At 39.5% G+C, this 144,179-nt stretch overlaps 1 protein-coding gene and 1 long non-coding RNA gene across 4 annotated transcripts; one reads left to right on the top strand and one right to left on the bottom strand.

Annotated features, from left to right (window-relative positions):
• Positions 1–30,497: 30,497 nt before the first annotated feature.
• Positions 30,498–97,741, bottom strand: BASP1 (brain abundant membrane attached signal protein 1). 2 transcript variants are annotated; one of them, XM_075212910.1, is made up of 2 exons: positions 97,589–97,741; positions 30,498–32,109 (listed from the first exon to the last, which is right to left on the bottom strand). In XM_075212910.1, the coding sequence occupies exon 2, from the start codon at positions 32,097–32,099 to the stop codon at positions 31,383–31,385; it is 717 nt and encodes a 238-aa protein (XP_075069011.1). In that variant the 5' UTR covers positions 32,100–32,109; positions 97,589–97,741; the 3' UTR covers positions 30,498–31,382. The 2 variants fall into 2 exon arrangements, with proteins under 2 accessions (XP_075069011.1, XP_075069012.1); XM_075212911.1 differs by lacking the exon at positions 97,589–97,741 and adding an exon at positions 74,317–74,413.
• A 48-nt stretch (positions 97,742–97,789) lies between these two features.
• Positions 97,790–104,360, top strand: LOC142158697 (uncharacterized). Of its 2 annotated transcripts, XR_012692848.1 has the most exons (4): positions 97,790–98,441; positions 100,011–100,265; positions 101,195–101,288; positions 103,884–104,360. It is a non-coding gene; the product is annotated as an uncharacterized LOC142158697 (long non-coding RNA). The 2 variants fall into 2 exon arrangements; XR_012692847.1 differs by having other exon boundaries at positions 97,790–100,265; positions 103,884–104,359.
• Positions 104,361–144,179: the final 39,819 nt, after the last annotated feature.

A 144,179-nucleotide genomic window follows, 5' to 3' on the forward strand; every position in this document is an offset into this window, starting at 1 on the left:
TTGTTTATGGCCAGGGTGCAAAAAAAAGTTGGGGCATGCTGATGCTTGTATAACTACAAGCACCAGCATAGCCATGGCAGCCAGGGCATGCTGGCACTTGGAGAACCACAAGTGCCAACATGTCCTGACACCCATGGCTTGCTGACACATGTAGTTCCACAAAATAAAAAGTTTACAAAACCACAACTCCCTCATTCAAACCACATACATTTAATAAAAATAATGAAACCCTAATAAAGACACTAAACACCCTCATTTATACCACATAATTTTATTAAAAATAATAAATCCCCAAAATACTCACCAGTGATGTTTTCATCTGTCGTCAGCAGCTTTTAATCCTAAAATGAGTGTAAACGAAGTCCCAATTAAATTTGTATCCAAAGTCCAGCTTGACCATGTCCAAAATAATTTTGCATTCAAAAGTCCTGCTTGTAAATGTCCCAAATGAATTTGCAATTCCAGTTGTCCATGCTTGGAAAATTCTTAATTTCTTCTGGCCAGGGGGGCCCCCTTGTTGATTGAAGTCCTCTTTAGCCAGAAGGGACCCACACTTGTAAGATCCAATCCGAACATGCTTGTTTACAAAAATAAAAAAAGATGACAGACGCCGCAAACAGCTTCTACACTGTAGAAGCTCCGATACGCAATGAGCTTAGCTCTTGCGCGAGGTCTGTTTATAGTTTTAGGGGTTTCCCATGACAGCGTGAGAAGATCAAGGATCTTGTTGGCAGGTGGACGTCTTTCAAGTCAGTCCTCCGGCTCCTGCGGAGAAGTAAAGAAATGGGACCTGCCATCTACTGTCATCCTGAGCCTGGAGGGAAATAGCATAGTATAAGAGAGCTGGTGTTCCCGCAGCTTCTTCTTAATCAAGGTGAACTGTGAGCGACCCCTTTGAAACTCCACCGCAAAGTCTGGAAACACCATTATCATTTGATTTCCAAACCATCGGGGGCCTTGCTGTCTGGTCATCCGAAGGAACACGTCTCGGTCTTTAAAGTGCAGCAGCATGGCAATGAAGGTGCAAGCTGGTGCACCCGGCTATTGGACTGAGGTGGCATCCGATGAGCTTTTTCCACAGCAAAGTGCGGGGAGAATGCCTCCCTGTTGAATTCTTTTATGAGCCAGACCTCTAGAAATAATTCGGGGTTGGAGCCTTCCACTTTATCTGGCAGCCTTACAAACTGAAGATTGTTTCGGCGAAACCTGCTTTCCATATCTGTCATCTTAACTCGGCACTGGCCAATCTGGGCAGTCATACCAGAAATCTTGCCACAAAGGGGTATCAGTAGAATCCTCAAGATTAGAGAGTCTATGTTTCACCTCCCTCACTCTCTCCTGCATCTTCTGAAGGTCATGGAGTATTACTGAAATTCCCTTCACCAATCTTGTCCATAACCCTCTTCTCTGAGGATGTGAACAGGACCTTGTGGAGGAATGGGGGACCAACCTGTGTTGGAGCATCTGCTTTCGCAGGAGGTAGGGAAGACTGAAACACAGAGGGCGGTGAAGGAGTCACCCTGGAGCCCTGAGCTGAAGTGGGCTGTCGAGTATATTTCTCCAGTTCAGCCGCTGTCGCAGCAGCGTGGCCTCAGTTGCCCATATCCCAAGGCTATGTTGTGGTGCTGAACCGCTCTCCACCAATTCTCAGCCGGAGTGCCGCAGGCTCCCTCTAACGGTATACAAGAATAAGTCCCAGACTACAGACCCAGGGGCAGATTGGTCATAGGCCTTACCGGGAAATTTCCCAGAAAGCCGATGACCTAATGAGGCCGCCTAATATTTCTTTTTCTTTTTTTTTATTAATTGCAGTTTTTTTAACAAGGAAGGTGACTGGTCCAGCCAACTTCCTGCAGGTGGCCGAGGATCTGCGGTCCCTCACCTATATGTGCGGCCTATCACAGGAGAATTAGATATCACATGGGACACGCACCATGTGACAGGTGCCATCCCATGTGAGCAGAGAAGCTGCTGAAAGGTAAGTGTGGGCGTAGGGGGGGGGGCTTGTTGGAAATGTGTGTGTGTGAGAGAGCAGTGGGGAGCAGCACACATAGCATGTTACACAGCTTGGCTGTATAGAGTTCTCCTCAGGTGAAATAATGATGATTTTACCACTGCTGATGTGATGGTTGTGGGAAATAGGTAGATTTATTAAACATAAATGCTATTTATTGCTGGGGCAGTGAGCGTTTTCTACTTTAATTTAGGTGGGAGGTAGGCTATTAATTTAATGGTGGACTGTGGGTTGGCGCTATTTAATGGTGGGTGCTAGCAATTTATTTGTGGGGCCTTTTAATTTAAGGTGAGGTGACGGGACCTTTAATGGTGGGGTGGTTTGGGGCTCATAATTGAATGTGGGGCTGGCTGAGTTTGAGAAAGTGGGCTGTTTATAAGATGTGAATATGAATTATTTAATGCCGACATGGTCGTGAGAAATGGCTATATTTATTAAACTAAAATGCTATTAATTTATTGTTGGGGCTGTTTGGAAGGTGGGAAATAGGTTTATTTATTAAATGAGAATAGTAGTATTTTAATGTTGGGACTAGAGGGAAGCCAAATTATTAAATGTGGGTGCTTTTGATTTAACACTGGAGCTCATTGGAGTTTTCTAAATTTCATGTACTCGTTTTTCTTCCAAATAGGGCTCCCAGCATTCCAGGATCCAGACAAGCAGCAACTGATCAAGAGACACCAGCAGCCACAGGTAGGAGAGAGCAGGACAGTCTTCCAACTGTATTTTTCTATATTGGCAGTTCCTCTGCACCATGTTAATAAATAAAAACGAATATGTATTTTCTGTTACTGGGTTGCTGCTGTTACATTTAGTTACTCATTTTGTCCTTTCTATGTACTAATGTACCCATCACTTGTATACAGAGGAGGCAGCCATTATGTGGGTGAACCAATAATCATAAATCACAATTTCAGCAAGACAGTCCTGATTTAGAGCTCTGTCCCATGAGAGGGAATGTTGGGGGAAGGGTGGTATGTAATGGGCAGTCTAGCACATTACAGCCCTCTGGTGGCATAGTCAACTTTTGTAATAATCCCACCTACTTTTGTGTTTGCCATGCCTACAGTTGATTTGGTCCTGCCCACATGAGGCCACCTCCAGATTTTTTTCCAGGGCCACTTTATGTTCCCAATCCACCCCTGAAATAGGGCCTCCAACATTCCAGGATCCAGCCAAGCAGCAACTAAAGACACCAGCAGCCACAGGTGGTGAAAGTGACAAGAACAGGTAGGAGAGAGGAGGACACTTTGCCAACTGTCCTGAATCTGGTGGGAAAGTCACAAATTTTGGTGACTGTCCCGTTTAGTGAGATTTGGTCCGACTACAAGGACAGTTGGGAGGTATGTCCCGCTTCACACTGTACTGCTTGTGAAGGCAGAGCTGCGTGTACCTAACAGTAGTGCTCACAGTATTGCCTGTGTATTTGACTAACATTTGTATACAATGATAACCATGTTACATAATAGGGGTCCCTGTCTTAAATACCCCAGGCCCCACGAGCCTTAATCCAGCTCTGGTTAGCAGGAGGAAGTTCCCAGTCTAAAATCGAGGAGCTCTAAGTATCATGAGATTTGGTAATCTCTGGAGACTAAGAGCTTCCCTGCTTACTCTACAGAAAGTTCCCACCCTGATGGATGTCAGCAGCACCAGAAGCATAGATAAGTACAGTGGGCTGGGGGGTGTCATAATGTGCTTGGGGAGATGGCGTGATATGGCTGGGAGGGCGTGATAAATGTAATGTTTTATTATAACCTATGTATCAATGCCCCATGATGGCAACACCCACAACACAATGTAGACACACCCTTTTCCTGCTGGAACTGAGGTGGACCTGTGTACTTTAAATTCCAGGGTGGATTTTTAGTCTCATTTCGGCCCTGCTCCCCGGATACAGACCCCTGTGCTGTATGTAGAATTGTGTGCTTGACACAACAGTGTTTTTCAATTAACTGACACCTGTGCTTGTTTGGCAAACTGAGAATGTTTCTTCCAGCAGATCAGGTATATGCTAGGCAGCAAGTACGCACCCTCATTATCAGTGGCGCACCTCTAAAGTCCAGAACAGATGACATAGCCACAGGTGTGAGCAATCAAGTGTCCCTGAGTATAGATGTGCAGCACTAATAGAATGGCAAGGTGGAGTCACCTCTATGTCCAACAAACAGGAGATGTAGAATGTAAGTGCTTCAGCCCAGATATAGTACTCAGCACAGTTACAGGCAGTCAAAGGATAAAAGGGTCAGTCACCTTACAAGCTGGTGGGGAACTCACTCTGATGTTGAGGCATATAAACAGGCATGCAGGAGGACTTGTTCCAAATGTAGGAGACAAATATGTATGACCTCAAAATGGCAGCAGGTGGCAGTTATTATGCAGGCTTCCCTTTCCTTGCACTCAACCTCACCTGACTTGCCGCTCTAAAGTCCCAGAGGGGCCAAATGCAGGTACACAATCACTTAACTGTTAACACTGACAATAGATGCTGCACACAGGGCGCCGGTCTTTGCCCACTGCGTGCTGCAAGTTGGCAGCTGCGATCCCATGGAGACGGAAGAAGCACCGAGTGGACCACCTCATGACCCGATGTAACACCTCCCCACGACCAGTGGATCCACGTGCTGCAATTACTTGTTCAGGACTCCCAAAGTCGGGCAAACAGGTGACAGCAGGTAGTGGGTCTATATTGGGTGACTCTGTGGGAGAGTAGTATCCACACGTCCTGCTCTATACCAAGCCCAACCATGCTCCATTTTTTAGAGTGCTTATAAATTAATCACTCTTAAACTGATTGCTCTACTGTTAATATATTCAAATTGTTTTTAAAACACATACTGGAAAATCCTTCTGAGCTGCCTTAAGTGAGTTTGAAAATATGCTAGCCTAGGCTTTCACCTTCCCAATGTCGGACTTATTCACTACAAAAGACAGGGAAACACAAGTGACTTTAAATACTTCTCAGGAATATATATATATATATATATATATATATATATATATATATATATATATATATATATATTTATACTTTTGTGGTTAATATGCAAATCTAATAATAATTTCGGAATTCTTATTCATTTATTTTTCAAAAGGGAAGTGTGTAAAGGCCTCAGGAGAGGATAACGTTGGGGGAGGGCGAGCAGTAGATTAAAGCTTAGAGATCCTAGAAACCTTGAACCCACCTGGGGAGCCAGCAATTTTCTCCTACACTTTCTGCATGAGGAAGCTCAAGTCATACCTAGGACAATAACCATGGGCTTCATCCTTCAACTACTGTATGTGGAACGTGGTGACTGACAGTAAAATTGGTTTGGGAGATGCCATTTCTGTACTTTTTCTATTATACTACAACAAAAGTTTCAAGTGTAATTTAGTTAATATTTTCAGAAATATATAGCCAGTCCTATATTGCTGTATTTACTATCTTGAGGTGTCTGTATCCCAACTATATCAGTGTTAAGAGAAAAGAGCCAAAGTTAAAAGGTAACTTACAAATGTGGAAAAAAGCAGACCCGCAAATGCAGTTATTTCTTCTTTGTGATGTCATAAGCCTATGTAAACAATTGCACCAAATTTTACAATTAGATGACAATCCGGCAGATAATCGCACAATACATTTTCAAGGATGAACTTCAATATAACCGGGGTGTGCATCTGTAATTGTACGAATAAATAAGTGCTTTTGCACAAAAAAAGTACAAGTACTAGTTTTAAATTACTTCCAATAAGTAGCTTTCAATCAATAGAGACTAGGAGCTTCCAATGCCAAATACATTCAGGAAAATCGCATACAAAAGGTGAAAAAGCTGGAGGGAAGTACCTTTGGCTACAAGTAAAAGACATATTGAATTCTTATTTGGGGAAGTAACAATTGGGACATTTCTGAAAACAGTTAAAAGAAAAAATGTGCTATAACCCCCAGCAGACAAATTTTGCTTTCATTTTCCAACCTGCACTTGAAAAATGACGGAATTTTTATTTTATTTTAGAATGACAACTTGTACAAATAATAAATAAGCAAAACATGTTCAACAAGATACCAGCAATACAATACAGAACAGTTGAAAAAAGAAAAAAGGGAAAAACATGATCTGTATGTAATTTTAACACTTTGTACTTAAATGAAAGGAAGATTGGTGGGGAGATGGGGAAACAAAGGGAAAAGGGGAGAAGTATGGAGTGATAAACTAAAATTACGGTTAGTTAGTGCTGGGAAATTATTATAAAGGGGCCTAAATAAGTTGCTGAACACAATGTGACGGGTCTCTATGGAGTGCAATGGATAACAGTTACGTAGCGGTGGGAGTTGGGAAGGCAAACATGAACCAAGTTTCCCAGTTAGGGTGAAATTTGTCAGTTTCCCTTGTACTTGAAGGGTTTTTTTCCGTGAATGCAATAAACCAGATTTTATTCTTAACAAGCTGACAGGGAGGCCGGCTCAGGTCCTTTACTTACTTAGCTATAGACAATTTGGCTGTGATTAAGTGGCCCAAAACCTGGGACTGGGAAACACAGGAGAGCAGACCAGGGGGAGAGCCAGAATTTAGTGTATAATATCTATTTGATCAAAGAAAACTGTCAGAACTTGATTGGTGGCTGTGGGTTAAAGCACTGTATTTCTGTTCTTCAATGTTCTAAATTGTTCACTGATCTTGAATTGAAATGGGTTCTAAAACCTAAAATTCAAGTTGTCATACAAGACTAAAATATAATAGCAGTTTAAAAATGTAAAGGCTTTCAAGATTTCTATTTTCCCAACTGCAAAGAAAATGTTTAAGACCAGAACGCCCTGTGATAAAAATGTCTATCTGGAAAGCTGGAAATTAGAACAGCAGGCTGGGAAAATAATAGTAGCCGGTTGGCAGCAAACAAGAAATAGAACAAGAAGAATTTATCATCTTTGCTGACATGCACATTCCACTCATTGACCACAATCACGCAAATTGTTGCACAAAGTGTCTGTATTGAAGCACTTTGAAAAGTAGAATGGTGGCACAAAACTGTGTACATGAAAGTTGTACAAATAGATGCAAGAAGACATGTTCTGTGGGATGCATGGAGAAAAAATTCAAAGGTCCAATGCTAATAGTTTATTCATGTAGAATACCTTGTTACTATGATCTGACATCGCAGCTGCCTTAGATTTCTATTAACTGCTAGTTTCGTCCGTAGAGGGAAAGTTTGATATTTTGCCAAATATTTGCGGTTTTGTAGTGCATGATAAGATTATATGCCAGAAACAACAAAAGCATTACTTCAAAATTTTTCCTACTGCAACATTTAGACCAAGACCTCAATCAATTCCAAGTTTCCGTGTCCTTTCTTCTAATATCATGCTTATTGGAGCCTTGTATATGTCTTAAATAAGCTATAAAAGTAATTGAACATTGAAGTGGTCTATTTTAGGTGTCTAATTTGAACATTTTAAAACAATTTCCCATGTAAAAGAGCCTAGAATATTTCATTTTTCTATACAACAAGAATCAATGAGTTGCAGGTATTTGACATAGACTCAGAGCTGGCTCACTGTATGGTCTGACTGGGTGGTCACCCAGAGATGGCTCACTGTATGGTCTGACTGGGTGGTCACCCAGAGCTGGCTTAAGGGAGAGCACTGAGGGCTCGGGTCCCAGGCTCCCTGACTCAAGTGGCCCCCTGGATCAGCCTGCATCGATAAACCCGAGGTTTCTTTTGTAATTTACCTAAAAAGCAGCAGGGTCACTCGCTGCCAGTTCGGATGCACAGAAATAATGCAAAAGCATCATTTATGCATTATGGAAATGAACTTTTTTGTCTACCAGGTGGCTCCTGTCCTGTACCATGTGGGCAACATTCACTACACTTCCATTAAACAGTTAATATTTTGATGGAATAAGTAAAATAAGCAAGATTTATGTTGCACATTTCTTCAAAATGTAAACCTTTGTAGCTCAAGAGCTCAAACAGATAGGATTACCTTTCTTAGTACTTTGAACACAAAATATCAGGTGATTGGAAAATATTGGAGTCTGATCTCATATTTAGCATTTTGTTGAGAGCATCCCCTATGTTTTCATACAGGTGTTGTAAGTGAATTGATTGTAAAAGAAGACATCATTTTTTCTAAATGTTTGTTTGTTTAAATTGCCTAAACTGCAATGCAATTATCAAATAAGTATATGGTTCCCATTCTTTACTGAATTATACCAGTCCTATAAAGCAATTTCCCTAAACAGATGTTTTTGAGGAAAAGTATATGTTGCTCCTTATGGGCTCAGTCTGTCTAATTATCAATCAGTAATTGGAATGTGGATGGTTTGTTTAGCAGTATCAGCAGCAATCTGGCAACTACGACTGATATAGGTTCATATTTTACATCTTCACGTGCCAGCATGTTGACGTGACTAGTTGTGTTAAGGAGTGACTATGTCTTGATCACAGTGTTTATTATTATTGTTGGGTGGGGACAAGAACTAATACTTTATCGCCCAGGTTGAAAGAACAGACTAATGCCTGAGTGTCATAATGCCTTTTCTCACACTCATGGGCATCCTTTAAGTGTTTTCTCACCAGAGGACTAATTTGTCTCATCCTTCTATACAATTGTGCAACAACTTGAACTACATTTGTCTCCTTCTGTTTTTGTTATTCCTAACCTTCTTGAGGATGTCCAAAATGCCCCTAGGCTGTTCTTCATGCAAGAGCTCAAATGGACTAAACCCCGTTGAGGCTTGTGCCACTTTCCGCACCGCGAACATTAGAAAAGGGGGGAGAGTATTCCAGTCCTTTCTTTCTTGCGTCATCGCAATTCTAATCATCTGTCTTAAAGTATGGTTAAAGCGCTCCACCAGCCCATCCGTTTGTGGGTGATAGACCGATGTGCAGATTACTTTTATGCCACGTAACTGACTTAATTATTTAATTGACTTTTATATGAAAGGAGATCCCTGGCCAGTTAGAATTTCTTTCGTAATCTCCAACTTCATATAAAGAAGTAATAGTTCCTTGGCTATAGTACTTGATATATTATGCAACGGAATGGCTTCCAGATCGTGCGTGACATAACCCAGAATCGCTAACACATACTAGTACCCCTGAGCTGATTCTTCCAACGGACCCAGCAGGTCCATTCCTATCCTTTCAAAGGGGACTTGAATGATCTGATCAATGGGGCCCTGTAATCATGCTTTCTGAGATAATGGGCAGGATAGGCTGTACCTTTTTCACTACCATACATATTCCAAACCAGTAAACCATAGTAACACTCTTTCCATAGGCTTAACTTCTCCCAAATGACACCCAAAAAGATGTGTGTATGTGGCGTTCAAAGCAAAGAGTACATGTACCTGCGGTATTAATAGTTGATCAACATTTTGCTCCTGAACAACCCCCGCTCTATACAATAATTCTCCTTTAACAAAAAAAATAAATTACACCTTCTGCTGGCCCGGCAGCTTTCACTACTCCTTTAACTTCAACAACAGTTTTAAATGCATTTTCTAGGGTTACATCATTAGTAATAATTAGCTGATCCCTATCAATGTCTTGTAATAAAATGAGCCTTCGAAGTTTCCTCTGGTGGCACCAAATTTTCCATGATAGTGTCACTGGCAAATAAATAGGAAAGTCTCACCCCAGGATAAGAGGGTATGGTAGTTTGGGGGCTATGGCAGCCACTACCCTAACTGTTTGGCCTTTTTGTTATGATTCTGCCTTTGTTTTTGTATGTGTCAGCAGTACCTTTAATCCTCCAGAGGTGCTGCTGTTCTGCTCCTGAGCTTGCACCATGCCTGAAGGGGTTACCCTCCTTGCCAATTAGAACTGCACCTGGCTCTCAGCTTCTTATACCTGCCTCAACCTGTGCTCAGTGCAGTTCATCCATGTATACCAGGCTGCTGCTTGTTCAGTTTGGTTCTGCTGATACTTGATCTCCCATTGTGACCTTGGCCTGTTTACCTTTTATGCTTGTTTGCTCGTGGCCTCGAACTCTGCCTAAATACTGGATACTGCTTAAACTCTTGTTGCCCTAGACCTCGGCCTGATTACTGGACAATGCTAGTTTGCTTGTGACCCTGTACTTTGCCTGGACTCTGGTTTTGCTTGTACTGGTGTTGCCAGACCTCTGCCTGGTCATTGGACTCTACTCCTCTGTTTGCTTTCCTGGACAGACTCTTGAATTCTGTCATTGGGAAACTCATCATTCTTATCCCTGCATTTAAACTACATTTGCATTCACTGGAACCTGTTATTTCTGTGTATCTTCCTGCCACACCTATTCATATTTATGTTGGGAGTTATACCTGTTTATGAAAACCTGCATATTCCTTAAACTGAATTTTTGCTCATGTATTTTTCCGGAATAAAGAAATTTGTATTATACTTCCGTGGCCGCTTCCTGAGTTTACTATGAATCATAACACTTTTAGTGAAAGCAGTAGGTAAGACCACTCAGATTCCCCATTGGTTCCGTGGATGAATAGCACTTTCACCTTAGGTAATCTTGAGTCAGCTCTTTTGGAACTACAAAACTGGAGACCAATTTCAGCTCACTTCCAGAGTCTACCAGGCCGAGGAGCATGTTGGCTCATCAGAACAGTCACCCAAAATAGCAACAGACTCCCATGGAGAGGGACATGTTGCAGGAACTAGGAAAGGTGTGTCCCAGCCGAGCAAAAGAACAATCCATTGGTTCCTGGCAGCTTGGACATTCAGCACGGAAAAATGCCCAGGTTTGCCACTTTCAAAGCACTTATCCATAAAGACATTTCCTACTGGCTCCTCCGCCAGCAGTGTCAACTTTAGCCTGGACAACAGCCTTGGATTCCACTCTAGAGCCTTAGACATGTTGCAGTGTCGAATAATAGTCTATCGCCATAGCAAGCTCCTCGTAAGACTGCAGATCCACTTGTAGCACCCACCTCTGTAAGCTCCAATCAACCCACGGACACAGTGATCAATTGCTAAAATTAATGAATTGGTATCTGGCTGCAACCTGTTCTTTAACAATTTAGAGAGTTCTTCCAGTTGTGAACAAACTGCTTTACCCTGTATTACACTGCATAAATCTCTCTCTTAATAGTCTGTTGCAAACTGCCCTTTTTGCCACAATGTATATATATATATATACATATATATATATATATATATATATATATATATATATATATGTACTCTGCCCTTCCATCCCGATCAGGACAGCTTTTTCCCACTGGTGGGACATTTGAGAGATCTTGTTTATTCTGGTGTGCACGGCAATGAAGGTGTTTGGAGGGGAGGAGAGAACTGGACATCCATAGCTTTGAAGGCACTAGGCATGCCCACACCCCCTGTTCTGATGCTACCTACCAACTTGTTGGAAGGTATGTTATCAGATGCAGGCAGGGACTCTTCTAGTCAGTGCTTCTTCTATGAAAGATCAGAGAAGAGGTTGGAGATGATGAGGGTTGGGGCAGATGAAGGGTAGCAATGTGTAATGAAGGTAAATAATGCAAAACAGGGCTAGGGGAGTAATGAAGAAGAGTAATGAATAATAGGCCTGTGAAGGATAAAGAATTAGTGAGATAGTGAGGAAATGGAAATACAAGGGAGGGTTTTGGGGCTCTGGGGGAAAATGAGTTACAGTCATATAAATACACTAAAACCAAACAGTTGTAAAAAAAATTAACAAAATACCATTGTGAAATTTATTTGAAATAAAGGTATTTATTAGCAATGGAGAAATACAGTAATGTTTCAAAACACACAATATTCTTTAAACTTAGAAACAATCTTCTGACAGACCAACTGGATACTTGTAACATAAGTCAAAGAGTGTAAACTTAAACAAGAGTATAAGCTTGCAATGCATATTTTTGACATTTGATAGGGTAGGTGGTGAGGGATGAGAGTAAGACAGGGCCTGGCAGGGGTGGGAGACGGGGATGGCGAAGGGTGGGGTGTGAGGTCATGTGGGTGAGAGTTGGAAAAAGTCTTGATCAACAGATCTAGATACTGGGACAGGTTTTAATGAACAAGTTGAGCAGAAGTTGTTTGTCGAAGGAGGTTCAAGGAACCTAAAATGTATGAAAACATGCAGAGAAGTTTCTGAGATAGATGGTGATGTGTTCCATTTGGTCCGCAGTCTACATGTCTACCCAAACTCTAGTACCTGGAGGATAATGCCATTCATCACATGAAATGTGCCAACCAGACTGCATAGTAATATTTAGGAATGTAAGAGGTAAGTATGGATGAGGTATAATATATATATATATATATATATATATATATATATATATATATATATATATATATATATATATTGTGGCAATGGGAGTGTCTTGCCACAGGCCTCTCAGGGTGAAATTGATTATGGAGCTGACAGTCTGCAGGTAAAAGGCTGCAGACCAAGCTTGTTCAGTTACATACAGGTCTGAGACATATGTTACAAGCCGAAGTGTAAAATGTAATTTAACTTACATGCATTGAGTTTTCTTCCACAGCAAATGCAGAAGGCTGACGTGGTGTCTGCAATTAGGAGAGGTTACAGAACATATACGTAGAACTCCACTTAAAGGCAAAGGGGGAGTGTCACCTGTCAGTCAAGCCATGCCTGTGGGAGGAGTCTCGTGTATAAAAACCTGAACTCAGCATGTGTGAATTGCAACCAATGCCAGTTGCTGGCCGGCTGGTAGTTAGGGAACTGCCGTATTGCCTGATGTCGTCCTGACGTGTGATATGCTATTGTGATGTAACATTAAACCGGAATTTTGATTTGCAACAAGAAATTGACCGTGTTGCTAATATCTGCAGGGTGTTCTTGCAACAAGTGGTGTCATTAGTGCTACAAGAAGGGCGCGTTTATTACTATATATATATATATATATATATATATATATATATATATATATATATATATTAGGGGTGTGCACCGGCCGCTTTTAGTGTTTTGGGTTTTGGGTTTTGGGTTCTGATTAGCTTGAGGTTTTGGGTTCTGATTTGTTGTGCCAAAACACCTGACAAAAGGTTTTGGTTCTGATTTAGGGTTTTGGGTTCTGATTTATTTTTAAAAAAGCTTAAAAAGTGCTAAAATCCATTTTTTCTTGTTTTTTTTCACTCCTACGCTATTATTAACCTCAATAACATTCAATAACAATCATTTCCACTAATTTCCAGTCTATTCAGAACACCTCACACCTCACAATATTGTTTTTAGTCCAAAACGTTGCACCGAGGTAGCTTGATGTCTAAGCTAAGCGACACAAGTGGGCGGCACAAACACGTAGCCCATCGTAGGTGGCTGTGTAGGCTTGAATTGCCTTTTTCTGCTCCTCCATCCTCTGCAGCATATAGAGGGTGGAGTTCTAGCGCGTCACTGCCTCTTGTTTTCGTTGATGACAGGGCATTTTCATTATTTTTTTATTTGGCAGCAACAGTGAACGTAGTTTAATATCTGATACGCAGCTATCTGGACTGCGTAGTGGAGTGGCCCGGGTACACAATTTGGTACCGGGGCCACGATACCTCCTCCAACTGGTCTGAATTCCACTGCACAGATGGCTGCTCCTACATCCTCTGCAGCATATAGAGGGTGTAGTTCTAGCCCGTCAGTACCTCTTGTTTTCGATGATGACAGGGCATTTTCATTATTTTTGGATTTGGCAGCAACAGTGAATGTAGTTTAATATCTGATACGCAGCTATCTGGACTGCGTAGTGGAGTGGCCCGGGTACACAATTTGGTACCGGGGCCACAATACCTCCTTCAACTAGTCTAAATTCCACTGCACAGATGGCGGACACCGGACGCACGTCTAACACCAACATAGCAGTTACAGCCGCAGTTATCCGCTTTGCAATAGGGTGACTACTGTCGTACTTTGTGCTCATGGCAAACGACTGTTGGACGGTCAACTGTTTGGTGAAAGATGTAGCGTTTTCACGACTTCCCCTCTGGGAAGATGACCGACTACCAGCAGCAACAGCAGCAGCGGCAGTAGTAGGCGTACCGCTGCAGGATTCCTCGGATGAATCCCGGATTGAAGAGGACTCAGTCTGGCTGGTGACATGGCCTGCAGGACTAAATCTGATGGAGATCATGGAGGAAGTTGACGAGGAGGGTGTTGGTGGTGTGTATTCAACAGGACCAAGGGATTTAGGTGTCCCTGGACTGATGACGGTCCTAGCCCCAGTTCCTGAACTAATCCCTGAACTATGAAGGTTATTCAGGTGACGTATAAGGGAGGATGTCCCTAGGTGGCCAAGATCCTTACCCCTGCTTATTTGAGCTTTACAAAAGCTACATATGCCCATACATTTGTTGTCCGGATTGGGATAAAAATAACTCCAGACCGAAGAGGTGCATTTCTTGGTCTTCTGACCAGGCATGACAATGGGCTTTTTCATCCCATGGACATCAACTTTTTCCCCTGGTGCCTCATTTAAAATAAACACATCAGCATCCTCCTCGTCAAGTTCCTCCTCAGCACCAGCTACATCAATAGCCTCCTCCCGGTGTACAACATTGACACCTTGATTATCCAAATCTGGATCTACACTGTGGGTTATCCTTCCAGCATACGCAGAGGACGTGCTGCAAATGGTGGATGGAGTCACCTCTTCCCGTACAGTGATGGGAAGGTCAGGCATCACAACCAGCAACACCCTTGGACTCGCCTTAGGGATTTGTGATGTCATCTGTTTAGAAGGCAGAGTTGTTTGCTGTGTTGTTGCTGACAGCATAACTCTTTTAAATTTTGTTGATGGGGGGGAGGAGGAGGGCTTAGATCCTTGGGTGAAGCTGAACCACTAGTCCTGAACACAGGCCAGGGCCTAAGCCGTTCCTTGCCACTCCGTGTCGTAAATGGAATATTGGCAAGTTTACGTTTCTCCTCAGATGTTTTCAATTTTCTTTTTTTTGCTAATTTTAGTGAACTTTGGGTTTTTGGATTTTACATGCCCTCTACTAGGAGATTGGGCACCGCCCTTGCCAGACGACGTTGATGGCATTTCATCGTCTATGTCATGACTAGTGGCAGCAGCTTCAGCATTAGGAGGAAGTGGGTCTTGATCTTTCCCTACTTTATCCTCCAAATTTTTGTACTCCATTATATGCAGCACAAGGGAGCGTACCCCTAAACCACACACACTTTGGGACTGCTGAAACAGTGAACGTAGTAATATTGATTGCAGTTCCTATTTTTTGGACTGCAGAAACAGTGAACGTAGTAATATAGATTGCAGTTCCTATTTTTTTGGACTGCAGAAACAGTGAACGCAGTAATATAGATTGCAGTTCCTGTTTATTGGGACTGCAGAAACAGTGAACGTAGTAATATTGATTGCAGTTCCTATTTTTTGGACTGCTGAAACAGTGAACATAGTAATATAGATTGCAGTTCCTATTTTTTGGGACTGCAGAAACAGTGAACGTAGTAATATAGATTGCAGTTCCTATTTTTTGGGACTGCAGAAACAGTGAACGTATTAATCTAGATTGCAGTACCTATTTTTTGGGACTGCAATAATATATTGCTCTATAATATTTTTTATAATTTTTTTATTTTTATTTTTGGTATTTTTTTAAAAAAAATTTTTTAAGATTTTTACATAATTATCAAATTACTATGGACTTAGCAGAAAAAAATACAGGACAAAAGCACCACTGGACTCAGCAGGACAGACACTGGCCAAAGCACCACTGGAATCAGCAGGACAGAGCACTGGACAAAGTATTACTGGACTCAGCAGGACAGAGCACCACTTGACTAAAGTAATCAGCAGGACAGAGCACTGGACAAATTACTACTGGACTCAGCAGGACAAAGCACCACTTGACTAATAAACTAATCAGCAGGACAGAGCACAGGATCAGAAACAACCTCCCTCTTCATTAACCACAGGGAGAATGAAGATGGCGGCCGTGAGCGGGGCATTTATGACATCCGAGTCTCGCGAGATCCGACGCGAGACTCGTTTTCGAGTCCTTGGGCGGCTGAAAGTACCCGAACAGTGTTCGGATCCCGTCGGATCCGCACTGTTCGGGTGGGCTCGGATTAGCAAAATCCGAGCCCGCTCATCTCTAATATATATATATATATATATATATATATATATGTATATATATATATATATATATATATATATATATATATTGCCTGGCACATATATATATATATATATATATATATATATATGTATATATATATATATATATATATATATATATAGTAACCAGGTGCTTGGTACTCATACATAACATGTGTACATTACCCTGTTGCCTTCCTCGGTGCTTCATAGATAGTACAATCATGGAGGATACTCTAATAGAGATGGTTTTGATGATTCAAACATTTCTCAAACGGGGATATTCTAAACAGCTATTAGAAAATATTTAAGCAAAGATACCAAATCCTAAGAAGCTGGTAAAATCGGTTAATAAATTACTGTGGGTATAGTGTTATAACACAAAAAGCCCAAGTACAGCTGAAACAGTCAAGTCTTTGTGGCCAATTATCCAAACGGATCCAGAACTGTCATTGCTAAGAGAAGTCTTCATTATGCCCTGTTATAAACGGGGGCAAAACATCAAAGACCTAGTGATGCGCACAGATGTTACAAAACATCTGAAATTATTGATAGATTTACATAGATAGGTTGCTTTAAGTGTCCAAACTGCATAACATGTCGGTATATGGAGACAGGAAATACCCTACTAGGTTTTATACTGGATGACAGCGGGACCCGAAAGAACGGGACGGTTGTACGAGATTCCCTGTGTATGAAATATCGGCAGTGAGGAGTTGGTGCCGAGGGGGAACGTGTTAATGATACTTGAGAGCGCGTGTTCAGCTCCGTTCCAGTAAGCATATATCCAAGAGGGATTTGTCACGAGTGAAAACACGGGTGCTGTCCCAAGATATCTATACACGGGACTAGATTTGGATATCTATGTACATGTCTCTTGATGTTTTTGTTATACATATTGCACAATTACTATTTTCTTTTTTTCTTTGCATGCAAATACCTTGTATTTCAGAGAACTAGTAAGGGCATTTATTATATGTGTCCATCTACAATAACCCAGCAGTGTGCGTGAAGGCAGCGCCACATGTATGTATCATTTTTGTTCTATTACTATCAATTGTGAAGTGTTGCTGGCACTTTGTAGATACATACAAGGCTGCATACCGAGTAGAGCGCCATAACAACATTTCATTTCAGATATACAGGAAATACCTTTAAACATTGTCATTCAGGCAAAGAATACAAAATTAGTTTTATGCTATCCTGCACCAATACATCTGTAGTGTATATCATCATGTGCCCATGTGGCCTTTACATCGTGGGCAAAACATCTGGCAATTCAAGGAAAGGATGGCTCTTCACAGATCAGCTATAAGAATGGGCCATAGAAAAACATAACAGTGAACAACCAGTTGCTAGACATTTTTTGAATGCTAGACACAATATATGGCTATGCTTCGGTATAAAATCATTAACCATGCTCCACCATTGCTTAGAGGTGGAGATAGAGTTAATAAATGAATGCAATTGGAATCTACTTGGATACATCGCTTGAATATAGTGGCTCCATATGGCCTTAATGAGAATCTCCCTCTTAATTGTTTCTTGTAGATCTGGATGCATACTCCCTGTTATTGGTAAGTCACACTGATATATTGTATATACGATTAAGCACCTAGCGAAACGCGCATCAGCGTTCCGCTGGCCGCCACTACATCTATAATAATAAGAGGAATTTGAAATCTGTTGCGCTCCATTAGCCCCAAAGATAAGTGGGAGCAACAGATAGGCAGGTAGCAAGACATCTTAATATATCAATATACTGGCATGAGAATAATAGCACCACGTTACCTACTATATTTTTCATACTACGAATAGGGAACATTAAGACTCTGGCTTTCCCCAGCAGTTTTAAAGATTAGTAGGAGCAACGGATGTGAGTTGGCAGCATATGGTATACTCATATTTTAGTATATGCTAACCAAATATCTATTCAGAGGGTATCACAGCCAATATAAGGAATGGATAGATAGATAGCAATACATGGATGAGTACCTGTGGGATAGGATGTATTGCTTATCATGAGAGATAGTCTCATTAAGTCCATTCTCCACCCACGCAATAATTAATGTTATAAAAGTTTCTGAAGCCAATTTAGCCAGGACTACAAAGATCAGTGAGACATATGTCCTATTACTAGCCAACAACAGTGTTTATCTCATGTATAAATGATCTGCAGATATATTCATTTAATTAATTTTGCAGCAATTTTGGAAGGTATATTATAGAGATACATGTTAATTGCTAGTCAGTAATAGTGATTGCTCAGATTACAAGCTACTGACAGGGACATAGGCTTCATCTTTTTGTCTTGCTAACCATGCATTTCCTATAATTAATATATAGATGGTCAAGGCCAGCTGGCGGATTTTAAAGCACACAGTTGTTTTTAAAGCATGTTGATTTTATATTTAGCTGCAAGTCACAGCTAATAAAAGCTACGTTTTATCTAAGTTTCATTATCTCCTCCCAACATTACAAACTATAGAGTATTTATGCATCCTCTATATTCCTTTTTTTCTGTTCTACTTATATTGTATAATGTGTGGCTTTGCCATTTGTATATCAACATATATGCATTTTCCTTTTCTTTTTAAATGTTTTCATTTAGTGTAGTTTTTAAAGGTTATGGCACTGTAGGTGGTTATCCAGCGATCAGTGGGTAAATAGATGCTGATTTAATACTGTTGCACTAAAATATTTGTGGTTTTTTTGCATGTTTACAATTCGGGTTGCCATGGTGAAGTTTGTTAAACATGTTCTTTATGATGATGCTGCTCTGCATTGTTTAATTATTGGCAGTTTTGATCTAGTGGGAGTGTTATTCCTGGGAATATGTTAGGATGACAGAGAAAACATAGGCAGCTCATTTCACATTGCAGCAGGTGTAAGGCATGTTAATTATGCTGTGCATTAAATGTATTGAGTATGTTTGTCAGACTCACATGATGTCCCTGAGGAAAGTACTATACTGAAACATTGGAATGAATTAAATACTTACTTCTCAAAAACTGTAGGTCTTGGGTGGTGTTCCTGCTATGGTTTAGCACCTACCAAAAGTGGTCCAAAGAATGACAACTGTTGAACCGGCTATAGGATCATGCGGCCTGAGGCTAATCGATGTGCATAGGGAGCAACAGCTAGCCCGCAGGGCCATCTTTTCCATTGGGCACGATGGGCAGCTGCCCGGTGGCCCCATGTGCAAGGGGGCCCCATAGGCACGGCTCTTAATGAGAATAAATAATCCTGCAAAAGAAAAAAAACTGCAACAAAAACCTACAAGGGTCACTGAGCAACTACATCTATCTATCTCTATCTCTATATATCTATATCTGTATCTGTATACATCTATATACCTATATCTATATCTAGGGGCCCCGCTGCACTGCTTTGCCCGGGGGCCCATAATGTTGTTAAGATGGCCCTGCTAGCCCGTCTGGTCCAATCCCACAGAAAAGCTATTGTAGCACAAATTGCTGAATAAATGAATGCTGGCTATGATAAAAAGATGTCAGAACACACAGTGCATCAAGTTTGCTGTGTAAGGGCTGTGTAGCCGCAGACTAGACAGGCTGACCCCTGTCCACCACTCAAATCGCCTAGAATGGGCATGTGAGTGCCAGAACTGGTTCATGGAGAAGAATGGTTTCTTCTCCATGGAAGATGGAAGAAGGTGGCCTTGTCTGCTGAATCACATTTTCTTGTACATTATTTGGACGGACAAATGAAGGTACGCCATTTACCCGGTGAAGAGATGACACCAGGATGCACACAGAGGCAGGCAAGCCGGCAGAGGCAGTGTAATCTCTGGGCAATGTTCTGCTGGGAAACCTTGGACTGGCATTTATGTGGATGATATTTTAACACATTGCACCTAACTAAACATTGTTGCAGACGAAGTACATCCCCTCATGGCAACAGTATTCCCTGATGGCAGTGGCCTCTTTTAGCAGGATAAGGTGTCCTTTCACACTGTAAAAATTGATAAGGAATGGTTTGAGGAACATGACAGAGTTCAATTTGACTTTGCCTCCAAATTCCCCAGATCTCAATCCAACTGAGCATATGTGGGATGTGCTGGAAAAAAAGGTCAGAGCCATGAAGGCCCCACCTCTCAATTTACAGGACTTAAAGCATCTGCTAATAACATTTTGGTGACATATTCCACAGTCTATTCCTCAACGGTTCAGAGCTGTTTGAGCAGCACAAGGGTGACCTACACAATATTAGGCAGGTTGTTTTATTGTTGTGACTGATCGGTGTATATATATAAAAGGTAGTATTTTCAGAAAAATTACTTTTGCCACGCGATAGTACAGGGAGACAGTGGGAGATTAGGGAGGTTAATATGTAACTAAAAGATTTGTGTATGATGGAAGGTTTTGAATTCTTAGAGCACTGGGCTGATCTCAGTCAGTTGCCATCTTTATTGCCGACATGGATTGCACCTGAATGAGGAGGGGGCTGCTGCGCTAGAGGAGAAGATGGTTAGAAGGTTGGAGATTTTAAACTAGGTATCGGAAGAGGGAAGGGCAAGCAAGTATTTATGGGGTAGACAGTGAGAGTAGAAAGGAGGAATGTAACAAAAATCAAGGGGGTGGAGAGGGGGGAAAGGGAAGCATAGTCGATAAGGAGAGACCTTTGTTAAAGCAAAAAGGAATACCTAAGGGAATCAATAAACTTAAGTGTATGCTTGCAAATTCAAGAAGCCTGACAGTTAAAATGGGGGAGTTAGAACTAGTAGCAATGAACAAGCAATATGACATTATATTGTTTTATGGAGACCTGGTGGGATGATACACATGACTGGGCAGTCAACTTGGAAGGCTATACTCTCTTCAGGAGGTATAAGGTAAATAAAAAGGGAGGAGGACTATGTCTTTATAATATACCAGAGTTAAAACCAAATATTCAGGAAGCATCCATATGCTTCCTTTCCACAAACAACCTATTGGATCCTTTTCAGTCAGACTCTCAACACTCCACAGACACTGCATTTAATCACTGCTAAAACTAAAGGCTATTACTCTCTACTAATTCTCCAGGATCTCTCTGCTGTATTCAACACTGTTGACCACTCTCTCACCTAAGTTTTCAAGACACTGTCCTTTCCTAGTTCTCATCCTAACTATGTAATCGCTCTTTCAGTGTCAATTTCTCTGGATATACCACTACTCCGCTTCCTTTATCAGTAGTCCCACAAGGCTCATTACTAGGTCCTCTGCTGTTCTCTATCTATACCATTTCTCTTGAAAAACTAATAAGTATCTATCCTCGCCTGATCTCTCGCTATATGTGATATTCCACGTTACTGACTGTCTCTCTGCCATTTCATCTTGGATGTCTTCTCGCCAACTGAAACTCAATTCTTCAAAACAGAGTTAATGATATTCCTACCCACCAACAGAAGTTACCTACCTGATATTTCTATTTCTGTTGACAACACGACCATAAATCCCGATCCGCAAGCTCGCTGTGATTCTTGACTCGCAAGTATCCTTTGTTCCCCATATCGACTCTATATCTAAATCTTGTTACATACATGTAAAAAAAAATCCAGAATACACACTTATCTTACACAAGACACTGCAAAAACGTTAATTCATGCACTCATCATCTCCCGTGTTGACAATTGCAATTCCCTTCTTACTGGTCTTCCCCTAAACCACCAGTGTTGGCTGACCTGTGACACTCCAGGTGTTGTGAAACTACAAGTCTCAGCATACCCCTCCAGCAATAGTCACGAGCCGCGGCGGTACTCACAGCCGCCGGGGCTCGCTTCTGGTTCCTCCTGGCGACCCTGTCGTCACCTTGACGACCGGGACGTAATTTCCTCTTCCTGCACGGCCATCGCCAAGGCAACGGCCAGACGCCTCTTCAGTAGCGCTGCTTCCCGGCAGTGCTAGAAGGGGCAATAGACAGCCTGTGGGCTGATTGAATGAAGGGGGCTGAATTACAGGACATTAGCCTGCAACTGTGTGTTTCAGGGACAAGCCTTGATTGGTCCTGCTCTGTACCAGAAATTACTCTGCAGGTGAGTATACAAGTCCTGATTGGTCTATGTCTGTATTTAAGGCAATGAGGTCTGCTGCCTCATTGCCGGTTATAGCTTCTGTTGCCAGTCTGCTGACCTGCTCTGTGCCATGTTCCTGCCTGTTGAACATTCTACTGATTACCCGTGTAAGACCCTTTGCCTGGATTGGGACCTTGCCTGTGTATCTCGTGACCCTGACCTCTGTCGTGTTTACCGACCCTCCTGTCTGCTCGTGACCCTTGACCTCGGCCTGTTTATTGGAATTGCTATCTGCTGCCGGCCCTTGACCTTGGCTTGGACTTCACTTCGTTTACCTGGGTTCTCCCCAGCCGGTACACACTTCACGACCCTCTGTCAGTCTGCAGCCCAGTCTGTCCCCACCACTAGGGGCTCCAGTGAACACCTGACTGGCAGAGTAGATTCCGGGTTGTGTTGTACCGACTGGAGGGGTTCTTAACAGCAATAAGCTGCTATATATTGGCAAAGCATGCTGGGACTTGTAGTTTCACAACACCTGGAGTGTCACAGGTTAGCCAACACTGCCCTAAATAGACTCAAACCCCTATGATCTATTTTTCATGCAGCAGCCACATTCATTTTCCTTACAAATCTTTTTCTCTGTCATTCTCTACATTGATTGCATGTTTTTTACTGAATCCAATATAAAATTCTTCTACTAACGTACAAGGTCATCACCAAAACTGCACCAACATAAATGTCTTCAATTTTCTCAAATTAACTCCCAACTCAACAACTCCATTCTGCACAAGATCTGTGTCTCTCATCCATTCTCATTACATCCTCCCATTCCCAGTTAAGTGACTTTTTTGGGGCTGCAGCCAATCTGTGGAATGCCTCACTGGCACAATAACACTGGTCTACAAACTTTCAAGCGTTCTCTGAAAATCCACCTCTTCAGACAAGCTTATAATATTCCTCAACAACACTTTTAACCTCACTAGATTACCATACTAACACACGTTACACAATCCACACAAGACAACAACCCCCTGAGAAACATTGCTATGTGAATGGATCATATAGTATACCCTTTTTGTTTTTTGTTTTTTTACCTTTGCAATCTGGCTGGACCAAAATGCAATATGTAGATTTAACCTCATGTCCCATAAATCTATTTATACAACTGTATAAATCGCTGGTAAGAGCCCATCTTGAATATGGAGTACAGTTCTGAGCACCACTCTGTAAAAAAGATATTTTGGAACTAGAAAGGGTTGAGAAAAGGGCGACAAAATTGATAAAGGGTATGGAGTCATTAAGTTATGAGAAAAGGTTAGCCAGTTTAGGCATGTTTACTTTAGAAAAGAGGTGTCTAAGAGAAGATATGATTACAATGTACAAATACATTAAGGGTCAATACAGATAACTTTCATGGGAACTTTTTACCCCAAAGACTCTAACAGGACATGTGGTCACCCCCTAGGTTTACAGGAGAGTAAGTTTCAAAACCAGCAAAGGAAGGGGTTCTTTACAGTAAGGGCAGTCAAGATATGGAATTCACTGCCAGGGAAGGTTGTGATTGCAGATTTAAAAGATATGTCTAAGAAAGGGTTGGACACATTTTTAGCGGAAAATTGTATCCAGGGATAGGACCGTTAATTAAAATGAAGTATAATAGTGGTTACAGGGAAAAATAGGACTGCAATATAGGGTCTGGAGGGATTTTTCCCGATTGAAACAGATTGGTGTTTGCTTAATCTGGATCAATTTCAAATATAAGGGAGGGATCGCAACAGACCCATAATAGATTGAATTTGATGGACTGGTGTCTTTTTTCAACCTCATCAACTATGTAACTATGTATATATTTGTCACTAATTTACCCCCATCTGTTTCATACAATGTCCAGGATTTGGAGAGAAAGGTGGCTGGAAGGAGGGCTAGCACTTTTATACCTCTAGGTATGCCCTCATTGGTGGCATGCCAATGCTCATCAGTGGCATACAGGCCAAAGGCACTTTTCGTGTTTTTTCCACACCCATCCAATCAGGTAGCAAATGACAGAATAATCACAATACACAGTGTGGAAACCCCAGCCCATAACAAATGTCAAGATTTATTAAAATAAATCAGAAAGAAGAATATCTGGTTAATGGTAGGTATGGGCAAGTAGGAAGCAAAGGTTATTATAAAATAAGTTGAGGACAGAAATAACATGTAAAAGGCTCAAGTCCTTTTGGTGACCTGTGTTTGCAGTTTATAAAGTTTTGAAATTATTTTACATTGATTATCAGCTTTCACTATAGCAGACTTCGAAAATCAATAGAAAAATCAATAGAGAAATCCTATGGAAACTTATTTTTTCTTTGAAGTCTAGAATAGAAATTTACACTTTGCTCGAGCAATGACATTTAGGGTCATGAACCAGGTTAAATACCAACACAGAGGCAATGCTGATTTTGTAATTGTATACAGAATTAAGTCTTTGAACTAAATATAATTAACATTTTAATAAATTTTACCTGTATTATAATTATAGTAAGTAAACCTCTACTGTTATTTCTGAATAAATGGATGACATTCCATGTTTTTAAAAATACAATTAAAGGAATATCACATTTCTTATTACAGTCTGTGGAAAGTACTCACCATAAAAGGTCAGCATAGGTTGTAGCTATATAAAAGACAGACTGAAAACAAATTATGCTCTAAATAAAAATATGTGGCCATCCAAAAAGTAAAATACAAATCAACTTATAAGTGACTTGAGTTTTTCTTTAAATAGCACACAACAGGCATTGTTTAAATATATCAGATATATTTTTTAAAAAAAGATATGCTGAGATATCTACGGGAAAGTTCCATTCACTGTATATTTTTTTTTATATATTCCTATTATACAGAGTTTGTAGAAATCTGCAAGTAGCTAAGAGTACTGATGTGCTTTAATGACTATATTGGGGTACATTTATGATTACACTTTTGATATGGTGGGTGGCGACTGCCTGACAGTATAACAAGTCTGATTATGTAATGCTGTATAATTATTTCCTTGCCAAATATAAATGCAAAAGATTAAGGTTGGGAATACAATAAAAGGAGATGATCACTGGGACTTTAATTATAAGCTCTACCAAACTAGTCATACGGTCAAGATATGACCACCTACACACCAGGTTTATGACCAAATTCTGTTGCTGTGATGTAGTCATATTAATCATCATACTTAGGTTATATATCTAGATTTAGAAATATATTATTATTATTATTATTATTATTATTATTATTATTAATAATAATAATCTTTATTTATATGGCACCACAAGTTTCCGCAGCGCTGTACAAAATACAGACAGTGGACCTACAGGGTAGAAACATACAGAACAATAAACAAAAATACAAGGACTTCAAAGCTCCAAACATAGCCAGCACATTGAAGATGAAGCAGAAGAATAGGTATAGAGACAGGAGGGACGAGGGCCCTGCTCGTAAGAGCTTACATCCTAAAGGGAGGAGAAACAGACAGGAGGCACAATGGGGAGTCAGAGGGGATCAATCACAAGAGAAGCGAGAAGCCGGACAGGGGAAGAGAGAGGTGAGGAAATCTGCCATGGAGAGCATGTTAGGTGGATGGCTGGTAGTGCCCGTTTAAAGGTGCACAAATTAGGGGACAGTTGGATGGAGCGAGGGAGGTCATTCCAGTGGAGGGGGGCAGCCTGGTAGAAATCTTGGATTTTGGAGTGGGATGAGGTGATCAGAGTGGAGGAGAGGAGCGGGTCATTGGCCGATCACAGGGAATGGGATGGTATGTGATTAGAGAGGAGGTTGTTATAGAATATAAATAATAGACTATGTGTTTCTCGTGAAAAAAATAGACAGAACATTGTATATTTATTTGGCCATAAGACTTGAATAAATTTCATTACAATTTTAGATAATACTGAAATAAGCAACTGATACTTTATGTAGCATGTAGTGTGCTCTCCAGGATCAACACTACAGAGTGTTATGAAGGCACGGAGGCTTATTCTTCTTAACCCTCAGGTGTTTTTTTTAAAATAAACTGTAAGAGGCTCAAGTTCCTTTGGTGACCTGTGGATTGCAGTTGATCAAGTTTTAGAAAGATTTTACATTGATTTTCAACTTTCACTATAGCAGACTTCTAAAATCAATAGAGAGCTTATGAAAGCTTGTTCTTTCTTTGAAGTCTAGAATGCACACAGGAGAGTGTGCATATATAGCCTCTTCAGGCCCATTTTTTGCAGGACTGTCCTGATTTTCTAAGGAAATGGAGGAGTAGAATTTCAATGTGGGTTTCTTTATTGCATATATCAATTATATTTTGTTACCTAAGTGATGCCTAGTGATTACATCTAGCTCCTCACTGCAAGCAATTTGTAATGTTCCATTTTCTTTTCAGGCCAGTTATATATGTCTCTGATCCATAGGCTTGTACAAGGGATTCTGAGAGCTATATTCAGACAATAAATAATCATTCAAAAAATGTGGTTTGCAGTGCATTTGTAATACTTTTTAAACAATTCACTTTTACAGCAGTTAGTCACATTATGAAAAGAATTACAATTTACCTTTCACTATGAGCCATGCCACCTGATACACAATAGTTAGCTTCTACTTTTCACCATCCAAAGCCTTTTCTACAAACAAGGCTTGGTATAAACCTAGTTTCAGGCAACACAATCCTTGGAACGGTAATCATAATGTTCTTCCTTGCCTACTAGCCATGACATGCCTCTCCCCACCTCCTCCAGCACAGTATCTGGCCTTCCTGATTGCTGAAGAAGGGCAACTGAACTCTGACGTGTTTCATCCTACAATCACTACAATGTGGTGACTGTCAGCATGATAGGTTTAAGGACAAGGGAGGGAGAGGAAGTAAGAACTATCTTCTGCCCTGTCACTCCCTGCACCAGTCAATGGAGCAAATCATTTATTTTTAAATTGCAGCACACAGTGCTGGAGCAAACATATAAAGTTAAAAATAAACAAATGAGTTAATTAATTCAACCCAGGAAATTGTAATTGGAAAAATATTAAGGGGATCAGATGCACAGAGAGAGGCGACCGCCCAGGGCGCAATGCTGAAAGGGAGTGCGGTTTATAAATATTTTAGGTTAATTTGGTTAAAAGTGAAGTCTAGGGGGTCAGCATCTAAGTTATGGCATTGCCAGAGCAAACCATTATGTAAGAGATAGCATTGAACCTGGAAGGGACTGATGGTGCACATAGCTGTGTGTAATACAAACTTGGCCTGTGGTTTAGCCGCAATATGCATATGGGCCATTTATTGAAGTATTTTAGGTAGAAGGATTCATGTGTTTACAATTAATTGGGATGATACTCATGGAAATTTTGTTTTGTGTGTTGGTTAAAATTTTACATTATAGTCCGATAATGAAGTTGGGTGTGTAAGGCTTTATTTTCTATAATGAGTTCAGGATGAGTGGTTGATGTTGTTCTACATTACCCCCCAATGCCAGCAAACCTCAGTGCCATAGTTCATATAGCTTCTTGTGCTGTGACATCCACATATGCACATGTGCTCATTTGGGAACTGCATGCTATGCCTTCCCATGAAGCAGGCTCTTAAATTTTAACATAGTTACTGTTGAATGTATAGTCACTTGAGAATGTATCTAACCAGTGGTTTAAATAAGGTTTGAAGTTATGTTATCAATGCTGTCATCATACAGTCAAGTCCATAAATATTGGGACATTGACACAATGATCATATTTTGGGCTCTATACACCACCACAATGGATTTTAAATGAAACTAATAAGATGTGCTTTAACTGCAGACTTTCGGCTTTAATTGGAGGGTATTTACATCAAAATCAGGTGAACGGTGTAGGAATTACAATTGTTTCTATATGTGCCTCCCACTTTATCAGGGACTAAAAGTAATGGGAAATCGACTCAATAACTATTTCATGGACATATGTGGGCTATTCCCTCATTATTTCACCATCAATTAAACAGGTAAAAGGTCTGGAGTTGATTCTAGGTGTGACATTTGCATTTGGAATCTGTTGATGTCGACTTTCAATATGAGATCTAAAGAGCTGTAACTATCAGTGAAACAAGCTATCATTATGCTGAAAATTCAAAACAAACCCATCAGAGAGATAGCAAAAACACTAGGTGTGGCCAAATCAACTGTTTGGAACATTCTTTAAAAGAAAGAACGCACCAGAGAACTCAGCAACACCAAAAGACCTGGAAGTCCACGGAAAACAACTGTGGTGGATGACAGAAGAATTGTTTCCCTGGTGAAGAAAAACCCCTTCACAACAGTTGGCCAAATCAAGAACACTCTCCAGGAGGTAGGTGTATATGTGTTAAAGTCAACAATCAAGAGAAGACTTCACCAGAGTGAATATAGAGACCAGATTAGAGTTTGGCAAACAACATCTAAAAAAGCCATTACAGTTCTGGAACAACATCCTATGGACAGATGAGACAAAGATCAACTTGTACCAGAGTGATAGGAAGAGAAGAGTATGGAGAAGGAAAGGAACTGCTCATGATCCAAAACATACCACCTCATCAGTGAAGCATGGTGGTGGTAGTGTCATGGTGTGGGCATGTATGGCTACCAATGGAACTGGTTCCCTTGTATTTATTGATGATGTGACTGCTTGCAAAAACAGCAGGATGAATTCTGAAGTGTTTCGGGCAATATTATCTGCTCATATTCAGTCAAATGCTTCAGAACTCATTGGACGGCGCTTCACAGTGCAGATGGACAATGACCCGAAGCATACTGCAAAAGCAACCAAAGAGTTTTTAAGGCTAACAAGTGGAATGTTATGCAATGGCCAAGTCAATCACCTGACCTGAATCCGATTGAGCATGCATTTCACTTGATGAAGACAAAACTGAAGGGAAAATGCCCCAAGAACAAGCAGGAAATTAAGACATTTGCAGTAGAGGCCTGGCAGAGCATCACCAGGGATGAAACCCAGCGTCTGGTGATGTCTATGCGTTGCAGACTTCAGGCTGTAATTGACTGCAATGGATTTGCAACAAAGTATTGAAAAGTGAAAGTTTGATGTAGGATTGTTTAGTTTGTCTCATTACTTCTGGTCCCTTAAAAAGTGGGAGGCACATATAGAAACCGTTGTAATTCCTACACCGTTCACCTGATTTTGATGTAAATACCCTCAAATTAAAGCTGAACGTCTGCAGTTAAAGCACATCTTGTTTGTTTCATCTCAAATCCATTGTGGTGGTATATAGAGCCCAAAATATGAGAATTGTGTCGATGTCCCAATATTTATGGACTTGACTGTATATGGGACTACTACATTTAATTATTTTTTTATATATTAATATTTATTATATATATTATTGTTATTTAATTACAAAGTCCACAGAGGTGGAGTATACATTTAAGAACCTTTGACTTACAGTATGTGCTTAAAATACTAAATACTAACAAACTATCTAGCTAACATATATAACATTTTACACAATCTATTACTTGTCTTGATGTGTTAGTCAAACAGATAATCACATTGTGGAAGAGGCTGAACCTAAATTGAAACAGAAAAGAGAGAGAAGGGTAATGTATTGTATCCACACAGTAAGGAAGACAGTAACCAGTGCATAAGGATATGTATGTTAGGTCGGTAATATTTAGTGTGTTTTTTTAAAGTGAACTTAGCCTTTAAGAAAAGAGAAAATGAATTAAATCAATGAATGTGACAGCTGTTGGTAAGTGTAATGTAATATGTTATCCTAGAGCATGCCACATGAATACAGGTACATCTGTTCCTGAAAATGGTGTTCAATGGTAACTGTGATCATTATTTCATGTATAGTGTTACTAATTGCTCGATTAGTAATACTATACATGAGAATTGATATATATTATATAATTAATACACTATAATCCTTTGATATATCATGTGGTTAGCCTTGTGACATTATACCTACTGTAATGTATATAATATGTTTATTTTTTCAGTCAGTGATGAGACATTACACAAAAGCACATGCCTTTGTTTTTTGCTTTCAGAACATGATAGACTCACTGTATATTTGTTTTGCTAGCAGATGCAGTGCCTAGAAGAGTTTTGTGATTGATTTGGCCTACCACTGAATGACCCAAGATTTGTATTTACACATACACATATGTGTGTCCCCATATTTGAAACACCTGACTGTCAGCAGAGACCCAACACATAGACTGACTAGTCATCTTAGATCTGACACATAAAGGCTCACTTTGAATATCTCCCAGGTCATGAAGCACACACTGGATGGCAGTGGGAATTCCACACCCTTAAACTGGTTTGGAACTCTACTTTAATATTCATATATTACCACAATGTCATGTAAACCAGCTAATATGATCAACAGTCATTTAAGTGTGACAGAATAAATGAAAATTGAGTATAAAAAGGACTCAACTGCTAAGCATTTGTTTCTTAATTATTTTACTTTTATTACTGTTGCACCATTTATACAATTACATATATTTTCAAAGCATCCATTTTACATCTTCCGTTTTTTTTTGTTTCTTTTTTTCATTTTTCTTTTTTTCTTTTTCATTTTTTTTTTTATTAGTTACTTGCTTTCCAATGAGTGTTGTGTTGGTGTCTGTGACATAGAATGGAAGAAAAACTGGAACTGCAAATCAACGCAGACTTTTTTTTATTATTATTTCCACTGACCAATAAAACAGAACTACAGGTGCACCCAACCACAGACATGCATTAATTCATCATGAGAAATCTAGGTAGACTAAGTAGAATGAGGATGTTGTTACTTCCAAAATATCTGGAGAGGAATAAGAGACAGCTAGAGTGGGTTCTGTTGGAAAAGTTTGGCCGTTATTCACTGCATTAAAAAAATAAAAAAATTAACTGACTGCAAATAAAAACAAAATTTCCTAAAAATATTTGATTGCCTTGGCACAAGCCCTATGGGCAAATTCAAAAAACATTTCTCCTGCAATCTTATTGCAGAAGGGAGAACAAAAAGGTATTACTGTATGTTGACTTTCTGTTTTGTAGCTGCTGCTTAGATGTAAAAAGTAAGAAAAAATGCTCACAAACATCTATATCTAAACTTTTCTTGTTTAATTTATCTATTAATTAACAGAGTTGGTGGAATGTGTATTTTGTACATTTTCTCCCCCACAAAAATACTATTTGGATTTTTATATAGTTCTGGGCATTACATGTACTTATTTCAAATCTAAATCAAGTTTGTTAGTATAGCTGAAAAAAATATATAAATCAAAAACAAAGAAAACATCATTGCAGGTTGTTTTAAGTGGTTATTTCAAACAGGCTGTCCATCTTACTCTTGAACTGCTACGGTTTGATCAGAATTAGCTGCTGGGACGTCAGCAGCTTTAACTTCATCAGCTGGTCCTGCAGGCTCTGAGGCCTTAGTAGAAGAACTAGGTACTTCAGGTTCTGGAGACTTCACGGAAGATGGAGCAGCCTCACTGCTAGGTTTTGAGTCTGAAGCTGGAGCGATCTCAGTTTTGACCTCTGGTGCGGAGGGAGCCTCAGTCTTTTGCGCTTCCCCATCCTCTTTGCTCTTTTCCTCTACTTTACTTGGTGCTGGTGCTTCTGAAGGCTGGGAAGATTTTGCCTCAGCGGTAGGCTCAGAGACTTTAGAGCCTTCACTATTGGCAGTTGGAGCAGGAGTTGCAACTGTTGTTTCCTCTTTCTTAGATACAGGAGGTTCTGCATTCTGAGGTTCGACCTTGGCATCAGAGCAAGCCTCTGTCTTCTCACACTCTGTTTTTTGTACTGCATCCTTATTTGCTGCATCTTTCTCCCCTTCTTTGACCTCGGTTTTGTTCTCTGCAGGCTGGGGTTCTTTGTCATTCTTCTCATCTTTATTTTCTTTTGCATCTGCATTCTCTACAACAGATTGGGTCTCCTCATTAGTTTTAGTTGTCACTTCTTCTTCTGTATTTGCTTCATCTGCCTTTTTGTCCTTATCTTTTGATTTGTCATCATTGACATTGTATCCCTTCTTCTTCTTGCTCAACTTTCCTCCCATGGTTAAAGCCCTGGAATAGTAAAACACAATTTCACTGATGTATCTAAGAGAGACTTTAGACAAATAATAGTTCTGAAAGAATTTAGAAATTACAGTAAACCATGATCTGATCTAAATGCCTGTTGGCTGCAAGAAGTAACTTGTAAATGAACTTCAAACCAGAATCCCTGAAAGTTAATATTTTACAGTCTGTTTTCAATACTCCTTATCCAACCAATGTGTTGACACCAATTATTGAAACAAAATCAACTAAATATTTTGATAGGTGATTCATTATTTATATGAATATGGCCTGCCAATGAATTATTTATTTGTGAGATGTCATTATGGGATCCAGCTTTGCGTTATATCTAATTCTTATTATTACCTTGTGATTTCATACATTGGAGCCAGATTTAAATAAGTAAAGCAATGATATAACAATGTAACAAAATTTGCTAATATAAAACAAACTACATTTCCCAAATAAAACTATAATCCTAGTGTTAAGGGATTATTTATACAAGACAGGCATAAATGATAGTAGTAATCCATCTGATTTCGACTTGCACATCTTAAACCTTCCAATTAAATATTAATATGCATTATATCAGCCAGAAGCTAATTAATCTCAAGGTTTTATAGCGTTAGTTTTATACCATTTCATCATTTATCAGATCACCCAACTAAAATCTGCAAACTACATTATATCATGGATATATAGAAAATACATCAAAAGTCATCTAACTAAATATGTAAAAGTGTCCTCATTCTGCCACACAAAAACACTAAAGCAATCTTCTACAAGATCCAGGGCTGACTAACTGTCACATTCAATAAGCAACGAAACACAATTTTTTAATGTCAAGTGACAGGTAAGTTCAAGCATTATAAACCTGATTTCACTACTTCAAGGGTTACTCTTGCATAAGAACAGAATGTAACAAAATGAAGGAATTTGTAGGTTTACCACTATCAGTATAACCAAAGTTATTTGCTATTTTAAGAGTAGCAATTGACAGCCTAAAACAGTGTAGATTTTACTTTTATAATAATTTGGAAGATTTTACTCTAGAGAGTAGAAATGATTATGGTTTGTAAAAGTCAGCAAAGCATGGGACTGTAGTACAAACATTTAATGGAGTAAAGGACAAGTGTGTTCAACAGTGTAGAAGATAATCTAGTTTAAAGGAACACTGGGGAAAAAATGGCTTTCTACTTTATACCTTTATAAACCAAGTGGAGATGGGCATAATGTTCAAAATAATATATATATATATATATATATATATATATATATATATATATATATATATATCTGGAGTCAAATATTACAAAGAGAAATAATTAAGAAAAATATAATGGACTAAATCTTTATAAACATGTTTGACATCCCTATGCCAAACTGAGCCAGGAATAAGCTTTTTCAGACCTTTCTCATTGTCTAACTACTCTATTACTTCACAGAAAAAGTTTGTTTCTAGTAAGGCATTTCGGGCCAATTTAATAAATAAGTTATGTCAGTACAGCGCATCTGATTGGATGCTGTCCCTGCGATGACTTTTATCTAATGAAGACTTTGGGTTCTGACCCGGAGTCTTTACTGCATATGTGTGACCTGAAAAGCTAAACTATTCAGAGCTTGATAAAATTGCACAGACCGAGTATTATGGGGACTGCTGTTAAATGCAGCACTGTGCCTAGAACAGGAGATATCTCAATTATCTCCTGCGTTAGGCTTTTTTTAAATTTTACTTACAAATGCCTAAATTGCAGTTTCTGCATGGTTTCTGCATGGTTTAGGGAAAAAAGTGAAGGAATAAAGAAAAAAAAAAAGTTAAACACTTGATGACACCTTATTAGCCACTTTTTTTTCTTGTTAAGTCAATGAGAAAAAAGTGATCATAAGTTTGTAAAACTTTGAATTTTGTTTGTACCAATAATGAAAATATTGAATGTTGTTTGACCACAACTGTTAACTCAAACTCGAAATTTTGTTCACAGCTTGCAGTAGACAGACGTTAAACTATAAAATGTTCCATTGTCTGCCTATTCAAGCTTAAATTAATCCATTTTATTATTATTATTTTTTATAAGGCACCACAAGATTTCCGCAGCGTCATGCAGATTACAAACAGTAGACCATACTGGCTATAACGGCACAGAACAATAAATGAGTAATACCAAAACTCCAAAAGCTAAGCCAAGCTAGTACCAGTGTAGCTGGAGCAGAAGTAAAAGGTATAAAGGCAGGAGGGAAGATGGTCCTGCTCACTAAAGCTTACAATCTAAAGCTAGTAATACTAGTAATAATAGATAACAATGATAGTTGATCCCAAGTAGATCACAAGAGCTTACATCCTAAAAGGAGTGCAAACAGACAGCAAGCACAAAGGGGAGTCAGTGGCAAAAGGATCACATGTGAGGAACGGGAGAAGTCAGAGAGTGAGGTAATCAAGCACAGAGAGAAGGTTAGGCAGGTGGTCTGTAGGCTTAAGAACAGTTTTCAGTGCCTGTTTGAAGATGCACAGACTTGGTGAGAGTCAGATAGAACAAGAGAGGTAGTTCCAGTGGAGGGGGGATAGCCCAGGAGAAAATCGTGGATTCAGGAATGGGATGTGCTGATCAGAGTGGAGGAGATGCGGCGGTGATTAGCTGATAGCAGAGAACGGGAGGGAGTATGAATGGAGGGAAGGTTGGAGATGTATGGTGCTGTGTAGTGAGAGAGGACATTGTAGGTGAGGGTGAAGAGTCTAAAGAGAATTCTTTAGGGGAAGGGGAGACAGTATAAGGCAAGGGAGAGAGGGGAGGCAGAAGAAGAGTGGCAAAGATGATAAGTGTAGCAGCTGCATTAAGTATAGAAAGAAAGGGTGCAAGGTGGGAGCGGGGGAGGCCGGTGAGGAGAAGGTTACAGTAGTCATGACGGGAAATGATAAGCACATGCATAATAGTTTGGGTGCATCCTGGGATAGGAAGGGTCAGATGCGGGCAATGTTATATAGTTGGAAGCAACAGGATTGGTCAAGAGATTGAATGTGTGGAGCAAAGGAGAGGGAAGAGTCAAGAATGAGGCCCAGGCAGCACAGTTGGGGAACAGATGAGAATGTGGTGTTGTCAACAGTGATAGACAGGTCAAGGTGCAATAAAGATCTAGAAGAAGGAAAGACAATGAGTTTTGTTTTGGCTATATTAAATTTGAGAAAATGTGAGGACATCCAGGAGGAGATGTAGGAGAGGCAATCAGATGAGAGAGGAGGAGAGGGGAAAGATCAGGAGAAAAGAGGTAGTGTTGAATGTCATTGGCGTAGAGGTGATACTGGAGACCAAAGGAAGTGATGAATTTATCCAGGGAGGCAGTATACAGAGAAAAGAGGAGAGGGCCAAGAACTGAGCCCTCCTATGGGGAGGGAGAAAGTTAATTGTATTTTTAAACTTGTTTCAATTGTAACAGTGAGCTTTACTGTGTTTGATTTCAAATTTCCAATTGCATGGGAAGATATATAAAAAAATAGTATACAATGCAACCGTTTAACAGCCAACATGTTCTAACTGGCTTGAGCACTTTCATGTTGCTGAAAATTAGCTTAATCTATTTAAAGTTCAAGAATTTATATTTAAACTTTTTATTCAGCAAAAAGATTCAAGCACCACTTTGTAACAGTTTGGAGCAGGTGTAGTAATGAGGCGGCAGGGCTTGGAAACTATTTCAAACTTTTCTCTTGCCCCATAGAGGAATACTGTATTTATTCCTGGAGCTGACAGCAAGGGGAAACAAGGATACCAATACTTCAGGCTCATTAATGTATAGCACTCTGTAATTCAGCTTACACTAATTTCTTTTTATTAACCCTTGTGAATATGTACAATAAAACATGTTTACGCCATTTTTAGTGTTTTTTATTGTTACTGTTGATTTCTGTTCCTTGAGTGTTTTGGAACAAACATTATAATATATTTAACCTTTTATTTATTCTTTCTTTAACAATCCAGCTGTGAAGTTCAGCTAATATTATAACAAACTATTTAAGTATATATCTCTTCTATTTTCTTCTGGCACTTTTACGGCACATAATATCATGCAAGTAATCTTTCCATAAATAGATGTGCTGTATAATAAACAAATCACTTAACTGACAAGTAGCTCTTTAGTATATTTATCAAAAATATACTCTAACCTCTTTCTTTTAATACACAAATATAATGAACACTTTGTACAGTTCATTATCTCCTTGGTGACCGATGTGGTTTACAACTTCGTGACCACGCTCATTTTAGCACATTTGATTAAACAATAATAACTTTATTTGTTAGGTAATAAGTAAAATTTTATACAATTTTTTTGTAACAAGTAGAACTTTATTTTGATTCCATTTTTTTTTAAATAGTCGTGTTTTCTATGGCTATAGAAGCTAAATGAGTTGCAAATACTAAACAAAAAAATTGTCACCCTGCCATGATTATACTTATGATTATTTTCAAGAATTTAATGCACCCATATGAATAAGCTGTCTCTCCCGCCAGGGAATCCCAACAAGCAGGCAGAAACCTTTCATAATAGTTGCGGATTGTCTCTCTGGAGTTCTAGGCAGCCATTAGCAGTCTGACTCCAGAAGTGCATCCACACTTGATGTGTCAGTGTTTGGCCGCCATCAATATGCACCATAAAAATATGTCACATAAGTTTAAAGTCCATGCCTGTGTGCTGCGAAAAGGTGGTGGACATTTGTTAAAGAGTTAAAAAATAGGTTATTATTATGTCTGAGGAGAAAAGAAACCAGTTATAGGGGGGAATTCAATTCCCCCCGAAGTATCGCCGCATTATAGATAATACCGTTATTACGGTAATATTAACCCGGCTTTCTGCTCGCAGCTCAGGGAGCTGAGAACAAAAAGCCGGCATTAGAACTATCATAATAACGGTAATTACGTGCACTATTGCCGTAATAACGGTAATAGTTTTAGCGCGGCGGTACTTCGGAGGGAAGTGAATTCCCCCAAAGAAATGCTGTTTTCTTAAAACACTTTTATAAAGTGCTCCCCATAAAACTATGTTGTTGCCTTCTAAGCAAAAGCATATATTAGTATATCAAATGTAGAGTTGTAGCAACAAAAAAGAGGTGTGGTAAACAGCAAAAACAAACATAATTTTAATGGATTTAATGCTTTGCTAGCATTGGACAATTTCCTTTAACCATTGGCATTGTGCAATGGTGGAAAAGGTATAGCCATGTCCCATAACTAAATTTGGGTAGGGGCCCAGCAATGGTTGCAGGGGTTTCTTAGAAGGGGATACACTACATTATCAGGCCCCCCACCTCTTTTTCTATTTTGCATAACTGCACAAAACCAAACAGAAAAAAAATTAGTAGAACAAAATTATTTCATTACATAAGGTTGTTGGCCATTACTCTAGTTATGTAATGTTTAGTGTTCAAATGTAGTTACACAGTTCTAATCATTTTCTGAAAGTAGAATTTATAGCATTGACAGAAACAGCTGACCTTACGCTTTCCTGGCGTTTCCATGTGATTCTGGCCTTATGACCACTGTTGCAAGTTAATGAGTAACTACCTTTGAATCAACTATATTGTATTATCCAGAAAATCTAAAATGTGTGCAGTCAAGTTTTGAATAATGACTCCAATAATCAGAGCCACAATGCAACATGTGATTCATGTGATGGATTAGTCAAGGGACTTCAGTAAAACCATGACTACTAGTTGGCAGCATGAAGACACAATCAGCATTTGTACAGGCATCTGGCTACAATAGTAGAGAGACTTGGATTGAAGCGAAACAACAGAAAAGATCATAATCCTCTATGACACATGATTGAATAATCTGTTCTGCTAGTGAAGGGATTAAAATTAAAACAAGTATAATTTTGTCATAGCCTCACTTTGAAATGTAAGCAAAGATAATGCTATATTTTATCTGTAATATAAAATTGATTTATATTATTAATAATAATAATAATAATAATAAAAATAATAATGCTATTATTAATCCATAAAAAGTACACTCTTTTTCAATATAATATAGATTTATTGTAATTTCGTAAATAGTATGTACTAAACATTCTGCCATTCAAATTAAATTCTTTACTTTATTATAAATATAATTAATAAAGTAATACACTTTTACATGTAACACTATTGAGAGAATCTAATCCTATATGTCCACCTCGTGTACCCGAATTACAGTAGTCCAGTTTTATTTGCTGGAAACGCCATCACTTTTAATATTCAAGATAAGGAGGCACATTAAGACAATTTTAAGGTAAATTAAACAATAAAGGTTATAGAACCACTCCAGAGACACTGCGCCTTTTCACATGTGCAACAAACATGCAGATTTAGCAGGAATTAGTGTTCCTAATAAACAAGTGTGAATGAGGTAATGCACATACTGAAAACAGCATTCATTATTTCTAATCCAGAGTAAGAAATGCAGATAGCCTACTTTTACAAGGACACAAGTTTGAGAACCCATGTTTTATATGGCGTTGCATTGTCACATGTGCATTAGTCATAACGTGGGAATGGTTACCTGATAAAACTAACTGTCCAGGACCATCCCAGGTTTTGAAGATTTGTCCCTGGGAAGATTTGTCCCTAAAAAAGCCCCCTATTTTTAATGACCCTGTATTACCTCACTCTTCATGATGCCTGATAAAATTATATGTTTTCATGGTTAATCTGTATGATATACAAATTAAGTTTTTTAGAAGTTCAGTAATTAAAACGGAATAAAATTGTATTATGATTGTTTTGACATCTTAGGACGTCTTAGCTGGAATACCATTCTACAGCCAGATTCAAGTCACAGCATCTATAGATTCACATGCCCAACACTTTCCCTGGTTTTGCAATGTGGGGAAGTAATCAGGCATTATTAATGCTAGGGTCCAACTGCAAAGCAAAGAAACGGCAGGTTCCTCAGAGCTTGCATGTACTTTAGCACAGACCTGTAAAAATGGTGGTATACTGCAAACATTGCTGTGTGACTGATCATACAGCCCACTTAATACTTTGTTACCTTTGCATTCTAGCTTTTCCAATGTGCAATATTATGTAGCACTTACCCTTGTGTATCAAACCATTGTCCCTTAGATTGTAAGCTTGACCTTCTTACCTCTACGTATGTATGTATTACCCAGTATTGTTTTATTACTGTTTGTTTCCAATTGTAAAGCGCTACGGAATCTGCTGGAGCTATATAACTAAATGTTGATGATAATGATGATGATTGGTACTAGCACCCCTGGCAGATGGGAGTTTGTAGACAAAAGTATATGTCCACATAGGTAAACATCTCACAGTTTCTGTAATTTTGGCATTTGCTGCTATCATTTGCAATGGATAAAATGGCATGAGAACAATGCAAATGTAGCACATTACTGGGACATTATTGAAATGACTGCTACTGCTAAATAAAGTTTAAAAGTAAAACAAACACAAAACTAGTCATTGGTAAGCAAACAACATACAAAAAAACATTTTATTGTTGTAAATAAAGAGGTGTGGGTAACATATACAATGTTGCTATCTTATGCTGATACAGACAACAGCTACACACCTAATGTATGAATTTAAGAGTAAGTTAGTAATCTCTGTATCACATTTAACCATACTTGCCTACTCTCCCGTAATGTCCCGGAAACTCCTGAATTCCGGGTATGTCTCCTGGCCTCCCGGGAGAGCAGGCAATTCTCACATATCCTGTCTCAGACGGCCCTCAATGACGCAATTCATGGCAACAAAATATGGGGGCGGTGCCAAAATGATACAATTTGACATGCTCCGCCCCCTTCCGCCCTCCCACCCCATCCCTCTTCAAAGTAGGCAAGTGAATTAAGAACGACTCAAGTATCTCCTGGTATAACCTGTGTTCCCATGTTGTGTACAGGAAGTCTAGCTGTAAATATGCATTGTTGAATCTGTTGAATCCAGCCAAGGCTTATGCAAAAATCTATAGTAGTATAGTATGCATCAAATCAGCATGCTAATTATACATTCAGCAGTATTCAGTAAAAAAGTTTTAGAACGAAAATACAACAAATATAGAAAATACAACTAAGAAGGTTAAACATTTCAGTTTCCAACTAACCTATATAACACATATGCATAAAAAACATTATTAATGCTTCGTTCTGCCCATAAAGGCTGATCTCACTATGTAGTCCTGCATATCAGCAAATAATGTAGTGTACTACATCTAACCACAATTATTCCACTTCAAATCGACCTGTACTTGAATGAATGCATAACCTGTACCTATAAATCTGGGTTTTTTATTTTTAAGTCAAATTTAATAAAGACATTTTTCAGTATAAAAACATAAAATAATATCCCAACTAAAAGCTAACCACAGGTACCATTTTATAAATGCACACTTTTACATAATCATGGTAGTACAAACATTTTTCACGCATCACAATCTTCTACACTGAGTAAAAATAGTCAAGATGGCAAGCTGTCAAACCAAAGTCATTGTGCGGAAGTCTTGAATTATTGCTTATGCAATATATGAAATATCAATTCTTTTACTGGGCACCAAAAAAATTGCACAGCAATTATCAGATTTAAAAGAAATCTCTCCAATCTTTCTGAGACATCTACAAGTATATTAGTAATGCAAACACGGTGAACTACATATATAGGATGTGCTACTTGCCTGAATCTACCAAAATTAGCATCCAATCTATATACAACACATTTAAAGAAATAATATGCAAGTTATGTTAATTTTGCACAGGACTGCTACTCATTCATACTTATCTTCATCATCATCAGTATCATCATCATCATCATCTATATGCAACCCACATCTTGATTTGGACCATTTTGACCCTATACATCTAGTTTTACGGTAATGTATAATTTGTAATGGAAAAGGAGAAATTACCTTATCTACATTTATGTGCCTGTTTGTGGAGTTTTTCATATGCAGTGCCCTCATGGAAAAATATTATCATCACAGAATCCAAAATGCATGGGAAAAACAAAGCTGTTGTTGAGAGTTAAACCTAAAATCCACACATACACAATTACAAAAATGAAGAAAACCATTAACAAAATTCTACGAACTGAAGTGGGCAGACTAGATGCACCAATGTGTTTCATTTTGGAGTTTAATCAAACTGTACATTTTATTAATCAGTATATTACTTTATCTTTAATATGGAATTATACCAATCTATTGGTATGGTGTATATCCAATAATAATATGTATATTTATACTTATTTTAGCTTTTATTTTTGTTTCTCCAATATTAAAATGTTGTTGCCCCTGTATTAGATTTGAACATCAGTTTTATATTCTGTGTAAAATGACTCTACACTAGATTTTCTCTTTTCCCCCAGATTAAATATCAGCATCACCACAAGATATTTCTTAGTGAATTTAAGGTTGGGATGATGGATTACAGAGAGCAGGAACGTTGGATTACAAATGTGTTTACAATCATTCTAGGTAAGAAATATTATTTCGCTAAGGAGTGAGAAGTAAAGATAAATATCTGCTGTACCTTCTTATTGCCAATAGGTGGCAACACTTACTTCCAATAAATCCACATTAGACCCTGTACTGTGAGGTGTAACTATTTTAAGATAAGAGTTCTTCAATGAAACAAGAACAGTGTTTTATTAGAGGATTACACCTGAACTAATGACATCCCACAAAACAGCAAAGAAGTTATACCAAGCACCCATTATACGATCTGTGATAATTTGGTTGCTGCATGGCGTTGTTCAGATGTGGACTGTTTAATCATGTGGCATCAATAAATGAGTTGCAGTTTTGAACTCTTAAAAGAAAGATAAACGTGAAATCATTTTAACTTAAATAGAAGGCAAATGTTATATGCAATCCTTCAATACAATATGTATAGGAGCTGGCTGGTTGCTTGCAAGTGTTACGCAATACTTTGTTTAAAAAAAGTACACATACACACAGACAGTACGGGCCTGAGTCATTAAGGAGAGCAAAGCATAGAAAAGTAGTAACTATGCACCTGGGCAAAGCCATGTTGCATTGGTGGGGGAGGTAAATTTAAATTATGGGTCAGATTTATAGTTGGGGTAGATCATATCCTAGATCTACTTTAAGTTTCAGTGTGAAAATAAAGCTATCAATTATTTGTGTGCTAGATGAAAAGACAGACAGTGTTTAAATTAATCTGCATATAATATACTACTTTGCACACCTTGCATTATAACATGGTTTGTCCCGGAGAACATTTACTGCTTTTTTCCTTACTTTCCTTAATGACTCAGGCCCTATAAATGAAAGAACATTTTAGTCAGTTTGTCATTGTTTTCTATTTATGCTTAAGCTAAAAAAGTGCAATCAAAGTAATCAACTGATCACCATATGTTATATATCTGTGTCATGAAATCATAACAGAACTCACCTAAAACAACAACAAGCTCTGCCCAGCTAGGTCACTCATTGGAGAGTACAGACATTTATCCAGATATTTATTTTACATATGATCATGATCTAGTATATTTGTGCAAAGTAATACATTACACTGTATACTCCGTACATTGTAAAAGAATATTTTAATCTCAGTTGAAACATTGTTCTTCTGCTCCTTTAGGGCTACAAACAACTTTCAATATATGTCTTATATAGAGCACCAAAAACTAAAGAACAAACAATTTTCAGATGCTCATCATCATCATCATCATCACCATCTATTTATATAGCGCCACTAATTCCGCAGCGCTGTACAGAGAACTCACTCACATCAGTCCCTGTCCCATTGGAGCATACAGTCTAAATTCCCTAACATACACACACAGACACACAGACTAGGGTCAATTTGTTAGTAGCCAATTAACCTACTAGTATGTTTTTGTAGTGTGGGAGGAAACTGGAGCACCCGGAGGAAACCCACGCAAACACGGGGAGAACATACAAACTCCTCACAGATAAGAACATGGTTGGGAATTAAACTCATGACCCCAGTGCTCGATCGCAGGTGAATAAACGCTTACTTGCTATCACCCATTTTTTAGCTTATTTTCTATGGGGTGAGACAATTTTTAAGTGCACAAGATCAATCATATTGCAATAACTTCAAGTTATTAATCGGGCCCTTTGACTATAGCTGAATGAGTGATTCATCACTCATTTCTGCTATTTTTTAATGCTGGTCAAGGTAGGTAATGCTACTGTGACCTGTGTAATGAGATTTCAGAAAGATTAATCTCGGACAATTAATTTTTGATTTGATATTATAAAGTAGTACAGTGTTATCTCAGAAATTAATCCAACTAATCAGATGTGTACTTTAGACTAAGGATTAACTATTTTGCAGAGTGAAGTAACATTGTTACAACAATAGCATACAGCAATAGTTGCTGCATTTTAAGTTCACTGTTGAGTAGAAAATGGGGTTGTACATGTCTGGACTAACTACTATATTTTCAAACTCAATGGATACTTATTAACTAAAATATTTTGCACACAAATAAAGGTTTATTAGTTTAAGATGTGCTCATTTTGCACCAGATCAAACAATAATAACCAATAACAACATTCCAATTATTTTCTTATAATTTTTCACTTAATCAAGCTAGCTTGCTGTTCGCTCTTTCCATTAGAGTAAGCAGGCATTGCTAAGGATGGTGATGCATCTCTGTCTTGGATCATCTGTAGCAGTTCAGAAGCCAGAAAGTGTGAGAGTGTGTGATTGGCTTGCAAGTATTTAAGTCACTTGTACGCTTTCTTTGCAGACTTTGAAATTAGGTTCCACTTTTTCTAAACACTATAATAGTAAATCCATCACAGATATATGCATACATCAGACTCAGGGAGACAGTTTCTAAAGAAAGGAATGTAAGGAAGTTCTACAACCAAAATAACTCCAAAATAGTTTATATATTTATATTTCTCCTCTCTCGTTGAATTGAAAATATTTGTTTTCTTTTTTTCCTATTGAATTGTAGATTACAGACTTTTTACCAACCTATTGTATTTTCTTTCTCAAGCATATTAGCCTTAACAATGTGAACCATTGTTTACACCACAGCAAGGCATTAGACAAAAGAGAACTAAAAACAGCAGAACTGAAAAACAAAACCCACATACTGCAGAAAGACAACCTATGCAAATATACTGTATCATTAATTGCTGTATCACAAATTTGCTAGTGAACATGTTTTGTTCCTGTAAAATAAATAGGGGAAGTGAGGTATCAGTTATTTAATGTGATGCTACACATACACCTGGGGCAGGCTGGGCGGGAGGGCAGGGGGGCATTTGCCCCCCGGGCCAGTTTCATAGTGGGCTACCTTGGGCTGGGTCACTGGGCCACCTGCAGTTCTTTCCCATTAAAATATTTCTGGGAGTCCTCCCGGACTCCAGGGAGAGCTGGGCAACCTTGCAGATCCCGGCCAGTTTAGTAAGTTAAATGAAGGGGGCAGGGTTTAAGTCAAAGTGGGGATTTCAGTTCAGGGGCGTGGCCAATGACCAGATTCTCCAAGCCCCGCCCCCACATGCCCACCTACCACCCAGACCTTCTGGAAAAGAAGTTTCCAAAGTTGCCAAATATGCTTCTATATCTGAACATTTACTGGGTCATGTATACTGTCGAAAAAAAAAATCATGTTGCACTATTGTCTTTGTAATGTATGGTATGGAGCCTGACAGGTATTAACAAGAACAACCTAAGTACATCACTCATTTCAACATGGCTTATCACAGAGATTATTCTTCGTAAGGGATTTGCTTGATTTGGTTTGTTATGTAAGCTGGACAAGAACAAATAATGCACACTGGGATAGTGGAACAGTTAGTAGTATGGTTATACTTGTGATTTTGTAACTACTTCCTACTGCTCAGTATGAATAAGGATACTGTTCCACAAACAAAATGGATTACACAGTTGTTGAATGCAGCATGAGTGTGTTATACTTATTGGATTAAACCATTGGCTCACAAATATTTTACACTGAACCTTGCACGTACTGCGAGGCAAGATACAAAGCCTCACACACATAGTATACATATTGCATTAACTTAGAATTGTATAATCTATAAATAGCAAATTGATTCAATAGCACCTACCACTTTAAAGCATTAAACAATAAAATAAATATATATTGTTATTTATCACAGTGTTCAGCTGCACAGACCTGTTATGATACTCTCAATTAAGCACTCCCCAATTTCACTTTCCTTAAGCCTGTATATACCTATCTAAAGACTTTTGATCTTATTAAGACTTTTGAACCTCACCTAAAATAAAGGCTAATACATAAATAGACTAGTAAAAGGCGGTACATTTCTAAGATTTTAGCCCAAACATACTCTTATAGAATGAGAAACAAAGAGAATATTAAAGCAAAATAGATTAAGCTCAATAATGCAACCTAGTATTTGTGTACAATTATATTACTAGCAGAAATGAGTGAATTTACAGTGAATGATGACTTTAACATATATATCTTGAAATGTTATTTATTGATTTTGTAAGTAATTGTGTTTTTAGGTTAAGTGCCCTTTTAATCTATAACAGGATGTGAACTTATATAAGTATAGGATTTCATCAATGAAGACTCTACAACCAGCCAAACACATTCAAATAAGAGTGTAAAACATACTCTATTGAAAATTGCTACTGAAACAATGGAACGATTCATATAGTCTTATGGCTTTGGCAATCAGACATTCTTGGCTAGCCTTCTAGGGGACGAGCAAATTTAATTAGTACTTTGGACACATGAAAAGGTCATGGCACAAACTGCATTGTCCAGGATTTGGCAACTTCTGAGAGCTTCAGAGGGGCACTGTTAAGAAGTTCACAAACCAAGTTCAATGGCCAAAATGTCATTGTTAGTGGAGGCAGGAAATAGTGCAGCTGATCTGCAGACACTAAATGAAACATTATGTATAAACATATATTTAAGAGACACACATAAAGGCACAAAACCCCACTTTTGTAAGCATTAAATACTATTTGTTTAAAGCAATTATAAAGACATATTAATATAAGCTTTTGAACAGAAAGGCACAATTCCACTTCCCAACTGTACTTTACTTTTGTAACACATATTTGTTTAGAGTACAAGAAGGCACAGAAGACACCTCCAAGGACCACTTCTGGCTGTGTGTTGTGTGCAGAATAAACAGGTCTGTTACGAAAAGGTGCAAAAATCACAGTGCTCTTTTGGCATGTCACCCCTACTTCAGCTTGGAAGCGTATAAATGTGCAGGCCAGGACAGCACCTGTACTTAAGATGCAATGTTCCATCACTATCATGATTAGTTTAAGACAGTGTTTCCCAAACTTTTGCATTTCGCGGCACCCTTAGAGTCTCCAAATTTTTTCAAGGCACCCCTCCAAAATAATTACTGAGCAGTCCTGTTTTAGAAGTAGTTGGGTCAAAAAATTGTAATAAGTATTTAGGTCACGACAGAAATACTTATTTAGTTGTATGCAAAAATGCCCCTCTGCATCCAGACACTCTGCCCCCTCTGCATCCAGGCACACTGCCCCCTCTGCAACCAGGCACACTGTCCCCTCTGCATCCAGGCACACTGCCCCCTCAGCATGCAGACACACTGCCCCCTCTGCATCCAGGCACACTGCCCTCTCTTACGTTGCCCCCTCTGCCCTCTCCTCTGCCCTCTGTCATGCTGTCCCCTCCTCTGCCCTCTGTCACCCTCCTCTGCCCTCTCTCACGCTGTCACCCTCCTCTGCCCTCTCTCACGCTGTCACCCTCCTCTGCCCTCTCTCACGCTGTCACCCTCCTCTGCCATCTGCCCTCCTCCTCTGCTCTCTTTCCCCCTCCTCTGCCATCTGTCTCCCTCCTCTGCCATCTGCCCTCCTCCTCTGCTCTCTGTCCCCCTCCTCTGCCATCTGCCTTCCTCTGCCATCTGCCCTCCTCCTCTGCCCTCTGTACCCTCCTCTGCCATCTGTCCCCCTCCTCTGCCCTCTGTCCCCCTCCTCTGCTCTCTGTCCCCCTCCTCTGCCATCTGCCCTCCTCCTATGCCCTCTGTCCCCCTCTTCTGCCATCTGTCCCCCTCCTCTGCCATCTGTCCCCCTCCGCTGCTCTCTGTCCCCCTCCTCTGCCATCTGCCCTCCTCCTCTGCTCTCTGTCCCCCTCCTCTGCCATCTGCCCTCCTCCTCTGCCCCGCGCCAGGCGCCAGCTATAGAAAAAAGAAAGCAAACAGAAACTTACCAATCCGCGCGGCGCTAGGACCCAGCAGCCTCCTCTCTCGCGCAGCTGTCACTGACGTCGATATTCAGTGACAGCTGCGGGAGAGAGGAGGCTGCTGGGTCCTAGCGCCGCACGGATTGGTAAGTTTCTGTTTGCTTTCTTTTTTCTAGGGCTGGCCCACGGCACCCCAGTGACAGCGCTGCGGCACCCCTGGGAGCCGCAGCGCACACTTTGGGAACCGCCGGTTTAAGACATAAATGAAGCTAAAACAAGCATTATTTTAGAAGAAAAACTGAAATGTTTCAGTGGAACTTGGTTGGGCTCTGATGTGGCACCTTTACTGTTTCCACCATGCGACTTTTCCCAAGAATACACCAATCTATAAAACTAGGTGCAGATGCTTTTAAAAGGAGTGTTTTCAAAGATTGTGACGTGAGCATGCAGCTTGATAATGCAGTAAGTAGACAAGTAATCACATTTGTGCACATAAAGAAACATTGTGGGCCAGGAATTTGTAGATGACCTTGTTTCCCGCAGAAATATCTTTAGAACATAAAAACGGACAGTGCTTTTTCATTTACGTTGCACAGAATACAAACAACAAAAAACAATGCACATTATTCAGTGTAAAGCCCTAGCTTATTGTGGTGTGATGTCTTTCACCCATTATGTTTGTTAAAATGTTATAAAGAAAAGACTTAATATTATATCTGTAGTCTGCCACTTTCTTTTCTTTCTTGTGCTTTGTGTATATTGGTATCATAGATGAGCCTTTGCTAAACAAAAGTCACATTTTCATTTGTTACCTGTGGGACTTATAAATTTGAGAACATCATTTTCCTGTACATCATAGACTACAAAAGTAATCTATCCATTCTGAGAATGTTTTTGCAGAACACTTTGTAAAGCGATTTATGTCATGAGAACCTAGGAGATTGCTGAGCTAATCATCAAAACTGCATAGCATATGCTGTATAATCTCTAAGACTGAGTACACACTACAGGTTTTCACCCAATAATCTGGCCAATCACACAATATACGACCGTTATGCCCAATATCACATTAGTTTGTACACTCACGATGAATAATTATCGTTCCAAAGCGCATCGTATCGTTTCATTAGATATTATAAGTGGACTAAAAATCTCATTCAATGATAGAACGATGTTGTTCCAATTCTTCAGTGTGTATACACTCACAATCAGACCTCCACAGAGTTTACAGAGTCACAATCTTTTCAGCCAATGGTTATGACAGATGAAGAGCACAGATCTGAAGGTAAATCTTGTAAAACATGTATAGTGTGTACACATGAATTGGCATGCTGATCTGGGCTTTCAGTCGTTGGTAAAATCGCTAATGATATCACTTCGGGAGAAATTGACTGTAGTATGTACCCAGCCTAACACATTGCATACCTATTGAACCCAGAGCTAATTATCAACGTCAACTTTCCACCGCTTGAATACCAACCAACCAACCAAACATTCTCGATAATTATGTATTTGAATAAAAAGAATACCTAGAGGAATGTGTTACTAAAGCACAACTGCACTACCATTAAAAGTGAAAATCATGCATATTCATTTTATATTCCAAGTTGAAAACCTTTTTACAGGTTTTATGTGTGTCTGCAGGAGAACCCAGCCAACCTTTATTAAGTGAATTTTAAAAGGGACTGGGTTAAGTTTTACAGTTCATTCCTCCTTATTCTTTAATTCATTAATAGCAAGCAGCCTTATTGTTTACACCAAAATGCTTATGTACAGCTGGAAAACACTCATGTACATAGATTATACTGGGGAAATGCAGTAATTGAACACATTTAAACACATTTCTTTAGCTACAAAATGGTCGCTTCTCGGCCTTTTGGCTAAGATCAAGTGTAGTTGTGGCAGAGCTGCACTTGGTCCTCTGGCCAGGGGCTGGGATTGCTGCTTTGAAAGCCTGGGACAAATGTGCCTCCGGGAGTGGCGACCCCGGGGGTGCCATAAATCACTGGTCATAGCACCTTAAACACGTGATTCGATTGGCACCCATGCACTTTTGACCACTTTCTTTTAAGCACTCGCTCTATTCTTTGCCCCGGCCTTATGGCTGGGCGAGAAAATTTTTATACCAAGCCCAGCCATTAGGCTGGGGCCGTATCCACTCGGAACTATTTATTTTTCTTCACGTTTGTCACTTTTTCTTTTGTGTTCACGTTTCCGGATTTTATTGGGTACGGGTAGGCCCTTTTGGGCTCCTGTCCCCGAGACGATCTAGGGGAGGTTGTGTGGCCCTTAGGCTCCAGCCTCCCTGAACACCCACGTAGGTCCTCCCCTTAGGGGGTGGACTAGTTGTTGAGCCCTGGGTGAAGCTTCGGTGGATCCCAGGGGCTAAAGGGACCCCCCTAGCCTCGCAGCGAAGGGGGTCTGAAGACCCTTGCCCCCTAAGGGACCTTTTTGGTTCCGGGGGTCGGGGACCAGGGCCCTTTCTTTTTAAAGAAGGGGCCAGTACCGTACCCCTTGTGCACTTTTTTATGGTTTTACACCTTTTTTGGGCACTTTGGGTTTTTGATTGCACGTTCCCAGGCTTTCAATAAAAATGGGTTTGTAACCTTGTGTGATCTTACCCTAAGACAGCAGAAAATTGATTTAGTGAAATTGGGGGATTTACATAAAATTTTTAAAAATCAAACAAACAAAGCACTGTTTTTAATTTAAGCACCTATATGTCCCAGTTTTTTCAGGACAGTCAGCTTTTTGACTCTGGAAATCTTTAACTTATGTTTAGCTTGCTAAACTTTTGACTCCTGCTGCATTAGTCCTGATTAGTCCTTCCACTCACAAACCCCCTCTGCTGCCATTGTAAAATGGCAATGGAAAAACAGCACCCAGAGTTCCAGCTATGGGACAAAGGTGGTTAACGATACAATGTGCTTCGATAAGATACACTATGATCGTGGGAGCGTACAAATAATGTGATATCTTACCAAACTTTTGTTTATCGTGTGATCGACAGGATAATTGTCTGAAAAACCTGTAGTGTGTACCCAGCTTTACTCTCCTTTGGGACATCCTGAAGGAAAGGTCTGGTGGCATCTGTGGTCGAGGCGTGGTTCGTCAATTAGCATCATTAAAATTATGCAATTTGCTGCAAATCACATCATTTAATCTGTCCCCTTTCCCTCCCACTACACTGGGCAGTGTGTGGGGTACAGGAGGGTGTTCAGGAGAACTACCCTAAATTCAGAAGTGTCCTTGACATTCCAGGAGAGTAGTCAAGTATGTGGTAATGTAAATGTAATTTTATGTGCTTGCAACTTGGTTCTCCCTGTCTAAAAAAGCCGTAATCCAGCTTTGTTTGGTATATATTTTTAACTGTTTGCAGCATCTCAGTGAAAGCCTTGGCTGCCACACAGAGATCTGACTGTGTGTTGAAGCCTGGAAGCCTATGTAGAAGTGTACTGCAAGCAAGTTTATTTTCATAAATAGTGTTCTGTCTAACTGATCACACACTACTAGAAGAAGCTCCTTAAAAATAAAGTGTTAAAAAATAAAATAACCAAAAAGTGGTTTTAGCCTTTATAGGAAATCAATGCCATTTAGACATTGTGATTAGAAGAGCGTAATACATTTGTTATGAAGAGGTACTATTAGCTTATTTTTGTAAAAGAACAGTTATCATTTTTATAGTTTTCCTAACACCCAAGAAAATCAAAGGCACTATACAATTGTCTAAAAGTAACACACAAACTGTCTTACATTTACAAAGTGACATGAATGGTATAATATGTCCAGCTTGCAAGAACTTAAAAAATAGAATCATAGGACATTGTAGACCTGGCTAGGGTTGGTAGGTATATAAATGGTCCGACAGAACCGGTACAAAACAGATAGGTACAAAAGGACTTAGGGGCAGAGAAAAAAGGTCAATACAGTATAAACATTTGGCAGGGGAGGGAATTAGAGAGTGATGGGCTGATGTAGGGGATTGCAAAGAGGAAGTGCAGCACTTGAGAAATCTGGGAGGAGTGAATTAGAAAAGGTTACAATAGAAGATATAATTTAGTACAATAAAATCATCTCAAGAGGGTTAGACAAAAAAAGTTACCACATGCAGAGTATAGTAGAAAACAAGGCACTGGATGACAAGTAAAGAAAGATAGAGAAAACTAAACATTTGCATGGTGTATTGTTCTGTAAGGTGTGCTGCATATTGTCTCCAGTCACAATTGTTTTATTTGAAAATTTTTAGCTACCAACTACATATGATTTTACATTAAACTCTATAATTGTTCAATATAAGCATTCACAGCTTTGAGTATCATGAAAGATAACCATCTACTGAACCAAGGATCAATTGGAGCAGAGGAAGATGACCTTGGTGACCAATAAGTTAAAACTCTCTGCAGTTTAGTCTGGAGAGTATAGCAGAAGTATATACTACTACACTAATTAGCCCAAGTGATGCTACTACACTAATTAGCACGAGTGATGATACAACACTATCTAGCCCAAGTGACGCTACTACACTAACTAGCCCAAGTGACGCTACTACACTAACTAGCCCAAGTGAGGATACTACACTATCTAGCCCAAGTGACACTACTACACTATCTATCCCAAGTGACAATACTATACTAACTAGCCCAAGTGACGCTACTACACTATCTAGCCCAAGTGACAATAGTATAATAACTAGCCCAAGTGACGCTACACACTATCTAGCCCAAATGACACTACTACACTAATTAGCCCAAGTGATGCTACTATACTATCTAGCCCAAGTCACACTACTACACTAACTAGCCCAATTGAGGACACTACACTATCTAGCCCAAGTGACACTACTACACTAACTAGTCCAAGCGAATCTACTACACTGACTAGTCCAAGTGATGCTGGAAGTATTTTGAAAACTCTGCCGTGTGTGGCTAAACTTGGCAGTAAACCCTTAGCTTGGCTCTTGGGGTAAATAACAGGATCACAATGTTTGTGACCAGCTTAAGAAAGAAATGGTAACTTGTACTGACGTAAATGTGGGAAAGGAGTGTGACTCAGCTTATGCAATATCCTCTTTACTTGTGATTCAGAATGTGGAAATAAGGCTAAGATTCAGGGGAAAGATTATAATTTTAGTCTTTGGCAAAAAGACTGAGTGTCTGTCTCATTTCATTCGAGTGGTAATAATATACAGAGAAAACAGTGATTAAATGAATGTGATGGGGATAAAAAAAATTAGTAGCGAGCAATATACTAGTGATATATTATTCTGATTTCATCCTTCCCAATCAAGAGAAAGCAGTAATTAGAAGAAATCTGAGTGGTGATAAGATGTAATATTACAATTTGAGAAATCCATATGTATACTCAAAACACTAGAATAAACTTTTATATTTACACATTTATTTGGGAAAAGGTATTTCAGCTCATATGTTTCTAGCTGTATAGCCACATAGACCTGAATTACATTACAACATATATGTTCTAATCTTTCTATACAGTTAGTCTCCTCACTGTTCCTATCATTTTTATCTTTACCTCTCTTTTTTCTATGTGGCAGAGATGAAAAAGTGAAATAATAGACTCAAAGAGCTTAAGTCTAAATAAACATTTTTCATGTAACTAGAATAGGTCCACAAGGTAGTATAAACAAAACAGGACAAACAATAAAAGAACTTATGTGAGAACTGGGAGTGAGCATAAAACACAACCTCAAAACAAATAATGGATAGAAGGAGCAAGTTTTTTGAAAAGAGTCATGAAAACAGCTACATAGTGATGCTGCATATGTATATTGTCAGCGTGTTCCAAAAGAAAAACAAGAACAGGCTTCCCAGGTCAAAATTCTGCCCAGCATACAAAAATAAGAGGTCTAACTGGGTCCGCAACCCTCTGCAGTGTCTTCTGGATCCAGTGTTACCAGTCTGTGAAGTTTTCATCCAAATCCATCCAGTGAAAGGCTCAGAACAGGCTCCCCAGGTCAAAATTCAGCCCAGCATACAAAAACTGAAGGTTCAACTGAGACCCTAACACCCCTAAAACCTGGCCAGGATCCAACTGGACTACCTCGCATTGGTTTCATCCCAATCAGTACAGGTGTGCCCAAATACATAAACGGACAGACAAACAAACAAACAAACAAACATTCCAATGAATTTTATATATAAGATGTTTCATTTCTAAACATGCCCTAATTATTCCTGCATTCTTACATGCCTAGTGCTAACAGCTCTCTATTCTGTGGAGATCTACTGTGCAGCAAGATAAGTTGGAGGCAGGGTCTTTCCTTCTGTACCCACAAAAGCTGCCTTTATTTTCAAGGTTACTAAAGCCAGTAGTGTCAGTTATTATGACACTGGTATTAGGCAGTTAATTGAATGTTGGGTATGGGGATAGAGAAGGATCTTAATCAATAATACCAAAATAATAAGCCATCAGTAAACAAATATACTTAAACATATTTTTAAAAAAAGGCAAAAGTAGATATGCAGATCTATATATTATTACTGTAAAATGTAGAAAGAGCCATTTACACAAATTCTGCCACTGCAATATACAGTATATAGATGTAGCACACAAAAATGTTATGCATGCAAAAACTCAATTTGATGAAATTCATTGCTCTTTTTGATTACCTGTATAGATTACAGTTATCATTACGCTATTTCACAAAAGCATCTTCATAAATTGTAATATCAAAATTTGGCACCTGCACACTATTAAAAGTTGTTTACATAAAATACAGACAATGAATAAAGATATATTGTATTGTATTAATTGTTTTATGTAAGTAAAACAATGCATTCTAATTTTCTGTTTCATGTTTGTATTTCATTAATCAGTGCTTGTTGTGGTCCAACTATGTATGTATGTATGCTTAAGAATATGAAATTAACACATCTGATATTAAAAACAAACAAATTGCTGCATTCTTTCAAATGGTGATTCATTAAAATAGTAGATTCACATATTTAAAATTAGTAAAGATCCTAGAAACTCATTTTAGGTGTGTGCAAGGCACCCATTAAATTTCAGGCTCAGCTAAAGCAACCATTTAATGATTGTTAAATCAGTGAAAGCAAAGACTTTGTAGGGGGAATACTTATTGATGGCAGTTATTGTAAGGACATTGTACAACAAACATCAAGGTTGCATAAGCAAAAAGAGATAGAGGTGCCACAAACTTCCATAGCACCATTCATGGCAGTAGTACCAAGAAGATAGATATAGATCAAATAAGCAAACAAAAGTTCACAAAATTTACATAGCACAAGTAGTACTGAAAAGTGGAGGTAACAAATACAAGTAGTAATACAAGAAGATTAGCAGAAATCAAACCATATTACAAAAGGCAAATCCCAAGCAATTAGAAGGATAGCAAGGTGACAGGGGTGAGGTAGGAAGCAAAAGGGAGCGAGGAAACAAGAGGAAGGAAGGAAAGCTCTGTTCATGAGATATTACTCTTAAGGAGTGGAAGAACGAGGGAGTGATATATAAAGGGGAAGAAGGAAGAGAGATGTTAGGTAGTGGTCTGAAAGGCTTTGATGAACGGGTGAGTTTTGAGCGGTTGAAGCATTGGGGACCAGGGGAGAGTCTGACAGAGTGAGGGAATGCATTCCAGATATGGGGAACAGCATGGGTCCTGGAGGCATGGGTGAGAAATGATGACCAGAGGGGAGTAGAGGCAGCTGTCATGACCGAGCGGAGGGGTCGGGAGATGTGGTTGGATATGTATGGGGGGAATATAAGGAGCGGGTAAGAGCTTGTAAATAAGGGTGAGGAATTTGAATTGGATTCTATGGAGAGGGAAGCCAGTGGAGGGATTGGCAAAGGAAGAAAAAGAAACAGAGCAGCATGAGAGAAAGATCAATCTTGCAGCAGTGTTAAGGAGGGATTGGAGAAGCAGGTGAGTGGGAGATCAGATAGGTAAAGGTTTCCATAATCGAGGCAAAAAGAGATGAAAGAGTGAATTAATGTTTTGGTGGCATCAAGGGAGAGAAGGGTTTGGATCCTGGTGATGTTCTGGATATGGAAGCAACAGGAGTGGAAGTGAATAAGAGAATGGACTCAAGTGTTATGCCCAGGCAACAGACTTGAGGAACTGAAGACTTTGTGGTTTTCACAAAAGTGCAGGAGAGGTGTGGAGGGAAAAGATAGAATACAATGAGCTTAGTTTTTCATCATATTTAGTTTAAGAAAGAGTAGAGAGACAAGAGTATGCACAAGAGTAGGGAAGGGGAGATCCAGAGGCTAGCTGTGCTGGGCAGCATCTGCCCCTCGGACTGGTCCTATAGTGAGCTACACTGGGCTGGGTCATTTATTTTTTTCCTTTAAAATGTTCCCAATATGCTGCTGAGTGGACTCTTGCCACCCTCAAGCTGAAATCTCCCTGCCCTCCCCATCAAGAAGGCACTGTAGACCCACACTTGTTCCAATGTCCCCACTCTGCAGAGACCAAAGCAAGTGACTCAGAAGGTCGCACAGCATCAGTCGACATGCATGCAACAGAATTATTTTTTTTGAGCAGGCATGCTGGGGGAGTGCCCCAGTAAGTGTGTGCCCTTGTATCATGCTTACTAGGTTTACCATGTTCTGACAGCCCTGCTGTACAGTCTATTTATGTAGCCTAGTAGACTGCAAGCCAATTGCGCAAACTCAGGCTTCTGCACTGTCCCTTGTACACCACCATCCTAAATAACAGTTTGAAAAGGTTTACTTGCAACATTAAGAGATGACAGATGTTTTCCATAACATAATTTATTGAAGGACAGCATAATACTTCATATGCACATAAAGCTATACATCCCAATATAAGGAGAGTTATATGCTTGGTGCCAATGCTCCCTTTGATCAGGCAGAATACTGCATCCCTTACGGAAGTTACCTCTCAAATAGTTTGGTTATGAAAAGTAACTTGCTGGATCAGTCCTAAAGGTAAGGGAGATGATGACATGAGAGCAGTTGTAATTTGCATTTCATTTACTTGACAGGACATATTAGTGAATTATAAACTCACTCATTTTAAGTATATATTGTGTCCAGAAATACACACTTTTAATTCTTACATATCTGTTACATATGTTAACATATATGCAGTGGTCTAAGTAGGCCGGTATACAGCATTATGCCATAATGCCAATGATCCCACAGCTTTGATTGCATGGCCAAAATAACTGAAGTTTAGACAGAGTGACAATACACATAACTGTTAGGGTGGGATACTGTTCTCCGCCTAACACTATGTTCTCCCTGTCGCCACGTCTTGCTGCTGTCCTTCTCCCTCCTCTGTCAGTAATATCGCCGCCGCCCTCCCTCCCGGCGGTGTTCCTGCTGGAGGCAGAAAATATAAAGGGGATGAGATACAGTCCCAGGTAGGGGGGCAACTACACTTGGTAACATGTCAGCTAAGCCGGTCACAGAGAAGTCGAGACGTAGACAAGACAGAGACATCTCTCCTTTGAGTTTCTGCTGAAATGTGGACTTGTTGCTGACCTCATCCTGCCCTCATGGTCTGCTTTTGTTGGTTTCAGATTCTCCTGGGCTGTCAGCTGTGGGACAGTAGCAGTTAAATCACTGGCAGGGGCACAGTCAGTCTCCCAAACCTGCAGTTCTGCTAGAAACAATGATAAAGTATACTGCGTGACAGTGGAGAAACCATTTATGCTTCTAAAGTACAAACAAGTTAAAATGTTGTCAGTCTCCATTACTTTCTCTTAAATACATACTTGAAAATAAAATATGCATATTTTCTGTTTACTATTTTTGCCTCGTCATATTGGTTCATTCATTTATGTAATACTAAAGTTATACTTAAATTTAGATGTCACCCTATAAAAATTTGATACAAGTCTGTTAAACAGACATGTGACTTAAGTACTGGTCCAGTATCTTCCGTAGTAACATGCATTTATTGACTGCCTGTTTTGCTAGGTAAATGGACACAGTGTTTGAGCACATACACACATACTTTACCACAATGGCTAAGTTAATCAGTGTACCTGTTATTTGTGAGCAATTGTAGCATTATACTGTACTGTAAATGAACAGAGACATTTTAAGAATGGAGAAGTAAGTGGAAGAGTCAAAAATACTTTAGACCTCCATAAGGAGATGGCAGAACGTTAATATGTGTTTCTAGATACATAATGATTGAAGAAAGAAGAATATTGTCCGTATATAGGTTGTAGGTCAACCCAAGTGATATGGAGACCAATGGGAAGACGGAGACAGTGATTCTAGATACAAAAAGAAAGATAAAGGGCTTGATTCATTAAGAAAAGTAAGGCAAAAAAAATAGTAAGTTTTCTCCTGGACAAAACCATGTTACAATACAAAGGGTGCAAATTAGTTTATTATTTTGCACATAAGATAAATAATGGCTGTGTTTCCATGTAGCGCACAAATGCTTAACAGCTTTATTTGTACACTGAAATTTAAAGTTGATCTAGAACTTGTCTTACCCCAACTATAAGTCTGCCAACACATTTTAAATTTGCCTCCCCTCCAATGCAACATGGTTTTGCCAGAGTACAAAGCGACTCATTTTTTTTGCTTTACTTTCCTTAATGAATCAAGCACAAGGGGGGTAAATGTATGAACATGCGGGTTCTTCAACACCCGCGTGTTCAGCGTGTTCGGCGATTAAATTTCAAGCGGCGCTGCATTGTAAAGGGAAGCTTTATTGGTATTCATGGCAGTTCATGTGACTCCTACAGCAAATGATAGGATTTTTTGCCCAATATGGTCACACCGACTGACATATAATCCGGTTTTGTGACTTTAAAATGATAAGATTGGCCTTTTGAAGCACTGCAAGCTTGGACATATTCAGTGAGGCAAACACAATTCAGACAGGATATTGGACTTAAGCGCTTGCTTCGTTTCTGCAAAGAAATTGCATATTGCAGTGTAAAGTTAGCCAAAATCAAATACCCCATGGAAAAAGTTTCTATATCTCTCTGTAACTGCATTTAGTATTAAGCTGGATTGATAATGTAGATCGTCTGCCACTGCTTATTGCTGTGCTAGAATATCTGGATTCTTCCTGATTTATCAATAAAATCTCCCTGGGGGAAATTGGTCTCTGGCAATACTAGTCGACAGCAGTAAGGGGAGTCTTACCACTGGCCAGGACACTCTGGGGTCAATCTATGCATGAGTGGACAAGCTTGCCGGCACACGCATGCTCACAGGAACTGGAGGACAATTGAAAAACAAAAATGTAAAAATGCAAAATAAAAAAGCTATTTAAATAAAATTAAATAACACTAAATAATTGCTGGAACAAAGCTGTCACCAGCAGACAGAACGTGTTAAATGGGGAGAAGCCTTAAATCCAGAGGAAACACCTATTTTTGACAGATTTAAGGTTTTTCCCTACTTCCTAAATAGACCCTATATTTGTTAGAACTCCTTCAATACCCCATTCTTACCAACTTTATATAACTCCACTCCTGGAGATTCCGAAGGGAAGGACAAGTGGCAACTGTGGCGGGTGAGTGATACTGCGTTTTGCGTCATTTGACTCAGTCCCCCAATTGCATCATCGCCAAAATGCTGCGATAAGCCATGATTTGTGTAATTGTGTAACTGTCCCTCCGACTTCACTAAGAAATGGGTAAATTGCAGGACAGTGGGAGTTTGGGAGAATTACCCGAGGGAGTCTCCATGATATTCTGGGAGAGTAGGCAATTATGCAATACTCTTAAACTAATATAGGAGGACATTATTGCAATATTTAGCAAACTTTGTTCACCAATTAGTTCATTATCTTATCATATATTTCCCAAAGTGTGTTGGAGTTAGTGTGACATCTGTCCTATGGTGTACCACACAAAGCACATATGAGACCACTGCATCTAAACACTGTTGAATTCCTGTACAATCCACCACATAAGCTCAGAGAAATGGACACAACACTAGAAGACTTACGGTATATCTTCGTCTCTTCCCTCACATACCTACTTTCTTAGTATAACTATTCCTAAGCACTGTCTAGTGTAGCACTATTCAAGGACAACATTATTTTTTCACCTTTTATATATATATTATTGTTACTTGGTCTTTACTTAGCAACTATTTTTTAAAGAACATTTAATAACATACCTCCCTATAGTCATGATTTGGATGGGAAAATGAAATTTCTTTTTGAACTGACCTTTAAAAAAGACTTATTATGTCTTTTTGCATCATCACATAGTGGGGACATGATGTGATTTGCAGCAAATCGCGTCATCACAGCCCTGCCCACTTCGCAAGATGATCAGGGTGTACCTGGGAGGGTGGTTTTCTCTTCTGGGAGAATTCACCAAAATTCTGGAGTCTCCCAGACATTCCAGGAGAATAGGCAAAGATGAGTAGCAACAACTACATATATGGAACTGTATACTGCAAGTAAACTGAGCAAGGGCTTTAAAATAAAGCAGTATTATATAATAAATTTGTCAAGCACTAATGTTGCAAGATAGAGTGTGTTCCTCTTGTGATACAAAATATGAACGGGAAATAAATGCACAACATCTTTCTGTTTAAAATATGATGTCAAATTAAAGTTTTACATATATGTGCAGAGGAAGGAATGGTTCACCTTGTACACATGTATTTGTGTTTTAGGATGAGAACATTTAATGATCTAGTGATAAGGTCAGTCCCATATTTTATCTGTTTGAGTTCAATGTAAAACATGTACAGATAACACTTTCTGAATCATAGATCAAGGATAGTGGCTCCCTCAGCACAGTTCCCAAACAGAACAGCAGCTCAGCTGGCAAGTGCTGCTCAGTTAGGAGCACTCAGACCTTGTCAATTTCCAGAAAAGCATTTAGAACTCATTAAATTACTTGAACTGTGTCTGGAAATGTATGCATCCAACCTATTTGGCAGCCAGTGAAATTAAATATGCCAAACTAGTTCATCTCTTCTTGTGGCAAACAATCATCGCCTCACTGCATTTCTACAATGCATTATCAGTAGGATTTGGCACTGTAACATTTTGTAGATTTTGAAAGGCTTCATTTAACCCTTTATGTACCCCCAACACATTGCAATGAAGAGTATTTTTTGTTACTACAAACATCTACTAATTTGTACAGCACTGCGTGTTATGTGAATTACATCCTCGGAAACCTGTCCATGTTAATGAGCCATAGAGAGGTTTTTCACAGACGACCATGCATGAGGAAAACCTTGCTACAACATTGAACTACAGAAATAATAGATGTTAGATCAACATTAGGGTAAGAAGGAGTGAGCCAACGGGTCGCATAGGACAAAACTGATGTTGAAAAGGCCAAGAATCAACACAAGTACAGTAATATCACTTATGGCCAAAATAATCCATATAAAACTGGCTTAAACTGTTTCTATGGGACTCATTATTATTATTATTATTACTGGGCCAAATAACTGTACAAGAGACAATCAAAATAGACTTCCATATCTTTCAGTAGTACATAGGATCTGTTCATCAAAATATGGACACAGGCAAAATTAAAATATGGGCTTAATATACTCTAGACAGTTCCATTATCTATGATTATGTTATTTTGTAATGGCTTTGCTCATCTGTCCCACAATAAAATAATAGTGTGAGATCTTTTTTACTTGGCACTATACCAGCCTACCTAAGTGTGTGTAGCAATGTAAACCTGAAATAAAACACAGACACAGATATTTGGAAAATTAAAGGTCGCAGTTTATTTAAATATTAAACCTTCCTTGTGGCGGTGAGAGTGTAGCAGTCAGATAACAACTAATTTTCAACCAATAAACCGTGGGGGACAAACGCTCAACCAGTAACCAAGAATCTCATCTTTACCAATTGGCCGGTGCTTATCTGGCATCGGCGTGACTGCTTCTTTCTAGACTCGTCATCGCTGTGCCACACAAAGCACGGCAAGGGACCCTCTGTGTTGAAAGGGTCAAGAGTCAAGTTCTTCAAAAGGGGCAGTGACGAGCAGACAATAGGGGTAGCACCTTCGACTAGTGGCCGACTGCACAGCTGTCCTACCCACAGCGCCTTCTCTGTATAAATGAAGAAATATTAAAACAACTTACTAAACCTAAGTAGGGTGGGGGGCGGTATCAGCGAGGATCAGCAACAGAAAGACCCAGCATTCCTTGCTCACTGCATTTATACAGAGTAAACAAAGCCTCTCAGGGACATCTTATTGGCAGGCTTAATGTAAACACCAGAAAACTTAGCCCCTAATGGTAAGTGTCTATTTAGAGATCCAACACATAATTTTAAAAGCTCCCAGCTTACTGCTTCACTTATTACTATCTGACTTGGGTGTCCAAGACAGCTGTCTTTGATAGAAAGGGGTTAAATAGTCTTTACTGACCATCAATAAATAAGAAAATTCATTGTAATCTGATTCTCACAAAGTTTAATCTCTAGGTGTGTCCAAGCAAACTGCATATAAAACGCTCCACCTGCATTTGATAGCAATGTGTAACTTGACTACACAGGCAGGCAGTAGTACATTAAAATTATCATTGCAAATAGTTGCCCTGGCATATTGAAAAATGCATTGAGCAATGCAAACACAGGTGGACTGTCCCTGCCTCCCTCCAACTGTTATTGGCATGAATAAAACTACATTTCATTACACAAACAGGATTTGAAGCATATCAACCTTTCAAATATTCTACTGTGAATTTCCACAAATGGTGCCAAGGTAGAAATCAAGGGCTGAATGATACAAATACAATTACTCTTAAAACTGTTAAAAACATTATGGGTAATATTCTTTCTAAGAGTGGCCATAAAGGGAAATATATTGTATTTCTGACTAAAGGGGTTTATTTATTGAGTGGTCACCGCCGGTTATAGCAGAGCTATAGTCGGTGGTAAGATTCACTGGTACTTGCTGGTTTAAGAAGGATAGCGAATGTTCAAGTAACGCTGCAATGCTTCTTCTGTTTTTAATGAAAAATGCTTTATTCTTAGAATAAAGCATTTTTCAATGCCCAAAATTTCCAAACATTTCTTTCGTGAAGGTCCAAATCTGAGCTTTCAGTTACACTGTGCATGTGTAAACCAGCTAGCTGGTTCACACATAAGCAAATTCCCCGACATTGGCCCAGCGAAGTGATATGTTAACTGCTCTAGTCCAGTATCACGGAGAGTATGGCTCAATTGCCTCAGTGACATTTTAACAATAAATGATCGTTATTGGTGATTTTTAATCAGCCCTATCTCCACATATTAATAAACAGATCCCTAAATATCAAATATATAACAACTGCCTAAGGTTTCCAGCAAATAAACAAGATATACATTATTTTCCTCTTACATGATCACATGAACACTAACAAAACAATGTTTACAAATGCCTTGTCGTTGAACAAGAAACCAACTGTACTGTTTCAACATCTTGGAAACTTTAGTGATATAAACAGTATGTAAAAAAAGAAGTACTTATGAAGATATTGCTTAAAAACAAGTGGTGGTCTGTTGTTACATTGTACTGCTTTTTTGTTTAATACTTTGCGTTACTAATATCACTGTTTAAAATATTTCACCTCACATGCTTTCTATATTATTTCATATTATTTTGCAGAATATTATGATTAGAATATCAATGGGTGTGTTGCTGTCCATAGCACACAAACTTCACTAAGCAGAATTAACATTAGACAAGAGAACCAAGAGCTCAGGGAGTGATGTTTATTAGTCACTCAGGAACATTGCTGGCTTGCAACGCACAATGAAATCTTGCAACACGCAATGAAATGATAAAACTTTGTACCAGTTACACCGATCTCACTTTGTATTTGCTTGATGATTAGCACAAGAATCAAATGAGATTTTAAGAATAGTTATTACATTTCATTTATAATGTACCATCATTTTACATAGTGATGCACATAACAGGATAAACTATACCAAACATTAAACGCAATATGAGAACACAAAGATATTAGTTGGTAAAGACTGTGCCCATAAGGCTAACACTCTACAAGGTTTAGAGTTGAACGCATTTGCACACTGAATATATCTTAAGATGCGTTCAGTGCAAAAACAGTAGTACTTAAAGGCGTGGCTTTACAGTGTTAGAAGTAAAAGCTAACGCCACAGAGGAAGATCCAGGCATCTGTCAGGTAAGACAGTTGGTTAAGAGACTCCACATTGCCTGCCAGTTGCCTCTCAGCTAAACCGCCTCACTACACACTCAGAGGTGGTGCTGCGACCTACTAGCCATCCCGTAAGTATTTATAAATTGAGCCTGCAAACAACTTTTCCTTGTGCTAGCACCTGCCCTCTACACCTCTGATGACTCCTCAAATACAATAGGACTGGCATCAGGGAATTTCTTCAAAGCTTCAGCTGGCTCCCATCATACCCACACAGCAAAAACTAGCAATTATGTTATACTTACCAATATCAGGTGACTTTAACCTTCTGGAATCAGCCCATGTGAAATGGCCCCCCCATTTTTCTATCCCCCAAGGTGGAAGAAAACTTGAGCTACAGCAAGTGTAACTACACAGCAGAACCACTTCAGTACCAAGCCTGGTGGTCACCCTCACTTATAAATATCAGCAGTGCACTTAGAGGAAAGACAGATTCTCAAACACTGACCGCAGACACTGTCTTATCCATCAAATTCACCAAAAGGCACGTGGGATTCATTTAGTCTGGTGAGTCTGGGAGACTCTCTCTTAACCTTAAACAATGCTATCCATAGAGTCCCTCTGACTTTTAAAATCAAGGGTGTAGATGCAGACCTAGTTACTTTCTATAATTAAAAGCACTGTTTGTGGGCACCTTTATACTATTATACCGCTTTCAGCAAAAACACTAACATAAAACCACCAAAACTAAGCCCTCTTACTGAAGCACAAGAAGCGCAAAAAGGGTCAGTGACATACAATCACTTAACCAACAGAAATTACATTCAACTCAACTTTGGTTTAAGTGAATGATAACCTGTTGGTAATTACTTGACACCCACCCCACACAGATCTCTTAAAGACCAACGAGAAGTCTTCAAGTCTTTATTCACATAACCTGTATTATCACACCAAACAACATGCAGAAATCAGGAGCGAAAAGCAAATGAGATGACCCATAACTTCACTAGACAAGAAAAACAATTTTCTCCAAAATTTTCACATCAGATGAGGAAAGAATCTCAGAAAGCATCTACTCAACTAGAGGTGACATCCTTAACTACAATAATTACTAATGGACCGGATAAGTCCTTTTGCATTGAACATCAGAAGTCAATAACTGGACTTAAAACTGATCTAAATGTTATTGCAAACTGTGCTACTGATCTGGAACATATAATGTAATCTCAGCAGCCCCAATGGGAGATGCTTAGAGATATTAACGATTTTCACATAGACTTGAGTATCTCCAGGAAAAGAATAAGGATTTGGAGAATAGGGAAAGACAGAACAATTTATATATTCACAACATCCCAGAATCCGTTTACCCCAAAAATTTTGAGCCTCATCCACTTTTTCTCAAGCGGGACCAAGAAGAGCTCCAAATGCAAATAGAAATGGCCCTCTATAGAAGTGTTCAAGATGCCCGTGAGGTATGTGTTAATCAAGATGCTTTTTTTAAAGCAAAAGACAAAATCACCACAGCTTGTATGAACCAAACCCAACTTCAAAGGTTGTAAACTCCATGGGTTCCAGGAATGAGCCCTACTGAAAAACACTATGACCTCCGGATGAACACAGTTAAATGTATAAATGGAGATTGGTTTCAAACTAATAGATGAAGAGAGTAACAAACAACATATTATTAATGATCCAAAATAGTGTGAAGACCTTCTTTGCAATTTAAATATTTGATCACTGCAAGGAAGAGCTTAGAACATTGAAGTAGTAAACATGTTCACCAACTCATCATTAATGATCGCCAGATCTGTTTTCTATAGGTTGAACTGCCTTAAATGTAATTTCTAAGGATGACTGTTAAGCAATCTCAAGGGCACATGATCTAACTCCAGATAAACCATGTGAATCCCCAAGGAAAACCTTCAGGGTTAATTTATCCCTTTTCAGCTGCCCCAGATACATTTTAATGCAAAGGGTTCTTTAGATTTACAGTATGTTACCTGCACTCACTTATTTTCACTTTCAGGTCCAATTTATAGACTAGTTTAACCTGGTGCCTGTTTGTACCTTTGGGCTGACATCAGGATGTAATTGATGGAAATTCCAGCTAACCATTATTTTATACTGAATTGTCTTGTGTTATCTTCAACTTTAACTTACCTATGTTCTTTTGTGTTTTCTTTTCTTTTAAATTACGTTAACTTATTTTAATGGTACATCAGTTGTACTATTTTCTGTAAGGTTTTTCTGACAGACCCCTATTTTTTATAAGTCATGCTAAATAAGCACATATAATCTCATTTCAGCATCCCCATCAGAAGCCTAAGGGGAAAGAAAAAAAATATTTTTTAATTTTTTTCTTCTATCTGCCATGGGCAGATCTCAATTTTTACATTTTTTTTTTACAATTTATATAACACTACATATAACTTCCACCGACTTCATGACTGATTTTTCTGCTTAATTACAAGACATTGAGAACATAGGATCTCTACATCATGCCCTATTCTTTACATTCATATTCTGAGTATGTGAACTACTCATAGCCAGACCACTAAACCAGTAAACTGGCATCCAGGTTATAATAGGAACAGGTGTATTAATAGAACTCCTAGATAGTACAGTAAGTTTACTCCTAACATGAGCCCATAATTGTTGTACTAGTCCTAATATTATGCTTACCCTCTCTATAAGGCACCTCAAACACTAACCTTCCCCTATAAACCGCTCTTTACTTTACTACCTTCTTCCACTGCTCCTTGGCATGGAGGAGCCAGTTTTCTTTTAACCCACTCTAAAATCTCCCTAATCCTAGCTATCCTGTGCACAACTTGTACTTCATCCTAATCAAGCATTAATATGCCATTCAAAGTTCTCTCAATAAATTCCAAAGGGCCAAATACCCCACAAAAAACGTTAGTGCTTTTCTCAACAATCCATAAACTACAAGATGACTTCATATTCCTTCAGGAAATTAATTTTAAGAAGCTTAACTACACTATATGGTCTTCTAAAAGGTTTTCCAAGACATTCTATGCCTCCCACTTGCAGAAATGCAATAATGTGGTCATCTTGATACAAAACCCAATACCATAACAGTCTCCAAAATTGACTCGGAAGGTAGATATATTATCCTGGTTGGTAAGGAAGAGCTTCAGGATTTTACATTAGCTAAAATTTTGCAGCCGACACAGTTCAGGCAGTGCTTCTTCCATTATTTTTTTGTTGATTTACATAATGGTTGGATTTCCTAGTGGGGGGGACTTTAACACTGTTACAACACAAAACCTAGAGAGATCTAATGCTCACCCATCCTCTACCAGTTCTTTGGGCACAAAGGGATTAAATAGACATATGGGGGTAAATGTATTAATGTCCGGATTCTTCAACTCTGGCGTGTTCAGCGTCTTTGGCGATTAAATTTAAAGCGGCGCTGCATTGTAAAGGGAAACTTCCCTTTACAATGCAGCGCCGCTTTAAATTTAATCGCCGAAGACGCTGAACACGCCGGAGTTGAAGAATCCGGATATTAATACATGTACCCCATGGTCTATTTGACATTTAGATATGTAAAAATACAACTTCCATTTGACCTCTTTGGATTACCTGGAGGTTAAAGGAGACTCTTTTAAAACTGCCTCCCTTCGCTCTAAATCCCGGGAGTGCCCCTCCTGCGGACACAATAGCAGCTTTCTTGAGGCAAGCGAACCTCCCTACCCTTTCCAACAGCCTAGTCCAACAATTAAATGAGGAGATTACATCGGAGGAAATACTGGCATTTATCAAGGCCCAAAAGACCTCTAAAGCCCCAGGGCCGGATGGCTTCTCCGCAGCCTATTATAAAAGATTTTCCCAGACCTTGGTTCCCCACCTACGCTCCCTGTTCAACGCTGTCTTACATGGTGAACCCTTTCTGAAATCAATGTTAGAGGCGCGTATTGTAGTTATATATAAGGAGGGAAAAGACCCTAGCGACTGTGCAAGCTATCGTCCCATCTCCCTTCTCAATGTCGACATTAAGTTATATGCAATGATCCTGGCTACCCGTCTGAATGGAGTCCTCCCGGGTCTAATCCATTATGATCAAGTGGGTTTCATCCCGGGTCGCCAGGCGAGGGATAATACTCGCCGGGCGATCGACCTTGTTCAAATCATTAATCAAAGGCGCCTCCCGGCCATGATCCTCTCACTGGTTGCCGAGAAGGCGTTCGATCGGATATCTTGGGATTTTATGATCCTAGCTTTGAAGGCGTATGGCTTCACAGCTGAATTTCTGACTGGAGTATCTGCCCTCTACAACTCTCCCTCAGCTAGGGTTCTGGTTAATGGGTCTCTTTCCGACCCTCTTTCCCTCTCCAATGGGACGAGACAGGGCTGCCCCCTTTCGCCCTTAATTTTTGCTCTGGTGATAGAACCCCTGGCAGCGATGATCAGACAGTCGACGTTGATCTCAGGTGTGACAGTGGGACCGCGGGAATTTAAGGTATCTCTCTTTGCAGATGACATACTTCTTTCTCTGACGAACCCTCAGGAGTCTTTACCAGCCCTCTATAAACTTATGGATGAATATGGCCTCCTGTCTGGCTATAAAATTAATTTTGCTAAATCTGAGGCCATGTTCCTCCATGCTTCCCCTTCCCTTAGGTCCAGTTTACAGACTAATTTTGCACTGCGCTGGCAGGTAAATAAGATCAAATATCTTGGAGTCTATATCACCTCGTCCTATGAGAGATTGTATAGGGAAAATTTCCCTCCCCTTCTGTCAAAAATCAGACAGGACCTGGAGACCTGGAAGAGCTATATCATATCGTGGCTGGGGAGGATTATTGCTATTAAGATGAACTTGATCCCTAAACTTCTATATCTTTTCCAGACTCTCCCTGTGAGGGTTCCCGACTCTGTGTTTAGGGACTTGCATTCCTCATTTCTAAAGTTTATATGGCGTGCTAAGCCCCCTAGAATTTCGATAGCAGTGCTTAAGAAGCCCAGGGCTCGGGGAGGCAGGGGTTTTCCTGACATTAAATTTTACTATTTAGCATCCCACTTGACCCAGGTAGCAGTAACTTATGCGCCTTATCAGTCCATAGCTTGGGTAGACCTGGAGACCCACTATGTTGGGGTCCCTTCCATGGCATCACTCTGGGGTTTGGCTAATATAGACAGACCACTAGCGGCCTCCTCCCTTCAATCTCTTAAATTCTGCTTATCCCTCTGGGACTCATGCCGGGCCAAGTATAAATTGTCCTCACCTATTTCTCCTCTGACTCCCCTATGGGGCAACCCACACTTCCCTCCTGGGAATTCTACCCAGCAATTTAAACACTGGATAAAAGCGGGACTACGGGTAGTTTCGGACTTGGTGTTTAATCAAACTTGGGCTTCTATGTCAGATCTTTATCATAATTTTGAACCGTTTCGTCCGCTCTTTTTTGAGAACTTCCAGGTTCGACACTTCGCCATGTCTTTGCCCCCCCCAGGAGGCTCTTTGGACCCCGACCTCTTTTGAGTACATGTGTTTACATTCACCTCTCACTAAAGGGATGATCTCCCAGATCTATAATAGGCTCATAGATTATACTTTCGATACTCCAGACCGACATGAGCGGGAATGGGAAAATGACTTGGGTCCTCCTCCAGACGACTTATGCTGGAAGGAGGTCAGGGAGGGGATTGCCAAGAGCTCGATTTCTACTTTGACTAAGGAAACTGCTTATAAAGTGTACTATAGGTGGTACTATACTCCTGATAAGCTGTCTCGAATGTTTCCTACGGCCACTCCGAGCTGCTGGCGGGAATGTGGCCAGAGAGGTACAATGTTACACATATGGTGGACCTGCCCTCGCATAGTTCATTTCTGGAACATGGTTCTTACACTCATAAATTCTGCGCCAGAACAACAGATAAGTAAGGATCCCTGGTCATTCCTTCTCTCTCGCCCTATACCTGATGAGAGCGCGCCCTCTAACAAGCTTATCTCCCATATCCTGGCAGCCGCCAAATCCCTAATAGCAAAGCACTGGAAAGACCCTAGGGCCCCCTCTATGCAGGAGTTACGGTCATACATGGGACATGTTGCAAGCATGGAGAGTATAACGTGCTACCTTCATGATAAATTATATAACTTCGACAAGGTGTGGGCCCCGTGGTACTTACTAGAAAGCCGTAGCTGTCTATCCAATATGGCTCCCCCTCCTGCAGATGGAATATAGCTCTTGGGCCGCCTCTGGACCCCCCCAGGCTGGATATGGCACGCGGTTGGTGAGTAATGTCTGTATGCTACTTCTCTTTCGGGTAGTCATTGTAACTGTGTGTCCCAGCTTTTCTTAGCAAAGTTCCAAGACAGCGCGCCTATTTACTTATTAGCTATGTTGTCGACAATATTTGTGCCTTTCTACCCCCCTCCCTCCCTTCCTTTCTCACCCCCCCACCGTTATAAAAATATAAAACTCAGAGGAAACACCTTGATTACTAAGATTTTTCTTGTTAAAAATGTTGTCTGTATTGTTCCTGTTGTTTCCTCTTCAAATAAAGAGTTAAAAAAAAAAACTGCCTCCCTTCCAAGAAATAATTCAATCACAAATATTTTGAGGAAAACCTCAACAAACACCCCCAGATTTCTACAACTAGGAAGCCCATAAGACCACCATCAGACAAACAATTATAATTATGACAGCGAACACAAATAGCAAAAAAAATGTCAATGGATTAAAAACACCTCTATAAATGTCTTTTCCCCTTTAAAAATCAAATGGTCAACTTCTTTACTGCAGTAGTTCAAATGGAAACAACAAATAAATAATGTGAACAGAAGGGCATGGCTTCATATAATATAGCTGTGATGCTAATGATTTAAGTACTATCATCTGGAGGGGTCAATAAGTAAGAAAATACTAAATAGTGCTGCTAGATGTCATCATCATCATCATCATCATCATCATCACATATTGTTGCACAAGCTCTCTAGTACCTGCAAGATGCATATATGTGATGCATCCACATCTATGGGCAGTTACGTAAACATGACCATACTGTACTTATCCTATGCTTGCCTTACTCCTGTTTCACTTCTTCAGGTGTAAGTGGACACAAATCAATGATATGCAAAAACCTAGATACAGATGTATGCGTACACATGTTTTGTGCTCATGTGCAATATGAAAGCGCGTATCTTAGGGAAAAAACAATTGGCACACATCTAACTCTAATTGAATAACTTAGTGTATTTAGAGAAGAAACCAAGTCCACACATCCCTACATTTTCCACTTCAACTAGGGCCCAGATATAACTAAGCTTGGTAACTTCTGTACTTCAGATTGTTGCAGAGTGTATTAAGAAATGATTGCATATGGCACAGTCACAAAGTTCCTGCAAAGCAATATTGAGAGAATGCTGGACAAAGCTCCTTCCCAAATAATCAAAGATACACCTTGATCGATATGGGGGTTTAGAATGGACACCCACTCTATCTGGAGGCATTAGTCAGTCATAATCTATAAACTGCAGAGCTAATATTCTCTCCTGGAACTTTCCCACTCCTCATCTGGGTGAAAAATTGTAATATTCAAATTACAATATCATGAGAACTGCCACTCTTAAGATGTGTGATAATATCTAAGAAAATCCCTTTGTGAAGGTGTGAACAAAACAGTAGATGAAGTGAGCATGACCAGAGTTTAGTTATTCCTTTCTGAAAGGTGTTAAAAAGTAAAGCTGGGTACACACTACAGAAAAGTAAACGATTAACGATATACCAACGACAGAATAAATTAAAAAAATCCAGATCATCATACCGATTGACGTGTACACACTATACACGATTATCATCAGATCTCTGCTCTTCATCTGTCAAAATTATCGGCTGCAAGGTCCATAAAAAGCAAGAGACAGCTCAGGTCTTAATTCATTGAGAGATGTTCAGCCCGGCAATTGTATTGGGCAGCCTGTCTTGACACAGCACTGTCTTAAGTGCCGAACTGTAAACTGGCCATAAATTCTGTGTGACAGCTTTATCTCCAGCAGTTCAAGTTTAACCCCAAGAACGGACGGACGGTGCGGCTGCTCTAATCTCCTCATGATGCACTAATCTTATCCGTTCCAGCCAGCACACACAGGGTTAAGAAGACTACATGTGCAGGGGGAGAGGGGGGGGGGGGGGGGGGGGGAGCAGCCCATACCATCGATATCAGTCTCTTCTCTAAAGAAAACAGCCGCAGACAGTTGACAGTGACAGAGACCGTGGATCATGACAAGATCAGCAGCAGGCAGACTGAGACCTGTCACTCTGAGATACATTATTGCCCGATAGTCGGGTGAATTCATACACACTGCAGGATTGGAAGGTGATTGGTCGGCAAAAATTAAACAGTACGACCAACCAAACGACACGATGATCGGCACTTTGGGGCAACTTTAGATCATTGTGTAAGTATACACACTACACGATATCTGATCAAACAGTCGGATGTCGGCTGATTTGTCCAATTATTGGACGAAAAACCTGTAGTGTGTACCCAGCTTAAGAGTTCTAACTGGGTAGAAATCCCATAAATACAGTTTTTTTCAGGACAGATCCCTTTTTTTCACCAAAAATGTTTAATTCAAGATATTTATTTGCCCATATTTTAAATTTACGACTAATCCAAATTAATACGATAAGTTATAATAGATTAATAATTCTGTTTTACTATATCTGAGACTTAAAAGTAAGAACAAGGTTGACTTTATTGCCAAACTTTAGATCACTTGGGTGTCCCTGTTCTGCATTTCTGAATGATGGAAATCAAACCTACAGGAGACACCTGGGCACCAGAGTTTACAGTGAAGAATACCACAAAGCCGTGGGTTTATTGCATCAATCCTTACTGCCCTGTAAAGCATGATCTTTCTACAAAGTACATATTATACATTAGCTCTACTGCAATACACAGTAATTACACCCCTATAAGGATACACAAATTCATCCGGTGGCATTTCAAATACAAAGACAATGACTCTTTAAAGGACTTACATTCATTAATACAAAAGAACAACATCAACAACAACCACAGAATTTAGGGATTGGTCAGGAAAATAGCAGAAATCTAGACAGTCAAAGACAGAATCTAAATTGAGGAATAATCCTATGATATCACTGGCAATTTTAATCTTACAGGAGTGCTTCTAAGTAAGAAATGCCCCACCAAATCGAGTTGTGGTTGTCCTGTTGCCAAGAGATCCCTCTTGCTTTACAAAATTATGACTTGACCTCTTTATTCAGAAAATGCTGTGCTTGTCACTTCCCCTAAAACTAGACTTTAGTTGAGTTTACTGTAATCGTCTGATAAGAGGATTCAGTCCTCTGCAAAAAATGTAGGCAACATTAGCGTTGGGTTTGAAAGCAATCAAATCCACCACATTACTAGTGAATGAACATATCAAATCAATTTGAGGTGATTCTTTCCTTTTTCAATGAATCCCTTGAATAGCTAACTTTTCTTCAGCAAGGAAATAAATACCAGGGAGGCTGGCTGGTGTCACCACAGTGAATAGCCCTAATGGAGCAGTCTAATGCATTTCAGCTGCAATGTGTGTGGTCACTAGTTTCACTGTAGATGCAGTCTCTGGAAATGCAATGATAGGCAGGTTTGTCTGCCATTTTTCCTTTGAACAATTTGCTTTTCAACACTCATAATGCAGTACTGCTGCAACTCACTGTGTTGAGGCTCCTCAGGGCTCCCCTCTCCTACACAAACTGATTTTTATTGTTCACCGACAGCCTAACTCATCCCTCAAATGTAGAATGTGAAATACAAAGCTTAAGATTGAGCATGCGAATAGGATTTGACCTGTTGGAGGATAATGCGAAGCCTTTCCGGCTTCCCTGGACTCCATCGGGACAGATAAGCTGATGCTGTCCTTAGATGGTGTTTGCAGCGAAAAACAATACTTTTCATTGCTTGGTAAATCACTAAATATTGCATTCCCCATAGAGTTCTATGGGGGCTGCAGTAACAAAAGAAAATCTCCAATTTCTCCTTTGTTAACCCCTTTATAAATTGAGTCATGCGATAGACATTCTGTGGATAAAACAGCTGTTTTCTCTGGATTTTTGGCCTATCGCAGCTTTTTAAATAGACCCTTTAGTTTTTGATACACCAAGTCCCATAAGGCATCATCCAAATGCGCAAAACATTTATTTTCCATATTTTTGAACAGCTAGACTGATCTTAAACGCAGTTCCTTTTGACTATATTAAGATGTGAACATAATACTCAGTGGAGTTAACCAATTACATCTCAATTCAAATTAGTTTAAATGATGCTCTGTAAGGAATACATAGATGAAAGTTTTAGATAATGTGGGTACTAACATCTCTCCCGAAAGTTTTGGCAGAATATTACCCAAGCTGTTCATAAACTGGGATAATTATCTGAGGTTTTTTGCACCACCAGCTTTAGGGGGGCAAGGCTTCAATAGTAAGCCACTCACTTTTTAAAACCACTACAAGTTCAATAATGTTCTCAAACAGGAGTTTATGAAGCAATAACCTTTGAATAAAGAAGTTGTAAAACTGGAAAAGAACAAGCAATTTTGTGCATCAAATACATGCAGATTATATATCAACAGTATATGCATACACAATACTGGATCAGTGGCAGACATGAAATAGAGATTTATATAAGGTCAATGCTGGAATTACAGTACAGATACACAAATGGTTAAATTTTCCCTAATAATTTTAACATTAACAATGCAACAGAAAACCATACACACAAGTTTACTAAATTTGAATGTGAAATAAAAAGTGATATATCCAACATCCAATGTAATGCTGAGTACAGCAGAATATAGTCTCATCACCTGATCAGCAGCTGAACACTGTATCCTTACAGGCCCTAAATTTGAGAGTCATGTGGTTAATTTGCTTGAGGGAACATAACTATATATATTTATATATATATATATATATATATATATATATATATATATCATGCATTATATATATTATTTTGTCACTTACCTTGGTATAACTTAATAGAACTATATTTGTTTTCAAGAAACAAAACAGAATATGAAGCTCACTGGCTAAAGCAGGCAGAGAGTGTAAACTAGATCTGTGGCTTGTTATAATTAAAGGCTGTTTTTATAACAGGAAAGGAAATGGCAACTTCCTTCAGACAGAGCGTTGATATGCTGACATCATTTATTGCATCAACAGATTTTCATGTGCAAGTCATTTCAACAGGTCCATGTGACATCACACGGCAGAAATGATTACAAACGGGATATATGCAACAAATACGCAATGAATTAAAGCAAGACACATGCTAGTAACAGCACGTCAGTTTTTTAGAAATCAACATAGACCATAGCACTTACCAAATTGGATGTGATTCATAGCATTTATATCAATGGGATCATCTGCTGGTGAGTGTTCTTAGTCTGCGTTTTTGTTGTGCAATTTAGGGTTTTTTTTATGTCCAGAATCCAAATTTATTATGTTCCATACCCCTGCAAATACACTAATACACTAATAGGCTTATTTTAATAGCTTACACTTGCACTATTTTATTAAATAAGTGGTTAAGTGTACAGTGGGTAGAATGGAATTTTGTAGCCCAAAAATTTAATTTTTATGAACCTTCTGGTAGAGATGAGGAATAGCTTTTCTAGTAAAATGGTGTTGTGATGGAATTTGGTAACAGGGACAAAAGACCTCAAGTAACTGTCTAAAAACAGCTGCATTAATAGTGGATATTGGACGCAGATTTAATACTAGCATAGTTGCCATGGCGTCTGTGATCCGCTTTGCGACTGGGTGACAGCTTTCATACTTGCTTCCTCTTGCAAAGGATTGTTTAACAGTCAACTGTTGTAAACTACTAGTAGTCTTCTTCTTGGTCTGCTTCTGGGTTGAAGATCCACCCCCAGCAGTAGGAGCAGCAGTGGTCCTAACGCTCAAGGATTCCTCTGAGGAGTCCTCGATAGGGGAGGAGTCATCTACCCTTAGAAACTTGGATGCAGGACTAACTCTGATCATTAGTGAGGATATTGATGATGAAGGTGTTGGGGGTGTGGATTGCAGGTGCTGGTATCTAGCTGAGAGAAGGGAAGTAGCTGATACTGGACTGCATGTTGCGATTTTTTAGCATAAATTTCTGGTTTTCACAAAAGCTTTCCATGAACTCACTTCGAATGGCGTAACATGGATGAGGTTCCTAGATGGTTAAGGTCCCTACCTCTACTGACTGTGACTTTACAATGCTACAAATGACTAAACAACTGTTGCCAGGATTGGTGGAAAGTAATTCCACACATAAAGGTGGATTTTTTGGTCTGATGCCCAGGCATGACAATTGCCTTCTTTTTATCACTGGCAAGAACTGCTTCCACTGGTACATGACTTGCCATGGTAGCATTTGTTAATAGTACTATTTGCTTAGGTGACTTAAGCCCATTGTTAGCTTGTTTTGTGGGGGCCCAAACAAACCAAGCACTTCAGCCATAAAACCGCTTGTTGTTGGAGTGCTTGCTTTGTTAAACTGTACATGTCCTTTTCAATATCTTACATAAGGGTGAATGGGAGGACCCAAGGACAATTCCATCTTGCACCACTTTTCTTTTCTGCCACTGCTGTGTGGCAATGTATCCTAGATGTGCTATGAACTGCCATGTGTTTGTGTCATTGCTCTGTCGCTTACCATCCAGTCGGGTCGCTACAGTCTGCTTGAAACTCTATGAAAATAATATTGTGACCTGTGAGGTGCTCAAAATTGACTGCAAATGACTTGAAATTAGTGTTATTGAGGTTAATAATAATGTAGGGAAAGAAAGCAGAAATATGTGATTTTAGAAAAAAATAGGCATCCAAAACCAAAGCCAAAACCAAAACATGCAAGGGCGGTTCTGCCAAAACCAAAACACAAAGTTAATCCTGATCCAAAACTGCAACCAAAACCAGAACACGGGGGTCAGTGAACATATACATATATATATATATATATATATATATATATATATATATATATATATATATAAATATATATATATATATATATATATATATATATATATATATATATATGTATGTATGTGTATATACATATATATGTATATATATATATATATATATATATATATATATATACACATATATATATATTGCACAATATAGTTAATGGATACTGCTTGTTTGAATAAATAGCAGACTTGTGCTTTGTTTATACATTGATAATGACATGCGGCATTACTACAGTTGTTAATTGGCAGTCTAGCGATGTGCAGAATCCCATGAGTATTTAAGCAATGTTGTAGTAAGCAAAAATGGCTGTACTGTGTTTGGCATATTGGGAATTAAAAGATATCATTACAGTGATAGCCCTCTTCAAAGTAAGCACAATATCTTATTACAATTTATTAAATGCTCAAAAATTACATAAAAAGATTCTGATAAAAAAGAAAAGTAACAGACACTTATGTTGACCTTTATATCCAGTTAATTGACAAATAATGGAGTTTGGAGCATGCAATTGAAAGCTCAAATGGGGCATCAAAGTTCATGTTCAGAAGTACAGAGTGGGGTTCTCTGCAGAGGATGCACCAACATTGCTGCTCCCCCCTCACACATTGTCAGGACCCATAGCAGCTACATTGGCTGCTCCATTGGTAGTTACATCACTGGTTCTTCAATATTTGGGTAAATGTGTCCATATAATGCAGAATGTTATTTCTTTTATACTGTATATCCAACTGCTATATAGCTGAATGTTTTAAAAACAATGCTTTTATAAACAATGCTTTCGCCTTTCTCAGCCATTTAAGACTCTGCACTGCTGTACAACTTCTCTGTTTTGTAAAACCATATTTTTTGCTCATACTTAGTAGAAGGCCATAGAGAGTTAAAAATAGCAGCATCTAAAAAGTAATTACTTAGTTTGCACGATAACTTGAATAACTGAATATACTCTAGACTCATTACAACAAGTTTATATAATGAGCATGTGATATGGAAAAAAAAGTACATACCATATCCAGTTACAATGACTGTAGTACAGTACTTAGCCCCATATACACTATAGAGACCTCAATGTTCCTCCTTGTAAGCACCATGCTTACCTCATGTTCACCAGATGCAGTGCCACGCCAATCAATAGCTCGATACCCACCATATATAGAACCTTAAAAGCATAATAGCTTCATGCCACATGCTCCCCGCAAATCTACAAAAACTCAATAAAATTTCATTAAAATAAATAAATAATAGCTTAATGCCCACCACATACAGATCAATGCCCACAAGATAAGATCATTCTTGCATGACAGCCTCATGCCCTCCACTTACAGTCCTATACCAGCAAAATAGACAAGCCTAGGCTATCATATATAAACTAGTGACAGATCTGTCTCACCATTTATAACCCTATGCCAGCATTAGAACATCATGCCAGCCATATACTGTATTATGTCTACCATATATAACTGAATACTCATACCTATATAACAGCATTGTACCCACCACATACTGTGCAATGTCAACCATATACAAGTTATTCTCACCAAAAGAAAATGTTCAATTCCCAGTATAAGATTATTATGTCCAACATATTAAACCTTCGTTTCTCTCCATAGGCCTCATTCCATAAGTAATCAGTGCATATCCACTCACTAAAATTAATACTCACAATATGTAAACATAAAAGTCCCTTCCCCACTATAATAAAAATGTTTCACTGTACTTTTTTTTCATCTTCCCTCTACGGTGTTTGGTAACGGGGATGAGGACCACTCCTTTAAATGTTAAAGGTTTGTCCCTAGAAATAACCTTATTTTTCAATAGACTGACTGTACGATACAATTTCTTTATTTTTTATATATATTGGTTGCAGTTCTTTAGATCTGTTTACTGTTGCCTTTATAAGCATTTGCATTGCAAAAAAAACTACATTATGAACCTATCCAGGTATTATATTATGCTGCTGATTGTACGTCCCTATGTTAGTACAGTACTGCATATGACCATGGTTTAGACTCCCAGACCTCATTGTGGTATAGCAGTTCCTACATGGCACATTTACAGTGCACTATGCTTGGACGAAGGAATTTGACACTCAATTGGTATGGCCAGGCAACCCACTAGACAGCTTAACTCTTACACTTCAAATAGCTTATGGTGCCCTCCATTGGACTGTCTTACCTGTTCATTTAATCTTTGAGAGAAACTAAAGCTAAGAAAGCGCTATATTAAAAATCATAATAACTAATAGTTACCTTTTGCCAAATGTTAAGGCAAGTCCCTTGTTGAAAATTAAATATATTTTCTTTTTTTAGTCTATTCCTAAAATTATTAATAGTCAGATTTTCCTCTAACCACTAACATAGTCAGTGACCACATTAAAGTAACAGTTCATCAAACTAATTTGGACATGTTCAATTAGATATTTCTTTTAACATGGGCTCCTGCTTCTGTTACTATAAAAACTAATTTGGTTTTATAACAGTCATGGTTAATGGTTTATTTTACCCAGTTGCAATCAATTAATAAACACATTTTCTTATACCACGTTAAAAAGCTTGAAGAACAGGGCTGTGAGCAGAAGGGTGTCTGTGATTGCAGTTTTTCATTGGTCCTGTTGCTCACTACCCTCTTGAAAACATCACACTGCCCAAGTTTTCAGCCTGGGCTGTGAGACTAATTGTGGAACTCTGGGAATAATAACTGCATGGAGCAACTCCTCAGGTTCCTGGGAGGGGTGGAGCTACAATGCTCTACTGACTCCCAAGGAATAGTGCAACTTTAAATCTATTTTTTTAACATGCAAATTATTCAGTACGAAAACATGAAATACATTATTTTATAATAACTCTAGGAGCACAAGCATAAATAAGAGTTATATTAAGTCCTGCTGCTTTATTCTTGAATTATACTGACATTTCCATATGCATTTACTTTTCACAGTTAATTAAAAGCACTCAACAATGGTGCAAGCCAACTTCACCTGGTGCCAATATAAAAACCTCAGCAGGAATTCAAGCATTCTATGCATTCTGAAGCCAAATGATTTTACTAAGACAGGTGTTTTAAACTCATATGACATAAAGCTTATGTTCATGCAGGTTGGCCCTGTCCACTTGTCACTTTGGAGTTATTGTCCATGAGCCAAGCAGGAATTCGTCAAAATGAGTTAGTCCAAAAGTCATTTGTCATCTCACATTTGAATTTGCAATGCAAATTGTGTAAGATTTTGTTACACAGCATTGGCATTATTATATGACAAGTAGTATTTACAGTGTGACCAACACAATATATATTGTAGCTTCTTAATATGATGTAGATTATAGTTTGAATTTGAAAATGTAATTTAAATGAGCTATGGAGAATGATTGCAACATTATCAAACTAATTACACTCATTTGCTGTAGCTGCAAGTAACACATTTACAAACAGTTTGCATATTTTTAATAAGGCACAAATAACACCTTGTTATTGTTTCTTAGGCTACCACTGTGGTGTTTGGAATAATGCCAATACATTGCAAGGTTGCCTTGATTTGTCTGACTGCCATTTTTTTATTTGTGAGAACTGTGTGACCTTTTATTCAGGACAAAATATACACTCTTCGGATCTTTGGAAACTGAACAATACATTATAATGTGTTCCTAAGATTATTAAACATGTTACAGTACTTTGTACCAACTAAAATAAAATTACCAGTCTTCCCCATTAACAGCACTAAATAGTGCCAGTCTTTCCCCTGTGACATCATTGCCAAGATACCTGAAACACCAACATACCTGGTTGCATTAGCTGGTGTTTTGACCCAGCACAGAGCTACCATCTTCAGAGAAGGTAGATAAAATGGAAATTGAAGTGGGAGAAGATGAACCCCTGAGCGGAACAGCAAATTAGTTTAATTATTCTTATCTAAAATAATTGATGTTAATGCTTCATATGATAAAGTAAATAATATATTGTGTTCATCATATGGGGAGATGAGCAGATAGATTTGGAACTGATCCTGATTGATCAGACTTTGACTGATTTGAACAATTGGTTTTGCCAATACTGTCTTCTTACTTTGCTGACAGTACTTAAGCACACTCTTAGTTACCTCTAGCAAGCTGACACATTATTATTATTATTACGTTATGTTTTCAATGGTAACAATACCCAAGCCAAGTTTGTAAATGGGGCACAGAGAATTTGAAAAGGGAACAGATCATTTGAAGAACCAATCAGTAATTTGTAAGGCCTGAGCCACTATTAAGCTAGTTTAACAGTCTCCTATTACTACAGTTGCCATTAAACATTCAATAACATAAAACTAGTGATTTCTTCAGTAAACACCCTACATTATACCACTCCCAATAAAATGGTACACAACTGATCATACCACTGATTTGGACCAGAAAGGGATTGAGCATTCAGGGATGGATCACCCCTTAGGCGTTCTGAGTAGGATCCCAGATTTGTAGATGTAGGATGGGTGGGGGTGCAAGAGGTTGGGATTTAAGGGACCCAGGGTCAAAATCAGGGCGGGCTGGGATTATCGGGGGTGGGCCTGGTCCTAAAGTGGGATGGCCCCATCATTGCTATGCTGTCGAATGACTGACCCCTTTCCTGGACCAGCCATAAATAAGCTGGCTTTCTTTTCAGTTCTGCCACTGCCCTCTTGTCATCTGTCCTTCTCCTCTCTTCTCCACCAAATTTTCCCCACCTCTTCTACCGCAGCCCTCTTTCCTGCCTTCCTCACTCTGTAGGCTGTTTTTGTTATATGTATAGTGCCATCATACCTACCAACAGTCCCAGGGGTATGGGGTATACGAAAGTGGAGATGTTGCTTATAGCAACCAATCAGATTTTAGCTAACATTTATTTAGTACATTCTACAAAATGACAGCTAGAATCTGATTGGTTGCTATAGGCAACATCTCCACTTTTTCAAACCCACAATTTAGTAAATATACCCCCCAGTCTTTCTGGGTTTATACATATTTTTATCAACTGAATGGGGACATGGCCTGTAGGAAAGGTATGTTGTGATCTTGCAGAAAATTAACTAAATATGGGTAGATCTGGGCATTGTTTGGACAGATTTTGGCATAACTTATATCAGGATAGTTGTTTACTTTGAGTGGAATTGCCAATTGGAGATGTTGGCTGATATGTGACATACTGTATGTACAGATGATGTGTCCCGATTCTCGAAGTTATGTTGGCTTTAGCTTCAATTTTTATTCAGTTTTATGAAACATATGAGACATTGTGTTTATATTTTCTGAATTGATTAAAGACATGACAGTCATGAGAGAAAAGTGCACATGCTACAACTCCCTGATAATAACAGTACAGTAAACAATACAGAAAACAACTTACACTCCGCTAAATAGCAACTGTAAATATGATGTCAAACATCTATCAAGTTCTGTCAAGATTTTACATTTATATTTAGGAGTAATATTAGTAGCTTTTTTATAAGGAAAACTGTATTGGTGTTAAATTGACCTATTCTAAACTAATTAAACACTGTCCATTTTGTGGAAACACTGCAGGTTGAATGGCGCATGCTACAACATTGACCCTAAGGATATGTTATTTTCAATATACAAGGGTGAATGAATTCATGACTGAGAATTACCCAGGGCCTATGGGCTGGCTGCTGTAACACATTGCACACAGCTCCTGTTTATGAATAATTTATTGTTTTGCTGTAATATACATCATTCTCTTTGTTTTTTTTTATCTCTAACAAGATGCCATCTACAGTCCAATTGGCTGGACTTTTGAAAACAACATATTCATTGAATCTTCTGACTTATTTTCACTATTTGGTTTTATATAAATGCTTTAACCGTACCTACAACATTTACTCATTCTAGCCAGGACAAAAAAACCTGCCTCTGTGTTTCACACTAATCTTCAAATTTGATTACACTGAGCTAAGTAAATGTAAATAATGTTTTTCAACATCAAATAAAGGGTTTTAGTCTGTCCATTGGGATCCTTCCCATTGGAACACTGCTGTTTGTGCTACCGTATACTGCTGAGAAAACACACCAACGGTGGCTGCAGGGGTTGTAGAAAACGGTGGGGTTGAAATGACAGGTGGATTGCTATCCAAAGAGGTGCAACTTGATATTAGAGCCAGTGTGTCAGGCCCTGTGGCTTTCTGTAGGCTATGCAGATGTGATCAGCATACAAGTTCATATGCAGGGCCAGGAGTATAACTGAAGGAACTAGAGTGTGCTAGAGTTCTGGAGATATGAGGAATATTCCTTTAAGTGAGCCAGGGTTTCTGCAATTGGAGAATCTGGGAGCAAACCATATTCCCCAGGGAAGATTGACAATTAATATATTTGTTGCATTGGATGATCATCTCTTGCTGGTTTTGAAAAGTGAGACCACACAATATATACTGTATATGAAGATAATATATGAAGGTGGGTCAATGAAAAATGCACCCAAAATGCCTTGCCCACTGGTATTTCTTGTCAGTGTCTAAGGCTCCAGGGGAAAGAAAATTATGGGAGCAGCACAAGAGCGCTGCCTGAAGCATGTCTGCAAATAGGCCTACACTGAGATAATATGTGTAACTGTGCTGCAGGTGAACTGCTACTTGCAAGCATTTTAAGACACCAATAAAGTTGGCAGCTCCACTGAATGTATAGTCCATTGCTTTTTGACCCATGATATAGGTATTATATAGATATAGATATTGGGAGTTACTACCTGTGCTCTACATACCCCCTAGTGAGAAAGGGCAGCTCTGTATACCTATGACCCCCTGCATTTTTTTTGCCCTCATGTTAAGCATTACTTAACCTTGCACCAGAAAAATGTTGCAGTCATGTTGGGTTATGAAATATTCTAATATTTTACATCTTTAGGGATGTCTTGATCACATTAAGTGACTGCAAACATTTTTTACCAAAGATCTGTGATACTAATTCCTACTGCAGCCAGGCATGATCAAGCTTATTTAATGTAAGTTTGAAGTCATTAGACTTGGCTGAAAACTCCGGACAATGTTAATCACATTGTACTGTTGCCTTGTAGTTGGAAAAGAATGCAAATTCATTGGAAATGACATGTTCCACAAATGTCTCCCTTATTACCATTCCTGTGGTGAACAGAGGATTTATTAAGCATTTTCAAGAAATCTTTAGACTTATCTCCTTGCCTTGGTTTGTTATTTGACAATGTCTGCCTCTGAGAAATGTGTGACCTCTGCTTCATTATAAAATATGGAAATGTAAGAAAACTATTTATTTTAGACAGAAAATATGTGGGAAGAATTCCAAATAAATATTTAAAATAGCAAACAGACACATTCCTGGTCAAACTTAGTAACTTTATTTAGTCTAATGTAACTACAGTGCTCTGTCTCCACTCTTGACAATGGGGGTTTATTTGTCAAAAAAATGCAAGCAATTCGTAGCAAAATGCAAGCATGCAGCACTAAAGCCACTTCTTGCTTATTTTCCTTACTTTTCTGCCACTGTGCTTTTTTGTTAGTCCTGCAATGATTAACATTAAAAAATGGTGTTAATGGCACAATGAAGATGACCTGGCCAGACAAAAGCCGATTGAGTCTTTCCATATGGTGTGTGGATTGTCCATAATAATAGCCCTATTTTTACATACCAATGCAGGAATGAAATTCTTTTTAACGTTAAAGAATATTCTAATAAAACAGAAGAGGTGCATATTTGGAGGTGTACCCAATTTAGCAGGGGGCCACATAGACTCCTTTATTCCAGAAATATTATGGGTATCTTGGAGGAGGTAGCACTTAGTCATTGGCCTCTACTTTCAACAGCTTGCATTTTACTCAAAGGCCGTAGCTAAGATATCAGTGCACATGATGCCTTCTGCAGCAGGATTTACTGTAATTGAATAATTGTGGGATATTCATCACCATAAACCCAATTGATGTGACACTTAATGGGTTAAAAAGCCATATAAGGAGTCAAATACAAGGGCCATTTGGCCACAGACATGGTGGGCCACATCCCATTGAGTGCATTCAGCAGACGACTGTACACACATATACACTGGTATGAATAGCCAACTAAATTTAGCAGCATCCCAATTAATTGGAATTGTAGATACTTTTTCAACCAAATTGCTCTGGGTGTAAGACCTAAGACCTTACATCATTTTTCTTTATGTGTTCGGCATTATGCCAAGATACAAATTCGTAAATTACAAATTACATTGACCAACAAAGACATTTTCTTTTTTGCTACATGCCAGTAGCAATAGTTTATTATAAGTGATCTATTGCATAAATTGGTTCCTCCCTGCCTTGAAATCTCCCACTCTGTATCTGTAGGTAATACAAGGAACCATTATGTAGAATATGTGCTTTTGTGCAGGATTATGTAGCTGTTATATGAACTCCGCGGATAAAAGCAAATGGTTCCTGGGCACAGGAAGAAAACAACGAAAAAAGTTTACATCTATAGCGAAAGCGAAAATGTACAGGGAGCAGTTCAATAATTCTTTTTTTTTTAACAGGAGATCCCTTTAATAAAATTATAGTGCTAAGCCCATTAATAATGCGATCAAAACTCGAGCAGGTTTAAAAATGTAGCCGCCATTGACTTAGTTGTGGTCATATTCTGAGTGCCCTTACAGGCCTCACTGTGGAAGTGACCCACTCACAAGACCTAAGAACCAGATGGCCAGATATCATCCAGTTTGATCAAACTAGAAACTGATCCTGGCATGCATTAGCCTGTGCTTGCATACCTTGAAATTTGGAAACCACCGAGTCTGGTTGCAAATTGCATTCAGTTTGAAGTCAAGTTGCCCCCAACAGTAGGAGTATTATAAATAAATAGTGCATCCAATTTGACTTAATCATTCTGTGTGTTACTAGAATGCTAAGATTCATTTGTATGAAGTTACGTGTACCTGTGCATGAGTCAGTGATGTTATCTAATCTACTGTTTTCCTGGGAACAAACTTGTTTGGATAAACATCACATTCCGTTTCTGTATTTTAATTCTCTGAGAGCTTTGCCCCATATTGTATGAAAGCTTTTTTTTACATACACAGGACTGTAGAAATTCCGTATTGTACATGAATGTTGCTTGCATAGCCAAATGCAAGTAAAAATAATATCATTCTACAGAGACAAATAAGTCATCAGTAAGGTTGGAGGCAATAGAAAAAATTTGAGTGTATGGCATAAGTGCAATACATTTAATATCAATGTTTTTCTTATTTGGGCACTCAAATAGGATTAATACAACCAATATATTTATCTCTTTATATTAAAGGCAATATCTATTCTTCTGCCTCCTGTATCAGGAATTTATTAGATATATACACTCCAGTGTGGTGGGGAAATATTTAATAGATGGTACAGGTCTTGAACATCAGACTACAGCTGTTCTGCTAGCTTACCTTTAAATCATCTCTTATCCACACAGATCAAACAATTGAGCATGATATTGAAGCCTTAAATTGTGACTTTCACCCCCACCTCCACCCCCATTATAAATAATTTATGTCTAACCTTTATCTGCTCCTAGTAACGGGGGCTATGTGCTATTTTCAATTCTTCTGCCCAAATTTAAAGCTTCTTGAGTAGTTACTATTAAGGCTGGAGCATAGCAACTTTAATAGCAAACACATATGGGCATTTAAAGCAAAAAGGAGGTAAGAAAGAAAAAAACGAAGGTAAGTTCAGGTTGGGTAAGAGAGCAACTAAATCCATTCATATTAATATGTATATCAAAGGATTTTCATTACTGATATGAATAATATACATAAAATACCTGAAGTCTTAATACTAAATATGTCTGCATGCTCCCTTTCACCCCTTTCAGCAGCTTACCATTTAGGAGGGAAGTTTTTTTTTAGCAGTGCAGGCAAACAGTGACTCAGAGGCACGCAAACTTGCTTTGCAGAAATGTATTGGTGGATTTATATGCAGAGGTGGTGATGTCATAGCAGCTCAATAGACTGCAGTTTCAGCTTTCTCTCAGTGTTTTCACCAGTGTAGATCCTAAAGATCGGGGATTCAGCTTTCTGTAATGGCGTGGAAAAGTAATACTTTACTCTTAAAAAAACTGCAGTGGAATGTAATGTTAACACAGAGCAATGTATTTTATCTTCATGATTTATATCTGTATATCTCACATATTTTTAGAAAATTAAATTTTATCATTTACAATTAATTTATGATTTACATTAAACATAGCATTAATGACCAATTATCAGAAACTTGAAAACCTAATTATAGATTTATTACAGCAAAATGATTAAAAAAATGAATTTTGTCAATGTTTAATATTTTATATGGGGGAAAAAAGTTATTAATTAGACCTTGCTGTAAACTTACCTTAATTTACAGCACACCTAGCTAGAAATCAGAAAACGGTCAACTGTCTAGACAAATTTTTAACACAGGTATAACATACGACCACATAGCAAATTCTGATAGATTATTATCCATTTCAGATATTAATTAATGGCTAATTACAAAATGTATGTTGCTGTAATAAAGCTGTTTTAGCTTTTCAGTTTTGTGATAAATGCCCTTTAAAGAATAAAAGCTGATCCGCTTCAGTGTTTGTAGCTTACCCCGTTTCAGAGGTGCAAGTATGCAGGAAGCAGAAAGATTTAAGGTCTTCTTTGGAAAAGAAATATCAGAATAACTATTAATCACACTTTTGTCAAGGACTTGAATACCTCAAGACAGGTGTTTGTGGTGTTTTTGTTGTGAAATAATTTACATAATAATAATTTTAATTATATTCCGCTTCTCTACCAACATGACTCAAAGCAGTTTACAGTTGCAGATAAACACAAAATACAAAATAAACATATAAAAGATTAGCAGATTATATAAGAGAGGGCTACACATCTGGGGGGTTTTGTTAATTTTTTTGAAAATTAAGGGGCATTAATGAAATGCTTCAGTAAACAAGTAAGTCTTTAGTCTGTTTTTGAAGGTTCCCCTGGGGTAAATTTATCAAGCTGCGGGTTTGAAAAAGTGGAGATGTTGCCTATAGCAACCAATCAGATTCTAGTTATCATTTATTTAGTACAGTCTACAAAATGACAGCTAGAATCTGATTGGTTGCTATAGGCAACATCTCCAATTTTTCAAACCTGCAGCTTGATAAATTTACCCCCTAGAATGGAGGCCTGGTAGAGGCAGTGAGTAGGAGCCACAAAGCTAAAAGCTTGAGCCCAAAATGAATTATGGGCATACTTACCAACTTTTGAAAGTTGGATTCCGAGAGCCAGCCGGGGGAGGTGGGCGTGATGGGGACGGGGCTCCCAAAATTTGCATTATTTGGCCACGCCCCTCTCACGGAATGACGCAAACACGTCATTTTACAGCAGGGGGCAGGGCCAAATGTCGCGATTCCCTGAAGTGGACAGATCCGGGAGATAGTCACACTCTCCCAGGAGTCAGTGAGACTCTTGCGAAATGCGGGAGTCTCCCGGACATTCCGGGAGAGTTGGCAAGTACGATTATGGGAGATTATAGGAACTGTTAGTATCATCATCATCATCATCATCATTTATTTATATAGCGCCACTAATTCCGCAGCGCTGTACAGAGAACCCATTCACATCAGTCCCTGCCCTACTGGAGCTTACAGTCTAAATTCCCTAATACAGACAAACACTCACACACAGACAGACATGGAGACAGACAGACAGTGAGACAGAGACTAGTGTCAATTTTGATAGCAGCCAATTAACGTACTAGTATGTTTTTGGAGTGTGGGAGGAAACCGGAGCACCTGGAGGAAACCCACGCAAGCACAGGGAGAACATACAAACTCCACACAGATAAGGTCATGGTCGGGAATCGAACTCATGACCTCAGTGCTGTGAGGCAGAAGTGCTAACCACTAGGCCACTCATAGTCCTTCATATGGGTATCGAAATGAGCGAGTGGGGTTGTAGGGAATAAGAAGCTACTTCAAGTACCCAGCACCTTAATTGTATAGGGCTTTGAATGTCACTAAGCAGATCTTGGAAAAAAGTCACCATCTTATAGGCAGCCAGTGTAGGGAATGGATAATAAGTGTTATGTGGCATAACCAGGGTTGGCTACTTAACAGCCTAGCTGCTGCATTTTGCACCAGCTGAAAGCAGTGCAGTTCTTTTTCTGGGAGACATGACAGTTAGATTAGTTCAGGTAGAATTATTTTACAAATTATATTTAAATGGAACCATTACTTAAATGCCATGCAGGTAGTCATTATATATTTTATATATATTGTAATTTAAATAATTGTCACAATTACTATGTACTTGGATATTTAGCACGCAAATGACAAGTGAATTGTGATTTCAGTCAACTTCTTAACAACGGGTGTTTTTATCTGAATATCATTGTCCAAAATGTGAGGACTTACACAAATTGTGAGGACAATGTCCGTAATGTGACCATGTGACCAGTACAAGCGTGGCCAAACTGGACTTGGAACCAAACGGCTTTGCTCACCTTAAAGTGACAAGATGATGTATGGAATATTTTAAGAAGCTTTGATACTAAAAACATGTTAACTATGTGTTCACATCTAAAATTAATGTCTGTTGACAAAAAAACTGGCACTACTAGTTTTCTGACTCACATCCTTTTATCCCCAAAATATACAAAATATCCTATACAAATATTTGTAAAAAAAATTTGCTTGAATGTCAATGTGCTATGTGAATGAAACCACACAGCTGATGTTGCCTGGATTACCTGAAAAAGAATATCAAAATGCTAGATCCACTTTAATCCATAGACCCAAGATTAGGTTCCATTATGTTCAGTATAAAACACTAGTAATTCTAGAATTTATGCTGCAGCTGCTCACCTTGTTTCAGTCTTAAAATGCTGAACTAATTCATTTAAACAGACATTGTTTTAAATAGAATACCAAAACATTGTGCGTTTATTGTGCTAGTCATAATTAAATATAATATTTAAAAAAATAAACATATGTGCTAAAATGCAGTCATTAAGTGTACCTTAGCGTTAATAGAAAAAAGTCAACATGTAGATTTACTAAAACTTCTAAAGGAAAAAGTGGAGATGTTGCCCATAGCAGCCATTCAGATTTTAGCTAGAATTTATCTAGTACATTCTAGAAAATGACAGCTAGTATTTGGTTGGCTGCAACACTTTTCCTTTTGAGAAGGTTTGATAAATCTACCCCCAGTTCTTTGTGATTTTTTTTTCTTGACATTCACTTAGGGGTATATTTACTAAACTGCGGGTTTGAAAAAGTGGATATGTTGCCTATAGCAACCAGAGAGATTTTATTTATCATTTATTTAGTACGTTCTACAAAATGATAGCTAGAATCTGATTGGTTGCTATAGGCAACATCTCCACTTTTTCATACCCGCAGTTTAGTAAATAAACCCCTTAGTATGGTTTAGAAGTCAACTCAATAACTTACTGACATCTATACTGTATGGCGTAGGTTTTTTTGATGTTTTTAGATATTTGTAATGAAGTTGAAAAGATTACAGAAAAGATACATTTAGGCAAAATTAAGTAATAATAACTAGTAATTTAATAATTCAGAATTGAAATATATGAAACTTGAAACAAGATATAAAAAAAACAGAAAAATAATTGTGTGTATGCATGTTGCTAGCAATTTGAAACATTGATATAGTTGTACATAGGAAATATGTGGTGTTCTTTGTTCAGATTAAATGAGCAGCTCCATGAAAACCTTCTCATAAACAGACCTTTAATAGCATAATACAATGAGCTTGTAATATAAGCAATGAAATGTCCTTGTCTGTTTCCAGTTTTATAGATAAAGTACTGTATATTTTTCAATTTGGTTTCTATGGCAACAGTGCTCTAGAAACAAGTTCTTGATGTGGTCTATATGTATTTAGGTCAAAAAGAAAAGCAATCGTTGATAAGAAAGATGAGTTCATATAATTCCCTAATGTCCTAAGAAGCTATTTGATTCAAATGCTCCGTGAAGAAGACTGTACTGTTAAGTATTTTCTTATGAGAGTCCATGTTGAATCTGTGTAGATGAAACACTGACAGCCATTTTGTCTATGAAGAAATATTATGATTTTAACAAGACCTTGCTGAGGAGATACTAAACACCATTCATGCTGGCATTTCTGCCTCTTTCACATGTTACTGCCAGAACATGACATGTTATTAATTCATAATGCAGTATAACAGCAGGAATTTCAGAAGGGTATGTTTGACATTCTCACATAAATACACATCCAGTCTGTGTTAAAGTGGGATTTTCGTGTATATATGTTTATATAAAGAGTTTGTGATAAAAATTAAAAATACATCATTGAGTAAATCCCTCCTTAAAGAGCAATTTTTATTTTTTCCGTGTACTGCTCAACTGATTGAGTTTAGAGTTCAAAATTAAAACAGTATCCCTGAAATTCGGGAGTCTCCCGGACATTCCGAGAGAATAGGCAACTATGTGGTTGCTATAGGCAACATATCCACTTTTTAAACCCGCAGCTTGATAAGTTTACCCCCTGGTCCCATTTGTACAGGCGTGTACACGCTCTCCCTCATTCTTCTTCTGTGCTCCACGTGTGGCCACAGCAGGCACTAGCTTTAAAAGGATAGATCAGTGCATACTCCAGTGCCTAGGTATATTTGTCTTAACATACTTTCTACTGTAGCTTGTATTATTCTGTGAACTACCCATTGCCACTGACCTTCTGCCTTCGATTTTCCCTGTGTCTGCTTTCTGATTGTGCGTATGCCACTGCATTACTGATCCAGCTTGTTATTGGCGATTCCTGTCTGCCTGTAACGTGGACCTTTTTCCTGTTTTTAACATTGCACCAGTGATGCCCAACCTGACCTCTGGCCTGTCTCTGACCTCATTATTTAAGCGATTTGTTTCTCGCACTCAGTCTTCAGATACACCTGGCACATAAAGCTGCCTAGCAGGACAAACTAAAAGGCAACAATTTGTGGTTCACACATAGTGCTTTACTTCTTTGCAAGGATCCATGGTGAAGATCAGTCACCCATTACACTTTGTACCATAAGTGAGCATGCAATAATAGCTAGCAGCACAGAGGGTCCACAATTTCCCCCACAGTATCTGACAGATGAAACAGAGGTTGGATGCGATTATAACATTTGGATCCAAACAGACAGGTGATTATCTATAAAGACCTGTAGATCAGGTCTAAAACTAGGACAATTTGAAATGAAAGAATGACAGGCAATTTACAGATGGGGCCAATTTTATTTGATATTTTTGGGCTCACTTATCTAACAGTTTCACAGAATGTCTCAAGTTCCAGAATGCACCCATTGTTCCTCAAAATAAAATATGTCACATTGATCTAATTGGTAAGTTGAGCAGCAATAAAGGTTCTCTATACAGTATGTAGGAGCAAACGAGAAAGTGCCTTCTTAGATTATGGGTGTTTTAAACTACCGCTTTATCATGGGCAGTTTTACACTATTTCCATTTTGTGACATTGCTGTGTTCACAAGTAAATGAAGTCCTCTTACATAGGCAAACCGAGGGGGGGGAGGGGTTCCTAGAGCCTGGAAACCCCCCTCCAGGCCTGGGGCACTGTATACTTGAGGTGACTGAAGCCTGCCCCTGCTTCACACGGTTCTGCTTGAAAAGGGAGAGCTGCGTGCACCTAACAGTAGTCCACGCAGCATTACCCATGTATATTATGGGGATAGGAAGAGTTGGAGAGCAGCCAATCACTGTCTAAAATTATAACCATGCCCCCATGCATGCTGGTGATGCCCACTGGCAGCGTGGTGTGGAAACCCCCTCTACAAATCCTGCGTTTGCCCCTGTCTTAAGAAAATATCAGCATAGAGATCCGTCACTTCGAAAAAAAATGTGTTGTCTGTGCTCACTGTACTTTTTCCATATGGTAAATGGACGATTAATCAGCAAGATCTTTTTTTCGGTCAGTCCAGAGTTTGGAAAAAGTGCAGTGGGTACAAATAAAAACTTATGATTATCAATAAATCACAATTTTGTTGCCCACTTTAACTGTGTTTACCATAATCATGACATCCTTACTGATTAGAGTTTGCCATTGTTTAAAGAAAGTCAGCTCAGGCAATCACATTATCTAGTTGTCTTCTCTAAAATATTACTGCTTAGCTATTGTTCCTCCTCTAGCCAGTGTACCAGAGGCCATTTCACGAAGCCATTTACCCAGTGTTCCTCAGAGTCCAGGACGAAACCCTGGGGCTGAGGGGACAATTGCACGACTAATAACAAGTAGCATTTAAGCGATTTGTTTCTGGCCCTCTCAGACACAAACCCTTGCACTGCCATTTTAGAGTGGAAAATCTTAATCTGCATTTCAGAGCCTGTAGTGCCATGAGATGAGTAGCTGCAAGGAGCCTCCAGGGCTCTGTTCAGGTGAAGGATGAGGTTAGGAAAATATAATATGTAGGTGGCAGTTTAGTTTTAATACAAGGGGCATCCAATGCCAGAATTTCCAGAATTTAATGTCCATTCTAAAGGTCCCTGACACATTACACTTCTCAACAAATAAATATAAAATATGATATTTTTAAAACAATCAAAGGCAAACCTATATAAAATCATATCGATAAGATATAATATATATTTGAAATATTCAAAAAAATAAATATATGTGAGAACTGTAATGTACTAGATAGATAAGCTTTGCATGTCAATTTATATCATGCAATAGTTGACTGAGAGATGTTTTGCATAGAAGGATGCAAATTGCCAACTTTGTATCCTGTGACTTTCTGTAACATTACAAATATATGGCATAAACAAGAACCAATTCACAGGGCACACAATGATCTGATCCTTCCCAATTATTTTCCTATTGCAATAACCTATGCTGATTTCGATTATGAACTTGTTATAACTAATACATATTCATTTGCTTACTCTATAAGTTTCCCCAATTATCAGCACACATTAATATTACTTTGTGTAATCTTTCTTTATTGAGGTGATAACAGGCATGTGTAACCTGTACATCGTAACAGCGGAAGCATATAAAAAAAAAAAAAAAAGAACACCACAATTTTACATCCTATAGTAGGCTAAAGAAGACAGAATGAAGATCCGAGTAAGGAAGGAAAGACAGAACTGAACACATTAATATTACAATGAAAAAAACATTAAATACTGGACTCAATTAACTGCAATTTTTCTTTGCTGCCCTACAATTTTTGCTTATTAGTGTATCACTGATATATTCCCTGTGCACTATTTACTATGCATTACAAAATATTTGTATCAGTGTTTAATTGCAATCATCTGTTAATTATGTTCAGAATCAACCAAGTAACGTACTTTAGAACATCCTTACCGGAATTATAAACATGGACATTAGCAGAGAAGCCGAAACTTTTTTCGTGTGTTGTGTCATAATTGACAACTTTTTGTTTTGAGGTCTGGTGACAAGTGGGGAGGCAGCCTGGTGACATAATGGCGTCACCATTGTCCTGCACCCAACCTTGCAATACTGCTATTCGTGACAGTGCACAGCGGAGAGAAGGGCTATGATGACACAAATTGAGGGACAGTAGGCAAGTATGGTTATTTAATATGTGTTTCAGCTTAGCACTCATTAACACTCCTGCACATATCTGGAATGCATTTTGAAATGATTTTGTTTAACCATGCATTCCAGATCACAACCTCATCCTTCTCAATGCCAACCTATTGTTAGTGTGAATAATGAAAGGTGTTTTTCATGTAATTATTAACTAGTATTCCTGTTTAAGAGATCCTTTCCGTTAAACTTTGTTCCTGTATACATACAGGTTAGTAATTATCTTAAAAAAAAATAGCAAAGGGGTTCTCCAATGTATTGAAGTCATGTCCAATTTCTGCTTTTGACAGCAATCATGACACTGGATATTTGAAAAGGGGGTAGGATTTGGGTGGGAAAAGAAGCATGGGATTGACTAGCAATAGCTTTGCGCTGCCGCGCATGCGGCAGCTCTCTCTCTCTATATATATTTTTTTCGGGGAGGAAACCCCCCTTAAAAATCCTGTGTGCGCCCCTGTATAGAACACCTATTTAGGCAGGATCTGGTAATCACTACTGAAAGTCTTTAATTCGGAAAGCTGATTTTACCAAAATTCGGACCCCCTTATACCCCAGAATTGCTAGAACTAATGGGAAGGGGATATTTGGCCCCAAAATCAAAAAAACGGATATCAATTAGAGACTGTAAACTGTCACATGGATATCCATTTTCAGTAACAAACTTATAGGAGTTGATTTACTATATGAAAATTAGGGAAATTATATAGATGTGGACATATATTCTCCATTTTTTGAGAAACAACTTTCCATATTTGTTGCTCATTTATTACAATTAATTAAACAAAATATTGTAGAAGACACTAGAGAAAGGTACAGCTTAAACAGTAAACAGAAATTGTCCAGGGAATACCACTGATCAATGTTCTACTTTCTGAAACAGGATCCAAAAACAGGTCATTAACCGCTAGAAAATGATTGCAACAGCAAGGATCACATCATATTACTCCCCGTGGATATCAGATTATTAATGATAATAGCAACAATAAAAAATAGCTATTTCACAAATAAACATAAAATATATAATTTTGTTGGTATTTTCATCAGAGATATTATTAAAATTGGAGAAATTACTTGTATACATATATTAAAACATATGGCTGGTTTAAGTTATGCCCTACAAGTGTTCCCTTTCCTGCATAATTGGGCTTATACATATGTATATATATATATATATATATATATATATATATATATATATGTGCACAGAATATTCATAATGGCTGCCATTTTGAAAAATGAATGTATGTTGCTATAGATTAAAATGAAAAATGTTATTTTTCTCTAATGGAAGGACCCTTCAGAAATACAGTGCAAAGCGTCACTAAGCATTACCATGAATGCATGGGTACAACAGTGCATTGACTGGTCCTATACCAAAATTTGCATAGGTCCCTGGCGATGCTGTTCACGCTGTCAGGCCACCGCTCTTCCCTAGTGGAGGACTCTCTGAATATGTGTAGTCCAGTGCATGTACGCTCAGAATAGGTCTTCTCTCTATTGAGAGCAGAGCGGAAGCCTTGGGGGGCCTTGCTGGGCATCCTTCATCTCGAGGTCCCATAGCCGCAGTGTCCCATATTATTACTCCCCAGTCTAAATTTGTGCTTTTACAAGTTTGCAAATATCAAACGAGTGGTAAGGTATAACAATGACAACCCGCATCGAATGGCGCCAAAAGGGCCAGTCTAAATATATATGAATCCAAATCTACTAATAACCGATTGAACAACCTCTGCTACAATATTATTGTATAGCAAACTATAGTTATAATCTGGCAATTAATTTTAAATTAATTTTCAACAGAAAAGTAATAAGTAAAACCTGGGCTTTGTAATGATCCATTTTAGGGCAATATATATATATATATATATATATATATATATATATATATATATGGAAAAATTATGATTCTATGGTCAATGACAATTATTATTATTATTATTATTATTATTATTTTGCTTTCATTAATTTACATTTTATTTCTTATTTGGCTAAGAAAAGCTGTCTCTAGATGTGTCAGTCAAACCTCAAAAATGTGGTGACATTTACAGCCATCTACATGGTTTATGGCTGAATTGACATGTGCCTCTGTGATTCTATCCTGCCAAAAAAATTTATTCCATTCATTTAATACTGCACGGTAGTTGCAAGTGGTCCAGACGTTTGACATGAAATTGCTCAGAAAATAACGGTGAAATATATGTGTATACATTTCTACTCTGCTTAAGGTAATGTGATGGATTCCACTCTGGTGCCTGTTTCGCAGCTTAGAAACTGATATGCCATGTTACTTGATAACGCTTGCTCTTACACAGAGTAGTACAAACCACTGTGTATTGACACTTCAATCTGCTTGTTTGATAATGGTATAGTATCTAACCAATATACAAAGTAGAAATTGTATTGTATGCTTGTAATGATTTTATTTTCTTACTGAGAGAAATGCTGAGTACCAGGGAGAGCTACGTGTGAAAGCAGAAGCTACTGAAAAAAGCTATCCACGCCCCATCTTTCTGCGCATGCCTTGGTCAAAGACAAAGGAATTGGTAATTACTGTAAAGTCTCATTCATTTCCACTGCAGTGTTCATGATTTAACAAGAGATCAAGAAGTATGGCTCTCATTAACAATCACCATATAGGTCAACCTATTATTTCCCTTTCTTCCTCTAGATGCTTGCATAATTCAAATAAATCAATAGTCACACCATCAGAAGCCATGGATGCAGACTTGTTTTAATTAGCCCATTATCAGTGTGCCTTCACGTGTTCCACTGAAAAAAAAGGCTTGATCAATAATGTACGACGAGACAATAGTGAGCTGTGCAATGGCCGCAGTAGCAGATCTCTTCTGGACAGATGTCATCCAGCTGTTGCATATGCATAGTGACTGCATCAAGCCAAGCATTCCACTACCAATTTTTTTTTGGCTACAGTTAAGATTCTCGTGCTATTTTCAGATTAAATTCTCTCACACTATTAACAACTAGTAAAAGGTAGTGAAAGCTGATATATTGATAGAGGTAACTGCTAGGGTCTGATTTATAAGCATGATGGTGCTGCATTTAACTCATTCCTGTACTGTCAAGCCATCACAAAGATCGATCAAGCAAGAAACGCCCAATGTGAATATTACAGAATCCAAATAATCCAAGTATTCAAGACGCACAGTTCAGAACAAAGAACACATGAAAAGAACAGTATTTAGGTCATTCATCCTTTAAATGGATAGATTCTAGATTAATATGTGCACATCCCTTAACGAGTGTGCACAGCTTATTCTACTGAGATCTGGATAGTGACGTTCAGTTTTACTAAATCACCCTTCCACCACCCCCTTTACATTCTCTCCTTTACACCATTTTATTCACAAAACATAACCTTCTCAAAGATCTGTTATAAAACACGTGTGCTACATAGGTTTGCACTATAATTACCGACTTAATACAAATATACCACTCTTTCATTTACATGGATAGCAGTTCCTCATTTCAGATATAGAGCTATCTTTTCTTCTGAGACATCATTTTACTGTAAATGAATGGACCCCTACTGCATGTGGGCGAATATTTGAATTAGTTTTTATACAGAAGAGAGATTCCCCAACCAGTTAGCTGGCTCCTAGCTGTTCTTCCCCCAACCCCTTCTATATAGAAACAGATTGCATTTATTTGTTATGTATATCCAGTATATGTGTGCATATGCTGGAAATGATATTCTCCTCCTTACCTTATTGAATAGCCTGTGTTTGTCCTTGTGTGTTTGTGTGCCCTGGTGTCACAAGGATTCCTGCGAGGCTAAAGCCTGCCTTGGTTAGTCTGGGTGCTTGTGTCTCCCTGGCTCGGTGGCTGGGACTGTGGTGATTAGAACCCGTTGTAGCAATGTCTCTGCTGCTGCCTCTGCAATTCTCCCTTTCCCTCCTCCCCTTCTGTTTCTTTTCACTCTCCACCCCCGTCTCCCCCTTTCCCTCTTCTTTCCCACTCCCTCCCTCTCTGTTGTCCATAAGCCATTCTGAGGCTTTTTTTATATATGTATATAAAGATTAAAGTGTGTGTGCTGTTCATACTTACAGTGAAATTTAGGAGAGAGCCCTACTCTGAGCTTTACATGCACATTGGGCACGGGAAGAGGTACAATATGGATGGCACTAATGATGTACTTACTAAAGTGAATTTCAAACACTTCTACAGGATGACAAGCATTGGATTGTATATCGGGTGGTCTTGTTTCAGCCGATTGTCTTCTTTTGGATGAAAAATGCTACTCTTCAAATAGTCTGTTTGGATGAGAGTTACAAACAAGTGCATTTATAGGTAGAGGATATCTTGTCAATGAGTGTGTGCTTCTTGTCTTCATCCATACTTAAAGATCCATAATTGGTGGCTGAAGAAAACCTAATTACTAACACTGGTCTGCACAGAAATCAAGGGATTAGGTAAAAGCCGGAACTGCTGGAATGCCGGAACGCCGGAATGAGTCAGCTTACTACAACGCCCTCTGCTGCTAGGTGTATTGAGTGAAGCTTGCTGTGTTTTCTCTGCCTGTATAGTGCATTCTGTACTGCTATACGGATATGTTCTCTGTAATATGTGGAACAAATATTACACATATTATATTGTGTATGTATTGTATATATATATTTCTGTATATCATAGCTATACATTCTAGTTATCCGTTCTACCTGCCTTAATATATGTCGGAATGGAACTCCAAGGACCTTAACCATCCATTACGGCTGCCAGAAATGGGCTCTCAGTATCTTCAACAATTATTCCAGGTGCCGGAATAGGGCTCGGAGTACATTATTCATCCATTCCGGCAGTCAGAATGGGGCTTAGAGCACCTAACCTTCCATTACTGCTGCCAGAATGGGTCTCAGAGCAGCTTAGCCATCCATTCTGGCTGCCGGAATGAATGTATGAGTACTTTAGCCATCATTCCGGGTGCCGGAATGGATGATTAATGTACTCAGACTGCCATTCCGGCAGCCGGAATGGATAGGTAATGTACTGGCAGACCCATTCTGGCAGCCGGAATGGATGGGTAAGGTACTCAGAACTGCATTCCGGGACCCAGAATGAATAGCTATGGCACTCACAGACCCATTCCGGTACCTGGACTGGATAGCTATGATACTGGCAGACCCATTCTGGCACCTGGAATGGATGGCTAAGGTCCTCAGAACTCCATTCTGGCGGTCATAATAGATGGTTAAGGTCCTCAGAGCCTCATTTCGGCACCCAGAATGAATGGCTAAGGTACTGGCAGACCCATTCCAGCACCCGGAATGGATGGCTAAGGTACTGGCAGACCCATTCCGGGCACCCGGATGGGTAAGGCGATCAGAGCCCCATTCCGGCACCCGGGAATGGATGATTAATGTACTCAGAGCCCCAGTCTTGCAGCCGGAATGGACTGCTATGGTCCTCAGAGCTCCATTATGTCAGCCGTAATGGATGGGTTATGCACTCAGCGGTCCATTCTGACATACATCCAGGCAGGCAGAACGAATAAATATATATAAATATAGCATTATTATGTTTATATCATTCTGACAAAATGTTATATTATATGCCATGGAAGATTGCTTATGTTCGATAAACAGAAATGTTTAGCACTTTGGCTCCCTCTGCAGAACATGTTGTACATTAGTATATGACAAGAACAAAAAAAAGTGAGTTCCAGCCTTAAACAATGTTCAAAGGCTATTATACAAACCCTTAATGGTTGATTAAAAATGATTGAGTCTAATTTTACCATTCTCATAAAATTCACACCATTCACAACATTCATGTAAAATCACTCTATCTATATCTATTTATGCAGCAAATCGTTGAACAGTGTTTAGCTTTATTTTAATTATGTTTTTGTGCATTTATTGTTGTCCTTACAATTTGTCATGTTTGATTACAATCAGGAAAAAACATGGGTTTCATTTTTTTGTCATTTTTTTTAAACACAGCTGACCTTTTCAGAAGTGGTAGTACAGGATTCAAAAATAATAACGTGTGTGACAGTAACAGATCATTATATAAGATAAGACTGATAAATAAACAACAGTTACTGTAGATCTGTAGAAATTGTTTTTTACTTTTAAAGTGAAGCTATGGCCAAATTCAATATAGATTAACTGTTTATCTCCCTTTAACAGCTGAAATCCCCACTGTGTAGAGCATACTTTTCAACTCTCCCTGAATGTCAGGGAAACTCCCTGAAATAGGGGTGATCTCCCTCACTCCCTGAAGAGTCTGGCATTCTCCCTGATGCTGAGCCAGTACAAGACCGAGTTGGCTTTGCCATCTGTGGCATGATGACACAGTTTAGAAATTGTGTCCTATGTCCATATATTGATACCTATGGAGGTGGCCATTTTCATGGAGACAAAGATTTAATCAAAGATTGACAGGTAGGACAACATGACTTCAGTAATGGAGACAGAAATTTAAAAGACACTTCAGTCTCTAGAGATTCATTAGCTGCTTTTCTTAAATGCATAGTTGCCTACTCTCCCGTAATGTCCGGGAAACTCCTGCATTTCTGGGAGACCTCCCGATTCTCGCCCCCACAAGAGATAAGTGGCGGGGGGGGCTTAATGATGCAAATATTGCGTCATCCTAGCCCCGCCCCCTGCTTTAATTGGCCAAAATTGTGACAGTCTTTTAGGGGAGGGGTTAAAATTATGTGATTCATCAAGCCCCACCCCCACATGCCCACCTCCCCTGGGATCTCCCTGAAGCCAACGAGGAAAAGTTGGCAAGTATGGTGTAGAATCTCATTGATAAATGAATGCTTTGTTTCTCAAAAGTGAATATTTGGTTCTAGGATTTATAATAGCATCTACAGTATATTGTATGTCATTTTGTATTTTAGTGCATTGTGGTTTTTGGGTTTGGTACTCTGAATTTTGTGATAACTGAATCCAATAGTCTGGCATATAGATGTTTATAGATGCAACACAAAATATTACCTTTTCTTATTTCTCTGGATGGTGACCTTATTATTTTCTTGACCTTAATTAATAAAAAAATATTCAAAATTTGATCAATGCATATTGACATATATGAAGGTCCATCTCACATATACTCACGTTTGAGTGAGTGAGTTTAATCAATGTTTAAGTCACATCAGAATCTTTTGTAACTCTCTTTACCTTTTTCTATATCATGTATTAAAAATGATACAGAGCGTACAGATAATCGTTGTCAATTGATCACGATAATTTAATTAAATATTTAGTTTTTATTTACTTTAGTATAATATTTAGGTTTATAAAATACATATTTTAATATTTACAATAATTATAACATCTGTTGCATATATTTTTATTTATGAAAGATTCAAAAGACCTCCACAGGAATCCATGGCCTCAACTCATGATTCATCTGGAATGTAATACATGCGATCATGTCCCTAAGGTTAATATTGATTTGTAAGTATAAGATGGTGTGGGATATGTACAAAAGAGACTGTCACAAGGCATTTTAAACAGCTCAATAGAAGCTAAATGACTAATATGCTGAATTCTGAACCACATTATATAGAGATGCAGTGCTGTGTGGCGTTTTGCTCTAATGCCTCAGTCTCTGACCGGAGAGTTTTGTTCCCATTATGGAAAAATGTATATTTGCCCTTGTGGGTAACATATTGTATCAACTACAGTTGACAACAAAAACTGACCTGACCATCTTGTAAAGTAAGCTATATTAGTAAAACATTCATTAAGGGCCTGATTCATCTTTTAACGCAATGTGAAAGCAACTTGTGCGCATAACTCCATAGCCGAGTGCTGGCAGATCTCAAGAAATGTTTCCATCTGAATATGGGTATAAGTCCACTCTGGCTATACTTAACTTGCCGTTTGCAGGCAGACAGTACAGAGTGCAGGATACGCACTTGCATATGTGCAATATTAAGTCCCAATGGAACGCATGCATCCAAAAAATGTTTTTATAAAATTAATTTACAAACTTATTATACTATAATCATTAATAAAAATGTTAAAATATGCATTTTTACAGTTTCTCTTACCTGCAAACACATGATGCGGCTTGCATGCATGTCAGTCATCAATATCAATCAATACTTACACCTGCCCTGTAGTTGTACAAGTGATATGGCTAAAAATCACCCAGAGATGACCAGAGCATGAATCGGATGAATGTGCATGCGCTCGACATCAGCACGCCCTTACTGTACATAGCCTATGTGTCTCCGCCCCACTTTTCACCCTTCGAATCATAGGCAGTGTCACTTGTGTCTGTACATGAATTGGATGCAATTCCATTTACTGGTGTAAGGTCTGTTTCTGAGCATGCGCAGAGCAATTTCACGCAAGATACGACACGCAACGAGGCTTGCGTCTGAAGATGAATCAGGCCCTAAATGTTTAAATCAATAATATGTTCTCTTTTACCATTATTGTGTGCATTCGTTTAAACTGTTGCTACACTTCCTGTTACCATATGAAAGCAAGTTCAGTAGTGTTGAAAGTTGTTGTTTAAAACCAAACAATGCTGTCTGCACAAATTTTCTTTTTTATACACACTGATTTAACAGCAGTTGTTTTGAGCTTCACAAGTGTTGAAATGTTCTTTAATGTCCAGGCAACAAATCCTTCTTCTAACTAGTTTTATAAAACTTGTAGACTTCAAATAACTGCTGTTCTGTCTGCTCAGATACCTTTAATAGTCCCTAGAAGGGGGACATCAGGTTACTGGCTCCTCCCACTACACAGATAGGTCAGGGCCCCCAGGCAGACTGAGCTCTGATACATTGTAACTGCTCCCACCCTTTCGTTGTCTCTGACTGTAGAATGTACAGTACTAGTTCTTGATATAATAGCAATTTCATACACAGATTAATATCATTTTAGTCAACAATCTTGACTTTTAAAAACTACACCAAGACAATCACCTTTAACCATATTTGTAAATCTTTGGAGATTACTCTCAAACATTAGCAGTGAAAAGTTAATTTTCTGAGATGTGTGTGTGTGTATATGTGTATATGTGCTGTACATGGCTTACTAATAAATACTGTTAAAGACCCAGTTTCAGGTATACTGATATATGAAATTCTGTGGGCTTAACCGGCTGAGAGCAAGTCACATAAGCATTACATGTAAAGTCTAGAGTAGTATAAATACATCATGCATAGTTTCTTCAATATACCTAGTTCCGTCAAGTTGCCGAAATGGTGAGTGATCAGCCAGTATAATGCCACATATTTTAGTATTTGTTTTCATGTAGTGAAAGTAACAGATAATGGCAAGCGTGTTATATAATGCAATGTTAAATGTTTATTTGTTAATATTGTGACATTGATCTATTATTGGCAGTATAAAGATGTAAGTCATTACAATCAAATCGTATACTGTGTTGAATAGGATGAAATGGAAAAGTAGCACTGGGGCAGAGAAAAGAGGAGGTCCAAACGGGATACCCTGGGGTCCCATTTGTTCTTAATTTGGCACTAGTACAGTTTACTATGGTAATGTACAATAAAAGGGGCAAGTTTGAAAACATACAGATTGTAAAAACTGTTACAAGTGCATAGCAGGCCTGAATTTGTAAAAGAGAAAACCACATAATTCAGGGTAGAAAATTGCAGGGATGGTGAACTGTTCTGTAATAACACTTCCACGTTACAGCCCCTGCACTATCCTGAGATTTTAAGCTGGGTTTTTGCTGAATCACAGAGCATCTCAGCTCAGAGACCCCATTCACACTGCACCTTGGACCTGGGAAGCTCCCGGGTCGACCCTGTTCAAACTGAACACGGGTCTGCCCTTGCGATAAGTGTGAGTCATCACAAGAGGAGCTATGATTGGCTGAAAAACGGTGAGGTCATTTAAAGGGGACATCTTTTTTTTTGCACACAAAGATGAGGCCAAAGTGGGTGGTGGCTGTTGACAGCATTGCTTTAATCATGGCCAACAGAGTTCCTGTTTTATTGCTTGTTTTGGTTATTTTATAAAGCAAATGAGAGCTTGATGCAGCTGCTAATACTGTGCTGCCTTTCACAGTGTCTTTTCAGAAAGAGAAAGGAGCAATTTATGACAGAGGGAGAATACTCAACGTCTTTATTTGCGCAGGAAGAGAGCTTTTGTCAGGCCCGGCATTTCCTCAATATTGAGAATCAGCATGGCGACTAACCGAACAATGTGGGCCAGAGAACGCAATCAAGGAAAAGCTTTCTGGTCTACTGTGGAAGCTTTTGAGGACTAGCAGTGGATGGCACACTTCCATATGTCACGTAGGACATTTCAGTATGCACTGGACCTTATCACCCCAGCACTTTCTAGACAGACCACCAACTTCTGAATATCCATTGCACCAAGTAGGAGACTAGCAATTGTGTTGTGGTGGTATAATACCCCAGGCGAATACCGCACAATATCCTGCCTGTTAGGAGTGGGGCTATCCACAGTATGCACTTTAGTGCATGAAGTTACCAAAGCATTGCTGGAAGCCCTTTACCATCACTACATATCTTTGCTTCAAGGGCAGCGACTAGATGAAACCACCACTGGATTCCTGCGATGTGGATATCCACAGTGTGCAGGAGCCTTAGACGGGACACACATCCCTATCATTGCCCCCACAGAGAACCCTCCGGATTACTACACCCGCAAAGATTGACATTCCATCATTCTGCAGGCTGTAGTTGACCATGACTATTGGTAAGCATCATTTTTATTTCAATGTGACTGTGTCTTATGATGTGTATTCTAAAACAAAGCTAAATATATTATATTTTTAGTTTCACAGATGTGTTTATTGGCTGGCCTGGATGTTCCCATGACACCAGAGTACTGGCCAATTCGGATCTGTACCAGATTACAGAGGATAGGCAAGATGGCTGGTTGTTCCATAGAGAGGTAAATACCTATATTTTTTCTGATGTTTTCCTCAGCTAGCTAGTACATTCATTTATTTTTTTGCTATTTGTTTAAGGCCCTTGTCCATCTGTAGATGTTCTGCTTTCCAAATGCAATTAAAACATATACCAGCAGGTGTATTGTGTTCTGTAACCAACATTTGGGTAGCCTGTATATAGTTGTTGTTTTTTTTTTTGGAGTTAGACATTATAGATTGCAAGATCTATAGGTGTAGTGATTGCTGTCAAAGTTCCAATATTCTCTGTAAAGCACTACAGAAATTGAATCTGTTGTATTTCTTTACAGAAATACAAGTTTGTGAATGGTGTGGAGATCCCAGTACACATCATTGGGATGCAGCTTACCTTTTGCAGCGACATCAACTGTCTGCGGAACAAATTTGCTTCACCTATACCCTCACATTGGCTCGGATGGTGGTAGAAAATGCCATTGGACGCTTGAAAGGACGTTGGCGGTGTTTATTGAAGTGCAGTGACATAGACACCAAATTTATGCCCCATGTAGTTGCTACTTGCTGTATTTTACACAATATTTGTGACATACAGAAAGAACAGTTTCTACCAGAATGGAACATACAGGACTCTCAACTATATGTCATGTCTGTGGATTCTACAACTTATGAGGGAGAACGTACAAATACCTCTGCAGAACTCATTCGTACCACCATCACCGCCAATCTGTCATCAATAATCGAGTAAAACAGACAAAGAGTTACCTGAACAAAATATTTTTATTCAAAGTGTAATACTTTTTTAAAGGGTACAATTATCTCAAAAAGTGTGTGTTTTTTGTAAAAATGTCATAATATTATAGTAGTAAAAAAAATGTACATATAGACACTTTAGACACACATGTGCCAATACAGTAGTGCAAGTCAAAACTTTTTTTCAGTGCTTACATCACACATATTATAAAATATAAATAACACTTTAAATATTGTTGCCTCAAACACAGGCATTATAAACATTATAACTGTACTAAACATTCTTTCATTACCTATAATTGATGGTAATGTGGGTACTCGGGGTTATGTGGGCTAGCTGGGTACTCAAAGTTATGTGCAGTAACGGGTACTCAGGGTTATGGGGAGTAGCCAGGTACTCAGGGTTATGGGGAGCCATCTGTGGAGGATGATGTGGGGTGTTTAATGGTGCACCTGAGTTTGGGGGAAACATTTGTTGACCTCTGTAAAAGGGGTAAGGCCCCTCTACATGGTATGGTAATTAAAGTCTTGACATAAGGTGATCTAGGTAAGCCATCATGAATTCACGGTTCTCCCTCAGAATCCGCTCCTGCATACGCATTATTTGTGTTATGAAAGAGTCCTGCAACGTCCATGAAGCGTTGTAGGCGTGCTTCTTTTTGGGCCACCATAGTCATATCCATTTCCTTGAGGGGATCTACCAATACTGTGGTCATGGCTTTTGTTGCTTGTTCCATCTTATTCAGCTTCTTCTTCCTTTTACGAACATTGTAAACTACAAATGGGTAAAAGAAAGGAAATACAATAGTGTCACCAGGATAAATGAATATTGCTGCAAAATTAAATAGCAGTGTTATAAACTGATATGGGCTTGAGGCCTCCTCCCTAATGCACACTAGCTTTACACTGCAACATATACGTGTTCATGTTTTAATATAGTTTTACGTTTAGTTTTAGTAATTGTTTGGTATTTTTAGTAATGTTAAACTTCATATATTTATTGCATTTACTTTAAAAATGTTATAATTAATAAACTTACTGTCTGACCGTAACGTTGGGGCCTGCATAGATGGCAAAGGTTGGGTCGCTACCAATGATTGCAACAGTTGCGTATCTGCTGAAGACTGGCAAAGGTAGCGAGTCTGGCAATTCCTCGGCTGACATAGTGATGCTGTCTTCGATTGTATTTGAACACTCCAATTCAGCATGTTCTTCAAGCGAATTGTCGCTAATCAACAGTGAGGGCTTGCTTGACTGACTACTTTCTGGTGTAGGACTGCGAGCAACCTGGCAGCTGATGATGATGATGACAGTGCAATGGGATTTGCTAGTGCAAAGTTGCTGAACACTACGTTACATTGACCATAAAATTGCCATTCCATGCGGGCAGCACCACTGTTTCTCCAGTTTTGGTCATGCATTTTGGAGTATTGTTTTCGCAGAGATTTCAATTTAGTTACCACCTGCTGCTGGCTGCACTTTTATTCCGCGCTCTGTTAGTATTTTTGCTGTTAGTGTGTTATTGTACACTGTTGAAACCTTTACAGCGCCTGTAATCTGCATTTTGATCTCCTCTCCTCTTATAGGCAGCAACTCACATACTCCTTCTTCCAACCAATCAAATTGATAGGCTGGTCTCTCCCTTGAGTCTAGCCACTTTTCTGCCGCTGATCTACATTCTGCCCCTTCTGCACTCTAGGTCCTGTCCCCCCTCTCCTGCGGTGCACAGACAACTGCACCCCAACACACGTGGAACATGCACCACATGGACATAGTGCAGTTCCAAGTGTACAGGAAACACAGTTATGTGCAAGCAGCTCGCCCTTATAATATAATAAGCAGTATAGTGTAAAGCAGGACATTTATACCAATTGGGTCAAAATCCTAGCACTGTCTCTAATGATAACCATGCCCCCTTTCCATGGCATGCCACTTTGGTGATATGCCGTGTAAACCCCCCTCTAGAAATCCTGCGTTTGCCCCTGGAGGCATAGTTGTTGCACTTGCTATAGAGCATACATGCCAACTCTCCCAGAAAGTCCGGGAGACTCCCGAAATTCGGGTCAGTCTCCCGGGCTCCCGGGCAAGCTGGCATTTCTCCCGCATCCCAATCTCACACCGAGACATGACGCGATTCTCGATGAATCACACCATTTTGGAGGGCAGGAGGGGGCGGGGCGAGGCCAATCACATCATTTTGGCCCCGCCCCCTGCGACTCAAATTACGTTTTCTCGGGGGGCGGGGCCTGCCCTCCAGTCACACCCCCTCTCCCGGAAACAAGTTTCCGGGAGTTGGTAAGTATGCTATAGAGCACATGCAAATACTAACTTACAATGATGACTTGTCATAAACCCGGCACATATTCTGCTGATGCAGAGGCAGACACATCTCATGATGAATGGAATAACACTATTTTTTCCTGCTCTGTTTTCAGAGTAATTTACTCACATTTTGAGCAGTGCATAATGGAATTTCATAGAATGGCAAAGCAAAAGCAGCACTAGATTGTATCACCAGACCTTTGCACCTCTGCAAAATAGCCTGGTGTTCTGAAACTTAATTTTTGTGCAACTTAACTTATCTCTAGAACAGAATCAGATAATCATATTTTGGACAAATAAAGCAAAGACTTTTGTACTGTTAATCTTGTTTAAATAGCTTCATTATTCCCTGCGGAAGGTGGTTCCACAGTAATAACTTTACACTTCATATTGCACCACCTATGCATACCTGACTTGGTGCAGATCTTTTCTTTGCACCATGCTATGAAACAAGCTCCAGAGTGTGTAATTTTACTTGCCATTCACACCACTAGAAGTGTCTGCATAATGGAATCACAATTGCTGAATGGCTTGGGGAAATATTTACATTAACTTTCTACCTTATAATATGTTTTATGGTAAATGTACTGTTTAATATAGGTCTGCAACAAGTCGTATTTTCAGAAGCTTGCCTTTCTGATTGCAAAAAAAATATCTCAGGATGAAAAATGTATTATATCTTGTTTCACTTTGAACATTGGAAAATACCTTATGTGTGTGGTCAACTACCAAACATCAACTATTTTTCATGTAGGTGGTAAAGATGAAACTGTGTCATATAGTGAAAGGATAGGAGTTTCAATATTTTCAATTTTCATTGTCACATCTAAAAATATTTACATGGCTGGTCTCAGGTCAAATAGATTTTCGTTTCAATGTATTATGTGAGTAAAAAAAATATTTCTGTGATTAATATCCCCAGTGGATAGCTGTATCTGTGTGACTCACTGATTGAGATGACCTAAATGTGGTAGGTTGGTAGTGGTGTGGTAGGACCAGAGGATTTGGTTGTTGAGTTTTTAGTCTTTTCGGTATTAAGCTTCTCATTTCTAATAAGAAGTTCCAGTGTACATCCTATCTCACCTTCAAATTTAACCGCCTACCAACATGCATTACTTTTGGTTCAGTATTAGAGCCCTTTTATCCCAAAAACATTTACAAGGTATCAGGTCTAGAGATAGCAATAGCTGCAGACAGGGCGATGGAAGCAATAGGTTGCCCCATCCATCTGATGCTTCGTAACATAGCAGACAGGAGGTAGTAGAGGCATCTTCTGCTCCTCAACCTGGGAGTGTGGTACTGGGCTGTGTAATCATAGCCAAGTGCCATATTCCCAGCATATCACTGACATTGAAGAGCAGCAATTGACGGCTTTACCGATAAGAAGCTACCTGCTGCTTCTCCTCCATGCCAATGGCCAGTGCTCAGTGTGGGGGTGCCACAGGGGCATTAAACACACTGCATGTCACTGACATTATATCACTCATTCAGTGTTTTACGTGCCCTCTAACCATTGGCACACTAGACAATGGTAGCTCTAGTGGCAGAGTGACAAGTGTAAGCCAGTGAGAGCTCCAAGAGAAAGTCACCAGGACAAAGCTGTGTTGAGTGATGTACCAGTGTGCCAGTTTGAAAAAGAGCCTGAGTTCCAAGAGGGAGGCTGCAGATCCCATCATGGTGATAAGAGAGCAGTTACTGTAACTGCTTAGAGTAACAGTGAGGTAGCAGAGGCGATGCCAAGCCAGGGCCAGTAAGCCGGCAATGCAGGAGTGTGGATACCTGGTCCAAGAGGCTTGCTTAGAGGACACGTGTGAGTGACTGTCCATACATGAGTGTCAAGTGAGCAGGGTGCAGAATGGTAGAAAGGGAAGAGGGAAGAGCTATAGTAAATGTAGGGAAGTTAGATCAGGGTGAGGAGGAAGATCCTAATACTCCTGAAGCTGGAAAGGGCAAGACAGATCAGTAAGAGTATCAGCTCTGGGGATAACTGTATGAGGTGATGTTACAATGATTTATGTGACTAAAAACTGTGCAGGAAGTAAAGATTCAATAAAAATGATTGTTTATTTAATGAGAAAACTTGTTACTAAACTAAGTTCAGGAGCACCTGTCCAGTTAACTAGCCACTGTACTGGGGAGAAGAGGACTGAACTTGGCCCAAGTAGTCTGAGGTTTTCCTGTGGTAGGTGCCTGAGTGAACACAACCTCACATATGGACAGTGAGCTACAATCACGTTTGAAACACTCAGGACTTTTTCAAAGAAAATTTGAGCTATTTCAAAATAACACACATGTAACAAAAAAAAAAAAAAAAACAGAAAAAAGTTTGCTCACCCCCCATGAAATGCAGTTCCTTTCCCTCTTTATACCACCCCTGTTTATAACACAACACTTTCTTACAACTAGACATTTTTTTCAGGAAAAAAGTGCTTTAAAATATATTGCTTCCATTGTATGTCACCCTCTTTTTAATGCCATCCTCACTATGACAGCTATTTTGGACTGTGTTAGCTGATGTTATAAACAGGGTGCACTTTACTTTTGTCAAAAAATATGAAGCAATTGCTTTGCATTATGAAATACTCAATTTTATACAATTGTACATAATACAACAAATCATATACCAGTTACAAATACTTAATGTGCTTTTGTAATTTTATCACAGATGTAAGTATTCATACAAGCGTTTTACCTTGTATCAAATTATTGCAATTGCATTCCCACTGTGTCTCAGGGACATTTTGTTGTGTAGCAAGTGCATCTAAGTATGTCATATGAACCTTGGTGAACTAATATCCCTATTATGATATGTTTGCTGAACTTAGTTCTAAGTTTAGATAATAAAAGGATAATATAAGGAATAAAAATAGATGGTGAGAACTCTATTCAAAATAATAGGCATTACTCTGTGCAGTTGGACAATATTAAAAAATAGAGACATTTCCAGGGACAGATTTTTAAAACCTGATAGATTAGGTACAGAGGAACCACCCATGACATCATCGATATGTCCATTCCAAGATGCTGAATATAGAGATAACCTCTGCCAGACCATTGTTACTGAGTACTGGAAATCATTCTTGAAATCATGCCCAGCATTTACTTCCTAATATAGATATGTAATAGTTCAACCAGGTTAACTAGTGTAAGTTTATTTACTGTTAGAGAAAGATTCAAACTATTTAATCATTCCCCACTTATCTCTTTTCAGGCTCATTGACTTACGTCCTTTTCATTTTCATTTAGTAAGTTATACATTTATCCAATTTTAAAAAATACAGTATATGGCTTTTACATTTTGCTCCTGAACAATGAGTGGGGAAGTCCAAAGACCCATCAAGACGTCATTCTTAGGTAAACTGGCCAAACAGGTCAACTCTGCCACTCAGCCGGGGCGTCAAGATTCTTATGCAATTCGGTCACACACATGGCTGGGTAGATTGAATGGTTTCTGGCTGTTCATTACTTGGATCATGCATAGACCACATAAAGACTTGTCAGTGTAGTAAGAAGATGACCAGTTAGTAAATAAAGCTATACAGACTTTATTTACTAACTTGCCTTGATTTAGGTTTTTGTTATTGAGCATCGCACAAGTCTTTGGGCCAATTTATCACTATCCCTGCCACATCATTATAAAGAATGAAATGTGAGAGTCTCAGCTCAAAACGATAGTGTTTAGGAAGCCAGCATAGCAGTACATTTTGTTAGTGAGTTGGGATGATTTAGGCAATGTGAAGACAGAACTGTTTGAAACTGTCCAATCTGGTGTGCATGAATAATGTGTAAATGTGCGCTTTGATATTGTATAGCAGCAATTAAAGGCCTGATTTTGAGTTGATAGCAATGCAAAGAAAAGGAGCAACTTAGCACCTGGACAAACCATGATACAATACATGGGGTACAAATTGACATATTTTTTTGCACACAAGGAAAATACTGGCTGTTTTTTCATGTAGCAAAACAAATACTTGATAGCTTTATTTATCCACTGAAATTAATATTGATCTATGTCATGCGTTATCTCAACTATAAATCTGTCCCTACATTTTAAATTTACCTCCACCTCTAACGCAAGATGGTTTTTCCAAGATGCAAAGTTACTCGGTTTCTTTGCTTTGCTCCTAATTCAAAATCAGGCCCTAAATGTGTATCCTTTTTCTAATGAAAATCATGGCTATACTTGCATGTTTTATTTAGATAATCGGGAGATTCATTTACTTTGATTGTGAGTAACACTGTGTGAACACGAGTTGAGTGCTTTCTTCATAGAATGAAAAATGAGTCATGCAATTTGTTTAGAGAGACCAAACTAAACTAAAGCAATCTTTTTTAAATTATTTTTAGTTTTTCCCAGCAGCTGTATTGCACTATATCTATTTGATGGAGTTTCGTGCTGAATCAAAATCATATTAAAATTATGTTTTGTTGTAATATTATTCTTAGTAAACAGGACACTAATATGTCTAAACTCACTAAACACACTGCATTAAGAAACACATGAATGCAAATTATCTCCACAGCCTTTGGAAACAGTTTAAAAATTTACCCCCAGAAGATTGAGCAGAGGTTCTGTGCCTGTATTTTCTGGTCATTCTAGGGTAAAACAAGTGGATAATCAATGTTACCTGCCTGTTGCTTCACATCCTCCTGAACAAGCTATGCAAACTTTTACATTTTTACATTTTTTAAAGTGACTGTACACATGTAATGATTTTGTTCACAAACCAGATGGATTTTGAGCCAGGAATCATTTAAAAACAAATACATTTTAATATTCACAGACACTGTTGGCGTTCAGTGGAGGTAATATCTGAACCGTTCCCCAAGACATACTGCAAAACATCTGGATGCTCAACCCACATGAAGGTGAACACTGTGCACAAGTGAAAATGTCACATCAAAGCCCAACCTTCTATCCCTTCATTAGCACCTCTTTCCACTAAGTAAATGTTTGCATTTTTCTTTTATAGTCCTTCACAGTTTAGCCTCATTTATTTATTTTATTTATCATGACAGAGTTGGGACATTAAATCACAGTTGTGTGTGTTCGTGTTGCTTTTTGCTTGGTGTGCATCTAGAAAAATGGTTAACCACCTAAATGCAACATGGATATACAGAGGTTAAATTAGAAGTACATGATGTGACTCAATACCCATCAGCTTAGAGCTAGAGCAAAACTAAGTCTTCTTGTGCAGTGGAAATGGCTATGTACTACATAGCAAGGAAGGCTCCTGAAAATGTGTCTGCTCTACCCATGTATCCTATTACAATAATCCCATCTTTAGTAGGAAACCCTTCACTCCGCACAATACTAGCCCTTTGTGCAAATGGTTTTTCCTCTACAATCACAGCCATCTTGTTTTCTGCAGTGTCCATGTCATGGGTTTATTTAGATTGGGGAGAAACAACCATTGATAATATATTTGCTGTGTAATGATTTGGAGTAGCCTGTCAACAAGCAGCTTGAATGAATGGCTATTTTTATGAGAAGTACCCAAGGCCCAATATTTGCAATTTAGGGGTGAGAAAGAGTACCTCCCATAGCCAAGAAGCTGGAGATATCTGTTGCTGAGGAACAAATCTTTGTTGCTGAAGAATCTTTCAGGTCAAGGAAGTCTATGGAAGTAATTACTGCTGATAGTGGTAGACCAGGCTTCCCAGTACCCGAAAGCAGTAGGCCTGTCCTCCATCAGAGCCCACACAGTTGTTGGTACCTTCCTGTTTGCTTACTGATCAAAACTCAGATTATGTTCCAATGCTGGATTTGTGTGAATGAACACAGCTGCAATATGTTGTTTCCAACTCCCAAAACTACACACTAATGGTCTGTGTGTATAATTAAATGATACTAATGAAACATGAAAGTAGACACTTAAAACATTTGTAGAGTCTGAGGAAATATATTGGGAGAGTTACCTCCTACATCCATGATTTATCACATAGAGATGATCCAGGTGTCACTGGACTCCTGCACCCTCTAATTGCTATATAGAAAGATGTTCAAATGTGGTCACTAATATTTCATGAGAGGCGCAATTAAATCAGAAACTGATTACCCCAATTTCTGTTTTGGAATATACAATAAACATCATGAAAAAATACCTTAGTGACATATGCAATCCCCACACAAAGGGAAGTGGGAGTAGATGTTTTTCCATTCCCTTTTTCCTGCTGAATGGGGTTACGGGAGGGTAGTGTGCTGTAAATGTACTGCTTTCCTGAAGAGGGAATGGTTGAGTTGACACCTGTTGGATCTGTGGCAGGAAATAGAATTCACTGAGGATACAAAGATTTTTTTGGCTGTTTTACTCTTCCCACCTATGTAGATTAGTGAAAGATATAGTTGTGAGATTAAAAAAAGCCTTGCATTTCGACACAACTCATGTATATGTGTGTATGCTGAGAGTGTGCGCGTCACTTTTTTTCCCTTGTCTATCTATATAACACACTTTTTTCATTTTGTTTTGCTCTCAGCATGTATAATACAGTGCTCAATGAACATGTCATCCTCCAGTTAGCATATTAAGATTTAGGTTATGTGCACTGTGTGATGTCACATATTTTACTATTGAAAACCTGTATCATATTCTAGAAATGATATTAGTCAATATAAGCCTCACAAAAATTGGCATAATATTAGCATGATAAAACAAGATGGAATTTCATTGTGATTTGACAGTAGGTCAAGTATAAATGTGAGCGATCACATGCAAACTGTGCCCACATGATAATAGAAAGTAGGGTGGTGGATGCATGGACCTCTTACAGGTTTTGGGGAAAACATTAAAACGTCATTAAATATAAATCAGAAGCTTCAAAACATGGACCATGCAGATCTTGTTAGGTGAGTACAATCCAAAATAAAATGTTTCATGGTATTGGTCCCCTTCTCAAGCCAAATAAGAGAGTAATCAGTCAAAATAAAGATCAAATTGTAATAATAAATCAAACAGGGTAGCAAATAAGCAGAAATAGGTAATATATGTTTTCAGAAACAAATGCATATATTCGTATTTTGAAATTTCAGTGATCCAAACAATACAAAAGAAGTTTAAATCTAGTTTGCTGGTTTTGCAATATTATGCCAGGTTATGCACTTGTTTAATGGACAAAATTGAAAGGATTTCCTATTTCATCAGCTACTTCAGCAGCATATAAAACTGTATCCATCACAGAACTGTTGCATGTCAGAAAATGCGTATGTGCTGTGTATGAGCTGAGCTCCTCCTGTCTGATCAAGAGGAATGCCAAGCACCGAGGATTGTGTGATTGGAATAATGATCTTTTAGTTGCTATGGAAACTGGAGCGATTTCAGGAGCAAAAGTACAAGGGGCCCTGAAGACGTGTCTTCTGTGTGTGTTGCTTTATATATCTACTTCTCTGCTTTCACACAACATGGAAATGAAATACTGGCCACAAAAAACATCATTGGCAATGTTACTTCGATGTGTCTCCCGTAGTAAATATAGCAATGTGTTCAAGTATTTGTATAACCTGATATTATGTGAATTATACATAAACATGCTTGAGATAGCTATTTCTACAAATGACACTTGTTTAGTCTTTCAAAAGACATGGCTTTGTGCACGTTCAGCAAGAGCTAGTTCTCTGTAAACAATTCAACTAGCACAGCAATTATACAAAAGGAGAAGTGAAAAAAGGGGAAGATGTTTTACAGATTAGCTATAAAAAGCAGAAATATTGTGAAAAAGGGTATTTTATCTAATTTCATGTTTTGCTACGTTGAATATTGATGTACTGTAGTAATTATCAACATCAAAATGTATAACATAAATATGTGTGATGTGTCAAGGCAACTGTTGATTAATTACATTTTCTAACATACCTTATCCAAACATCTTCTGAGTTGTACAGCAATACATAATGGAGTTTAATTAATTAATTAAAGGGGTACAGCAGAGGTGCTCAAACCCAGTCCTCAAGAGATACCAAAAGATTATGTTATCAGGATTTCTGTCTGTAGAAACAGATGGGATAAATACTGGCCCAGAAAATAGATTGACTCACCTGTGCAGGATTAAAGAAATACTAAAAACATGAACTGTTGGTAGTTCGTGAGGACAGCGTCTGATCACCTCTGGGGTACAGCATTAAATATAAATGTATATATAAAATTATATATATATATATATATATATATATATATATATATATATATATACAGTCAAGTCCATCAATATTGGGACATCGTATTGTGGCCTCTATACACCACCACAATGGATTTGAAATTAAACAAACAAGATGTGCTTTAACCGCAGACTTTCAGCTTTAATTTGAGGGTATTTACATCCAAATCAGGTGAACGGTGTAGGAATTACAACGGTTTCTATATGTGCCTCCCACTTTTTAAGGGAGCAAAAGTAATGGGATAATTGACTCAAAAGCTATTTCATGGACATGTGCGTGCTATTTCCTCATCAATTAAGCAGGTAAAGGGTCTGGAGTTGATTCTAGGTGTGACATTTGCATTTGGAATCTGTTGCTGTCGACTCTCAATATGAGATCCAAAGAGCTGTCACTATCAGTGAAGCAAGCCATCATTAGGCTGAAAAATCAAAAGAAACCCATCAGAGAGATAGCAAAAACATTAGGTGTGGCCAAATCAACTGTTTGGAACATTCTTAAAAAGAAAGAACGCACCGGAGAGCTTAGCAATACCAAAAGACCGGGAGATCACAGAAAACAACTATAGAGGATGACAGAAGAATTTTTCCCCTGGTGAAGAAAAACCCCTTCACAACAGTTGGCCAATAAAGAACACTCTCCAGGAGGTAGGTGTATATGTGTTAAACTCAACAATCAAGAGAAGACTTCACAAGAGTGAATATAGAGGGTTCACCACAAGATGTAAACCATGTGGGAGCCACAAAAACAGGAAGACCAGATTAGAGTTTGGCAAACAACATCTAAAAAAGCCATTACAGTTCTGGAACAAGATACTATGGACAGATGAGACAAAGATTAAAATGTACCAGAGTGATGGGAAGAGAAGAGTATGGAGAAGGAAAGGAACTGCTCATGATCCGAAACATACCACCTCATCAGTGAAGCACGGTGGTGGTAGTGTCATGGCGTGGGCATGTATGGCTGCCAATGGAACTGGTTCCCTTGTATTTATTGATGATGTGACTGCTGACAAAAGCAGCAGGAAGAATTCTGATGGTGTTTCGGGCAATATTATCTGCTCATATTCAGTCAAATGCTTCAGAACTCATTGGACGGCGCTTCACAGTGCAGATGAACAATGACCCGAAGCATACTGCAAAAGCAACCAAAGAGTTTTTAAGGCTAACAAGTGGAATGTTATGCAATGGCAAAGTCAATCACCTGACCTGAAGCCGATTGAGCATGGATTTCACTTGATGAAGACAAAACTGAAGGGAAAATGCCCCAAGAACAAGCAGGAACTGAAGACATTTGCAGTAGAGGCCTGGCAGAGCATCACCTGGGATGAAACCCTGCGTATGGTGATGTCTATGCGTTCCAGACGTCAGGCTGTAATTGACTGCAATGGATTTGCAACTAAGTATTAAAAAGTGAAAGTTTGATGTAGAATTGTTTAGTTTGTTCTATTACTTTTGGTCCCTTAAAAAGTGGGAGGCACATATAAAAACCGTTGTAATTCCTACACTGTTTACCTGATTTGTATGTAAATTCCCTCAAATTAAAGCTGAAAGTCTGCAGTTAAAGCACATCTTGTTTGTTTCATTTCAAATCCATTGTGGTGGTGTTTAGTGGCCAAAATATGAGAATTGTGCCGATGTCCCAATATTTATGGACTTGACTGTATATATAAATATATCTGTCACAAACAGCTGCCATGACTTTGGGGGTGTTTGCTGTATGAGGTCACACAATTCCAGCCCGCAGTCTCTCTTTACCTATCACACAGGTTATAGACCTACTAAATCACCCCCAAAAGAGCGCTCACACCTCACACACTTCAGGTTTGCCACCACCTAATGATTACGGGCAATAGGACCCCAATATACTGTCCCACACTGGCACACAAGACTTCTCTCTATCCACAGACTAGCAAGACCCCCACCAGCGAACAAAGGGTTAACTTTCCACACCTCCAGACTGTTACACAAATGTAATTGCAAGCACACACAGCTTGTTATTCAAATGTATCAACAAATCACACACTGGCATTCAAAGGGTTAACTTGGTTGAGCTATATTCTTCTTAATAGGCTGATAGATTTGTTAGAGTATCAAGGATGCCACATATTAAATTATAGATTTAATACACAAAAGTACAGGGCATACAGATATAAAAAAAAAAATGAATTTACAATTGATTGACATACACAAGCAAAACAGTTTAAAATAAAAGGGGTTACATTCAGAGTGTCACTTACATGAATGGCATACTCTGTGCCATGGGAAATTGGCAAGGAAGATGGACAGCTTGTCAATGTGAATTGATTTCCCAAAAAGTCTGATAATCTGCTGTGACTTTTTAAAGACTTTTCCATGCCTCTTTCTGCCCCCGAGGGGGTTGTGGCCTGTGACACTTTTCCAATCACCATTTGCATGTTGTCTGATTTACTACTCAATTCTACTATGTGACCTAGCTTTTCTGTGGAGAGTCACACAGACCCAATTTTATTATTAATAAATCCCTTATGACATTGTCCATTTTTTGATACCAAACATGATGAAATTTTCACAATGTGACATTCCTTTTCCAAAGATATGTGATTTTAGCTGTTCCCGGATACAACCCGTACCTGTCATTCACAACCCCTGTGTGATTTCTGCTCCTCAGTATGAAGTGGCACCCGTTATTCCGAAAAAATTAACTATGAAGACATTTTCCTTTGAAGTTCATATCTCTAAATACCTGTATAGGCCTTCAAAATGATGCCTTGGGCTGCAAGGATGTCCAGCTGTAACTGGCCCTACAAAGTCTATTCATGAGTCCAAAAACTAACTTGTGTTAGGATATATCTCACAGCAAGAGCCCTTTGAAGCTGCTACAGGTGACATGGTTATCTTCTCACACTGGGATGTGCAGAGCCATCAAATATACACATACAACAGACTTTCTGTCTTCACATTTTACAGTTTAGCTAAACCTATCAATGGATTCATTTGATATAACATATTTACACTGCAGTTATGATTTATCTCTTATAAATAACTGTAAGTTCTCTAAGTTCATATATATATATATATATATATATATATATATATATATTAGAGATGCTCACTGACCCCTGTGAAGTGGTTTTGATTTTGGTTTTGGATCTGCATTAGCTTCGTGTTTTTAGTTTTAGTTTTGGCAAAATCACTATTGTGTGTTTTGGCTTTGGATTTGGTTTTGGATCTGTATTTTATTAGTAAAATTGCTAAAATATGCTAAAATCACATAATTTTGCTCTTTTATTGATCCTACATTATTATTAACCTCAATAGCACTAATTTCAAGTAATTTTTAGTCAATTTTGACCACCTCACAGGTCACAATATTGTTTTCATACATTTTAAAACAAATACTGCAGCAATCTGGCTGGATGGTAAGCGACTCAAACACACGGCAGTTCCTACCACATCTAGGACACATTGGCACACAGCAGTGGCAGAAAAGAAAAGTGGTGCAAGATGGAATTGTCCTTGGATCATGAAACCAGTTATGGTTCATTTGATCGCTCCACCTGTTTCTTGGATAAGTGAGGTAATTCTACAGCTAATACATGGCAATGACCGCTGACCCCCCTGGGATGCGTGCTTTTATCAGACACACACCAATCAAGGGTGCCAGACAATGCACTAAAAAGAGCCATTGTAATTCCCAGCAAAAAGCCAGTTCATCAGTGAGCTTCGAATTAGCGGCAATTCCCACAAAATTATAATCTGGTTAGGTACCTTTCATGTAAAGTGTAGATTACAAACACATGATGGAGAAAGGCAAAAGCCTCATTCTTTCTTTGCCACTGCGTGTGTAGAATGGCATGTTGGCAATTTTATTTTTTTCTGCAGATAACTTTGCCTGAATTACAGCTCTTGTTTTCTTGACCAAGCTAAAAGGTGTTTTTTTTACATTTTTGCCTGACTTAAATACACTATGTACATTTACATAGGCTTTGCCTGGCAAACCTGTCCTCAAGGGCCATATCCAGTTCATGTTTTTAGGATTTCTGTCTGTAGAAACAGGTGGGATAATTACTGACCCAGCCAAATAGATTAACTCAGCTGTACATGATTAAAGAAATCCTAAAAACATGAACTGGATATGGCCCTTGAGGACAGGTTTGCCCACCCCTGCTTTACCAGATGACGTACAGGCTTTACTATCATCATGACTGGTGGCAGCAGCTGCTTGGTGCTCCTGCTCTTCTGTGTACTGCTGTGAATCCATTTTGATAACACCGTACACTTTTTTGTGCAAATTTAGATGAAAAGCCTGCAAGTACTAGTATTTGTATTTCAGCAATGACAATTAGCAATGAAGCAACGGAGCTCTTGTCTTTGGGTGTATATAACACCGTACACTTTTTGGTGCAAATTCAGAAGAAAAGTTTGCAAGGACTACTATTTGTATTTCAACAATAACAATTAGCAATGGAGCTCTTGTCTTTGGGTGTATATCAGGGGAGGGCTGGCAGACTTTAGCCCGGGGGGCAAGCACACAGCACTGGCCCATAAGTAGTGGACTATCCTTAAAGGGAGGCTATTTTAGTGTTGCTTAATCCATATATATATTTTTATGCCCAGGCCCAGAGCTGGATTAAGGCTCTTGGGGTCATGGGCACTTTAGACAGGGTAATCCCCTATGATGTAGCATGGTTATCATTTTAGAAAAATACACAGGCAATACTGTGTGCACTACTGTTAGGTGCACACAGTTCTACCTTCACGAGCATTACACTGTGAAACGGGACATATCTCCCAACTGTCCTAAGCGAGACAGTCACCCAAATTCGGGACTGCCCCACCAGATTCAGGACAGTTGGCAGACTATTCTGCTCTTTCCTACCTGTTCTTGTCACTGTCACCACTTGTGGCTGCTGTTTTTTTTTAGCTCATTTGCAGCTTGTCTGGATCCTGGAATATTGGCGGTCCTATTTGGAGAAAAAAATGGGTACATGAAATTTAGAAAACTCCGACCAATAATAGTATTCACATTTGATAAATAGACCTATTTCCCTCCAACTAGCCCTAACATTAAATTAATAGTGTTCCCATTTAATAAATAAACCGATTTCCCTCCCTCCAAACAACCCCAGCAATAAATTAAATAGCATTTAATTTTAATAAATATAACCATTTTCCACAACCATCTCAGGAATTAAATAATTCATAATCACTTTTAATAAATAGACCTAATTTTCCCCAAACAGCGCCACATTCAATAAATAGATCCCAATCCACCCCAGCATTAAATTAAAGGTCCAATCACCCCATCTTAACTTCATAGGCCCCACTATTAAAATAAATTGCCCCATCATCACAACACAAATAAAAAAGCAATACACACAATATACTGGCCTCTCACTCGCACACACACACACACACACACACACACACACACACACACACAATACACTGGCCGCTCACACACACACACACAATACACTATCCCCTCACTCACACACACACAATACACTGGCCCCTCACACACACAATCCACTGGCCCCTCACTCACACACAAAATACACTGGCCCCTCACTCACACAAAAAACACTGACCCCTCACTCACACAAAATACACTGGCCCCTCACTCACACAAAATACACTGGCCCCTAACTCACACAAAATACACTGACCACTCACTCACACAAAATACACTGGCCCCTCACTCACATGCAGTATTTTGCCCCTTTACTCACACAAAATGCACTGGCCCCTCACTCTCACACAGTATACTGCCCCCTCACACACAGTATACTGCCCCTTCACTTACACACAGTATATTGCCCCCTCACTTACACACAGTATACTACACACACACACACACTCACATACACATACAATATAATCCACACACCCACACATACATACATACAATATACACCACACACGCTATATTAATATACCCCTCTCCACCGCACTTATCTTTCTCCATCCGCGCCGCGCTCTGCAGTCTTCAGACATGGGACGGTACCTATCACGTGGTGCACGTTCCATGTCACGCAAGAACTCTCAGTGATAGGCCGAATGTTTGGCTTATCACTGAGTGGGAGGGGGGACGGATTGAAGGATCCGCAGCCAGGAGACACTGGAGTCACTGGCCCAAACACACTTTTTCTGACACATACCCCCCTGTCCCCCCGGGCCAGCCACTGTACACTTTTTGGTGGAAATTCAGAAGAAAAGCCTACAAGGACTAGTTTTTGTATTTCAGCAATGACAATTAGCAACGCAGCTCTCCTTTTTGTGTGTTATCTATATAACACAGTAGAATTGGACTGCAGAATTACACCAACTCTGCCAGCAGCACTAGTATTTGTATTTTTCTGCAATGAGATTTAATACTGGAGCTATGGAGCTCTCCTGAATGTCACTGATTACTTTCTTTAACACTGCTACCACCCTCTTGTTTCAATTCTCTAACTTTGCCTGCCCAACTGCTCTACACTCTATGCTACCCCTTCTGTGTCCCTCTCTCAAATGGCGCTAGATCGCAGTGGAGGGCGGTATTTATAGATTATAAAACTCCCGAGATCCAACGACATCACAATGACGTTTTGCCTTGTTTTTGAATACGAAAAAGCGCAAAAGTACCGATGGATACCCTAAGTTCGGGTGTGTTCGGTTTCCGAGGAACCGAGCCTGAGCATCTCTAATATATAGACATACATATATATATATATATATATATATATATATATATATATATAAAATTATATATGTATATATATATATATATATATATATATATATATATATATATACATATGCTGCGGAATCAGCGGTGCTATATAAATAAATGGGGATGATGATATATATATATATATATATATATATATGTATTTATACATATATATATATATATATATATATATATATATATATACATATATACATACATACACACAAAAATATACATGTGGATGCACCAATTCACAGTATAAATTCAAAACTTGAGAAGCTGTGCATAGCCCATAATTCAATAAGCAGAATCCATAGTTGTTCAACAAACGGATAGACCACCACCAGCAATAAGAGAAATACCTGCTGGTGCTGGTCCGTTGGTTTGTTGAACAACTACTGATCCATTATATATATATATATATATATATATATATATATATATATATATGTAAATGTATATACAGTTTATCTCTGACTCATTTCTCAACAATTTACAACAGATAAATTATAGTAATTATGAGTCTCCCATAAAAGTAGACATGTTTATATATTTACATAGGATTACTAAATCATTTAAGTAACTAGCTTAGCTATTTATCTAAATTAACCACATATGAGTTACACATGATGCATGGCTGCTCAGCAATTAGTTCACATGCACGCTGCATTATAACGATTGTGGGTATACAGCATGTATGTGAACTAATTGCAATGCAGCATGTTTCATTTTTAATAACTATGATTTGTCGCTAGTTACATGGCCAAATATATAACTCTGCATAATACAACAGTTATCTCAAATTGACATAAGCATTTGTGAGGAGAATATAATGAACATTAAATATAATAATCATTAATCCACATGTATACATTATCTATTTATGTACAGAGATATAATGATGGACATTCATGAAAACGGATGTGCTGGTAACCCATGGCATCAGAAACTATATGTATTCTACTAAAGATGAGAAAGAGACAATAAAAGCAAGTTGTTGTTTGGTTGCTAAAACTGACAGTATCTTTTTTACTCAGCCTGTATTGCCTATTTTCCCTATCATCCTTTTGTGTTATTATGGCAAGTTGTAATTAATTATGATGCATTATTGTAAAACATCAAAACCAGGTGTTTGCCTTATCATTTCTGGTCTCAGAATATTTATTATACAGAAGTGCTGTCACTGCAAAAGGTAACTACACCCAAAGTCTTTCAGAAATCACCCTGAATCTCATGTTTAAGGCACATTAATTGAAATATAAAATTAAATCTACTTTTTAAGAGCAAAAGCTAAGATATTTACTTGCAAGCAACCTAGCATTGGGATTTTAAAAACTGCATATTTAGATAAAAATCTATAAGTGACATGTATTAGTATTTTTTGCAATATAATATTTAAATAGAGATGTGCGCACACCCCTGTGTCTTGCTTTTGTTCTAAAACCATCTTCGTGTTTTGTATTTGGCCAAAAAAAACTCATGTGTATTAGTTTTGGATCTGGATTTCTTCAAAAATTGCAAAAACAGGTATAATCATGCAATTTTTGAGCTGTTTTTGCTCCTAGATTAGTATTTATGTAATTAACATTCATTTACAGTCAGTTACAGTCGATTTTATAATGACCACTTCACCACGGTCAGTACCAATATTGGCCAAATGCTGCAGCGAGCTGGCTGGCTAAAAATAGTAACAGATTTACGGCACAAACACATGGCAGTATGAAACATAGTGGCACTGCAGTGGCAGATAGGATGGTAGTTTAATAAAGTAAAGAACATCTTTAAAACATACAGCCAGAGCACTGGCTGATAGGATGGTCTTGTAGAAAAGAAGATAGACCAAGGCGGGCCTCAGCCAAAAGAGAAATGGTGAGAGAAAGACACTAGACTTATTTGTTATTTTCCATGTTAGACAACATGTGTGACACATTGTAGACAAGAAGAGCAACGGCACTAATAAAAGCTCATAAGACAGATAGCAGTGGCATCAATAGTAATGGTTAGTAAAAGAGATAAACCATTTTCATGAACACCAGTTTTAAAAAAATAAAGAAAGAAATAGAATAAATAAATAAATATGTGCACCATACTAGTCCATACCTAACATCTCCCCACTACTCACACCATCTAAATACCTTTCTTCACACCATCAACATCTCTTCACTTCACTGTTTTCACTTCCACTCCAACTTCCATTATTTAAATATTTTTAATTGTATTATTATTATTATTATTATTATTATCATTATTATTCATTATCTTTATATTTATCTTATTTATCCTTTTGCTATTTTTATATTTAATTTTCACTTATATTTTTATTGATTTGTCTATTAAATATTTTTATTTTTTATTCTAGTTTTTTCCTTCACTTCAATCAAATTCACCATCCTCCTATTATCTCCCTCTCATTCTTTTTAACAAAATTGTAAACCTCCAAGTTTATGGTATGTGTTGAAATTCACCCAGTTATATATATACAGTGTTCGCTCTGTTGTTGGCAATGAGGAATCCTGAGGAGATCCTTAGCGGGGTGAGTCATTTTTTTTTTTATTTTTTTTATTTTTGAATGGTCAAGTAACAAACAGAACCGACATGCACTGTCAGTAAAAAAAAAAACAAGCAATAGAAGCACATCACAGGTAACAAAGTATAAAATCAGAATAAAGATATAAATAATCAGTGCAACAATATGCGTGTATGGCAGTTGACCAAGGATTTTTAAAGAAATAAGGGAGGGGGCGAAATGCCTCGACAGAGAGTGGCATGACGCAGGAGGAAAAAAGGAGGGAGACTAGTACAGTAGAGAACAGGAAAGGAAAGAGACAAGAAAAGAGAAAGAGAGGGGTTTACGGGAGGAGGACGGACATTTGTAAATGTAGAGTCAAGTGAAAGGGGGATAAATCTGAAAAAATGAGAGCCATGGGCTCCATACCTTAGTGAACGATCTTGATGTCCTATTGATGATGCTGGTCATGTATTCCAGGCGGTGAACCTGCCAGACTCTATTAATAACAGCTTGAAGCGAAGGTGGAGTTTGCTGCCTCCAGTCTGCTGCTATTTGGCAGGTAGCTGCCGATAAGATGTGCCTAGCTAACTTATTCTCATGTCGAGTTGCCGCTGGCGCTCCCAGGGGCAAGAGGAAAAATTTAGGCTCTAATGGAATCGTTACCTGAATAATCGATTGGATCAGGTGTTTGATCTCGGCCCAGAAGTTTGAGAGTTTAGGACAAGTCCACCATATATGGATAAAGTTACCCTCATGGGAGCACCCACGCCAACAGCGATCAGAAGAGTCTGGGAGGAATTTATGTATCCGGGAGGGAACGTAGTACCAGCGGTACAATACCTTATAGGCATTCTCTTTTATTTTAACGCAGATTGAGCTGGAGGCAGCATTCTCATATATCTCCGACCATTCCTCGCGCAAAAGAACTTCACCCAGGTCACGTTGGGGTGAGTCATTTTGCTATGTCATTCCTGAGTTTTTCCATCAGATTGACATAGGTATGTTTCTTAGTGAAGCCAGCGATACAGAGGGTAGCTTGCCTGTGAACTGGTATTGCATGCTAACACTGCACGAAAGAATGAAGAAGATGATGATACTACAGGCACTGCTACTGCTGAAGGTGATGCACAGGGCCTGATCAATAGGCTGATCAGGCTGCAGCTTAGGGCGCTGTAGCCTGGGTGCGCAACGTCGCCAAGAGGAAATTTTTTGTTTCCTATCATTTCTTTTAATTATGGCAGTGACGGGGCTGGAATCATCGGGACTGAACCTGGTCTGAAGGGGCGGTCCGACTGTCACTACTACATGACAAGCAGTCTAGCAGCGATTGTTGCTAGCTGCCTGTCACTGCGGCCGCGGGTCTTAACCTGGTCACGTGAGATCAGGATTTCCACATCTCACATGACCAGAGTAAGAAGCGCCCGTGGCCACACTGTCAGGCAGCTAGCAGCAATCGCTGCCAGGCTGCCTGTCATGAATAGCAGAAGACTGCTGCACCAGAACAACAGGTAAGTGCTAATTTCGTGGAATGAGGGGTGGGGGCAGCGGGGCTGTGCAGATGAGAACTCAAACGGAGGCAGGTAATCATACTAATTGGGCAGGGGACAAAGCTAATGGGGGCAGGTGACAATGTTAATGGAAGCAGGTCATAATGTTGAAGGGGCAGGTGAGAGGCTAAAGGGGGCAGGGGACAATGTTAAAAGGGGGCAGGTGACAATGCTAAAAAGACAGTTGAAAAACCTAAAGGGCAGCAGGTGACAGTGCTAAAAGGGGCAGGTGAAGAGGTTAAAGGGGACAGGTGACAATGCTAAAGGGGGTAGGTAACAATGCTACAAGTGGGCAGGTGAAGAGGCTGAATGGAGCTGATGAAATGATTGAGGGGGTATTTAAAAAAATAGAGCAGCTTTAGGGGGGCATAATCTTTGTATTGTGTGGCGGTTATTATGATACTCTCTGTGGTTCTAGGGTCATTAGAATGCTAAATATTAGTCAGGTGGGGCTAATAGAGGTTTGTATTTGATTATAGCTCTTTGACACCAATTTTCATATATTTTATTGCCTACATATGCCTGTGCTATGGGGTAGTTTTATGTGGCATAATAGACTGTTGTGTTTTGGAACCTAATCATTCAGGCTTTGTTAAGATTTAGCATTATAATACCACTGCTGCATATTTTCAAAACAGGACCCCAACTTTACAGAAGCCAGCTAGAAGACAACAAAGCTGCAACAACATGGAGAGAGAAGAGCAAGAACTGGTAAGAGAGAATGCACAGTCTAAATTTCAATGCTGGTGAATACTCCTAAATATTCATATTCAGGAGTATTCTTATACGCTTAAATTGGGAGGAGGGGTGCTGCGGCTGTAATAGCCTAGGGCTGAGGAATTGCTGTAATTGCAGGAGAAATGTAATTGAGATGGAATTTGGAACAGATGACCTCAAAGAATTTGATAAAACCTGATGTATTGATTGTGGAAACTGGACACACATCCAATGCTAACATAGATGTCATAGCTTTAATGATCCTCTGTGCAACAGGATGCTGGTTGTCATACTTGGTTCCTCTTGCAAAAGCTTGCTTCATAGACAATTATTGTTTAAAATTATGCTTACTCTTCTTGGTCCCCTTCTTATAGAAATTTCACCCCCCGAAAACCACTTTTACTAGTAGAGGCTAAAAAAAGGACTACTACTTTTACTACTAGTACTGGAATGTGCTCCTGATTTGTAGACTAATCTATGATTGACAAGAGGAGTAAAGCTACTTACAACTGCAATTACTGGTGGTAATCGGTATCATGATGCTTGGGATACTGATACCGACTGTAGCTACAAAAAAAAACACAAAAAGTGAAATCACCACATAATTATAATATACACTTACCTTAACACCGACGGCGGACATTACCGAACGAAGTGATATGCGACTGCTGGAAAACCCGAAGATCTTGGATGCCGGCGCTTCATTATAACTAGAGATGGCGGGCTCGGTTCCCCGAGATCCGAACCCGCCCGAACTTTGCCTATCCGAGTACCAAGCCAAGCAGGCTCGGTACTCTCCCGCCCGTTCGGAATCGAAATCGAGGCAAAACGTCATTGTGTCGTCATCGGATCTCGGGGCTCGGTTCCCGCGATATTTGAAATGCATAAATAGAGCAATCCATCGCCATTTGACAGAGGGAGAGAGCAGGGTTAGGTCACAGGCACCATTAGAGCAGGGACAGAGCAATTATTGTATACCTTATTCTTTCAATTATTATTGAAATTCTGCTACCAATTCTTCTAGCGATTGTTAGAGCAGGAAGAGAGGAGGATAGACGAGGCATTTTTTGGAATATTCTGCACTACAAGTGCTTTGTGGTGTGCCATATTCCCCAGTGTGAAACTATAATTTTTCTGGCTGTAAAAAGTCATATCTAGCAGTAGTATCTATAGAATATTTTGCACTACAAGTGCTTTGGGGTGTCCAATATTCCCCAGTGTGAAACAATAATTTTTCTGGCTGCAAAAAGTCATATTTAGCAGCATTATCTATTGAATATTTTGCACTATAAGTGCTTTGGGGTGTCCCATATTCCCCAGTGTGAAACAATATTTTTTTTTCTGGCTGCAAAAAGTCATATTTAGCAGCACCATCTATTGAATATTTTGCACTTCAAGTGCTTTGGGGTGTGCCATATTCCCCAGTGTGAAACAATAATTTTTCTGGCTGCAAAAAGTCTTATTTAGCAGCACTATCTATTGAATATTTTGCACTACAAGTGCTTTGTCCTCATTAAAATGGATTCGAAGCAGTCCACATATGAGCAGGATCAGCAAGCAGGTGTTGGCACCAGTCCTGATGGTAGTGTTCCCAGTACGTCATCTGGTAAAGCCTATGTAAAAGTAAGTGTAACTGAGGAAAGTTAAGTGCCGATAAAAAAAAAATTGCCAACATGCCATTCTACACACGCAGTGGCAAAGAAAGAATGAGGCCTTCGCCTTTCTCTATTAGTGGCAGATCAAAAAATGTTACTTAGCCTTGTTCTTGTACGGTCACTCATGACCAAGCAAGACCAAGAAATTTGGAGTCTAAAAGTGGTGCACAACTACTGATATGCCTGAAAGCCGAGCTGCAAGAAAACAGTAAGGCATTAGAGGATAATGTATGCTCAGAATCAGAAATGACACCAATCCCTGTGGAGAGTCCATCCACCTGTGGTATGTGTAATCGTGAGCATTCTGTTAGTGTACCCATAAATAAGGGTCCTTTCAGCAGTTCTGCTGATGTGTGCCTGAACAGCCCGAGTGTAGCCGGTGATACACCAATTGAGGTTGCCACTTTGGAATTAGAAGAGGATGAGGGGGGATTTGTGTAGGCGACGAGGACGCTAATGATGATGTTGATGAGGATGATGCAGACAGATACCAAATTGCTTTTCTCAATTTCTATTTCTATTCTACAGTCTATAATGGCTGAATAGTTTTCTATTTTACTCCTAGTGGAGAGGGGGTCTGATGCAGACAGATACCAAACTGCCTTTGTCCATTTTTTTTTATATTCTACAGTCTATGCAGGCTGCTTTTTTTTTATTTAACTACAAGTGGAGGGGGGGGGGGGGTCATAGACAGCCACCAAACTACCTTTGTCCATTTCTTTTTATATTGTTCAGTCTATGCAGGCTGCTTTTTTTCTATTTAACTACAAGTGGAGGGTGTAATATACACCCAAAGACGATGGCTACATTGCCAATAGTCAAAGATGGAGGGGGAAGAGAACCAGGTTTGTCTGTATTGTTTGCAGGCAAATGTTAGATTTTTTATAATTTATTTGCTTTAGAATTACCTTACTTATCCAAGAAACTGGTGGAGCACTAAATTGGGTTATTTTAGACCAAAAAAATTGTATTTGTTTCAAAAATAGCAAAATAAAACCAAACAAAACCAAACCCAAAACACGCAAGGGCGGTTTTGCCAAAACCAAAACCAAAACAGGAAGGTAATCCAGATCCAAAACCAAAACCAAAACACGGGGGTCAGTCACCATCTATAATTATAACGTCACCGAAGACAACGATATATACATTTAAAGAGGTATGTTAACTTTAGGCTTAGGGTTAGGGTTAGGGTGCGTCAAACTTCAGTGTCATCGGTAACGTCAAAATAAACTGCAGGAATCCAGGATCTTCGGATTGTGTAGCAGTTGCATAGCACTTCCTTCGGTAATGTCCTCCGTCGGTATTAAGGTAAGTATATATTCTAATCTGGCCCAGGCTGGGGTTGGGGGCAGGGGGAAATTTACCCTCTGGGCCAGTCCCATAGTGCTCAAATGTATTTTTTAAATAAAAATGTTCCTACTAGGCTGCTGAGTTAAGTCCTGCCACTCGGGCTAAAATTTGCCAGCCCTCATCTGATTATTATTATGTTGTGATTTCACTCTTCATGTTTTTTTTGTAGCTATAGTCATGTTGGTATCCCAAGAATCGGGATACCGTACCCAACCCGCCACCACACCAGGTGGCCACCAATGAGATAGCGAAAGAAGAACGAACTGTTACCTTAAGACACTTATCCTCATTATGATTAAAATTTATATAATTGCTTCTTAAAAAAAATATTCTTTGGGTTTTTTTGTTTGTTTGAGCAACCTGCACCCTGTTTTTCACTAAATATTTCAGATGTCAGTGATTATGCACCTCACACAATTGCCTTCAAATTGAAACACTTGGATATTCTTCTCTCTTTATTTTATTCAAGATCAGACAAGTTGTCACACATTTCACCAGCTAACCTGCATTTTGGTCACTGCTCTTACCTGTTTCCCTTGGTTCTCACTCCCTGCATTCACTTGCTAGTCTGAACTGAGCATGCGCACACCTGGTCTTTTCAAAACTTCCTGCATTTACTTGATGTGCTAACTGCCTGTCAGCTCTATTTAAAGCACCTGCTTTTCTACTAAGTTACCTGATCTTCAGGTCCCCTTACCTGTTAGGATGCTGTTCTCTCTGTCTCCCGTCTGCACATAGTCATCCTGTGTTACATGTTCCACGATCAAGACCTGTGGTATTATTGCAAGAACCTTGTGCCTCATCATCAGTCCCGTCCTCAAGCTATTCGTTTTCCAGAGATCTCAGTGCATCAGTTCTCTGCAGTGCACCACCTCTCAGTTGGTGTCCTGTGTTAACTGTTCCACGATCAAGACCTGCGTGCGGTATTGTTGCAGGAACCTCGCGCCTCATAATCAGTCCTATTCTCAGCTATTTGCTTTTTAAAGACCTCAACGCTTCGGTTCACTGCCATTCACCTGAACCTCTGCATTTATCGTCCAGCAGTCCTGCTGCACTCCATGGTTCTATCTCACCCTGCTCTAATCCCCCTGTCAATATCCACTGCCTATTGGGTCAACTACTTCTGCCAATATATTATTGATTTAATTGAACTTTGCATCTGTTACAAGTGGATCCTATGGACTTGTGCTATCAATATTACCCATTGCATTCATCAAGTTATTTATCTAAATACGCTATGGAAATTATGGGATGCCAGTGCCAGAGGGTCCAGACTTTTGATTATTTAATCTCCCAAATATTTCGATCTCCTATTGCAAAATAATTATTACTCAGACACTTAAATAATGCTGCGAAAGCGGTGATCCCAATTCAATGGAGGGCTGCTGTAACCCAGAGCTTGAAGGAATTGTTTAGAAGGATAGACCTTTATATGTCCATGGATGATTTTTTCCACATCTAGACAAAAGTGATTCCTAGAATTTATGGTAATGTGGCTTAGTTGGCTTGAATTTAAGGATTCCTCTTCATACCGCTCCCTGATTGAATATGATTAATCTCTTGTTGTTTTATTTAAGCATTTCTGACCTACTCCCTTAGTTCCATACAGATATTCTGACTATTCTGTAAATATTGTTAAACTCTGAGCCCCCCCCCCCCCCCCTCCTGTTCACTATTGCGTGAGGACATGCAAGATTTCAGTCGGGAGGCATGTGATACCCAGAAGCTGTTGGGCACTAGGACCTGATGAAACAGGACTGTCTCACAGCATGATACAGGAGAGACTTGAAGACCCAGAAAAGTCCAGTCTGAGAGGACTACTACTATAAAAAAGGTGCGCTATCCACCCGTTTTAGGGAGTGAACTGTTATTTATTGTATATACCTTGAGTGTTAAAGTTAATAAGTTATGTTACTGCTTATATAGTTTGAACTGACTTTATTATATGAACATTTACTGTTCACTATTGCGTGAGGACACGCAAGATTTCAGTCGGGAGGCATGTGATACCCAGAAGCTGTTGGGCACTAGGACCCGATGAAACAGGACCGTCTCACAGCATGATACAGAAGAGATTTGAAGACCCAGAAAAGTCCAGTCTGAGAGGACTACTGGAAAGTTCTGTGTTTTGTGTGACAGGAAAAATGATGAGACTGTGGAGACAGTGATTCAAGGAAGCAGAGTAACAGAGAGAGGGCTGAGAAGTCTTGTGAAAAGCGAATATAGGAATACAGATAAGCTAATGAACTGGAGTGACAGCAGCAGTGACCAGAAAAACTGATAGGGGGACAGAGGAGCAGCAGTGTAGCAAAGGAGGTGAGACACAGTGAAAACGAAATCTGAGACATACCTTAAAAAGTGTGGAAAGATAACATTATAAAGAAAAAAGTGATAAAGATATAGAAAGAGATAACAGAAGAGGATAAGACAGTAAGATATATTTACTTGTTTACAAATGACAATTTCTCTGACAGGAAAAGAGCAAATAGTTTCATATATTTATATATATTTATAATAGTATTATATATTCCTCCCAATTTCTAAGAAAAAATATACTAAACATTTGGCTGGAAGTTGTTTAATCACCAAATAAGCGTGATCTTTGTCCAGTGACAGAGACTCTTACCTCACAGTAACACAGAACCTCTATTATAACTGTAACTAACTGTCACTTCAGAAATATCCTCCATCTTGTGGTTGACATCACTGTTGCCTAGCTACATGGATTATCATAAAGGCTACTGATTGTTCATAGAGAAAAGAAAATTTTAATTCCTTTATTTGATATGGTATATGTAGAAATGTATAAAAAAGTGTTTAAAGCTGCTGTGCAATTTAAATAATTGTTGCCAAAACACTCAAAGGTAGTAAATATTTATTTAGATTAAGAATTAAATATTTTTGAGTAGCATTGTTTATCAATAGAAAATTGTAATAATATGATATTTATTGCTAATCATTATTTGTCTCAAAAAGAAACATTTTAGTAATATATTGTTCCTCAATAATTAATTTGACAATACTTAATTTCTGGTTTCCTACCTGTATTGGTGACCTGAGGGTTCTCTGCCCCACTGTTGTGTCGTGAACCAAAGAAGAACATTCAGAGCATCGTCGGACTGGCCCAGCGGGCTACCGGTAAAATCACCAGTAGGCCCCGATACCTTACGGCCACTCCCCCTTTTATCCCGTGGGCGGAGCTTATCTGGAGGCCTCACCCGAGCACCCAGCTCCGCGCAAGCACGGTAATTAGCTGCACACCCGATCAAGAGGAAGTCACTGAAGTTGCAGCGTATATCCCCCGGCATATCGAGCGCACATCGCCGACTTCACACAGCCACCTTCGGACACCTCTTACCGTCTCCACCACGACCTGCTCCAAGCAGCCACAGTCATAAAGAGGGGGACTACAGAGGGAGACCACGGAGTTCAGACTGCAGCCGACTGCACCACAGAATCCACTACCGAGCGCACACACCTTTCTAATAAGGTAATTGTAACCTCACAGAGGATCAGAGGATCAGAGCAGCACCGCTGCTACGCAGCCATCCCTGGCACACACCAGCTGATATCCAAAACATTGGCATCATATTCCAGTCTTCTGGGACGTTTACCAACATCCATTGCATTTCTGTGCATCTATCAGTTATCTTTTGTGACTGTTAATGTGTATTTTGTTTATTCAATAATATTGCAAAGTGGAACCGCGCTCTCCACCCAGGGTTTCCGAGAGCTGCACCTGCTAAGAGTATCCCTCCCTTAAATTGAATAGCAAGAAAAAAACACAATGCTGGGCGCTCATCAATTTGACTTAATGTACTATGTCCTTCATGTTCTTACTAAACATTGGATTATGAAAAGGGTATAAATAAGAAGTGAAAATACAACATTTATTAAAAAGTTCAATAAAAAGCATGAATCATATAACACCTTAATAGAATGTCAGCGATTCGCATAAATCCAATTGATTCTTTAAGAAGATAATGTGATATTGTCATAAAAAGCACATAATATACATAGAATCCAGATAAAAATATACATATATAGAATCCAGATAAAATTATATAAGTACAATCAACTAAAACTAGAATACATCTAGTTTATTCAATAATCTGTTCCCTCAGACTTGTTTACTTAATCCCAGTCACCACACATATCCCACCAAGAGCATATACAAGTTTTTGCATCTAACAGCTACCACCAACTTCATCTCACCCTATTGTACTTGAGCGCCCTATGGACCATTCCATTTATAATTGAATGTAGGGCTGAGTGTGGGGAGGAGGGCTATCTATTAAATGTGAAAATTAATTATTTAATGCTAGGAATGGTCGTAGGAAATGGATGTATTAAACATAAATGCTATTAATTTATTGCTGGGGCTGTTTGGAGGGAGGGTAATAGGTTTATTTATTAAATGGGAATACTATTACTTTAATGTTGGGGTTGGTTGGAGGGAAATAGATCTATGTATCACATGTGAGCACTATTACTTTAATGTTGAGGCTGGAGAGAGGCCTAATTATTAAATGTGGGTGCTGTTTATTTAATGGCAGGGATGGTTGACGCTTCTAAATGTACCCATTATTTTTTCCAAATAGGGCCCTCAACATTCCAGGATGCAGACAAGCCGCATCTAAAGAAACCAGCAGCCACCGGTGGTAAAAGTGACAACAACAGGTAGGACATTCTGTTAAATGATCTGAGTCTAGTGGTGGTACTCCAGGTGTTGTGAAACTATAAGTCCTAGCATAAGCTGCTATATATTGGCAAAGCATGCTGGGGCTTGTAGTTTCACAACACCTGGAGTGCCACAGGTTAGCCAATCCTGGTCTAGTGGGACAATCCTGATTTTTGGTGAATGTTCTGTCCAATCTAAGGGGCAGGTCAACACTGTGTATTCTTTATACACACACTGCATTCTTTATATACTGCACTAAGGTGCTAGCTGTCCTTCGTGGACTGACCACTCCCCCTCTAGTGTCTGGTCCCGCCTCTATGATGGCTGACCACACACCCTTTGGTGGGCCCCTAGTGTTGCATTCCCCGGTGGGCCCTTCATACCCCTGTCCGACACTGATTCAGAGACCAGGTACGATCTGCACTACACTCTAACAACACCTACCAGTAGAAGTGTTACACAAAGAACCCTGACACTATTACTACCTGTAGTCACTGATTGTCTACTCTTCGCTTTCTCACACCACATTATCACCACATACTTGGGGCAGACTGAAATGTAAATAAACTGTTAAGATTTGTGCAGGAAAATCACAACTATATCAACATTCGTTGATTGCCTCTTTCACCCTGTCCAACCCTCTACAACCCACTTTATGAGCACACAATTGCAGCAAACGACCTCCCCACATGCTTGGTACCCCAAAATTCCGTTCTGTTAGATTTCTCTGAATCCAATCTGCTCATCTAATAATAATAATACAACGTAATAGAAAGTATTTTATTACAATACATAAGAATGGTCCTTTAACAGGGTGAATAAGGGAAGCGCATCAGGCCTTGGGTTATTGAGGGCCGCAGCGGCATTTGCACTCGCTTCCGACATTTGGGGATGCCTTTGCATGTTCCTGCCTCCTGCATAGGTATGCAAGTTACTCTTGTGGGTAAATGTATCATGCTGAAAGTTTTCCGGCGGGTTTGAAAAGTGGAGATGTTGGCTATAGCAACCAATTAGATTCTAGCTATCATTTTGTAGAATGTACTAAATAAATGATAGCTAGAATCTGATTGGTTTTTCAAACCCGCCGGAAAACTCTCAGCTTGATACATTTACTTCTTGGTCTTTGCAGGCAATGTATACACATAATTGTTTGTGTGCTTGACACGTTAAAGCAGGAGTTGATTGTCAATGCATAGCGCCCCAACAATAATGGTGAGGATTTCTGCCATAGATTGAAGGGGGACAAGGGGTCAGTGACTAACGGGTTTAGTGGATTCACGTACATCAACCAGGATTGAACTGGTGTGATACAGCCACATGGGGAGACAAGAGGGGAGGAGAGACACATGGGAAAGACAAGATGGTAGTAATACAGAGACACATGTGGGAGGCAGGTGATTTCAGTGAGATTAAAGACACACGGAGGAAAATGGGGCCAAGTGACACATGGGAAGATGAGCAGAAGGCATAGAGACATAGATGTGGAGACACGGGATTAGTGACACAAACATATGGGGAATTAAAGGCAGCAGGCAAAACAAATCATGATTGGTGAGTTTTTCCATTATCATTATACAAGAAAATGCTTTATAATATCACTACATGATAATTATACAATGAGACACTATAAAAAATTAACCTGCAGAAATTTAATGCACTTTGTAATCAAAATGATTTAAACTGATTTGTTTTTTTAAAAAAATAGGGGCCCCAAACAGGCTGATTCACCATGGGCCCCACATCCATCTAGGGACAACTCTGACTAACCATACAGTCTTACTGTGCCTTAGATACAAAAGCTTTATAGAATTTTTTTCCTAGAATCATTTACATAGAAATTGAGTTTTGTCTCTATTGAGTTCTTGAAGCTTTAATTTGCAAGTACCAACATTTGCATTTTTTTATTTTGTTCTCTGAAATATTTTTGTGATGTAAATTAACACTACATAATTATATTAGGAAAAATGCCCTTTGCAGTACTGTAGAAAATCTTTCTCTATTAAGAACACTCTGAAAATGAGAATAATTCTCCAAGCTCAACTTTTACAGACAGATAAAGTTCTCTAGAGGTAATTTACTGGACTTGCATTAAAAAAACACCTTGATTTAGCATCTGTTTGCCTATATGGTCCCCTCATATTGCATTGAGGTGCATACCTAACTTATGCAAAGAGTTAAACTGTGCAAAATTATAAACATTACATCAAAGTATGACTATGGCTGCATACTCTCTTTTCCCACATTCAATGTCAGAAGGTGCGGCACTAGATGGGATAAAGTCCGTCGCTGTGTGCCCACTGTAGAACATAATGTTTTTAATGTATTTATAGTATGTAATATAAGACACTTAACCTGGTCGCCAATTCATATGAATCCAGCAGATGTATTGCCTCCTGAGAGGACAGCAGGGATGCTGCTGCTCAAGGATCTGTCCGCCCATCTGATTCATATACATTGTCAATTAACATGAAAGGGGCACTGGTTTACCCCCCTGCCAGCCTGTGTGCTAAAAAAAACTGTATGACAGGCAGCTGAGCCCCATGTAAGGTGTGTAGATTTCTGTATTTCACATGAGATTCAACTGTGTGCTTCATCACTACCTCCCGGTGGTGTGTAGCAGATTTTTTTAGAGCTACTTTTTAACAATAAACACTACTATTTCTAAAGTTCCTGCTCCTTTCCTGCACGACTGAAAATGTAACTTATCTACTGAATCCCTGGGACATATAAATAAGATCTAATGTAACGCCCCCTGCGGAGAAAGACAGGGACAGACGCAACACAAAAGAACTTACCTTGTAAACAATGGTCACCTCCAGTCCGCCTCCGATATCCCAGCTGCGATCCAATCCCAGCAGATCCGCAGCCGCAACCCGTCACCTCCAATCACGTCCCTCTACGGAAGAGACAGAGATTACGGCCGTGCCTACCAGGTAAGGGCTGTCCGAGACTACGGCAAAGAACGAGGACACGGTCAGTCCAAGCTCACTTGCCGCCTCCTCACTTTGTTCTTGCCAAGACGCGGGGGACTACAGGCACTTAAGACCAAGACTAGTCCAAGGACTAATCCCGCCTCAAGTACCTCACACACCTGCCGGTGAGGGCCTAACCGAAAGGGGGAATCGAGCGTAATACTCACCGGGACACTCCCACTTCCGATCCGGTTCTCCTGCACCTCCCCGATACCTGCGGATGACAAGGACACACAGCCTCCCTCTACACTGTCAGTGAGACTAAGATGGCACCCACAAATGCTAAACTGACTACAACAGCGACCCGACCCTAACAACGTTCTAATGGTCGGCAACGCAACTCGGTCAAACCACTATGACTAACTAGGTGTGGTGCACTAACGGAACTGCTCACTTACACACTACGGGGAACACCAGCCGGTGTTCACGGACTAAACCGGAGGGCGGTTCCTAACGCCCTCACCCAGGTCGTACCAAGAAGCTGCCTTCTTGCTATGGGGTCACCCACAGACCCTAAGGACCGGTTCTTTAAGTCTGGCTGAGGCTCAGTAGAACAGCACACTAACCCGCGGGCCGACTGCCGCACGGAACAGCCGATCGAACTGAACCGCCCGACTGCCTGTACTCGGGTATCTCACACGTGTCCCTACGTCCAGAACCACAGGTCCACCTGCACGGAACCGGCCTTGAGGACCCTTGATCAGAACCACGGCCGCCCCTGGAACTGCCTCAAGGTGTGCTGCACTGCCACCAACTCACTCAGCCACCCCCTCTGGGTACCAGTGTGACCCCGGGGACCTAAGGGACAGGAAAACTACGTGTGTTCTCCCCTGACTATGTGTATGCTGGTAACTACACTTGTCCCCACAGCACGGGTTAGCACAGGAAACCACAGGAACAAGAGCCTACCTTTAATGGGGGCCTGACGTCTTGCCCCTGGACACAACTACGTAGCACACCCAAAATACTGTAATTCAACAATACCCGCCGCACAGACAGAATACAATATACAGTACTTTGTAAGCTACTTACCAGAGCACACCGCTGTTAGCCAACCAGCCGGTTGCTACAGCACCACAGGAGCCTCCGCTCTACTGTACCTCCTAACCACGTGTGCTCACCTCACACAGGACCGCGCCTACACTCACGAGGCTCCCACGCCTCTACCTCATCACCACCAGGGCCGTCTGCCCTTCACACCATGGGCCTCTGCCCAGATACACAGAGCCTTGTGCTCTGATTAATGGGCTTCAGCCCTCTCTCTACCTCAGGGCTCTGAGCCCACTAACTAGGGCCTTGTGCCCTGCTACCTAGGGGTCCTAGCCCCTGCCTGAGGCCTGTGGCCTCCCTGACTGACTGAGGGCCTTGTGCCCTTAATAGCCTACGGGCTACCAGCCCCTAACCAGGCCCTGTGGCCTTCCTATGGCCTCTAGGCCACTAACTACCTAAGGGCCTTGTGCCCTTGTACACCTGGGGCTCTACGCCCCCTGTCTAACTAACAGGGGCTTGTCCCCTTTACCAAAATTATGGCCTACTGGCCCACTAAATAGTAAGGGGCCTAGTGCCCAGGTCCCTGGGCCTTGTGCCCCTAATACTCTGTGCCAACGGGCCTTGTGCCCGACTGTGCCCACGGGCCTAGTGCCCGACTTTACCGCTGAATCAACTTACCTGCTCTGCGCAGGAATCTCAGCTTGCCACGCCGTCTTCCGCTTCTTTCTCCGGATCTTCCAGACCGTCCAGCCGGCGGCGCCTCTTCTCCTCTTTGGCGCTGGATCTCCTGTTGCTGCAGGGGCGGGGGCGCTCTCAGCCCTTACAAGGGCTCCCCGCCGACGATCTCCGCCGCTTCCAGTCTTCTTCTTCTCTGGACGTCCAACGACGTCCTTCTCGCTCCGCCGCCGGACTCTTTCTGACAAAATGGCGCCACCCGGCGACTTATAAAGTCGCCGGCGTGATGTCATTAGCCGGCGCGAGCGCTGATTGGCTCGCGTCGGCGCCAATCTTTTGAATGGCCGGGCGCGAGCCGCGATTGGCTCGCGTATCCGGCCGCTGATTGGCCAGTGGGGAAAGATGAGCCCTGATTAGTTCATCCTTCCCCCGCGCACAAGACCTGCAGGAAAGAAGCCACGATACTCACCGCTGGATCGCTGGACGGGTGAGTACTTCTCCTCTTCTTTCTTCCTGCTGGGCACCATCGGGGACCTCTTCAGCCCCTCCAGGGGCACAGCGCTGGTGGCCATCTTCGCCCTCTTCACGGGCACCGGCTCCAGCATTTTCTGTCCCTCCAGGGACACAGCGCTGGCGGGGGTCTTCACCGGAGACACCCCCACACTAACACTTTTTGTTTAGCTAAACTCAATACCCAGAATGAAGTAGTTCCAGGTGCCGATAAAGGAACCTGGTGATGGCAGAGTAAGCTCATCCTATCACAACAATCTTTTATCACTATAGAACCACCCTTTTCATTAAATAAAATGTTTTTGTTTTACAACTAAAACTAACTAAAACTCATTTGCATTTATTCCAGGCATTAGACCTTACGCTGCCTATCTTCTCATACTCACCAGGGCAAACTTCTGCTCCTTTGGAAATGCTTCCATATTGCTCCTCAAATCACCACCAATGGCTTTAGCCATTTTGCGCTCCATAAATGAGGACCATTGATTTCTCATTGTGACTAAAGGGTATATTTGCTAAACTGTGGGTTTGAAAAAGTGGAGAATTTGCCTATAGCAACCAATCAGATTGTAATTATTATTCATTAGTACATTCTACACAATGACAGATAGAAGCTGATTGGTTGCTATAGGCAACATCTCCACTTTTTCAAACCCACAGTTTAGTAAATATACCCCTAGGTGTTGTCATGAAGAGAAAAATATTATATGACTATTAGTTGTTATTGTTATTATTATTATTATTATTATTAATAATTTTTATTTGTAAGGCGCCACAAAGTGTCCGCAGCGCTGTACAGGAACAAACAATAGGACAGTACAAGGTATGATATTACAGTACAATAAATTAACAGCACAATAAATCAGGAAGCTCAGAGCACAGCTAAAAAAATTGTGAGGGTGAGGAAAAGTTGGAACAGCGGGAAAGTCAACACAGCAGGGGACCTGGTGTGCCCAGAAGTGTGGACGCAGCAACGGGATAAGAGCTTTAGAAAAGGAACAGTGAAAAGATGGAGTGGAGTCGGTGGGCAGGAGGCTAAAGAAGGAGATGGGAAGAATAGCTGTAGAGCAGAGTTAAAAGTGGTGGAAACAGGATGAGAGAGGACCCTGGTCAGAGAAGCTTGCAATCTAAGGGGAAAGGTGGACAAACTGAAGATATAGGAAAAGTGAAATGGCTCAGGGTCAAATGGAGCGAGAAGGAGAAAGGGGAGAGAGGGAGAGGTAGCCAACAGGTGGGTAGTTAGGCAGATAACTGAAAGGGTTTTTGGATGAGGTGAGTTTTCAATGCCCTTTGAAATTGCTTAGATTGGGGGAGGTTCTGATTGAGTGAGGGAGAACGTTCCAATGGAGTGAGGCAGAATGGGAGAAGTCTTGAATACATGAGTGGGAAGAGGTAATCAGAGGGGTGGAGAGGCGACGATTGTTGACCGATCACAGAGGGCGGGAAGGAGTGTGAATAGAGAGGAGGTAGGTGATGTAGGGAGCAGTGGAGTTGGCGAGGGCCTTGTATGTGAGGGTAAGGAGCTTGAAAAAGATTCTGTAGGGAATGGGATGCCAGTGAAGTGCATGGTAGAGGGGGGAGACAGATTTAGAGCGTAGAGATAGGAAGATGAGTCTGGTCACGACATTAAGTACAGAATGAAGAGGAGCGAGATGAGACTGGGGGAGGCCAGTGAGGAGGAGGTTACAGCGATACAACCAAGAGATGATCAGGGAGTGGATGAGAGATTTGGTGGCGTCCTGGAAGAGGAAGGGCCAAATGCGAGCAATGTTGTGTAAGTGGAAGTGGCAGGATTTGGCAAGAGAATGGATGGGGGGGTCAAAGGAGAGAGAGGAGTCGAGGGTGACACAGAGGCAGTGAAATTGGGGAACAGATGAGATAGTGGAGTTGTCAACATTGATGTCAGGGGGGGAGGGGATTCTAGATTTGGGAAAGACAATAAGTTCGGTTTTAGCGATGTTAAGTTTTAGAAATCTGGAGGACATACAGGAGGAGATGGCAGAGAAGCAGGCAAACACCATAGCAAGGTGGGATGGAGAGAGGTCAGGAGAAGAGAGAGAAAGTTGGGTGTTATCGGCATAAAGATGGTACTGGAGGCCGAAGGAGCTAATGAGCTCACCCAGGGAGGAGGTGTATAGTGAAAAGAGTAAAGGCCCAAGAACAGAGTCCTGTAGGACCCCAACTGGAAGGGTGGAAGGGGAGGAGAGGGAGCCAGAAGTGGAAACAGAGAAGGAGCGATTGGCAAGGTAGGAGGTAAACAAGGGAATGACGGTGCTGGAGAGAAAAATAGACTGGAGGGTATGAACCAGGAGAGGGTGGTCAACAGTATTGAATGCTGCTGAGAAAGATAAGGAGGGAGAAATGACCCTAGCTTTAGCTGTGAGGAAATCGTTGGTGACTTTAGCCAGGGCAGTTTCAGTGGAGTGGAGCTGCGGAAGCCAGATTGGAGAAAATCAAGGCGGGAATATTCAGAAAGGTAGGTGTGAGACGGTTGCATACAAGCCTCTCAAGTAATTTGGAGGCAAAGGAGAGAAGGGAGACAGGGCGGTAGTAAGAGAGTAAAGTGGGGTCAAGATTGTTTTTTTAGAATGGGAGAGATGAGAGGGTGATTAAAGAAGAAGATGCCAGTGGAGAGGGACAGATTAAAGAGGTGAGCGAGGTGGGAGCAGATGGTGGGGGAAAGGGAGCGAAGGAGGTGAGGGGGGATAAGATCCAGGGGGCAAGTTGAAGGGGGAGAGGAAGAAATGAGAGAGTGGACTTCATCATCCGAGGTTGGAAGTAAGGAGTAGAGGGGATGGTTACTGGGGGATAGGAGGGATGAGAGGAGGGGGTGATGGAAGACTGATTGGAGAAGGAGATTTCGAGCCTGATGGCCTCAATTTTAGAAGAGAAAAAGGAGGCAAAGTCAGTGACAATAAGGGAGGGTGGGAGGGGAGGAGGGGGGCATAGGAGAGTTTTGAAGGTGGTAAAAAGGTGGAATTGGGGCACTGTGAAGAGATGAGAGATTTAAAGGATTGTTTAGAGAGGGAGAGGGCAGAGCTGTAAGAAGAGAGGATGAGCTTGAAGTGAAGTAAATCAGCCAGGGAGCAAGATTTCCTCCAGTGGTGTTCGGTGGTATAGGTACATTTTTGGAGGCAGGAGGTACATTTGGAGTGCAATGGTTGGGGTTTGGAATCGTGAGGGTAGACAGAGGAGGCAGGGGCAACATCATCAAGAGCAGAGCTGAGGGCTGGTTTGTAGATGGAGGCCGTCTGATTGGGGCAGGCCAGAGAGTATATAAGTGGGAGTAGAATTTTCAGAGAAGAGGACAGAATAGTAGGATCATGAGCGTCATGGTTGCGTCGAGTCAGGGGAGGTCTAGGGGTGTGGAGGGGTACAGGAGACGAGAAGAGGGTAAATGATAGGAGAAGGTGAACAGAGAGTGGGAAGGGAGAGATGGAGAAATCAGAAAGACCACATAGGTGGGAGAAGACAAGGTCAGAGGAGTGACCTAGGCAGTGGGTAGGGGAAGAGGACCATTGAGAGAGGGCTTGGGAGGAAGATAGGGTAAGCAGCTTGATGGAAGCAGGGGTGGTGGGGTTGTCAATAGGGATGTTGAAATTCCCAAAGATGATGGAGCGGCAGTCAGAGGAGAAGTGGTGGGGAAGCCAGGCTGCAAAATAGTTGAGGGATTGGGAAGTGGGACCAGGGGGGCAGTAGATTACAGAGACACGGAGATGGATGTGGTAGAAAAGACAGATAGAATGGACTTCAAAAGAGGTAAAGGAGAGGGAGGGTTAAGGAGGAATAACTCTAATGGTGCAAGTGGGGGAAAGGAGATGGATGGGGTAGAAAAGACAGATAGAATGGACTTCAAAATAGGAAAAGGAGAGGGAGGGTTAAGGAGGAATAACTCTAATGGTGCAAGTGGGGGAAAGGAGGATGCCCACCCCACCGCCTGAACG

Source organism: Mixophyes fleayi, chromosome 5 (assembly GCF_038048845.1).
Source record: "Mixophyes fleayi isolate aMixFle1 chromosome 5, aMixFle1.hap1, whole genome shotgun sequence".
NCBI classification, from domain to species: Eukaryota; Metazoa; Chordata; class Amphibia; order Anura; family Limnodynastidae; genus Mixophyes; species Mixophyes fleayi.

What these genes read in the sequence shown, in the direction of transcription:
- BASP1 (XM_075212910.1), bottom strand. Translation starts at nt 32,099, where the DNA reads ATGGGAGGAAAGTTGAGCAAGAAGAAGAAGGGATACAATGTCAATGAT.